Genomic DNA, 144179 nt, shown 5'->3' with positions numbered 1-144179 from the left:
CGAGGAGATGGCCAGCAGTATCAAATATTTCACAAAGGTCAAGGTGGATGAGGATAATACCTTGGATGACAAAGTGAGGATCCAAAAATATCCTACTGGCTAGCACATTGTACTGAGTCTAAAAAGACGTTATCTAATGGGCATAAATGTTTAACTCTTCAACTTTTGAAGTTAATTATTTTGAGCTCAGATACAAGATGGGGAAGATGTAGCTAGATAGCAGTTCAGGTTTGATAGTATTACTAGCAGCCAAGAAAGTTAATTCTATCTTAGGCCACATTACAAAGGGAAAAATGTCCAAGCTTGATGAGATGGAAGCATACTAATATACTCTGCCCTGGACAGACTAAATCTAAAGTACTGTATTCAGTTCTGGACATCACATTGCAGGGAAAACACTGATAATTGGAGGGTGTTGCACAAAGGGCATCTGCTATGGTGAAATATTTTGAGACCATGACATATGAGAGTGTGTTGAAGAAATTGGGAAATATTTGACCTGAAGAAGAGAAGGGATAAGGAGGATGTGATAACTGCCCATTAAGTATTCGAAAGGCTCTCCTGTGGAATTCAATTCAACAAACATTTATTGATTACCTACTTTGTACCAGGCACTATGGCAGGTTTTGGGAAGACAAAGGTAAAAATGAAATGGTCCTTGTCTCCAAGCAGCATACTTTCTACTTGGGAGAAACAATATGTACACAGATGAAGATATACAAAATATATGCAAAACAAACACTAAGTAGTTACAGGAGAACAGAAGCACTAACAACTGAGGGAATCAGTAAAGGCTTTTTGAAGAGAAGAGAACTAGAGGTTCTAAGAGATGGAGGCTAGATAGGAGAAATCCCAGGTATGTGGGACAGCACTCATAAAGGCACAGGCGTGAGAGAGCCAATATCATGTATGGTGAACAGAGGTGGTCTAATTTGGTTGGAATGTAAGAGTATGTAAAGGGTAGTAAATGAGAAAACAAATGTAAAGTGCTTTCCAAACCTTAAAGCAGTATATAAACTCTATCATTATTATTGTTGTCATTATTATTAATGGTGGTAGTATGTATGTATGTATCTGTGAATGTATGTAATTAGCCTTGAGCTAGATTCTTGAGAGCTTTAAGTGCCAAACAGAAGAGTTGGTATCTTATCCTGCTGGCAATAGGGAGCTACTAAAGCTTATTGAGAGGAGGAGTGACATGATAAGATTATGCTCTGGGAATATCAATTTGACAGCTGTATAGAGAATAGGTACTAGAAGGGAGAGAGGCTGGATAGAGTGATAGCAATTAAGAAGCTATTTCAATACTCCATATGAGAAGTGCAGATAACTTGAATTAGAGATTCGATTGCTTCTTCTTGACTCTGGAAAACAACAGGCAGAAGTTGCATAGAGGCCATTTTAGGCTTTAGATAAGGAAAAAAAATTCCTAACATTCAGAGTTATTCAAAAGTGGAATGGGTGGTTTGGTGAGGTGGTAAGTTTTGAGGTCTTCCTTTTTAGGTATGTTGTCAAGGAAAGTCTTGTCCAGATATAGGTTCAACTAGTTGGACTCAGAAGCCTCTTCCACCTTGACATATATGATTCTATTAGAAAAAAAAAAAGAAACCTGACATGAATTAGATAATTTTTAATAAAATATTAATTATGTTTTATTATATTTTAAAAGTTCTCTTTCCTAAAGGTTTAGAGGTAGTATGTTCTAATATATATGTATAAATATATGTGTTTACATACAAAATATACAATAGCGTGTTCTAAATCACATTGTAAACATTCAGATATTATATACATATATACATACAGTAGTATGTTCTAAATCACATCATAAACATTCATATTTGAGGCATCTAAGTTATTATTATTAATAATTGAACAGGCAGTATGACATGGTAGATAGAGAGGACTATCTTCTGAACCAGGAAGAGCTGGGTTCACATTCTGCCTCTGTCATATACTTCTGTGTGACCCTAGTCACTTAATTTCTCAGTGCTCAAGGAAATTTTCTAAGACAATATGTTGCAGAGAAGAGCTGACTCTCATTGATAGAGGAAGTTCCTTACCAATACTTCCCTATACCAATGAAATCCCCTGTCCAGTCCCTCTCTTAATAGTGATGGGAATTACTAGTTTCCAAAAGTAAGAGTGATTACTCAAATGCTGAACCCAGAATTTGGAGGTCTGGTATTATTGTGAGTACCATCTTAGGTGATTTAAACTCTGTCTTCTTATTTCATTGTTCCAAGGTCACTGATCTAAATTACAAGTATAGTCATTTGTGTTATGATTGTTGGGTATTGGCATAATTGGGATAATTATTACTAAAACAATGAAAGTTGGCTGGGAATCAAACTGCAACAAATGTGTGGGGGGTTTTTTATGTGAGAAACAGAATACATGTTTCTTTATCACTCATAGTGTAGGATTTTATGTTAATCATAAGTATTGTACTGGGGGTAGCAGGAAGTTTTCTTTTATTTTCTAGGATCGTCTTCCTTCAACAGGCCAGAAGACAAACCTCCAGAGAAAAAGAAATGACCATGTTTAGAGAAACATCACGTTGGCTGACTAATTGGAAGTAGAGTGAAAAATCTTACAGGAAATAGTCTAGCAACCATGACTTTTTCAGTCAATACCCTTCTTAATCATATCAAACTTTTTTTAATGGCTTCTAAATCCATTACCATTTGCTAAACATTTTCATCCAATCATAGATTCAAGAATAAACACCATTGCCAGATAATGAAAGAATAAAAAATGTTTCATGAAAACAGAACAAACCTGTATGTAGACAAAAAAACTCTCGTTTCAAATTAAGATGCTGCCTTTTGAAGAGCTGCTGCTTTCATCTCCTTGGGCAACCTCTTTCACTCTTGGGAAAATTTAAATATAATGTAGTTGAGCAAAATATCCTTAGCCTTTGAGGATTAGCCATGTATTTTCTTTCTCTTTTGCTGAGAACACTTCAAGATCCAACTTTTTAATCAATTAACGATGATAGAACTTGGTCATTGTCATGATCCCAACTCACTGGGTACCCTAGTATGGCCAGCCAACTGATACTGACCTTCCTGACTGTGGTGAAAGAGTAAGAGGTGTAATGATTCTATAACTGTCCCTTCAGATGCTGTGGGTAATAACAAATCTCTGTAGGGCCAAGATGTGCTGGGAAATTCTAATAACAATGCCCTGTAGGATTAAGACATACTATGATTAGGGTTGGACTGGAGAGTCCCCATAGCACCAACTATATTCTTGTTGTTCAGTCATATCAGTCATGTCCAACTCTTTGTGACCCCCATCTGGAGTTTTCTTGACAAAGATATCAGAGTGATTTGCCATTTCCTTCTCTAGATGAGGAACTGAGGCAAACAAGGTTAAGTGATTTGCCCAAGGTCACACAGCTAGTGTCTGAAGCCATACTAGCTGTGTGACCCTGGGCAAATCACTTAATCCCCATTGCCTCCAAAAAATGTGTCTGAGGCCAAATTTGAACTCAGGTCTTTCTGACTTTAGGCTCAGCACTCTGTCCGCTGTACCACCTAGATGCCCCATGACTATATGCTAGACCTCTCAAATTGGATAACCCACTGACATCTCAAACTTAACATGTACAAAGTGAAACTCGTATTTTCCCCCAAAACCTATATCTCTTCTAAACTCCTCTCACTATTAAAAGTACCATAATCCTTCTAGTCACTTAGGTTTGCAACCTGAGCACCAACTGATTGTTCTCCCTCTCTCATTGTCTAAATCTACATTGCCAAGCTGTATTGAGTCTATCTCTACATCTCTTATTTCTGTCCCCTTTTCTCCACTTCCAGGGATACTATCTCAGTTCAGGTCTTTATTACCTCATACCAGGACTATGGCCTAATCATTCTTCATGTTTTTAGTTTCTACCCTTTCCAAAGCATCTTCCATACAGCTGCCAAATTAACATTTCTAAAAGACAAATCTGATCAAATTATAGCCATACCCCCAAATCATCAGTGGCTCTCTATTTGGAGCCAAAATACAAACTCCTTAGACGAGCAGTAAAAACCCCCCATAATCTTACTCCCACATACATTTCCATACCAATTTCCCCTTCACATACTCTCTGTTCTAGACAACCTGGCTTCCTTGCTGTTGCCCAATTCAATTTGCCATCTCCCACTGTGTGCCTTTATGGAGGCTACCTCTCATACCTGACATGCATTCCATACTGACTTCTGATCTCCGTTTCTTTAAACCGCTAACTTTTCCCAAGACTCACGTCAAGTACAACTTCCAGGCTAAATGGAACTCACAGGTCTCCAACCCCAATTAGTTGCCTATTTTCTCTTCCTCCTGAATTATTTTCTATTTACTTATCTCTGAATAGATTGCTTTTCCTTTCCTTTCCTACCCTACCTTCCTTTCCTATCCTACCCCCAATTCATTCTCAGTAAAATATAAACTCTTTGAGGCTTTTTATCTTTGTATCTCTAGAACTTATCACAGTGCCTTGCACATAATAGATGCATAATAAATATCTGTTCAACTGAATTGAATTAATGAAGCATCTAGGTTCATTGACTCCTACTATATGTTGAAAACAGAGATTCCCCAGTGTATCCCAAGTCAGTGGATACATTCAGGGGTTTTAGTGCATAGCCTTTCCCTAAATTCTGAGGTAAAGGAATGAGGCAGAGGTCTTTTCTTCTATAGCCACCTACCATGGACTCACTCCCGTTCAGAAATGCAGAAATGAGACTGAATTCTTTTCTACAACTACCTACCTTGGATTCAGGGTATAATATATTTCTAGGGTCTTTCCCATACAATGAGAGGCCACAGCAGGGACTTTGATGCAATAATGGCTTGCAAAGGCAATAGTATAAGACTGTAATCCCATGTCTTTATTCCTTGCATTTTGGGGGTCCAACTAAATTTGTTCTGAAAGCAATAAAAAGCTATAGTAGGGAGAAGGGGAGAACAATATTTTTTCAATGAGAAGATATCAATAGCTCCCAGCTTATATGTCTACTTTCTAATCTCTGTGAAATTTCTGAGAATAATTTACACACGTACTGAGAGTAATTGAGGAAAATTTGAGTAGTGAACAAGCAGGCTTTTTTGTAAATGATATTCCATAGCAGATCACATATTTATAGTCTTACAATAGACTCAGGGGGTGCAGAGAATTCATGATTTCACTATACTTATTGTTTGACTATCAGAGAATATTTGATTCAGAAGAATAAAATACAGGCTTAAAGCCATCCTTTCAACAAGGTCTCTCTGAGCATTTCCCATGCATATGTTAAGATCATAAAAGATTCCTTGATGGATAGAATAACAAAGATAACTTTATTTGATCCTCTAATTAGGAATATCAAGGAAGGCATAAAGCAGGGAGACCTGTCCTTACCAAAGGTGTTTGCCCCTGTTCCTGGAGAATTCTGACAGAAGACCAAAGGGAAGAAGTATTGCAAATGGTAAGGTTCTACAGATGTTTATGTTTGTGAATGATGTTGTATTGATTATATCAAATCCTGGAATATAGTAAATTCTCCTAGATGAGATGAATGAATGAGTGAAAAAAAGCATTTATTAATCATTTAGTATGTGCCATGGACTGTGATAGAAATTGGGAATGCAGATAGAAAAAACAAGATAGCCAACTCTTAAGGAGATCACATTCTAACTGGGGGGAGGAAAATATACATGAGAGTCATCTGCAGAGCAAAAGGAAGGGCCAGAAGTCCTAAGGTACAGTATTGAGCTGTGTTACAAGGTCCAGAGGTGCTTAGGGTGCATTGGCAGGTTAGATAGTAGTACTTGAAGGACTTGGAAAAAGTTAGCAATTCAAAGAAATGGAGAGGAAATAGTAAGAGTCAGAGAATCTTTGGATGCACTGTCATGACAGATGGTTAAGGCCTGATAGTACTCAACCTCAGTAAGTCCACAAACATTTATTAAGTGCCTACTATGTGCCAGGCACTGTGCTGTTAGCTGTATAAAGAAGTGAAAAAGCAGTCCCTGACCTAAAGTTGTTCACAACTTACTAGGGGAGATAACATGCAAACAACTATGTACAAAAAACATATATGTAAGATAAATTAGAAATAATCTCAGAGCAAAAGAACTAGTATTAGGAGGGGTCACGAGGCTTCTTGCAGAAGGTGAAATATGAGCTGCAAAGTGAAAGAAGTCAGGGAGGGCAGGAGGTGCAGATGAGGAGGGGGATAATTCCAGGCATGGAGAACAATCAGTGAAAATGTATGGAACTGGGGGTTAGAGTGTGCTGCATGAGGAAGATCAAGGAGGCCACTATCACTGGATCACAGCATGCATGGCAGGATGTAAGATGTAAGAATGGGATGGGGAAGGTTGTGAAGGACTTTGAACACTAAATAGAATTTTATATTTAATTCTGGAGGTGATAGGAAGCACTGGAGTTTCTTGAGTAGGGAGCAGGGTGACATGGTCAGATTTGCCAGTCTGGAAGACCAATTTAATAGCTGAGTGGAGGATCACTGAAGTGGGGAGAGACTTGAAGTAGGGAGACCAACCAGCAGGCTATTACAGTAGTGCAAGTGTGGGATGATGAGGGCCTGCACCAGGGGAATAGCAATGTCAGAAGAGAAAATAGAGATGTCACAAAGGCAGAATCAACAGGAAAAGAAAAGAGGATCTAGCTCAGAATCCTGCAGGACATCTACAATAAGTGGTTATGACCTGGATAAAGATCCAGCAAAGGAAACTGAGGAAAAGTGCTCAGATAGGTAGGAGGAGAACCAAGAAAGAGTAAATGTCACAAATACTTACAAGAGAGTATCAAGGAAAAGTGGGTGACAAGGAGTATCAAAGGTGGCAGAGGATTTAGGAGACTCCTAGTTCATCTAACATGTATTAAAAGCCATGTCACTCTTGCTCAAAAGTGAAAGGGTGTGCCTGAAGAGATGGTGGCTTACTCTTCCTTGGACGTCTTTAAGCAGAGGCTAGCTGACCACTTATCAAATATGTCATAAAAGGAATTCTCTTTTGAGTATGGGTTGGGCTAGGTGGTCGCTGAAGCCCTTCTAACTCTCAGATTCTTTGATCCTATGATTCTTCTTGCCCAGCCACTCAGTAGAATCTGGAAAGCAAGAATCAATACAGAAAGGAAGGGTATCCTTGCTTGATCTTTTCACTTAAATGCCACAGTAGAGTTTGGGTAACCTAGAGGATCACAGGAATGAGAATTGAAGGGACTCCTATCAATTTCCAGTCCAAAAGCATTATAGTACATCTTTTTTCTTCCTTTTTGGCGAGGCAATCAGGGTTAAGTGACTTGCCCAGGGTCACACAGCTAGTAAGTGTCAAGAGTCTGAGGCCGGATTTGAACGCAGGTCCTCCTGACTCCAAGACTGGAGCTCTATCCACTGTTCCACCTAGCTGCCACCATTATGGTACATCTTAAACATATTACTATTAATCTCTCAAATAGTGACAATAATACATTTATATTTAACAATCAATAGCACTAAACTATTCCTTATATGTAAATCTAACAAAATCTGAGAGGCAATAACAGGGCTGGGTCTAGAGTGGTATAAAAAGAAGATAGTGATTTGACTTGTATTTGGGAAATTGTGCAATGCTTCCAATGACATCAAGCCTTTCCTTGAAAGAAAAATCCATATTTTTTCGTATTAGTCTTCTGGTGAGCCTATCCAATTGTAAATCACAGAATACTACAGTCTGTGGAATCAAAATGGTGCATGTACCAAAGTGGAATAGAGAAATAGATGGACTTTTGGCCAAGATGGCTGTTGTTCCCATAACCCTACTCTATCAGAAATCTAAAAATTGCACCTGACTGAATAATGATTGGGAAATCCAAGGTAAAAACCACAGTAAATTACTTCTTCCATCCCAAAACTACACACTAAATCAGCCAGAAGCCCATCCCACAGCCAAGAGGAAATAGGAGGTCACCAGAAAAGTCAGTGTAAGCCCAGGAAAAGAAACTAGCAGTCTCCCAACATAACAAGAGATTGGCCAGAGATAAAGTACCCTGAAAGGCTCTGTGTCTCTCGGAGAAGAGTGCCACTCTGAGAAATACCTAGTGTGGTCAGGAACACACAGTGGGGAAAGTTAACGCACAAAAGAAAGCTGAAAAACTTCGGGGAGGGAGAGGTGTTTGGCATACAGGCATGTTGAAGTCAAAGAAGTCCAAAATGAGTACAAGGGGGTGGGAAATGAATAGATGTCTTTTCCAAGGTCCCCATTGTGGGGACTATTGGCTATTGGCAGTGACAAGGGTGGTTGTAGCAGTGGTCAGATTAGGATCCCCAGGCCCAGAGGATCTGTAGTCCCTAACACTCTTTCATGAGATGCTGTAGTCTAACCTTCTTAACCTTGAAGATCTGATGCTCTGAATTTCAAAGATGGAGGTGGGGAAAGGGAGTGCCAAATCCTAGAAGATGGAGGCTATTGCCGAAATCCATGTGACCCTGTTAAGACCAGAGAGGGCTAACTATCCTACCCAAAAGCATAGCAGGAGATAGAGCCTAGGTCTGCCATAAAGCCCAAGTTGAGGAGTTAAGACAGGAAAAGTGAGTGAACTAAAGGAAGATATTGACCATTATGAAGAATTTTTGTAGCACCATATAGACACGAAAATCTAGCCTAAAAGGAGAGAGTAACTCCATAAAAACTGTAATCAGCTAGGTGGTGAAATGGATACAATGCTATACCTGGAGTTAGAAGTTCTGAGTTCAAGCCCAACCTCAGTGACTTACTGGCTGTGTAGTCTTGGGCAAGTCATTTAATCTCTCTTTGCCTCAGTTTGATCCTCTGCAGTAACACCTACTTCTCAGGGTTGTTTTGAGATATTTGTAAAGTACTTAGCACATTATCTGATATAGAGCAGGCACTATATAAATGTTAGCTGTCATTAAAGGGAAAATTGGATTTTATACAAGGACTATATAAACATCTAGAAGAAATCAAGCAAGAATTAAAAAAGAAATAAAAGTTCTGGAGGAAAGAATTAGAAGAAAATAAATCTTAGAAGAGAAAGTAGTGAACTTTGCTTAAGTAATAGACTCCTTGAAATTAAGAATTTACCAAATGGAAATCAATGACGGCATGAAAGAACAAAAAATATTAGAATAAAATGAAAAGGTTGAAAAAATAGAAGAAAACAATAAGGCATCTAATTGCAAAAACAACTGGCCTCTAAATCAGGTCAAGGAAAGATTATTTAAGAATTACTGGATTCTATGAAAACCATGACCAAAAGAAAGCCAGAACACAGTATTTCAAGAAGTCATAAATGAAAACTGCCCAGATCCTTTAGAACAAAATGGCAAAATGAAAAAGAAAGAATTCAGCAATCGTCTCCTGAAACAAACATTAAAAGAAAAAGATACAAGAAGGTATAAGGCAAAATCCCGAACTCTTGTTTTCAAAGGAAAAAAAAAAAGCCATAATCATCCAGAAAAAAAGGAGTTCAAGTACTAAAGAACCAAAGTCAAGATCACACAATCTAGCGCCTTCTACTTGAAAGTAAAGGAAGTTTAGAATATAATATTCCAAAAGACAAAGGATAAAGGCTTACAACCAAGAATAACTTTTTTTGCAAAGCTGAGCATAGTACTATAGTTGGAGGTGAGGAGACAGCCAGGTAATGGATTTTTAATGGAATAAAGAATTTTTAAGCATTTCTGAAGAAAAATCAAAGCTGAGTAGAAACTTTAAAATGCAAACACAAGAGTCAAGAGAAACCCAGAAAGATAGATTTATCTAAGCAATTAAAAGTCTGTATAATAATGCAGTGCTAACATTCTAATAGAGTAAGAAAAAAATAATATCCCTACAAAATCTTAATGTCTTAAAAAGGTGTTGAAGAAATTAAATAAGAAAAACAAATGGTCAGAAGGTAGATTGGTTCTGTGCTGAGGGTTTGATGTGGAGCAAGAAAAGGGAAGGTAAAAGGAAGACACTAGAAAGGAGGAAGAAGTGGATAGAACTTGCTAGTTCTCATAATATGAATATGGAAAATATGAATAATATGCATATAAAGAGGCTATACAAATATGAAGAAAGGAGTGGGGAAGTGGGCATCAGATGAAACTCATTATTCTATGAATTGATAAAAAGGGTTGAGTACACACACAAAGAATTTGGGGTAGAAATATGTCAAACTTTTATAAGAAAGCAAGAAGGTTTGGAGGGAGTGGAGTTGGTTAAGTGGGAGGCTAGTAACAAACAAAAAAACTTTCTCATCCCAAATAGATTAAAAGGAAAAAAGAAAAGACTTGGAATCAAGGAAGGCCATGATCATTAGTTGAGTAATAGACTCGCCAATTGTGGCAGCCAGGTGATGAAGTAGATAGAGCACAGTTGGAATAAGGAAAACTTGGGTTCAAATTTTGCCGCAGATACATATATTTAATAGCTGTATGACTCTGGGCAAATCACTTACCCTCTCTATGCTTCATTTGTATTTAGAAGCTTCAAATTTTAAAGAAATTGTTCACCAAAAAATTTCCTTTTAGAGCATCAAATTAAGTAAATTCCTTTAGGTACAGTGACATAAAATAGTTACATTAAAATTTGAGTCATTCTTCATTTAAATGGTCCCAACTAATCCTGAATTATGCCCGTGTCCTCAAAAACTGAACTTTCCCCTCTGTTAAATAGAGGTTGGACAGATCTAAGATGTCTTTCTAGATCTAGATATCTATGTCCCTTTTTTATATACCCATTCCTTCCCTTGCATTGCTAGGACTCTTTAAAACAATTTTGTAGGCCAACCAGGACTCCAAAGAGCATATTTTAAAAAATATTATAATATTGTAATACAGTAGAAAAAGTCCTAGAATCAGAGAACCTGGGTTCAAATCTCATTTCTGTTACTTACTAACTGTGTGACTTTCAGCAAGTCATTTAACTTTTCTGGGCATTGGTTTTCCCATCTGAGGGACTTGGACAAGATGACCTCTTCGGTGCCTTCCGACTCTAAATCTGTGATCTAAAAAGACTGATTTACATTTTACTAGATTTTAAGCCTAATATATGTGGCTTTCTTGGTCTGTTAGGTTAGAGCTCTGGAATTTTACCCTAGAAGTTTTCAAGACCTCTACTCCATACTTAATCTTGAATTATGTAAAGGAGAGTGCTTGTAGGATGCAGGACATGTTTAAAGGGAGATGTGGTATCTACTACCTTTTATTTTTCTGTGAAGGCCTAGAGAGAAATGGGAGCTTTCTTTTGTGGTTTATTGATTCATTTCCTGGTTTTGTGGGTTTTGCATGAGTGTGGAGGCTGTTTTGTTACACTTTTTTTCCAGGCCTAAATGAGACATAGAAATCGTTTGGGCGTGTTTATTTCATAACATTTATGAAAGTTGTCGGAAGATGAATCTGATATTTTTTTCTAAAAGGACTTTCCCTAAAATTCTTGGCTTCAAAGGAAGTAATCTCTTCCATTCAAAGACTGAGCTTAGTTTGCGACACAAGTGAATATACTGTGTAGCAACATTAAACTTCTTGGCTGCAGGAGAAAACATTTTATCTTCAGGGATGCTGCAAAATCATAAACTGGAAAAGTCAAAGTCAATTTATGAACTCTCCAAGATGTAGCTAAAGAAATCACTAGCAAATAAATATACAAAGATTATCCAGCCTTGTGTTACATGCAAAACGGTGTTTGGGCTCTTCTCTAGGTGACTATGCTGGATCTGTTATGTAAGATTATGAGTACCTTGGGGTCTCCCTAATAAAACTTTTCCTTGGTTGTGATATAATTGAAAGCTTTGGTGATAACTGCTACCACTGGGTTGAAAAAGTTCCCTTTTCAATTAGAGTTCTTTTAAAGTATTGCAATCTACTTTTAAAATAACCCGAACTATCTAAAATTGAAATGAGTGTGTCCCTCAGCATTGCTGTGAGTACTGCATCTCAATTCACTTCATAATTAAATAAACTGTGTTTCTTTTGTTTCTTGTGATTCACAATTTTCCATTCTATTATTTATCCTCTTCAATATTTCTTTTCACAGCCAAATTCTGCCCTCAGGTTGGAATGTTTCAAAGAGAAAATTAGTGCCTCAAGAGGAGGTGGTGATAGCTAGTTACAGATAGAGGAGGAGGCCTTCAAATGAAATAAATGCAGTATCTAATTTTCTGGAGGTTCAGTAAGTCAGCTTCACTCTTCAAATCTCTTGCTTAAATCTAACTCAGTTAACTAGAAAGTATCTTCTGCTAACAAGTGTACAGACATTCCTTCTTTTAAGTCTGTTTTATTTTTTAATGTCTCAGTGGACCCATGATCATATTGATTTGGGCATTCTAGTGGAGCTGATAGACCATGCATACCTTCTCCTATGTGACTCTTGTCCACATCGTCCCACAGATCTTCCATAGGGGATGAAATCAAACCACCAATTAATTAATAAGCATTGATTTATTTTTATAAGCATTTATTAAACACTTATTATGTTTCAGGTGCTTTGCTAAGTAAATGTGATACAAAGAAAGGCAAAAACAGTGTCTACCATCAAGGAATTTATATTCTAATGTGAGACACAGCATGCATATAAATAGGTACTTAAAAGAAACATGTTGGTAGATGGAAGGTATTGTTGTTGTTCTTGAAGAAGACCAATGACATCAGAAGGGTGATGTCTTGACTTGCAAGTGAATTGGATTTAAGTGAGGCAGAGCTATGCAGAGTCATCAGCTTCACTGTCTCCAGAGGAAGGCATTAGCAGCTGGAGGGATCAGGAATGGTTTCCTACAGAGAGTGGTGTTTGAGCTGATTCTTGAAGGAAGCCAGTGTTCCTAAGAAGTGGAGATGAAGAGAAACGGAATATATTAAGGGCCTTCAATTAAACATTTATTAAGTAGCTACTATGTGCAAGGCCTTCCTCTATGTCAGGGGTTTTTAATCTGGGTCTGTGAACTTTTATATATGTGTATGTGTGTGTATGCATACATGCATGCATGTATGTATATATATATATGTAAATGTGTATATGTGTATATGTATATGTGTGTGTATATATACACACATATATAGACAACTATTTCAATATAATTGGTTTTCTTTGTAATCATATACATTTTAATTTATACATTTAAAGACATAGTTCTGAGAAGTCTGTAGATGATACCTACAGACTGCCAAAGGGAGCCATCATATACACACACACACACACACATACACACACACACGAACATACAAATTAACCTCTGCTCTAGATCTTTTGACAGTTTATAAATACCAAGCCAAGTAGATTTTCAACTTGTTGCAAAGTTTAATATCACTAATTATTGCTTACCATTTCCACAGACTTTAACTAGCCTATGTATGAATAGGCATTGGAGGGATTAATAAATTGGCTTGTACAATATTTCCAGAGTGTGGTTATCTATGAAAGATATCATCAAACTAGCAAGCACTTTTTTGAGGGGTGGTTAGAGAGGAATAGCAGTTGGTGTAAAGTTATCACAACTCTAAAAAATTTAGAAATTGCTGCTGTAGAAATAAGATAATGTATTTCTCTTCTCGAGAAGTCTTTGAAGACTATAAAGTACTACTCAGATGTGGGGTAGTCTGGCTGTTGTCATTATTGATGCTACTGAAAATTATACTCAAAAAGTGAAGCTACATCATGGTTTCTGAGATTTTTAAAACAAATTCGAAACATTTACCAACCATACTGAAATCTAGGTGGCACAGTGGCTAGAGTATGGGACTTGGAGTTAAGATGACCTAAGTTTGAATATGGCCTCATACGTGACCCTGGGCAAGTAATCTAACCTCTCTCAGTCTCAGTTTCCTCACCTATAAAATGAGGGTAGTAGGAGCACCTATCTTATTCTGAGGATCAAATAAGATAATGTATGTAAAATGCTTTGTGAACTTTAAAGCACCATATAAATGCTAGCTGCTATTGTTATTGAAGTTGGGCTGACAGTCAATCTGTTGGAGAATTTGCAAGTCAGTTGCTAAGTGAGTCGTTATATAGGGATCCCAGTGATGGCCTCATATTTTTGAAGGGTTTACCCCTCAAAATTTAATGCCACTTGGTCATTATTGTACCATATGGCAAGAAAATTAAAAATCAAAGGTTCTTGAAATTCTTCAATTATGTCTACACATTGAAGTACTTAAACCCAATAGTCCTTTAGCTGGAGGGAACCTTAGAGATTGTCTAATGCAGCCCTCTCTTATTGGTGAAGAAATTGACACACAGAAAGGTGAAAGTTATTTGCTCAAGGTCACATGACCAGTTAATTGCAGAGTTGACTCTAGAACTCTTCTGACTGCAAGTTCAGTAGTTTTCCTCCTGTACCATGTTTCCATCTTAGCAAAGCTTTCTAGAGGAGAAATAAATTTGAGAATATATGTTTGAGCGAAACAGGAACAAATTAATGGGAAAAGGAACAGTAAGCAGATAATGGGTTAGATTCTGTCCTAGTGACTTTAGCCCATAATGTCTTCTTATGGGCTTCCTTGGTTTACCATGAGTTGCAAATGCCATAAGCAATTGATATAGCATTTGGGTATGGTAGACATCTATGTAAACCCAACTTCTGGAGAGGCTGAGGCTGGTGGTTCATTTGACCTTGGGAGTTCTGAGAAGTATTAGGCTCAGATGATTGGCTGTCTGCACTGTCTGGCATCAATATGGTGAGCCCCAGGAGTGGGATGGCTCCAGAGGGGTAAACTGGCCCATGTAGGAAACAATAGGTCCCAGCTCCCATGCCAATTAGTAGCACTTCCTGCTTAGTCAGGGCAGTTAGGGGGAACAGTAGACAGAGCACTGGGCTTGGAATCAGGAAGACTCATCTTCATGAGTTCAGGTCCAGCCACAGACACGTAGCTAGTAGCTGTGTCATCCTGGGCAAGTCATTTAACCCTGTTTGCCACAGTTCCTCATCTGTAAAAATGAGCTGGAGAAGGAAATGGCGAGTCGCTCCAGTATCTTTGCCAAAGGGTCACGAAGAGTAGGACGTGACTGAAACAACTGAGCAACAGTAACTTCTCAGTCAAAATAAGGAGACCCAGTCTCAAAACAACAGCGGCAACAATAAAACCCCACACCTAACACAGGCCTATTGTGACTTGTGAGATGTTCCGTGATCTCAGAGAAGATAAAGAAGAGTGGATCATAGAACTGTGGATCTGGAACTGAAAGGGAGCTCAAAGGTTGTCTAGTCCAAACTTCTCACTTTAGAAATGAGGACAATAGAACTGAAGTGACTTATTCAAGGCCACCAGTTTGTAAGTGGCAGAGCTAGAATTTGAACTTTGAACTTAGGTCCGATGACTCCCAACTTCAGTGCTCCGAATTCAGCGCACTTTTCGTTGTACCATGTACCCAGTTCTTGGCACTGTGCTTCATCCACAGTAAGTGCTTAATAAATGCTTGTTAGTTGGTGAATCAGCGCTGCCTCTGTGTTTTGCCATTGTCTCCTGGTTTCCCTCTCAGTCGATTCTACATTATCGCAGGTTCAACTGTCCATTTTTGTACTACCCATACCCATTGCTTTTCTTCCTTCTGTCTTGGTTGCCTGGCTTCCAGTCGTTTCACTGTTCATTAGCCACCTCTACTAGTGAGAAGAAAAGGAAATGAAACTCCAAACAGTCCATCTTTCTTCTTTGTTAGTATCGCTAGTGAAAGATTTGGTGAGAGGTGACAAAACTGAGCTACTAAATGAAATAAAGCTTTTGAGTTGCCTGTAAATTTCAATTAACTAAGGATTTACTTTGCATCTCTGCCTAGTTCCCCAATATGGGTAACTTAGTTGCCTATATACAATGGGCCTATTTGAACACATCTCTGTGTCTATACTGCATTAAATGAGGATACTGCTCAACAGTATATCCCCTTCCTCCTGTTCTTATCTAACTGGGAAATTAGGAAGATTTTTTTTTTTGTGAAACCCACTTAAGATTTTTTGAGAAGAGAGCCTATATATGAAGTAGATCATAGTTAATCTCCCAGTCATGCCCTTTAGGCACTTTTTTGTGGGTTTAGAGCTCTGTCAGTGTAGAGGCTATATGGTTTCCTAAATTCCATTACTGCTAAATAAAGGCATCTATGTCATTATAATATTCCTCAGCTGAGCCTGAAGGTAAACATTCTTGACTTTTGACATTGAGTGCCCTTAGTCCCTGCAGACCTTCCAGCCTTAATAGGGTTTATATCCCAAGAGCTTCAGAGTAGAGAGATCTGATTATCTAAAGTTGTGGAAGTCATTAAGTCATCTCTAAGAATTGAGGGTATCCGAAAGATATGGTGACCTAAGACATTATCTACTCCAAAAGATGAAGGTGGCAATCACGAGAAATCACATGAAAAGCATGCCCAAATAGATAACAGTATTGGTTGGGATGATGTGAAGTTGGAAAGCAACATGGTGTAATGGACCTGGGTTGAAGTCCTGCCTCTGGCACATACTATGTGACCCTGGTCAAGACACTTAACTTTTCTAGGCAACTTTTCCGGGCTATACATTTCACAGAAGGTACCAACTTGCACTGCCAGAGGCAGTTCCTCCCTGGGAGTTCTTTATAGAGCTAATGCTAGCATAACTATAATAATATAGTATAGTATATTAGTTCTATGCTGATGAAATCCCAAGTCCAGTCCCTATAATGTAGTTTCCTGGGAGAAAAGGGTGGTATAGGGGGAGCACTCTTAGGATGCTTCCCCTTTTCATCACTCCCCTTGTCAGTCCCCACTGTTGCCAGCAACACTCAGAGATAATGGTAATTAGTCTATGGTTGTAACTAGCTGGGGTAGGATGAGTCTCTTTGAAAATCACAAGATTAGGGGCAGCTAGGTGGCACACTGGATAGATCACAGGCTCTGGAGTCAGTCGGACCTGAGTTCAAATCAGACACACAACACTCACTAACTATGTAATTCTGGGCAAGTCACTTAACCCCAATTGCCTCACCAAAAAAAAAAAAAAAGAAGAATGAAAATCACAAAATTAGATCATGAATACAATGGAATTCCACTATACTTTGGTTCCCTAGTGTACAGATTTTGATAACCACAAGGATCCATGGGGTCTTAATTATTGGAAGGGTCTATCAGACCTATGATGTGATCCTGTGTTATGGATCCTGATGAGAGCATTATAATATCACTAATACGTTTACATATATGTATGTGCACATGTCAATATGCATTTCATCACCATAGGAACTTCCATAACCAATTAGATCACAAGCTGCCTATGATTCCTACAATTTACAGTTTTAAGAGTTGTCTAGGACTCACAGAGATTAACTTTCCCATGATCACAAAACAGTATCTGTGTGTATATACATATATAATCTATATATCTATATATACATATGTGTGTGTATGTTTGCATATGTACAGATTGTGTGAATATATTTTTGTATCTTTCTCTACAAAGTGTTGTAGCACTAAGACTTTTGGTACCCCATGTATATGTTTATTTGTCTTTGTATATGATTTGTATATACTATAATAAATCCATGATCTCATCTGTGTGGGTATTACCTCCAATGACAGGGATTAAAACTTAATCCATGCCTGCCTATCCATTGTGACTCTTGTCCATTTCCTCCTTTAAAGTTACCATGAAGAGTACACCTAATCTGCTGGGGACCTTCCTCACTTTTCTTTGACTTAATGAGAACACTGATCTAGTACTTGGGCTATCTATCTGTTGGTTTTCCCTCATTCCTGGCACATGACTACTCCATTTTCTTTTTTGACCATATGTTTCTTTAGTGATATTTTTTATATACCTTCTTACATAAGTCCTTGTTTTGCTTTTGTAAAGTTCTTTTAAAGACCCCTTTTATACTTCTTCCCCTTTTAAACTCCATTATTCTCCTAGTGATGTTATATGCTGTAAACACTACAATCCTCAAATAATTAAAATTGAGGATTAACCAAAGGGCAGTGGAGAAGGTACTCGGTAGGTATCCTCCTATACGTGTGTGTGTGTGTGTGTGTATGTGTGTGTGTGTGTATATATATATATGTATGTATGTATATGTATATACACACACACACACACATATATATAGGAGGATACTTACCAAGTATCCTCCTATATGTGTGTGTATATGTATGTATGTATATGTGTGTATATATATACACACACATACACATATACATATATGTACACATACATGCATACATATATATGCACACATAATATAATATGTAGGTGATAAATATAATCCTATTCAATGTCACATTGGTAAAAATATCCATCCACAAATGTTTTCATGACTTCAATAATTTGGTGTTAGGTAAAGCTTATGTGATTTGGTTTTGCCTAATATTTCATTATTTTGATCAGATCATTCTTTCTGGGATGCTTCCAAAACCACAAACACAAATACCACATTTTTATAGATATTTCCCTTTCAGCAGGAAGGACATATACTAGGAGTGATGTGGTATGAAATGTACTGAGACTAAAGAAACCTCAAGAAGTCTGCATTTTATAGATTTACAAAGTGAATTCAGCCATATCACTTCCACTTCCATTACACCTTGATCTTCAAAGGCATCATTTAAATTCCCTGGAGGAGAAACAGGAGTAAATGGAACCACCAACCACACTGTACACTTCATGAAGACAGGAAGTGGTATTCTATTTTCTTTTTTACCCATCTCATTATCTTGCATAATTCTGGTATCAACTATTTGATTGATTGAAGGGAAGGAACCTAATAGCTATCTCTAATGACAACAGAAATACATTTTAGGAAGGTTAATTTAAGAAACAAGGCTGAGAAACATAAGTTTAGAATCTTTCATCTTATTGTATAAGTTTTAAAAAGGCAGAAACTTCAGTTTCGTTATCTGTGAAATGGTGTCAGAAAACTTGTCAGAAATAGCATGTGCAAATAGCAATACCTTATAGCCTTTTAGTACTCATTGTAGATGTAATCTACATAAATACTTTATAAAAAAAATAAATGTTGTCTCCCGTTTTCAGGACATCAAAAGATTGTGAAGTTAAAAGAATTGTGAACAATGGTGATTGGATAAAATATTGAATGGAATCTCTAGAAACCATTTCCTTCTCTTTTTTTCTCCCTCCATCTTAATATCAACATTTTTACATATATTGGTAAATTAAAGTGCTTGATTTTGAATTCTGTGCAATTTTATTTAAATTGTTCATTTTTGTTGCATAGTCTGATACTTAAATCTCAATAAAAATAAACATTAAAAAAGAATATTGTGTATAGAGGGCAGCTAGATGATAGAGTAGATAGAGCACTGGGCCTAGAGCGAGGAAAACCTGCGTTCAAATCTGGCCTCAGACACTTACTAGTTGTGTGACTCTGGACAAATCACTTATTAACCCCATTTGCCTCAATTTCCTCATCTGTGAAAAATGACAAACCACTCTAGTATCTTTGCCAAGAAAACCCCCAAAGGGGTCACAAAGAGTCTGACATGACTGAAAAACAACTGAACAAACAATAACAATATTGTGTGCAGATGCAGAGAATTACAATAGCACCTTTTCTTTCAAAGATTAAAATAGAAATAACAGTTTAAAATTATGTTCTTGGCTCTGCGGTAGTAGGACTCTTAGTTTCCCTTGTCCTCTGGGGAAAGAACTAGGAGGAATGAGTGGAAGTTCCAAAGAGGCAAGCTGAGGCTCAACAAAAGGGAAAAAAATAAGCTAACAATTAGCACTATCTAGAAGTGGAATAGGCTGCATCAGGAGCTAGTAGATTGCTGCCTTATGGGAGGTCTTCAAGCAAAGGCTGCACGACCATACGTTGGATATATCATGGATGGAATTTTCCTTCAGTTATAGATTGGACTAGTCAGCCACTGAGGTCCTTTCCAGCTCTGACATTTTCCATATTTCAGGAATTGGCATCAACTCAATTGAACAAACCAATCAATCTGAATTTACAATTTTTTTTTGTGTGTGAGGCAATTGGGGTTAAGTGACTTGCCCAGAGTCACACAGCTAGTGAGTGTTATGTGTCTGAGGCTGGAACTGAACTCAGGTCCTCCTGACTTCAGGGACGGTGCTCTATCCACTGCGCCACCTAGCTGCCCCTCCGAATTTATAATTTAACTCACTAGTGGTGCTACTGATTGTTGCTTAAGTGTTTGGAAATCTTCTGTCATGACTGGCTAGGGAAGTAGAAAACAAGAATTATTCCTAGATGAGATAGTGTATCTGAGGTCTTGGAACGTCATGAAACAAAGACTTCTGTAGCTATTCAGATCATATCTATAGGTGATGAAATTTAGCGAGACTGAAAAAAAAATGAGCATCATTATTGTTTTGAAATGTAGCAGGAGACCTTTCACTTCCATAATGTTGAAATGAGGGAAACGGATATTCTTTCCCTTTGCTTTTATACCTCCATGCATGAAGAAGCATAAATGAGTGGAATTGTTGTCCCAGATGTGACAAATGTGAGATGGGGTTATGTTTTTGGTGGCAGGCGTCATTTATATCTGCAGAGTGGTAGGTGTGTTACCGTGTGTCTGTCAGGGATGTTGTATGGCACTTAGCATATTTTGCGGTTCTGTGACCCAGCCAAGGTGACTTACCACAGCTCAAAAGAATGTGTTTCCAGCCTTCTCAGTGACATGCATGACACATTATAAAATAATGCAACCTCTGCTGCATAATGGCGCAGAGCATATCAATCAGATACATTTTACTACTATGTTACACACATTTTTGTTGGAAAATACCTAAATGCTTGATCTGGAGAGAGGGACAGGAGACTTATTAAGACACAGTCTTAATCTTCTTGAAATGGTGAGCTGACAGCTTTTCCCTTGTTTTCTTCTTAACTTGCTCTGTCATAGGTTAGATAATAATAATAATAATGATGATGATGATCACAACAATACTAATAACTAGCATTTATTTAGCACTTTAAGGTTTACAAAGAGCTACTATACAGTATGTGCTATTGGTTCACCTGTGTGATGTGTAGTCTTTTTTTACTTCATTTTTAGTTACCTAGTCACCTGGTAATTTGCGTATTTTGTCCCATATTCTGAGTAGGGTTATATTTCTAACCCAACGTGAGGCTAGCCTCCTTCCAACAGACCACTGTATATGTCAGTACTTTGAAGTAGTTGTGAAATGAGCACTAGAATCAATGGATCTGGGTTCAAACCCCCCATCTCATATTTGTCACACCTTTAACAATTTCCATTCAGTTATGCTTGTTATAGAGATATAAAAGTAAAAGGAAAGAATATCTATGTCCCTCAGTTTTTTACCAATTACCTGTATGACCTTGGATAAATCACTTAATCTCTGTGTGCCTCAGTTTCTTATAAAATACGTAAAAATAAAAGGCAGGGGTGGAGGTGGGGGTGAAGTTTGAATTAGATCATGGTTTTTAACCTGTGGACCATGAACTTTACAAAAAGATGTGTTTTGCTAACTGTGTTTATATAATTGGTTTTCTTTATTATTCTATGTATTTTATTTCATGTCTTTAAAAACATTATTCTGATAAGGGGCCTATAAGATTCGCCAGACTGCCAAAGTAATCCACTCGAGGGTGTGCTGAAGCTAGGAAAATACAGGTTAAAGAGAGACAATTGTTAAATTCTCAGTGTAAGGATTTACCCCTCAGAAACTGGCAAATGCTACAAATCAGGTTTTGATTTATTGTTTTGTTGATTGTCTAGACTTAAAAAAACCAATGGAGAATATATAAATAATGCAGACTAAACTTTAAAAGTATGCCTTGAATACTTTTTGTTTTTGAAAACCGATCATCAACCTTTAATAGCACACCCCTGATCCATAACACAAAAAAGGATGAGATGATATAAAAGGTCACTCACTTTCAGTTCTAAATCTTATTATCTGTGTAGATACTCCTTGTATTAATATAGATTGTGTCTCCATAGTGTATAGTTTAGTGAAATGTTATGTTCCCTGCCCCCACCCCCTCAAAAAAAATTCTCTCTTAGTAGGCAGCCCTCTAGAAATGATGAGCTTCTCCTGAGTTAGACTGGTCCTCAAACTAGACATATCAGTTGCCAGGTGCATACTTGAAAACTTTCCAGCTAGGAAGGACTTACTGGCACTTGTGGTCTTCAGGCACTTGTAGACTCACCTTCATGCCATGGTGAGACAATAGAAGAGGACTGTAGCAGAGGACGGCAACAGATAAGAGAACTTGAGTCTTTTAACTACAGTATTAAGTAAGGACTAAAAGAAGATACTCATTATCATATGATTAGTCAGTCAATAAACATTTATTAAGCTCTTACTATGTACCAGGCATAGTGCTAAGCACCAAGGATATAAAAAGAGGCAAAAGACAGTCCTTATCCTCAAGGAGCTCACCACTGATTGAAGGGGACAACAAGCAAACAAATACGTCCAAACAAGCTATATAAAGGGGAAATAGGAAATGTGTGTGTGTGTGTGTGTGTGTATGTATGTATGTATATATGTGTGTATATATGTGCGTATATATATATATATATATATATATATATATATATATATATATATATATATATAAACATATACAGGAAAAATAGGAAATGACTAAAAGAGGGAAGGAACTACAATTAAGAGGGGTAGGGAAAGGTTTCCTATAGAAGATGAGATGTTAGTTGGGACTTGAAGGAAGCCAGGAAAGTAAGGAGGCTAGAATGAGGGAGAGAGAATTCTGGGTATTAGGAGCAGCCTGAGAAGAGGCCTGGAGCTGAGAGAGAGCGTGTCTTGTATTGGCAAAAAGAGTACAGGGATGGATAGGGAGTTAAGGGGTTAAGAAGACTGGAAAGATGGAGAGTGGGGGTTAGTTATAAAGGACTTTGAATGCCAAAGACAGCATTTTGTATTTGTCAACTGGAGTTAAATAGCTGACTAATATGACTTGAGCCAGGCAGACCCACCAGCAAGCAATTTCAGTAGGCCAGGTTTGAATTGCTGAAGGTCTGAACCAGGGTGGTAGCAGTATCAGAGGAGAGAGAGGGATGTATTCGAGAGATGCTTCAAAGGTGAAATCAACAGGCCTTGGCAACAGATTAGATGTGGGGGGGGGCATGTTGTGACAGATTGTGAGAAGGAGGAGATGACATCTATGCTGAGAGCCTGAGGGCCTGGGAGGATGGTGTTGCTCTTGACAATAATAGGAAGGTTAGAAGGGGGAAGGGTTTAGGACAGGAGTAGGGAACCTGTTGCCTCAAGGCCACATGTGGCCCTCTAGGTCCTCAAGTGCAGCCCTTTGACTGAATCCAAACTTCACAGAACAAATTCCTTTAATGAAAGGATTTGTTCTGATAAAACTTGGACTCAGTCAAAAGGCTGCACCCGAGGACCTAGAAGGCCACAAGTAGTCTCAAGGCTGCAGGTTCCCCCACCCCTGGTTTAGGAGGAAAGATAATGAGTTCTGTATCATAGATTTAGGATAATAGATCTAGAAATTAAATGGACCTTAGAAGTCATCTAGTCCAGAAGTATAAATATGAAGCCTTGGCTTAAAACACTTAAAACACCAGAGGTGCCTGAACCAGATTAATATAATTGGGAATTATTTAACAAAATAAATAAAAATACAGTAGAACATAGATAATGTTAATATGTGATTTTCTAAGTCAATACACCCCTGCAGAGACTCTTATTGAGGGGTTAGTCAGTGGCCTCCATTTCTTTGTGAGTTTGATACAATTGATCTAGTGGTTTGATACCATTTATCTCTTTTTATAAATATTATGCAACTAAGACCCAGAGAGGGTAAATGACTTGACCACAGTCTGGTCATATAGCTATTATGTGGCATCGTTAGGATTTGAACCCAGGTCTTTTGACTTCAAATCCACAACTCTTTCTACTTTACCAGGTTCACCAAAGAATTTTAGCTAATGGTTTCCCAACAAATTGAGAGTCACTTTATCCAAGTTCACAAGTAAAATGTAACTAGGTGAGAGCTTTATTTTCCTTCTGTTATTTAGAAGTTTAAGCAGGGGGCCTCTTAGTAATCCTACAGCATGATCCTGAGGCTTGAGGGAGGTTTCCATATACTTATTATTATTAGACAAATATTAAATGAGCTACTTTATCAGGCAAAGCAGAATAAAAGTAAAATTTTACCTAAATCTCAAAAAAAATATCCTACTGAATTCTTATGACTAATCATTATTTCTAAATACGTTGAATACTGCCTGGAGAATTGCTGTACCCATCCCCAGCATATTGGAAAGGAAACATCTGTGAATTTGGGCTTTTTGAGTACTGTAAAATGAAAAGTTTTGATCAGATATAAAGGTTTCAACAATCAGGATCATAATATTGGAAGGTGTTAACAAGAGTAGTTATGGAATCCTCTGGAAATTTCTAAAAATAAAGTCAAGCTAACTTAAATACAGTTGGAGCCCCACAAGCTTTAAAAAGGCTGTGAAAACACAGGCAAGCTCAGCGTGGCTGGTTGGTAGATTGACTCAAAGACAGTCAGATTACCGTTGGAGTCTTTCCTACATTTCTTCATCTTTCCTTCCTTATCCCTCCTTCCCAAACTTTGTAATCTGCTTTATGAAAAGAAAATTAAGCTTTTCACTGTATTTATGGGTTAACCCTGCAACAGTTTTCAAATTATGGAATTATAGCATATTAAATTTGGAATAGACCTTAGAGCTCTCTTTTTCCTCTTTTGCTTATTCTTAAACCAACCTATGAAGTTAGAATTTATCATTAGGTACTTATCCTTTTACATTTTCTCTACATCAATTCATTCTTTTTTTTTTCTCCTCCTTTATTTCTGTTCCTTAATTGGAGGATGATAGGAGATGGTGAGGTCACTGTAGGCATCCCCAGGGACACCAAAGAAAGAAACTAGTGGAATAAATTAACAATTGTTTGGGATGCCTCAGATGGGTACAAGGCTAGAATAAATATAATGAACTAGGGTTTTCAACCTTATTTCAGTCATAATTATTATATTTATCTAAGAAGGGTGGTGGCATGGAGTTGCTTGGCTCAAGAGGGAAACTAGTCATTCCTTCTCTCTGATTCCTACCCTTGTGTGGGCTGAGCTACTCTTTTCCAACTAGAAAGTTGCCTTAGGCCAGTGCCTCAGAGAGGGGCTTTCTCCTGCTTTCAAACTTACCAAGCCTCTTCCTCCCACTAGAAAGCTGGTAGCTTAGATTTGTCTAGGTTCTTTTTTGGCCTGGATTAATTTAATCTTTTCACTATTTGAGGGGAGTTAAATAATAGATATCAATTAAAAGACAAAAAAAGAAAAACCCTTTGTTTCATATCAAGCCCCTAGCTGCTTAAAAAAAAAAATCCTGACAATCTGAAACATTATTTCCAGAAACATAAATAAAAATTGGGAATTTATGGGTGAAAATAGGTGATTATCTCCTTTGGTTGTTATAGAGGAGCAGTGTAGGATGACAAGTCCCTAGATCAGAGCAAAAATATTTTGTGAAAGCTGTTAAAAAGTGACATTTGGTATATAAACTTAAGTGAATATGTTTTGGTTAAAGTGATTAAAACCAAAGCAGAGTGGTAAAATTTTAGGGTTCAAGATTAGCATAGAAATTAATTTCTGAACATATAAGATGCCTTGTTACATTTAATTATTCCCTGTGTCATTCTGTAAAGCAGAAATTAATTTTGCAACTCAATTTATATTTTGAAAACTGTAAGTGCTCCTTAACTTTATTGTAGTTGTATACAGAATTCCATTTGGCGTTAATGTGGCAGCAAAAGTGATGTTTCTTGATTTCTGCTCTTACCCCCCCCTTCCCCTTTAGCACCCTGTCTCCATAATCCCTACTTATTTACTAGCTGCTGTTGACCACTGATTGCCTCATTAAGTAGTTTCAGGTTTCCTTTTGGAATATGTTTTACTTTGCACATGCCAGATAAATTCCTCCCCACCCTACCAAACCTGAGTCAGATTCACTGGGTGATAAATTATAAGGGGACTCTGAATCTTCAAGTACCCAAGGGTGTGTGTGTGTGTGTGTGTGTGTGTGTGTGTGTGTGTGTGTGTGATTCTTGCTTTAATTTTTAAAAAGAACTCACTCTGGCTAGAAGAAAGAGTCAGAGTGAATTAATTTACATCAAGAGGAGCATGAGAATTTTGAGTGGGATGCCCTCCATATGGCAGAGTTTTCTACGTTGTGGGGCATGTCTCCTAGGGGAGGGTGAGACTCTCTCAGGAGGGATGTGAAGCTACAGTCAAAATGAGTGAATATTTTCAAGTACAACTCCCACAGAAATGTGGGAGAATATTTCTTTTTCAACGAACATAAAGTTCAAATCATAGTCAACAAAATCGAGACTAATAGGGTTAGATTGCTCCAATTGCCAGGGAATGCAGGGAAGCTGTTACTTAATACAGTATGTACAAACAAGGTCAAATGTGAGTCATCAGCAAGTGTCAGGTAGGTGTGATCTTCTACTGTCGCCTTCAGTCCTTGTAGGCTCATGACACAGTTGAGTTGTACCATTGTGGTCCTTAAAGAATTTGAAAGTTATGGGTAAATGTGAAGTTAAACAATCTTCCTGAAAAAGTTAAAGGCTAGCAGAATGCATTTCTCAATGCCATTCATTTTGACTAGTACGATATAATCTTGTTTCCAAAAATACTTCAACTTAAAAAAAATTCATGTAGTGAAGGTAATGAGAGGAGCCATTCCCAGTCTGTTCTGTCTAGGAGCAGAACATGCTTGCTTGCTTCTTGTGATGGCCCTCTAGTTGGACTACGTCTGATACCGCTTCCAGGCTGATTGCTGAAGAGCGTGTGTGAGCAGAGACTGTTTGTTCATCCTTGATCTTTGTGACAGTAGGAAGGGGAAAGAGGTTAAAACAAAGATTGGTTACTGAGCAGGAAGAGATGCCCACTAAGGAGATTTAAAAGGAGAAACAACTTTCACTGTTGCTCTTTCTTCCCATCTGTCAAGAGTATCAGGACTGTTGAAGCTTTCCCTCAGACTTCTGGTAAAGGGAGAGGAGAATAGTGTTATCTACCCCTCCACCCCAGAAGTTATGACAACTACGTGCACCTATATGGAAGGGAAAGTATATGTTTGTCTAGGTGAGGCTGAGACTGGTCCTCAAATTCTTGCTGCTTCTTCTGCTTTATGTGTCTTTCCCTGAGCACAGGTGATAATATGGCATTCCTGACGTGAATGGTACTGGGCACTCATCAGGTTGCTCACCATCAGAGAAGGAGACAACTACTTGGGGGAGGATGAGCCCAAGATAAGCATTTGCTTTCTAGAAGAGATGAACCAAGAATGAGTTGCTCTGACAGTACAGAGAGAAGATGATGGTGAAATGCCTATTCTGAGCAGATATTGGATGATTTAATGTTTTGGGCATTAACATCTTGGAGAAGTCTAATTGGAATGGTGCATTCCCACTTTAAGTATTTGTGAATATATGCGTATGAGTCTTCTATTTTAAGCATTTCTTTTGTGTTGTAAGAAATAGTTATCCTATAATTCAGCTACTTTGTACCTTTTTAAGAAAAGATCCTGTTTATCCCTTTTTGAGACACCCTCTATGTTAGCCAAACCTATATTTTAAAAGATTTCCCCTGGTGCTGTGAGGTGAGGATAAAATGGGCCAAAGAATTGGGGTCAGAGTCCCCCAGGACTAAAACTGGGTCCATGAATTGGCTATGTCATAGAGGAAGAGGTTGTCATTTCCTAGGCCACAGACCTCTACATTGAAATAACTTGAATATGGTCTTAAATGTTCATTGTGTCTAATTTATAATAGATAAATTTATAACCAATTTGAAGAGAAAGGTCACTGAAGCAGCTGAAACCAGTACAAACAAACAAGAAAAAAATAAAAGCAAGTGGCAAGTGGCAAGAATATAAAACCACAAGGCAAAAAGCCCAAATCCAGAAAATGCAATTCATTATATTTATCATTGGGATTCACAAGTACTGTTTCTGATGGAAAGCGAAGATTGTTGTTTGCTTTGTACAGATGCTTTAACTACAGATAGCAAGGCACTAAATAAATTGGAATACATTTTGACGTGTAGATTTGTTGACAAGAGAATTTTCCGAAAGAAATAGATGTTTTTAACAAGCAAAAAAAGAAAACCCTCTTCAAAATGATGTCAGTGGTATAAAAAAGGATTGTGTTATATTATGTCATCATATCATATGTTACATCATATAATGTTCCTTATGGAATTTCTAAGTGTAAAAAGCTTAATTGGGCAGGAGAGATGTTGGTGCTACCTGAAGCTACTGATGTAGCAATACATTTCTTCTCAAATACATACAAATCTGCTTTGCATGTATCCAATTGAAAATAATATGGTGGAAAATGAAATTGCTCATGTCAGAAGACCTTTGTGATCAATTAATTGAGAAACTGAAATCTTTGTATTTTCTACTGTAAGTGGATGAAGCAGCAGATGTCAAGATGCTTATTTGATTACATATGTACAATGTTATAGAAATTAATGTTATGAGGAATTTGCTACTTTGCAAATTTATTGATGGCAAAACCACAAAAAATTTCAATATAATTGATGAATTTTTAAATGAAGTTATATAATGTGGTACAGATGTATTGGGCTCTGCACTTGTGGAGCTTAATTGATGTCGAGATGAAAGACAGGTCCACAAGCACCAATTAAAAATGTGCCCACCTGTGCAATTTGGAAACATAGTATGACTCAGACAGTCACTTGTAGAGAGAAATATAAATGAGGAGTTATGTATAATTTTCAAGTTGTTACAAGAATAACCAACTTCATAAAAAATAGTCTACTAAAAGGAAAGTTTCTTGCAAAATTATGGGACAATATGGGACAGAACATAGGTTCTATATTATTGCAGAACATGTCATTTTTCTAATGCCAAACTACTTTGAAGAGGAATTGAGCTAAAAGATGAAATTGTAATTTCTATTAATAATAATAATTGAGATGAAGATGAAATTTTCTAGCAAAATTTCCTCCTAAACTTGTATATTTGACTTATATTTTTTAAAAAAAAGCACTCTAAAATCAATCCAGTGTCCCCAGATTGATCGTTTGACCCATATGCATTTATAAAATAAGTTAGAGCTCTTTTGAGATCCTAAATCTTTGTTCCTTCAAAGCAATTTTGTATTGCTTTTGCCTAGTCTTTTAAAGTATCCCTTTGGCAGCTTGATTAGCACAACACTAAATCTGTGAATTAATTTAAGTAGCATCATCAGTTTTTATGTTATATTGGCATCACCCAACTATGAGCACACAGTATTGCTCTAAATATTTAAGCAAATTTTTATTTCTTTAAGGAGTTATTTGTAATTGTATCTCCATAGGTCTTGAATATGCCTTGGAAGATAAACTCTCATATATTTTATGCTATTTTGAGTTATTTTGAATGGTTCTTCCCTTTGTATTACTTCTGGGATTTTATTATTACATGGCATTGTTATTTTCATATTATTTCTAAATATGAAAGGATCAAGTACATATTTGCCATACCATAGACAAATATGACACATTAGGTCTTCATTTGAAGAAGAATGGTTAATATCTTTATCTTGAACATTAAAACAAATGTTTCAGCTTGACAATATTAAATTTTGGCCTTGGGTGAATAAAGTATTAGCTGGTTTAATTAAATGAAAAAATGTACATTTTTACTATTGTTTTTAACCTCTAAATTATGTGAAATGGGCTTTTCTACTGTAGCTTTTATAAATGTAAAATGTTGATCTTGATGAGAGAATGAAAAAGATTTTCAGGTAACAACATCAGCACTGATACCACATTTTGAAAATGTTTGTGTGAAAAAGCCCACCTACTTTATTAATAGTGTTATCATTTTATTTGTTGAAATTAGAAATATGAAATTAAATGATTCTAGTAATATATGTTACATTGTTTTGTTGCATTTTAGGATTTGTTACCAATTATAATAATTTTAAATGTTTATTTTAATAAAATACAAGCTAAGAAAACTATTTCTATAGATTGTTTCATAAGCTAGAAATATGAAATTAAATGATTCTAGTAATATATGTTACATTGTTTTGTTGCATTTTAGGATTTGTTACCAATTATAATAATTTTAAATGTTTATTTTAATAAAATACAAGCTAAGAAAACTATTTCTATAGATTGTTTCATGATAAGCATGTGAGGATATGGAAATTTTTTGCTTAAAAATAGTAGGGGTATCACCATGTGATGTTTAGAAATCATTGCCTTATGGGTTCCTGTTGCATGGTCTAAGCTTCATTACTTCTTTTGAAACATTAATTTGGAGCTGTTATTTGGGATAACTGAATGCAAGATAAAAGAAGGAAGAACTGAGGAAGAGTGACTCTTGAAGGGTCAGGGAATTTGAAACCAGTTCTCAAACTCCTGCCCAATATTCCCCTGGCTCAATCAAAGTTCTCCCTTTGGGCTTAACTGAAAGGAAAGCATCTGGATATATTCCAGTCCTGGTTCATTCTTTATCTTAACATTGCCTTTTTTTTTTTTTTGGTTCTCAGTCAAGCATTGCTTTTGGATAATTGGGAGAAATGTGAATAGAACCAACATCTCATTAAATTAATGCTGGCTTTTCCAAAATACAGTCCTGTAGCATGGCAGCAACTGCTATTCCCCAATAAACTAGTGGTCCTATTGTCCTTAAAATATAAGATAACCCAAATTTGTCAAATTCAGGGTCTTTTTTTCAAGGCCTTCTTGTTTTTAATTAACAGGATTTTTCCATAATTAGGCTTCAAAATGATGGGCTACTTATAACAACTAATAGTGCAGTTGTAATTTGGAGACAATCCTCTGACCTTATGAAACATTTACTCAGTGTTCATGGTAGTCAAGCCAAAAGAAAGGAGCGAGATATTTCATGATTAGAGAGTTCAAATAAGTCATAATAATTTTGCACAAAACTTTCCTTTAAGAAAACAATGGGCAGAGGAGTAAAATTGTGGCACTAGGAAGAGGATCTTGGAATTTCAGTAAAGTAGAAAAATAAATAAATCATTGAAATAAATGAAATAGGGTTATAGAGATTAAATTGTGAAGTAAGACATATAAAATAAAAAACCCCAGAATAATAGTTTGTTGGAACTGGTGCTTTTTAGAATCTTCATGATTCCTACATTATCAAAACAAGAGAACCTGAAAATGTTTTAAAAAGGATAGACTTAGTTATGCTGGAGTGTTACTATCCTTTAACAAATGACAATCAAACAGCACAAGCTAGAACACTATCGACTTAACATTCATCAGTAATTACAAAAGTTGTAATTTTGAAGAAGGAAATAACCCTCAGTGATTATTATCATTGATTTACTCATTATAGTGAAAAGAACATTAACAAACTTTTCATCCCCAGATTCTTTACCAGAAAATGGAATAGTAGTTAGAATGAGACTTAGTTTCCAACTCTGCCCTTGATTTACTGTGATTTTCATCAAATTACTAAACCTTTCAGGGCTTCTGTATTTCTATCTGTAATGTGGAGAAGAAAATAGATATAATTAATCTTTGTAAGGGGATAAAAGAGGCTATAGAAATGTCAAGCATTATTTGAGAATGGACATTCAGATTATTTACAATTGGGGAAGGGGGAAAAGGGGGAATAAGCATTTATATAATGCCTACTATATGCTAAGCACTTTACAAATATTACCTTATTTGACTCTCACAACAAACTGGGGAGGTAGGTGCTATTATTATCTCCATTTTATACTGAGGAAACTTAGGCAGACAAGTTAAGTGACTTACCCAGGGTCATATAGCTAGTAAGTGTCTGAAGTTAGATTTGAATTCAGGTTTTCCTAACTCCAGGCCCAGCGCTCTATCCACTGTACCATCTAGCTGCCTAAACATGAACTTACTAAGCATGAATTTTTTACCACCTGATAAACATTTGATGATATAAAAAGTCACTACTGTTTTAGGAACAGGTAAGTCAGAATTTCTGATGTGTTATGCAGGAAATAAAAGATTAAAAAAATAAATTGATAAAACTTTGGATGAGGCAGAATAGATAAAAAGGAATCGATCCCTCTTTTCTAATGTTTTGTATTCTCATACCTAAGCAGAGTTATTTTTATATTACAGGGATCATTGTTTAAAAATCAGATTAAATACTCATTTGTGACAAGTTTTGTTCTTCTTGTTTTCTCATTGAGCAGGGAAAGGGGCAGTAGGAGGGAGAAAATTTGGAATGAAATAATAATTCAGTTAAAAAATTAAAATCAGGTTAAGATGCAGAGGTAATTTAATTTTGTTGGTATTTTTAACTTGATGTTTGCAGTATCTTGGGGATCTTCTCATCTTGTCCATTCTTTTAACTTTAAGCAAAAACACCAATGATGAGATTCTATTCTTTTATTATTATTATTATTATTTTGGCTAGGCAATGGGGTTAAGTGACTTGCCACCGAGGTTCACACAGATAATAAGAGTCAAGTATCTCGTCTGAGACCAGATTTGAACTCGGGTCCTCCTGACTCCAGAGAGCCAGTGCTCTATGCACTGCACCACCTAGCTGCACCGAGAGTTCTATTTTCAAAGAACTTTGGACCAATCTCTCTTAGTAAATCATTCCAATTTTTTTTAAACCTTCATGGTCAAGAAATTTTTTCTGACATCTAACTTTACTGCTATTTAAACCTAATTTCCCTTAGTCATCCTTCAGAAGATTTTTACCAAGGTACTATTCAATCTTTCCTTCTCTAGTCTAAGTGACCTAATTTTTCTTTGTTGTAGTTTTTATGGTATTATAGCTGGCATTTACATAGTTTAAGATTTGCAAAATGTTTTGCATATGTTATTTCTTTTGACCTTCACAAGCCCTATGAGATAAGTACTAGCAGTAACATGTCTCTATTTTATAGATGAGGAAACTGAGGCTCAGTCACATTAAATGACTTTCTTATGGTCATGTTCTGGGTGGGATGAGAACCCAGGACTCTACTGACTAGGAGTCCAGTGTTCTTTCCACTGTATCCTACTGTACTTCCTATTTTCATAAATTAAAATCATTTGTATTAAATTACATGTATAGGCAACTTTCTGAGACCACAAGTTGGCCATGAATTTCTGATCTGAATTGATAAAGGAAGTTTCCACACTGGCCACCCTATGCCAATACTGAGAAAGTGGACACTGAGAAAATGGAAACATTCTGCTTGAAATCTTCAAAGAGGCAGTTTGTGAAAATGTTATGTAACTTACAATCCATTGGGGCAGAAAATAACCCTATTTATAAATCTTTTTAAACTAATGATCTTTCATAGTCTGAATTTCTTTAGTGTCCTAGCTTCTAATGTATTGGGGAGGAGGCTGTTCCCTCCTTGGACAGTCTCCCATTAACTCATTCCCATTAATTTTAATGAGTTATGCATATGCAAGGTAGGGGTTCCCCCCTCCCCAGCTGATGCTGCAATAGAAAGCCCAGAATAGAATCACAGGGTGTTAATTAGGTGTTTACCTTCTGATTTCTTTATGAGGTATGAACATCTCTGATTTCATCAAGAAGGGAAAAATAGGATTGGCTGAGTAAACAGATTAGCCACACCCCTGGGGGCTGTAAATAGCTAAACTCTGGATGAATTTCAGCACTTGGAGAGTTGGAGACATTGCAAGTCAGGAGTTACCTTGGAGGGGAGGAAGGAGGAAATTTCCCTCCCCTGTCCTTTCCACAAACCCCCTCCCATTACCACGTAATTTTGAAGGAAATCAGCTGGTCGGTAAGAAACACTGCATCCAGCACAAAGAAGAATCACTCATTCCAGACAGATAACAGATACAGATACAGGAAGCTGGCTACGGAGGGAAGCAGACTTGAAGAGAAACCCAGCTTCTGATGAGATAAGAAGATCTGTGGCACTGAAGAAAAGCTATCCAAAGCCACGTGGCATGGGACAAAAGCAGGCAACTCCTACAAAGAAGTGGGCAGGGATTTTGAGGGAGCCTACTTAAGTCATGCTAGGACTATAAACCCTACCACACGAATCCTGTATCTTCTTTCTATCCTAAGGCTCTCTCATAGTGTATGAAACCTTTCCTCCTTTTCATAGGGAAAATCTGCTTACCCTTTCTTATTTTATACCTTTATTTTGTCTTCATAAATATAATTAGCCACAGGCCTTTGCTAGTCTGGCTTTATTTATTAGAAACAGTTAGGAAGAGGAAACTGAGGGAGAAATATCCCAGAGGAAAGATAGTCAGCAGATACTTAATAAAAGCTTAGTAGAAGCCTATGCTTCTAAGAGTATACAAAGAGAGGCAAAAAAAATTATTCTAACCCTCAAGGAGCTTATATTCTAATGGAGGAGACAACATGGAAAAACAAAATATATAGATCTATCTATCTCTTGGGTAAATGAGGAGTAATTTTAGAGGAGAATCACTAGCAGTGCAAGTGGGGAAGATGAACCAGGAAAGAGCTCTTATAGAAGGTAGATTGGATCTCTTTCTTGACAGAAGCAAGTGAATCCAGGAAGTAATGGGGAAAAGAGAGAATATTCCAGGCATGAGGACAGCCAGTGAAAAGTCAGTTGGAGGGATAGAGTGTTGTATTCAAGGAGAAAGATCTAACAATGAGGTGTTTTTCCTAGAAGCACTGTCTCTGGCTGGGAGCTTGGAGCTAACAAAAGGATAAAGATACAAATCCTTTGATATTTCTCGAAGAGGAGAGGAGACAATTTATACAGGGAAAACCATCCTATCAAAGAGTCAGGACTAGGTTGAGGGGCAAATAGGAGAGGTTAAACAACCCTGAACACCACCCCACACCACCATTGTTACACATATACATCAAGAGAAACTGATTCCTTATGTGTAGATCTGCCATTTACTGAATTGCTCAGAAATCAAAAGGCAGGGAGAGGTAATCCTACCTTAGCTAGCTATATGCAGTCTTTTCCTTACATCCACCTCCCAGAACAGCAATTTCCTCACATTCCTTTTGATTTTTGCAGGAGATTGCTTTCCAAAATTAAAAAAAAAAAGAATTTTTGCATTTATAAGAAACATTATGATATGCAGAATAAAACAATGATCCTGAAAACCTTGGTTTTGTTTGGACACCATAAAAAACAATCCACTTCGCTAAAGTACTTAAAACATAATTGGATATTGGGTACATGCTTTATGCTAATGATTGGTCCTAAATGTTGATACTTCCAGTTCTGATCTTTTCTTGCACTTAAGTGAGTGCAAGTGAGTGAGATAGATTTTCTTTTCTTATCTACCAAAAAGAATTGATGAATGAGTTCCTTTGTTTCTTTTTCCTGATCCCCTAACACCTCTCTTTACCACTCTTTCTTGGAATGACCAGCTAAACATTTAGATACAATGGAGAGCAAAGGAGCACTTGATAGAGAGATGGCTTTTGTAAAATGGAATTTGAGGAATGCCCTTCTTTTGGATGAGTTGCAGATTTCCGAGCTCCACAGAAACCCCAATAAAAGTTATATGTTAGTTAAAGCCAGGCTTCACTTTGCCTCAGCCTTGCCTCATGTGGAGGCATGGATCCAATTTAATTGGACAAAAGCTGCAAAATTACATCTGTGGAACTTAAAAAAAAATAGCACGGAAAGTTAGGCTGGTTGGGGACCTGGGTTTACATCCCAGCTCTGCTACTTGTTTCCTTCATTTCCTCATCAAAAAATAAGGTGGGTTGGACTAGATAACCCCTAAGGCCCCTTCCAGCCTTAAATTAATAATCTATTAAAGAAATGATTTGTTTCTGAATGCCTTTAGCTTTCTGATTTTGAATTATGTGCAGGGGGAAAATAACCTGATCACAAAAGCAGTTTGACTACAAGTTAGTTGATTAGTTTGATTAAGCAGAATTTATTGCCCACTCAAACTGTCATTCTCCAAAAGAATTTTTTCATACCCTATCATGCCTGTCACATTTAAAATAGAAGTTGTAAATGATGAAACTATTACAGTGTAACAGAAATGGTCAGACTTGTTTGCTATTCACTAAACTGTGTCATCTTTGGGCATAATGGGTTAGAAGAGATACTCAGTCATTGTTTGATTAGGATTCAATCATGAGACATGGAGAGAATGGAAGATGGTATGGCTAAGTGGGCACTCAGGAGGAGACACATCTGCCCATGAGTAAAACCTTCTGTTGAATTTCTTCTGCCAGTCAGTCCAAGCACAAAATGTATATTTTGAAGGATGAAGCAGTGATTAGCATGTGGAGTGAATTTTTTTTTAATAAAGGTATTGAAACCCTCCAACAGGTCTTCTCATGCCCTTGTTCACTTTTTTAAAAAAAAATTTATTTTATTAATTTATTTTGATTTATCAACAATCACTTCCATATGCTTTTGAGTTAAAAATTTTTCTCCCCCTTCCTCCCCACCACCCTCCCCAAAATGGCACACAATGATATAGGCTATACATTTACATTCCTATTAAACATATTTTCACATTAGTGATGTTGTAACTAAAAATTAAAACTAATAGGAGGAACCATCAGAAAGAGGAAACAAAACTCAACAGAAGAGAAAAAAAAAAGATAGCAATTCAACTTCCATAGCTCTTTCTTTGGATGCGGAATGCATCACAAGACCCCTGGAGATGTCTTAGATCCTTGTATTGCTGGGAAGGGTTAAGTTTATCAATATTATCATAGCACAATGTGGCTGTTATTGTGTACAATGTTCTCTTGTTCTGCTCATTTCACTCAGCATCAGACCATACAAGTCTTTCCAGGTTTTTCTGAAGTCAGCCTGTTCATCATGTCTTATAGCACAATAGTATTCCATTACATTCATATACCACAGCTTGCTCAGCCATTCCCCAGTTGATGGGCATCCTCTCAATTTCTGATTCTTTGCCACCACAAAAAGAGCTGCTCTGAATATTTTTGTACATATGGGTCCTTTTCCCATTTGTATGATCTCTTTGGGATATAGCCCTATAAGTGCTATTGCTGGGTCAAAGGGCTTTGTTCACTTTTCCTCAGCTCTGCAACTGTCCAAGTAAGAGAATACTGGTGTATTCTCTGAGTCATCTCCTCCTACCCCCAGCCCATTATAAGTTATATATAGACATTCAATGGCCCAGTATAGATTATAACTAAATATCTTTGTACATACTTTTTGTCTGTAAATTATCTTTAAAGCGTATTTGGGAAGTAAGTAATCTTTGTCAGTCTGTAAGGAGTTTGTTCTGTCTGCAATTTGCTTTCAGTTAATATATCTGAACAAAATTAAATTCAAGAAAACTAATATAGAAAATACAAACAGCATGGCATAGTAGAAAGAGGATAAAATTCATGGTCAGAGGGTCTATTTTGAACCCGAGATAGGCTACTCTTTGTGCAACTTTATACAAGCACTTTGCTTCTCTCTGCTTCTGTTTCCTTATCCATAAAAGGAGGGATTTGGACTAGATGACACTTTAGATCACTTCTAACTCTAAAACCAGGATCCTTTGATTGTATGAACAATATTTGGCTTACCAATTCTGGATTACCATAATTGCAAACAACTCCCAGAATTCTATATTTTGAACATAGGAGTTTCCTTCCCTATTCAAATGAGGAAGTGTCCCCTTGTCAGCCAATAGATTACTCTCTGAACCATAGGAGAACTTTGTGGACAATGGTCTCCCTAAGCCTTACTTGTGCCTAACCTCATACAACCAAAAATATCTCTGCACACTTCTCCAATTTGTCATGAATAGCTAATGCTGTGGACCTGATTTATGTAGAAAAACTCAAAGTGTATTTGGCAACTAGACAGTGGAAAGCATACTAGCAGGGTCTAATGGATGAAGAGATGATGCTGGAGAGTAAAGATTTTCACTTGTCTAAATTGCCCATTGTCACTTGGAAGTAAAAGTAATCGTGCATCAAAATATATTTATTTCCAAAATAATGCCAGCGCTGTCATAGTGTTAGCATTAGAATGGCACTTCAGATCTATACCCCAGGAACACAAACCTAAAAGCAGAATTGTAGATGCATACATAGTAAATAAAAAGTGAGTGCCAAGTTGAGTCTCTTGGCAGCTGAAATCTATGTTCAGATCTTGCCTGTCATACTTTACTAGCTGTGTGATTCTAGACAAGTTGCTTAGCTTCTCTGGCCATTAGTTTCCTCATGTATAAAAATGGACCTGTTGTACCTGCTTTGCAAGGTTGTTGTGAAGCTCAAATAAGGTAATGTATGTAAAAGGCTCCATAGATATCACATGTACTTTTTTTTTTAATGCCTAAAATATAGTGCACTCTTTTTCTTCTCCCCATCCCTAAATTGCTTTCTGGCACATTAACACTTCTAGGCCACCAGATTGGGTAAAATAAAACTGCATTGTAATATTTTGAAGAACTAATTGAATCACTTTGAAGCATCATTCAGTGTTACTCCCTTAGCTTGAAAGAGTTAAATCACCTCCCCAAATATTTACTAAGCAACGATTTAGGGACAGGGAAAAGAACACTAGTTGTAGGTACTCACCTTTGATTTATAGGCTTCAAAAATTCTGCCTCAAGGTTCATACTATTCAGAGAGATCCCAGTTGTCTGAGATCAGGGGGAATAAAGCTCACTATTTATCAGTCCTTCTCCCAGATTTTCTGATAAAATGTATGTATTGCACCTACTCCAAAATTCATTTTGAAAAGTCAGACTCCAGAATCCTTGACTTGAACAGGAAGGAGTGTGTGTGTGTGTGTGTGTGTGTGTGTGTGTGGTGGGGAGGGGGAGGGACGGACACAATTGTATATTGCCTGTGAAATAAGCTGACAAGAATTTCAAAGATATAATTATCAAGTATTTTTTTTTAAATTTTCTCTGAAGAAGGAGAAAGAGATGAGTCCATAAGAAAATCATCCCTGGAAGATATAAATGAAAGAAAACTACAATAGAAACTATCTATGCATTAAGAAATATTAAAATGATTACTTCCATATTTTTAAGAATTTCAAATCTATGTCTACTATTTTAATTCATATGAGAGCACTGTACTGATGAGACCAGTGCACTGGTTTCATTTTAGAGTAACCAGCTTGCTCTATTCCATGGCAATAGCCTGTGGCAAGCACTTTTGCAAAACTTTGTATGTGGACTGAAAGTGACCCCAGCTTGACTGGGATTAGATAATACAAACATATTTGATCTTAGATAGACTAATCTTAATGTTAATATTGGGACTGAGAAAAGAGCAGAGGCCAGAAGATAAATGCCTGGGTAGAGATGAATCCAGGAGACTGTAGTTGGAGATACATTCCAGAGGTTCCTGGGCTCAGGATGGAGATTAAGAGGTTTGGAAACCCTGGATGATAATTCTATACAGGCAAAACTGTGAAGATACTTGGACTTTTAGAGAAACTATGAATTTGGCATGAGGCAACTATACAGAGCTGAGGGAAGCTGACAAAGGAATTGGATGCCTAGAAAAAAGAGAAGTTTATTTTGTGGGCAGAAACCAGTCAATCTGTTTGTTTGAGTTGTGTGGCTCCAGGGAGAGCAATATTAACCACGGAATGCATCTAGGACTCAGAAAGCTTCTTTAGTCATCAAGGAACCCAAAAGGAATAGGCACTTGATCATAAACAGTGAGCTGGGACAGCAGCAATATAGACAAAATTATCAGTAGAGTGGAACAATGAAATAAAGATGGAGAACCATTAGCTCCTCACAAAAATAATATTCTACATTGTTCATGTGCTGTAAATTACTTTTTAAAACTCCATAAAGAGGTTTTTTCATATTCAGTAAATATATATTTATATAAAGCATTTCACCCCATTCCCTTCAGTGCTACTAGGCAATGATCATGAGTGCCACTGGTAAGCTGAAGGAGTAGTTTAGGAAGAAGTAGAAAAGAAAGAAATAGAAGAGTTGTGTGTACATCAGAAAACAAACCAGTCTTAAATGCACTAGCATAGCTGGCTATTTAACCTATCAAGTCAATTCAACTAGTATTTATAAAGCAACTATGTGCCAGGCACTCTGTTGGGCCCTGGGAAGAGCCAAACCAGAGGAAGGCTCTGAAGGAGCTTCTATTCTACCTGGGCGAAGGAGAGACAACAACATTTAGACAGATAAATCAATATGAAATACACTTGAAGTAAGTACAAAACCATTTCCAGTGGCTGAGGGATCACTAACCTTAGAGAGAAAAAAGAATTATTTCACGATGGGAATAGCTACTCAACAATTTGTCTGTATTGTTAGGGTCAATTTTTTAGAGAGAGAGAGACACCAAAAAACATGTTTTAGAGGCAGCTGGGTGACACAATGGATAGAATGCTGAAATTGAAATCAGGAAGACCAGAGTTCAAATTGGTCTCAGGCACTTAATGAACTAAATCTCTGTCTGCCTCAGTTTCCTCAATTGTAAAATGAAGTTAATATTATCACCTACTTACCATGGTTGATCCCATGAGGATCAAATGAGATAATAATTGCAAAGTACTTTTCAAACCTTAAAGCACTATATAAATGCTAGCTATTATTCTATATGTAGGATGTAGTTGGAAGCATTTGCTATGATACTTCACTGCTAAAGGAATAAAGAAAGGAACTAGGTGGTGTTTGTCAGGAAGATGTGAAGCATGGTTTGAGTAGCCTTTCGAAAAAGAGAGAGATGCTTAGACAGGTAAAATAAAAATTTACTCTCTACTGTAGCTGTGAACTGAATAAAAGATTGCACTAGTTTAGAACAGCATGGAAAGATTAATAAACCTTAATTAAGCCATGGATGTCCACCTCTGTATTTGTATTCAGATGCACTTGTGCCCTATGGTTTCTCATTCCCTGAAGTCTCTGTCCCTTAGGCTTTTATTGCAAGCAACTCCCATTTACTTTGTAGAAGGATATCTGGAGAGATGTGTAGATATGGACTGGAGGGTCTAACCCAATACTCATTGGATAATTTGACAGTTTCTTAAAATGATTTGTATTTTCTAAAGTGATTATCACAGCTGGCACTTCAAAATACAGTCTAAAACCTTCTGTTAACAATCCATCAATTGAAATCCATAAAACATAAAGGCTTTTATAATGTTGTTATTGTTATTACTATACATTTATTGAACACTGTAGCAATGATGTGCTAGATGTCATATAGAACCCAAAACATTGTTGCCTGGAGGAGTTCACAATATGTAAAAAGGGTAAAAACAAGGGAAATATGCAGGAAATTAATTTATCTAGATACAGGTTCATGGAAGACAAAATTAAAGTTTCCCCTTGCAAGAATCTACAAAGGACAGTACCAGTATTGCCTTTTATGGACCCCAAATCCCTCCCATTGGCAACCCTTGCAATTATTTTCTATCTTTATGGGGTTAACCTTATTGGGGCTGATTAAATCCATACAGAGATCTTTCATAAAAACTCAATGGAGGGTCCAGATGGCAAGATAATGCCTCCTTTTGTGGGAAGAAATAACTTGAAGATTTTTGTCTAATTAAAGTATTTGTGCTGGTGAGACTTGAATGAATTATTATTCTTGAAAAAAAAAAGCAGTCTGCATTACAAATAATCCTTAGAAAATACTAATCATTCAGAAATTGAATGTTGCTTTCATTCTTCATAAAGTGCCTTGACTAGAGCTACAATAGTATGATATTCTAAAACCAGATACTGACATAGTTATTGGGATTTCAACTCTGAAAGTCCAGCTAGGGATAATCAGCATCACAAATGTCTATGGTACAAAATGCCAGAAAGGTCAATTATATTCTTTTCCTGATGTTTTCCAGTGGCATCTCACATTCATCTTAAGTCTTGTCAAAATATTTTCTTACTCAAGAGCCAAATCATAATTAGCACCTTTTCTTTATAATGAAAATATCATCTGCAGTCTTTAAACAAACGGGGGACATACCTACCAGTTCCTTACCTCTGTTCATGGGAGAAGCTGTGAGACTAACACAAAACCATTTACCCAATAGTTCAAATATGACATTGTTGCTAACTCTTCTTCTCTCAAAACAAATCAGTGTTTCAGAATTGTCAGGGATGTGAGAGAGAAAGAAATCAGTGATTATAGGCAGAAAGGAAAAAAGAAATTGTGAACTCAATAGGAAATTACAGAATAAACAGTGGCAAAGTGTACACTTCCTAGAGTTGGATACCTCACAATCCTATTTTCTGCTACAAACCTAAGTGAATATTACTTCATGTTCCATCTCTTCTGTGAATTTCTTCTGGAATCAAGCTGATGTCCCAAAAGTCATGTGTTTTTAGGAATCCTGACTTGTATCAGAATGACAAAACACAAAAAACAAAAACAAAACCAAAACAATACTGGGCTATTTTGTTCATGACTAACAGACTGGTCAGAATACGTACTATGCTTTCAAGATGCCCCTTTGTTAAAGATGGTTAGAGAAGATGTTTTGATGCAAAATTTCCAGCAGGGGGCATAGTTATCACTACAGGGCAGGTTCTTTAGCTGCCAAAATCCCCATAGAGATGTAGAAATGTGAATTCTGCAGAGTACCAGTAAAGTACTAGTTATGATGGCAAAACCTACACTAAAGCTACTCCAAAAAGAAAAAAAAGAAGTGATAGCTATCCATTTAGGTCTCAAAAGCTCAAACACATTGATACTTCAACAAGATGCATAGAAGTGCTAAGACTGCCTAGAAGAATGCGTAAATTGAAAACACTCCTGGCCAAAGACTCATTCTGTGAATTTTGCCAAATAAGATGAAGAATGAATGCCAAGAGGAGAAAGCCTTTGGTGATTTTAAGTGTCTGGTGCAGTAGAATAAGCACTTAAGAAGTTCTTTGTTAAAGGCTAGAACAGGTGAGCTGAGTTCTGCTTTATCTTTTAAAAAAAGTGCTGCACATTTTTTTAAATTGCTCTTTTATATTTTTTAAAGTTGAACATTCAGTGATTTTTTTTTAGTCAATGGTCTAGTTCAACTTTTAAATTGTGTTTTCTTGCCGTTCTTTTTTTGTTGTTTTCTTTTCTTCCCTTTATTTATCAGTGTTTTTTTTAACCACAAAAGAGATTTCTATTTTTATAATAAAGGGTACATTTATCTTTGAGATGTTACATTTGTTTTTGTTTTTGTTTTTGTTTTTCCTGGAGAACAACAGACATCCTTAAGAAGTTAATAAAAAAGTATTCTTTTTTTTTCCTAAAGCCAATTCTGTCTTAGACTATGACAATGGAAGAATAATATCTAAAAATTCCCTGGACCTAAAATGATAACAATAACAGCACCTTGCAAAGCACCCTACATATATTATCTTATTAGATCCTCAGGACAATTCTGTGAGATAGGTGTTATCATCATCACCGTTTATCAAATGAGGAGACAGACTTAGAGACTTTAAGTGAATTTCCCAAGGGTCATACAGTTTGTAAGTGTCTGAGATGGGATTTGAACCCAGTTCTTCTTTACTAAAGGTCTCGTGGACCACACCACAGTGCCTTTGAAACAAACAGGGGAGAAGGCACCAGACAAGAAAGCTAACCTATACATTAAAGGGGAACAGGGATCAAATAATAGTTGTAGAAATGAATAATAGCATTTATAATAATAGCATTTATATGGTGCTTTAATGTTTGCAAAAAACTCTACAAGTATTATCTCATTTCATCCTTGCAAAAAAAAAAACCTGGGAGGTAGGTGCTTTTATTACCCCCATTTTACAGAAGAAACCAAGACAGACAGAGATTGAGTGACTTGCCTGGGATCAGAGCTAATAAGTCTGAGGCAGGATTCAAATTCGTCTTCCTGGATTCACATCCAGCATTCTATCCATTCTATCCACAAAGTTTACTGTCATTTATTGATTACAGTAGTCAAATTTTATAGGATAAGATTATGAGGTTATAGTTACTACATTGTATTTTAATTCTCACTTCTGCATAATGTCAGAGATTTAGAAATTTAGAGATCGATTTAGTGAAGGGAACTCAGAGGTTTTCCAGTCTAGTATTTCTCAAACTTTTTGAACTCAGGACTCCTTCTTATAGCCATCAAAACTGTTAAACATCCTCTTAAGAACTTTTATCTAGGTGAGTTATATCTATTTATTATATTAGAAAGTATTATTATTAGTGTTATTAAGGATAGTTTTCACCTTGCAAACCCCATGTAAGTGTCTCAGAGACCCCTCTGGTTCTCCAGACCACATTTTGAGAATTGTTGTTCTAGTACAACCCCTTTGTTTGGCAGATGAGGAAACTAAGGCCTAGAGAAGTTAAGGTTACTTACTCAAGGTTACAGGGGTCCTAAGTAGCAGAACTGGGATTCAAACCCAGGTCTAGGACACTTTCCATTGCCCCAAAAAGTCTCTGCTAAAACTTGAAGAGCCACTTGGGAAAAGGGAATTGAAAACCTCATAATGCTGTCCCACATATTTATACATCTAAATGAGTCCTAATTACTTGACTCTGGCAACTCTAGTTTATGGCAACATATGTGCCAACAGTTACAAAGTTCCTTATTTATTAGGAAAAAACAGTTGACGAACTTCTTGAAGGCAAGGACTGTGTATTATAAATATTTGTTGAATTAATGTGAATTTTTCATGCTTCTAGAAGTAATTTATTTTTAGAAACACTAAACACTAAAGCCACTACTTCTATTAATATTATTCTTATCTCTTTAATTTTTAGCCCCCAAATCAAGAAGTGCTTTACAGTACTTATGCGTTATTTTCCCCAAGTTCTCTAAACTTAGGGCAGGCATGTAACTCTAACCCTAAGTGGCTCTCTGCCACTCTACACTATGTATGGCTCTTTGTTTTTCCCTTTTGTATCTTACTTTTAAACTACATTTTAAAAAAAAATTCTCTCTGCTGTCTTCCTTGCTTTCACCTCAAACGTCCCAGCAACATAGCTAGTTCATAACTCAATAGGTAGAACTGGCTGCTAAGTACTTGGCCTTAGGTAACTAAAGGGTATGATATTAATTTCAATAATTTGCCTTCTGCTAATTAGAGAAGCAAAGGTAAAGTGGGATTAGAACTTCAGACTTCTCCTTTCCTGCCTTATTTCAGAAATCCATTAAGTTTATTGTTGAGAAATATGGGGGCGGGGGAGGGGAGGAACAGGAGAAAGAACCTTCTCTCCAGGAATATCCTGACATTTTTACTGACACAAATATTTTTTAACAGATTTTTACTGACAGGCAATTTTCGTTGTTTCTTTACTGACAGTCCATAAACGTACTTATGGCTGGCAGCAGCTGCATCATTATAGCACTAAAAAACCACCTGACATACCACCAGTACCTTATGTAACCTAAGAAATAAGAAACAACTTGAATTTGCAAGCCTTTTTAATATTTTGCTTTACTGATGATAGCCAGTTTTTAGAAAAGGAATAAATCTATCCCCAAAGAGGAATCAGCCAATTCTCCTGCACCAATAACTTAGTTTTCCAAGTTTTAACAACAATCTGGAACAGATTTATGGTTCACAAATACTTTGATTTCATAGAATCTGTTGAAAACTACTACTACATGACCTATTAGTGTGACCTTGGACAAGCCAGTTAACTTCCCTCGCTATCAGTTTCTTCATCTGTTAAAAAAAAATCCGTGAATTGTTCTCGATGATATCCAAGATCCCTTTGAACACCAAGATTTTAGTTCTGTGTTTAAACTGAGATTTGCCTTAGGAGTTGAGTGCCCTCAAAGAGTGGATACTATAAACTTTATTTACTTGTGAAATTCCTAGAGGTAAAGCCACATGTGAAAGGATGGCTGGAAACGGCATAAAATTAGTATACGCTAAAAGCAATAATTCAAGCCATTAAAAAAAAAAAGAGAGGCATCTAATGGAGAGATGTTAGTCAAAAGGGATGGAATATCACTACCTCAACAATACTCTTTCCCGTGTCTATCTTACCCTCTCTTCTCTTTCAAAGCGTGTGTGTGTGTGTGTGTGTGTGTGTGTGTGTGTGTGTGTGTGTGTGTGTGTGTGTGTATGTATGGGCCTGAACCCATATGCCTTACGTTCGTTAAGAGATAGACTCCTCCTCCTCTAGGCTTCAGTAGGAGTTTTGCCTTCCCTGGAAGTATGGCATTGACTCCAATATATATACTGCCTCTACTGTGAGCGAATAAATGCTTCTTACTAGTGATCGCCAAGCCGGCTGCACACGCACACGCTCACACGCACATGAACACTCTGTAAAAAACACTTGCATGTCTGTGCAGGCGTGCTTGTGGGTCTCCTTTTCTCCCCTCTCAAAGAATCTGTTTCTGCTCCGGGATCGAAAAGGGATCTATTTTGTCCCTGCACATGTCATATTTTGCAACAGATTAACCCGATTTCTGGTTCTTTCCTTTGCAGTAGAGTGACTTGCCCTGAGCTACGGAGAGAAAATGAGGAATGAGGAAAGGGAAAACGGGGGTGGCGCTTAGGCTGTGTGGCATGTTGCTTTCAAAGTGTGGAGGGTGGGATCGAGGAGTAGGATAAGGAGGAAGGGAAAAGGAGAGGGGAAAAAAAAAGACACACACACAATCCCCAATGGGTGAAAGGGAGAAGGTGGGAAGGAATGGAGTAGGCGAGAGAGCCAATGAACAGGGTAAAGTGAGGAAGAAAGGGAGGGGGGGGATTCAGAAACCAATGGGGGAGCTCGAAGTGGGGGGGCAAGATCTAGGCTCCCCCATCCGCTCCCCTCCCCCCTGGCTAGCTCGCGCCTTCCCTGGCTCCCGGGAGACGAGGACCAGGGCGGGGCTAAACTGGGAGAGAAGCAGGAGGAGGGAAGGGAGGTGTTGGGAGGTGAAGGACTGCTGCGGGCGGGGGGAGTGGGGGGAGCGGGACGCGAGGGCGCGCGCGCGCGCGAGCTTGGAGCCGCGGCGGCGCCTCCGCTCCGGGTGTGGGGCTGTGCGCGCGCGCGTTCCGGCGGCGGTGCGCGCTGGGAGAGATGCTGAGGTAAAGTTCGGGAGAGAGGGAGCGAGAACCGTCAGCGAGAGGGAGCCAGAGCGGCCGCCATTACTGAGCCCAGCGCGGCGGCCGGCCGGTGGGCAGGCTGCGACGGGCGGAGGGGATTGTGGGGGGGGAGGGAGAGAGAGAGAGAGAGAGAGAGGACGACGACCCAGCCGCGGCCGGGCGTGGAGATTTGGGGCGTGGAAGGGGGGAGGGTGGGTGCCTGGAGGGACGCGGCGGCCGGCGCTGCTGGGAGGCGAGCGGAGAGTGGTGGAGGAGGAGGAGGAGGAGGAGGCGGCGGCGGCGGCGTGAGCTCTCCCCAGGAATGTCGCCGCTGCTGCCGCCGCCACCCCTGCCGCCGCCGCCGCCGCCGGGGCTGCTACCTTTGAGGAGGAGGCGGAGGAGACCGACCGTGTTAGGTAGGACCTTCTCTTATCCCCGGGGCCTGGTCAGGGTCGCCCCCTCTCCGCACTCAAGCCCGGCGGCCACCGCCGCTGTGGCCGCCGGTTGCAGCCAGTTCCAGGGGTTGCCCCCCCTTCCCCTCCGAGCCCTCCCCTTCCAGGCCGGGGGGCAAGGGGAGTGGGGGGAAAGTGCGATCGGGGGTCGGGGGCGGGAGACGGCGAGTGTGAAGGGCAGCGAGAGCCGCTGCTGCCCCCCAGGTGACGGCGGCGCACACGGGCAGGCCGGCCGGCCGGCCTGGGAGTTGGGGGAGGCTGGAGCCGGCTTCCTCCCTCCAGCTTCCAGTTTTCGCTCCCCGCAGCTCCCGGGCCCTGGTGGCGGGCGGCGCTCGGGGGAGGGAGGAGGAAGGTGGCGGTGTCTCTCCCCTCTTCCCTCCCTGGCTTCTTGGGGCCGCCGCTGCTAACGAGTTCCACCTGGAAGGAGGGTTAGAAAAAAGGGGGGTGGGGTGGGGGCTTGTCAGCTGAAACGGAATCTCGGCTCGGAACTTAATCCCTTCTTGGAGTGAGCAGCCCTTTCACTTTTACTCCCGTGCATTTCCCCCTCCCCCCACACCTCTTCCCATTTTCCTTCTCTTCGAATTCCCTGGCTTTTGGGGTTCGGAGGGAGAGAGCGAGAGAAGTTTGGGCTACGCTACCCCAAACACTAGGTGCTATCATTGAACACAACTCCCAACCCGGCGCAGCATTTCAGTTTCTACGAGAATAACCTCTGGACTCCCAGTCCTTGGTTTTCACTAAAGAATAAGTATTGGGGGGGAGGGTTGGGAGACCGCGCGGGAGCGCGCGCACACTTATACACACATTAAATACATACACACTTACCCATCCCCCTCCCCCTTTCCCTTAGCATTATTAGAAATGCTTGTGAGGTGGAGTCTGGAGAATGTTGTAGACGAGGTAGAAAGGTAGTGATGGAGAAGGTAGCTCTTAGGACGCTTAGAAAAATTATGAGAAAGTTGAAAGGGAGAAGCTTACACTCTTTTTTCCTATAAAACCTGGGTGTTGGATATATTTAAATGGGAGCGAAGTGTTTTAAACCTAGACCACAATAGGCCTGTAGGTGGGTGTGTGCACGAACTTTGAAGTTTACATTCTCTCAGATAATTTGGTTTTACTTTGTGATGTTTAGCAAGGCAACAGTGGCAACATTTTTTAAAAGATGTTCTTCTTAGCCTGTCAAAGGCTTCCCTGTACTAAACCTTGTTAATATCTTCAACAGGTGTCTCTTCTTCCTTCCTTTATAATAAGAATCCAAAAAACAAAAACCTGAATTTACAGAAAGAGAAAATTAGGGGGTGGTGACTTGAGTTCCTTCTTGAATTAAGGGATTCTGGGAGTCTTTCTGCTATACCAAGCAGAGGGTCACAAATGTATGGGCGCTTAGTATATACATCTGGCCTGTTAGGCAGTCTTTAAATTACAGTGTTTTACCCTTTATGAGTTTGTATCACCTGTCCAATGTCTACCCAAATTACTTATATCCAGAAGCATTACAAAGGAGAGGGACAGATAAGGTAAAGTGGAGAACAAAAAAAGTAAGAGACATCTGCAAGGTCACGTTAAAAAATCTGAGAGTGCAAAAACAAGACAAAACAAAATGCCCCAAACTTTTCTGGTTATCAAGTAATAGCGTTGTTCTGATTTTATCCTCTGGTTGAAGGCAACAAGAAAAAAATGAGTTGATTGAAAGACAATATAGTTGTCATTTAATTCAGCCTATTATATTGCATTACTCTGATAACATAATTACTGAGTTTCAAGAGGAAAGCATTTTATATTTTTATAGGTAGGAAATTCTTTTCATCTGAAATGTGGCCATATTTAAAATGCCTTCTTAAAGGCATTTTAATATAAGGCATTTTTAAAATAGTATCCTAATTCTTTCATACTGTTTATCCTAAATGTTTTGAAGTCATATCTTTAAAAAAAAGTTTCACAGACAGTATTGGTACATCGTGTTTCACTTGAGATTTAATTCTTTGCTTTTTACCTTGTAAGTGAAAGTGGGAGGATTGAAATTGGTTAAAATGAGATCACTTTATTTACATTCATTGTTTGGAATTGAAACTGATTTTCAATTTACAAAAATCCGATGACTAAGTTTTTTGTTAAGTTTGAGAAATCTTAATACTTAGTCTAGGCTCCTTAAACACTGTAAGCCCTTTTGAACGGTAATTCTCAGGGTAGATCTGGCTTGTAAAATGTCTTTAAATAAATTACTTATAAGACCTGGGCTTCAGTTTTCTCATCTAAAAAATGGTGTTGAAATAGATGTTTTCTAAGCTTATGAAATTCTCACTGACTAGTAAAATAGTCAAAAGTTGACATATATAATCTTAAATTTTTCATTGAACAGTATCCATTTTAACATTTACTAAGTATATCTACTGTGTGTAGGGCATTGTGCTAAGCACTCCCTGGGTGTAAGTAAAGATGAAAAAAAAAAAGCAATCAAATCATGCTTCTCAAGGTGTTTACAAATATCTAATAGGTGAGATAGGATATATACAGAAACAAGTGCCCAGGAGAGGTTGAGTCTGTGTGAGAAGATATCAGCAGTGTTTGTAGAAATTTCACTTAAAATATATGTTAATTTTCAATTTATGATTATGACCACATTCATATGATGACTGCTGAAATTATTTTTTTAATATTAAAGGGGTTCAAGCTCTCTGATGGGTTGGAAGAGACTTGCCTTGTGTGAAATCTTACCAGGTACTTAAAATTTCTGCGAAAATACCAAGTTGATATCTATTTCGATATTCCAATTTGGAAGTCCAGTTTGAGTTAATGACTCATTTTTTAGAAATATTGTTTTAAGAACTCTTTCTTGCAAAATCTAATTTTATCACTTTTTTTTAACCTCCATTAAGGTACATGGTAGTAAAATAAACATTCTTCATTCTTAAAGGATTTTAGGTAGCCAAATTTGTTTAATTGGCAGTTTAAAAAAATTATAATATTGACATATAGTTTTCATGATATGACAGTTTCATACCTAAAAAGTTTTTTTTATGAATCATATTTAAAAGGATCTTAGTGAAAGTCATAAAGGAACACTGTGCTGAGTTCTTCGGTAAAATGAAGAAGCATTTTGTAACTTTACTTTGATACTTTGGATCTGTGCTGGGTACTCCCTCCACCAATGCAGTTTGAAATTGAACCCTTATTTATCCTCTAATAATCCTACTTATGGATACAGAACTGGAAGGGACCATAAAAGTTATTTAGTTCAGCACCTTCATTTTACGTAACAGGAAAGGTCAAGGCTCCCTCCCCCCCAAGGTTACAGAGTAGGAGAGGGGAAAGGGAATAAACATTTATATAGCATCTACAATGTGATAGGCACTGTGCTAAACATGTTTTTAAACATATATCTCATTTGATCCTCACAACAACCTTGTGAAGTAGGTACTATTTATTTTCCCCATTTTACAGTTGAGGAAACTGAGGCAAATAAATATTAAGGGACTTGCCCAGGCTCACACAGTCCAGATTCGAATTCAGTTCTTCCTGTTTCCAGGCCCAGCACTCTTATCCTTTGCAATACTAGCTGCTGCTATGTGTCAGAGTTGGTACTTGACCTTAGATTAGCATTCTTTCCACTGTGCAGTGTTGCCTGTGTAATTCTCATCCCATTTCTTCCCTAGAGGATTTGCTTTACTGGTTGGAGACTTTCCATCCAGTACAAGTATTTAGCACCTGCTGTGTTCAGGGTACTGTGCTAGGTGTTGGGGATACAAAAGCAAAACCAAAAATAGCCCTACCCAAGCAATTTACCTTATACTGGAAGAAGTATGTAAAGAAACTCCATATATATAGATACAGATATAAATAGATATGGGATATTACATTTAAGCAAATGAGTATATGCATGTGTATATATGTATATGTATCCGTGTGCATTTATGTATTGTGAATATATAGATGCACACTCTGAAGTTTGAGTATACTTTCTCCAGTTAATTGTTTATAAACATCTACAATACAGATATAAAATTTGATGAGGGACAGCACTAATAACTGGGAGATCAGGTAAGGCTTCCTTTAGGAGGTGACAAGTAAATTGAACTTTGAAAGAACCTAGGGTTCGAAAAGGCAGAAGCGCGTACGAGCATACATTCTGTCTATGAGGTGATAATCTCTGCATTGACAGATAAGGGGAAAGGAATAAGCATTTTTATAGTGCCTTCAAGGCACTGTTCTAAGGGTTTTACAAATATTATCTTGTTTGATCCTTACCACAACTCTTCCTGGTAGGTAGGTGGTCTTACAATCCCCATGTTACAATTAATGAAACTGAGGCAGTAGGCTAAGTGACTTGCTCAGAGTCCCTTTGATGAGAGATAGAATGCTGAGTGTAGGTAATAGCAGAGAGGCCACTTTGACTGAAATGTAAATGAATCTTGGGGGAGGGGCCTAGTGTGAATTAAGCCTAGAAAAATAGTCTGGATCCATATTGTGAAGGACTTTAAATGTCAAGTACAGAAGTATTTTTGAAATTTTAGTGGCATCAGGGAGCCATTGAAAGCTTTTGAGCCCAGCAGTTTCACTGTTGCTAATTTAGGAGTATAATTTTGGCAGCTTTGTGCAGGATGAATTGGAGAAGTAAAGACTAGAAATGAGAGTGTAACTTGGAGGCTTTTGCAGTGATAGTAGTTCCTATGAGAGCTGATGGGGGATTGAACTAGAATGGTGACTATCATTGAAGAGAATGGGTTATAGATAAGAGATATTGTTGCCTGTCTTGACATCTGAGTAGATTTAGGAGATGAGGGAGGATTATTGAGAATGACTCAAAAGTTTCAAACACAGAGAACTAGAAGGATGGTGGTGCCTCAAATGAAATAGGGAAATTTGGAGTAGAGATGGATTGGGAGTAGGAGTGGTTAATTTGGAAGATAATGAGTGCCATTTTTGTAATATTTTGAGTTTGAGGTACCTAAAGGACAACCCAGTCTTGAGATGTCCAGCAGGCATTAAGGAAAGTAGGAATAGGGATGTAGAATCATGTATGTTCAGATAATTGAACTCATGTTCCTTTCTCTTGAGTTTGTATTTCAATTTCATTTAAAAGGAGAATCTCAGTATAAGCTGTGGTTCACTTCATCCATTAGTGTGTCAGCATGGTTATTGACCAAAAGATGGCACCTTGCTTACAGAAGTTTAAATCAAAGTTTGTAGGTGGTTGAAGAAATGTGATTCTTGGCATCTTCTGCCCCCTTTTCTGCCTTACTGCCTTTGTAATTTTGGTAAGGGTGGGAACAGTGTTGGACTTAGGGCTATTTTGTATTTTTTGTCGGTTTCATGGGTTCCTTGGCTCAAAAAAATCAGCATTGGGTGCCCAATTTATTGATAATTTTTAATTCAGGAATTCCTTAATAATACCGGATATATTAATAGCACACACATATGTTATGCATACATACACATACACCTCCCCCATCCATACCCTCCCTTAAAAACAAGTAAATAAGAAATGTATCACTTTACTGTTAAGTCTGAAATATTGAGTAATTTGGATGTTTTAGGTAATTTGTAATTTTTAGATTGGCTTTTACCATTTCATTCACATTTGCAACATATTAAATTAGTTACCTAAATCAGTTAAAATTTGCTGCATATCATATCTTACAGGTTTGAACTATAATTAGTACAAGGGGAAATTGAAATGGTATGCTAGAAAGTCCTATGAAGTTGGAGACAAAGAGCCTGAGTTTGAATCCTGCTCTGCAGCTGAGTGCTGTGGGCAAGTTATATAACCTCTGGGACTCAATTTCCTCACGTGTAAAATAAGAGCTTTGTACTAGGCAGTGGCCAATGTTCCTCCTAGTTTAAAATGTATGATTTGATGATCAGTGAGCTTTAGATTTAAAAACTCTTGAGTATGCCTTTTGTAGTTAATCACTCAGCTTTATATCTTTAATTTAAAAATAACCCATGCAATAAATAAAAATTCCTTATGAACTTAATTATCAGCAAACAAAAATATTTTTAGTTTTAAATTTCTTTCTTCTAGCTCAAAATTAGTTTTAATTCATTCTTGAATTAAAGGAACAAACACTTGTTCACCTGTCATGTCCGTGTCCTCAGTAGTGCCATGAATAGTAAGTACTATTTTAGGTGCTGTGGTGTGTGGGTACTTTCCTCTAGGACCTTGTAATCTGGTTGGAGATCAAGTATAAACACAAGAAAAGCTAAATTACAATACAAGCTTTTAATAACCCTCCAGGATAACAATAGAAGAGGTGTGAGCAGGCAATTTAACTGGTACTATTAAGAATAATTTAAATTTGAATTTGCTCTTCTTCTACTTGACCTTTTGACAATGTTGACCATCCTCCTCCTCTTCTTTTTTTTTTTCCTTTTTTTGGTGAGGCAGTTGGGGTTAAGTGGCTTGCCTAGTGTCACACAGCTAATGAGAGTCAAGTGTCTGAGGCTGAATTTGAACTCAGGTCCTCCTGACTCCAGGACTGGAGCTCTATCTGCTACGCCATCTGTCTGTCCCTGACCATCCTCTTCTGCTGGACACTGTCTTCCTTTGGCTTCTGTGACTCTTCTCTCTGACCTATTCCTGTCGGTTAGTCCCACCAACAATCTGGCCTGGGACATATTTCTCTCTATATATACACTTTCTGCCTTGCTGTGATCTTATCAACATCTACACCTTCAGTTATCTCTATATGGATGACAGAAATCCAGTCCTAACCTCCCTCCAGAACCCTTGTCTCACATTACCAATGGTTTCAGTACGTTTCACCCTTTACCTTCAAACTTCCAATTGCTGTTTAAGACTGGTTTGCCCTGTCACCTAGTTTTGAAACTTTGGAAATCATCCCTGACTCTTACTCTCTTCATTCTTCATATCCTGTCAGTTGTCTCAGATCCATCTGTTTCTTTTCACTTATACTTGGCCTTCCCTAGTTCAGGCTTCTATCACCTCCACCTCTTAAAATGTCAAGTTTGCTGCAAAACACAGGTCAAGGGCCAATACACCTACACTAGGCCAGCCTTTCTTAATTTGGATTCAAAGGATTTTGGTATGCAGCCCTATTCTGCCAGTTAGCTGTGTACAACCTTAAGCCTCCCCGAGTTTCTGTTTCCTCATCTTTAAAATGTGGTTAATTCTTGTGTTAAGTCACAGACTTGTTGTGAAGATCAGATGAGTAAGTATATAAAGCAGTTTGTAAATAGTCATGTGTTAGACAAATGTCAGTCATTATTATAATTTTTATTACTTCTTAAATTTGCTCTTTCCTGTCAGTGGTGTTCGAGTTCACACTCTCCCTTCCTCTGTCTAGTCCCTCCCTTTCCAATCCATCCATCATACTCCCTGTAAGAACCTTTTTATCTTCTACATTCCAAGTTCTTCTCTGTGGCTTTCATAGTTCTATAATCTTGGCTTACCCTTCATGTTGAATCTTTTTCTTACTACTCCCCAACTATTCAGCTGATTCTCTTTATTTTGTCCCATACAACTCATCCTTGTTCCCTGGATTTTTCCCTGTGCAATTTCCTACCTTTCTCTTCACCTTTTTTTAGTTTCTATTCCTCTGCTACTCAGAGATGCGTTTCGTATTATTTTTCCATGAAATCTCTACCAGACCTCTGTATTCTCTGAATACCTACTACGTGAATTTGACTTATTTAGAATCATGTTCATAGATTTAGAGCTAAAATGAACCTTAAAAGATCATTGAATCCAGCCTTTATCTTATGGATGAAGAAATTGAGGCACAGAGGTTAAGTGAATTGCCCCGGGTCACGTTGCTAGTGAGCATCTAATGTACTTGAACCACTACCTTCCTGACTCCAAGTTTAGTGCCTTATCCACTGTGCCACATGCCTCTCAACTAGTTTATTGCTTGCCAAGAATGATAGCTTAAGTGAAATGATGTTATTTTTCTTTTTTTCACCATCAATAATATAAAATGTGTTTATGAAAATATGAAAGGTTTGCAACAGCCTTTTTTTTTTTTAAAGGTCTTTCAGAGTAAGGTCTCAGAAACATTACATCACCAAGATAGATTGCAGTTTGAATCTAGAGTAAGAGCATTTGTTTTAGGTCAGCTATACTCATGAGGTCTAATGCTTGTCAAGGTACTCCTCATTTCTATTATAATCCACTAAATTCGAATGGATATATAATGGTCACATGTTGAAAGTTGATAATAAATCTGGTTCTAAAGTCACAGAGCAAGATGACCTAATCTAGAGAGTCTTAACTGATACTTTTAAAGTTTTTTGAATATGTAGACTTTGACTTGCCTAAAATTAAGAACTAAAAGTTTTAAACATGTGAAATAGACTTTCATGGTTTTTTTGTTTCCTGATCTCATTTCTAGGCTAGGGTTTAGTGTGAGATGCTTAAGGTGGAGATGGGGGGAGATGGCACTTTAGTTCAGCAGGCATTTATTATCTATTGTGTGCAGAGCACTGTGTTTGTTAGGCAAAATTTGGTTAGGCAATTGCCCATTTTCTTAGGGTGCATAAAGATTGGTAGGGGAATATGGCACATTACTAGATATTAAATTTGTAAATAAATACTTAAAGAAAAGTACAGAGTTCTTTAGGGGGTTTGTGGTGGAAGAGAAAGTCATTACCAGTTGAGGTGATTATCAGGGAAGGCTTCTTGGAAGAGGTACTATTTGAGCTAGTCTTCCAACCTTATAACTCTGGTTGTGGTACAAGCCTTACATTTTATTATCTCATTAGGAAAGTATATGTAACAGAACAGTCTTATGCTGAATTATTTAATTATTTTCAGGCTATGGATAGGTTTTAAAAAATAAACCTTAAAATGTTTACTATACTGTATTTCATTGAAATTAGCAACCTAAGGATATATTGTATCAAAACTGTAGGCTTCATTTGTGCTAGATAATCTCATTTGGTTAATTGTTCAATATGTAGCCAAGTTTGGATTTGAACTTGGTTCTGAGTTCCTTTGATATTTGCAATAAAAGTATTTTATTTGTCAGAGATGGGAGCATTTAACTTCTCAGTTGCATCTCTTCTTTATAGTCTGTTAATTAGGCCTTGGAAATAGAAAATATTCTATGTATTTGTGCCTTAAAAATTACCTGTCTTCACATTTTAAATTGCAAAAATGACTTGTTTTTAAAGTAATAAGATAATATTTTAAAAAACAGCACAGTGCCTGGCACATAGCAGGTGTTATATGACGCTAGTTATTATTATTGAAATATCCCAAAATATTTTTAATTGAGGCTGTATTTCAGGTTATATTCACTGACCTTTTTGAAAATTAATTGTTTCCTTAAACATTGTAAATGAGCATAAGAAAAAAAAATCCACCAACTCCTGGGTACCACATTAAGATAAACTGTCATATGATTACTTAAAGATAGTATTCAGTTGACATCTTTAAACATTTACATTGTATGTCGTTTCTTGTATTTCTTGGTATAGCATTTCCTGAAATACTTTGGCCATGGAACATTTCTGGTCTTGAAAAGTTGATGCAACCCATAAATATTGGTCGGAGCATAAGGAGAGTAGGGAAATTTTAGGTAATTAAGTCTTATTCATGCTTCCCAAATTTCTGCACATAAGTTCCTTTGATACCTATATAATTTTATATATAGTATTTTAGAGAAAAATAAATGGCCAACAGAGTTATTCTCTCAGGATCCCCATTTATATTATTACATAGTACATCAGTGATCCTTGGAACATAATTTGGACAATACTGTTTTAGTGCAATATTTTAGAAGCACAGGATAAAATGTTGCCTTAAATAACACCTGCTGTTTTAAATAACAGTTGTTATTAGGAGGTAAGAGGGAAAGAGAACTTGTTACTGTCAGTTGAATCTTCAAATTCTTAATAAATCTTAAAAAAAATTTTTTCTAGGTCCTCTAAAAGACTATTGTAAAGAAATGGATAGTAGATAGAACCACATTAAGGTGAATTTAAAAATAGTTTCCTCTCTTTTTCTGATATTATTTTACATTGGAGTAGTTATAAGTTTCCTCAAAATCCAAGCTACGTATTGACTTCATTTGAGCAGGCATCCTTTATAGAATTGTACCTTACTACAATGTCTTCAGGAAGTTATGTGGCACAGTGGATAGAGTGCCAGGGTTCCCGGAGTTAAGATGATTATCTTCCTAAATTCAATCCTGGCCTCAGACACTAGCTATGTGACCCTGGGCAAGACTCTTAACCTTGTTTACCTCAGTTTCCTCATCTATAAAATGAGCTAGAGAAGGAAATGGCAAACCACTACAGTACCTTTGCCAAGAAAACCCCATGAAGAGTTAAACAGGACTGAAAACGACTAAACAATAAATAATATTCTCAGGAAGTATTCACCTGTGTATATTGGAGGCCCTGTTTCCTTTTCTGTACAGAATTAGTCCAGACTGTTTTAAATGTCTAATTCTCTGATTTTTATAGCTTTTATATATCACCTTGCTATCTAGCTGTTATTTCTCATTGTTGTCAGTGTATGTTCCTCTTGCAACCTATCCATACTTAATCGTTTCTAATATACTGTTATAACTTAGGATGGCCAAGTTTATTGAATCAGAACCCTCATCTTGTACAGTTGTAAGGCAGGATGTAGTTGTTCTTCATACCTCTTTCAAAGGAGTAAAGAACATGGACTTTGTGACAGCTAATTTTGGGCTTGAAGATTTTGGGTTGTTTTCTAGATAGTTGAGATTTCAAGAAATTTGACAGCCAGACAAGTGGGGTATTATAAATAAAACCTCTTCTGTATAATGTAACTTTTTTTTTTTACCATTTAAAGTTATGTTTAAGGAATTTTAGAAAATGAAAATTTTCAGTGTTGACTTGATAAAGTGAGGTGCTTTCTTTAAAAAGAAAAGGAAAACTTAAGAATACTACTTACCTTACATTAACTGACTTGGAGCTGAGTGGCTTCTACTTCTTTTCTTTGCTCCCTTAGCATGGCTGCATATGATTTTCTCATCAGAGTTACCATTCAGTCACTGCCTAATGTGTACGTACTGTTGTGAAGAACTTTGATCTAGGTTTTAGAGGAAATACTGGCCCTTTTGTTAGAGTGCCGGTTTTATGAAGCTCTGTAACTCGTGAATTGGATAGAATAGGTCATAGGATTGTAGATTGAACTGGAAGGGACCTCTGAAGTTATCTAGTCTTAAATTTTACACATGAGAAAATGGAGGCCCAGAGGGGTTAAATGGCTTACTCAGGGTCGCATAGCTAATAAGTGGCAGAAAAAGCCAAGATTCAAACCTAGATATTCAGACTTCTAACCCAATACTTTTCTCCCAGATCTGGCTTGGAAGGTGTTATCAGGAATATTTTAATTATTAGTAATAGCTCAAAACCTTGGAAAGTTAAAAAGTAGAGAAGGGGCTGTTAAACTGTAAATCTCAAGGGTCAAGAACATTAGCAAACAAAATTTTATTTTTCCTTAAGCAAATAACAGCAAGAAAATTTGTTGTTTTACATGAGACTAATTTTAAAATTAATTTAAGATAATCTTTTATTTGAGCCAGTGAAGTCTAGTAACAGATAGTAATAACACTCTGCTAAAAGATTCAGTGATTGCAAAACCAGTTTCTCATTTAATTTTTAATATAGACCTCTGAGGTAGATAGTCTGTATGTAGCAGTATACCTATTTTGCAAATGAGAAAGTTGAAACTAAGAGAGGTGTGATAAACCCAATATCACATAGCTAACAAGTAGATGAAGCAGGATTTGAATTCTCATCTTCCGAGTCCAGAGCCCCTTCCCCTTTACTAAGCTCACTGTTATGTATAAAACACAAAAAGAATTAGTCAGACAATATTGTTAAACTGGAATTGATGATTTGCTTTGTATTGAGCAGCTACATTTTATGTAGTAAATTACTTTAAGAATTGACTTTTTTTTCTCTTCTCTAGGAAGATGATCCATATAATCTTGAAGACCTGCTTTCTGTACAGAAATGAGGAAAATACAGTATAGTTCTGAAATTGAAGATCTGTATTTTTGTGGAATGTTTTCAGAATGAGCAATACATCTGGTTACCTTGGTGAATGTAGAAGGATGAGAAGAGCGTTATGATGGCAAAAAACAAAGAACCTCGTCCTCCCTCCTATGCTATCAGTGTAGTAGGATTATCTGGGACTGAAAAGGACAAAGGTAACTGTGGCGTTGGAAAGTCATGTTTGTGCAATAGATTTGTGCGTTCCAAAGCAGATGAATATTATCCTGAGCATACCTCTGTGCTTAGTACAATTGACTTTGGAGGACGAGTAGTCAACAATGATCACTTTTTGTACTGGGGTGACATAACACAAAGTGGTGAAGATGGAATAGAATGTAAAATCCATGTCATTGAACAAACTGAGTTCATTGATGATCAGACTTTCTTGCCTCATCGGAGTACGAATTTGCAACCATATATAAAACGTGCAGCTGCATCCAAGTTGCAGTCAGCAGAAAAACTGATGTACATTTGCACTGATCAGTTAGGCTTGGAGCAAGACTTTGATCAGAAACAAATGCCTGAAGGGAAACTCAGTGTAGATGGGTTTTTATTATGCATTGATGTAAGTCAGGGATGCAATAGGAAGTTTGATGATCAACTTAAGTTTGTGAATAACCTATATATACAGCTCTCAAAATCAAAAAAACCTATAATAATAGCAGCAACTAAATGTGATGAATGTGTAGATCATTATCTTCGAGAGGTTCAGGCATTTGCTTCAAACAAAAAGAACCTCATTGTGGTAGAAACTTCAGCACGATTTAATGTCAACGTTGAGACATGTTTCACTGCACTGGTACAAATGTTAGATAAAACCCGTGGCAAACCTAAAATTATTCCCTATCTGGATGCTTATAAAACACAGAGACAACTTGTTGTCACAGCAACAGATAAATTTGAAAAACTTGTGCAAACTGTGAGAGATTATCATGCAACTTGGAAAACTGTTAGTAATAAATTAAAAAATCATCCTGATTATGAAGAGTATATAAACTTAGAGGGAACACGAAAGGCCAGAAATACATTTTCAAAACACATAGAGCAACTCAAACAAGAACATATAAGAAAAAGACGAGAAGAATATATCAATACACTGCCTAGAGCTTTTAACACTCTTCTTCCAAATCTTGAAGAGATTGAACATTTGACCTGGTCAGAAGCCCTAAAATTAATGGAAACACGAACGGAATTCCCATTGTGTTTTGTGGTGTTAGAAAAAACACCTTGGGATGAAACTGACCACATAGACAAAGTGAATGATAGGCGGATTCCATTTGACCTCCTTAGCACTTTGGAAGCTGAAAAAGTCTACCAGAATCATGTCCAGCATCTAATATCTGAGAAGAGGAGGGTGGAAATGAAGGAAAAATTCAAGAAAACTCTGGAAAAAATTCAGTTCATTTCACCTGGACAACCCTGGGAAGAGGTTATGTGTTTTGTAATGGAGGATGAAGCCTTTAAATACATCACTGAGGCTGATAGCAAAGAGGTATATAGTAGGCATCAGCGAGAAATAGTTGAGAAAGCCAAAGAGGAGTTTCAGGAAATGCTTTTTGAACATTCTGAACTTTTTTATGACCTGGATCTTAATGCAACACCCAGTTCAGATAAGATGAGTGAAATTCACACAGTTTTAAGTGAAGAACCCAGATATAAAGCTTTACAGAAACTTGCACCTGATCGAGAGTCCCTTCTACTTAAACATATAGGGTTTGTTTATCATCCCACTAAAGAAACCTGTCTTAGTGGTCAGAATTGCATGGACCTGAAAGTAGAGCAACTACTTGCTAATAGTCTTTTACAGTTGGATCATGGTCGCTTACGTTTGTACCATGATAGTGCTAATATAGATAAAGTTAATCTTTTTATTTTGGGAAAGGATGGCCTTGCACAAGAATTAGCAAATGAGATAAGGACACAGTCTACTGATGATGAATATGCCTTAGATGGAAAAATATATGAACTAGATCTTCGACCAGTGGATTCCAAGTCGCCTTACCTTTTGAGTCAATTATGGAATGCTGCCTTTAAGCCACATGGATGTTTCTGTGTGTTTAACTCTATTGAATCACTTAGTTTTATTGGGGACTTCATTGGAAAAATAAGAACTGAAGCTTCACAGATTAGGAGAGATAAATATATGGCTAACCTTCCATTTACGTTAATATTGGCTAATCAGAGGGACAGTGTTAGCAAAAATTTACCTATTCTCAGGCATCAAGGGCAGCAGTTGGCAAACAAGCTACAGTGTCCTTTTGTAGATGTACCTGCTGGTACATACCCTCGTAAATTTAATGAGGCTCAAATAAAACAAGCTCTTAGGGGAGTATTGGAATCAGTTAAACGCAATTTGGATGTGGTAAGCCCTGTTCCCACCAACAAAGATATATCTGAAGCTGACCTGAGAATTGTCATGTGTGCCATGTGTGGTGATCCATTTAGTGTGGATCTTATTCTTTCACCATTTCTTGACTCTCATGCTTGTAGTGCTGCTCAAGCTGGACAGAATAACTCTTTGATGCTTGACAAAATCATTGGTGAAAAAAGAAGACGAATACAGATTACGATATTGTCTTATCATTCTTCAATTGGAGTAAGGAAGGATGAACTGGTCCATGGATACATATTAGTTTACTCTGCCAAAAGGAAAGCATCCATGGGAATGCTCCGAGCATTTCTTTCAGAAGTTCAAGATACTATTCCAGTACAGTTGGTGGCAGTTACTGACAGCCAGGCAGATTTTTTTGAGAATGAGGCTATTAAGGAGTTAATGACTGAAGGAGAGCACATAGCAACTGAGATTACTGCTAAATTTACGGCATTGTATTCTTTATCTCAGTATCACCGGCAAACTGAGGTTTTTACATTGTTCTTCAGTGATGTTTTAGAGAAAAAAAATATGATAGAAAATTCCTATTTGTCTGACAGTACCAGAGAGTCAACACATCACAATGAGGATGTTTTCCTTCCATCTCCCAGAGAGTGTTCTTTTTCCTATACTGGCTATATTGATTCAGAAGATGATACTGAAGCACCACCACCTTATAGTCCAATTGGGGATGATGTTCAGTTGCTTCCAACACCTAGTGACCGTTCCAAGTATCGTTTAGATTTAGAAGGAAATGAATACCCAATTCATAGTACCCCAAATTGCCATGATCATGAAAGAAATCATAAAGTGCCTCCACCAATAAAACCCAAACCAATTGTACCTAAGACAAATGTAAAAAAATTGGATCCAAATCTTTTAAAGACAATTGAAGCTGGAATTGGTAAAAACCCAAGAAAACAAACCTCTCGAGTTCCTTTGGCGCATCCTGAAGATATGGATTCCTCAGATAACTACGCAGAACCTATTGACAGCATTTTTAAACAGAAGTGCTATTCTGATGAGATCTATGTTGTCCCCGATGACAGTCAGAATCGAATTATTAAAGTTAGAAACTCGTTTGTAAATAATGCCCAGGGAGATGAAGAAAATGGATTTTCTGATAGAACATCAAAGAGTCACGGGGAGCGGAGGCCTTCAAAATACAAATACAAGTCAAAGACATTATTCAGCAAAGCCAAATCATACTATAGGAGAACACATTCAGATGCAAGTGATGATGAGGCCTTTACCACTTCTAAAACAAAAAGAAAAGGAAGGCATCGAGGAAGTGAGGAAGATCCACTCCTTTCTCCTGTGGAAACCTGGAAGGGTGGCATTGATAACCCTGCTATTACTTCAGATCAGGAATTGGATGATAAAAAAATGAAGAAGAAAACACACAAAGTAAAGGAAGATAAAAAGGTAATTATTTAAAAATTTAAAAAAAGTTTTAAGATTTCAGTGTTGTCCGAGTTTTTATTTTAGATAGATGTATATAATTTTAAAAGGCACTGGATTTGATAAATTACCCCAACTTATTGCTAGTGTAGCATTTGTATTTATGAGAAATTTTACTATTATTTGTCAGGTGTTTAGCGAGTAGCCTTTTTGAATCTTTCAGTTCACACTTAAACAGTTTACAATCTTTTGAATGTGTTATTTTAATTGGGTGAGTTATTATTTTATTCCATTTATTGGCATTGGTTAGTACAAGGGTGGGGAACCTGTGGCCTTGAGGCCATATGTGGCCCTCAAGTGTAGCCTTTTTACAGAATCTAAACTTCACAGAACAAGGGGCCACACTTGAGGACCTAGAGGGCCACTTGTAGCTTTGAGGCCGCAGATTCCTCACTGCTTGCTGTTAGTAATTGTGGTTTCTTTCTTTTATTTGAATGATAATTTGATTTTATCTTCTGTTTCTGTCTCTCGTACACACCCCTGTTCCAGGTGGGTAGAATTGTTTGTACTCTGTACATTATAGAAGTAGCCTTTAGGGCCCCAAATAAGAGGCAGTGTAGGTAATTTTCCTATTTGCTTTAAGATAAATGGGAGCATACCACCTCCTCCCTCCATCTTCCTTCTGTCTTTCCATCCTTCCTCTCTCTCTCTCTTTTTTTAAGAATGTAATATAATGCCTTGCACACAGAGGTTTGCAGTAAGTGTTTATTGAATTGAATGTTGTATTTTCCACTTAGTACAATTTTATGCCATATGTTTGTGTTAATGAAAAGAACCTTTAAATATATTTTAAAGCCAAAGTTTGTGGACGTAACCTTTAAACTTTCTGTGGTGACTGTGACCTTTTAATGTCACGTGCTGATTGCTGTCCCAGTTAATTTATTCTTTCCTGTTGCCATTTATTCTAGAACACAAATGCTACTTCAGAGATGTTTTTATTTTTCTCAGGTTTGATTGTTTTCCCCTTTTTTCAGGCAGTGTATTGAATGTAGAATGTATGATAACACTATGGGTAGGCTGAAAGGTTTAAAAAGTTTAGTCACATAAAATTTTTATGTGTTTTACATTTACTTAGTACAAAGGGATGATTTATACATTGGTGGTAAACAGGGGCCTGACAGTATATGGTATGAACACTTTAGGTCATAATTTTAATTTTTATTAAAATTTATTTTTCAGAATTTGGTGTTTATTTTTGTCCTGGCCTAATTACTTTTGGCTTGGGAGTGTATATATACAGGTGATGATGGGTAACAAAAAATAATTCTTAAAGAATTTGTTAGGTTGGTGAACTCTGTAAAGAGATTCTGATGATGATGATAATGTCTTGAGCAGTTGTATTAGAATCTGAATAAAAATGTTTGCCCAGATTGTCTTCTGCTTATCAAACCTAATTAAATTAATTGAAATGCAGATATTTGGAATGTGCATGCAGGCATTCCTATAAAATAAATATAATTTTCTCTGATTTACAGTTTTCAGTAACTTTTTGCTAATGCCTGGTACATACCCTTTTATTTGTGGCAATTATTGATCATCTTAAGATTAGGAGTATTAAAAAATTTTATTTTTTGAAAAATTGTTTTGACCTTGACCTTTTTTTTTTCCCCCCAATAAAATGCCTACTTATGCTTAGGTCATTTTTATTCATTCTCAACTACCATCACTTCCCTCTCTCTGTCTGGTCACTTTGCCCCTAATTCTAGCTATAATTTGACCCATCTAACCTATTAGTTCCTATCATTTCCCAAACAGCCATAATCTCTTTCTCTAGTAATTAACTCATTGTTCTCATCTCTTTACCAAAACATTCTAAACTAATTCTTTACCCTTTTTTAAAAAAAATCCCATCTTACAAGGCCTTGAGGGCAGTGGATAAAGACTTTTTTTTTTCCTCCAAAGTAATGATGCTCTTGGACATTTTTCTGTGGTGATAAATGCATGTGTATTCACATTTTAATTGCTTGTAACTTTCTTTTAGTTCTAATTCTTTTCTCACTTATATTTGGATTGAACTTGTAGTCAGGCTTTCCAGGAGTAATTTTAAAGTTACTCTCGAGAGTTTTCTATTTCTATCACCAGCCTACCCAACTTATTTTTCTACACTGGTATTGCCATCTACATATATTTGTCCTTTTCCCCCCTGATATTAGTATTTAAGCTGTGAAAGAGAATTGACAGGATTGACTTTTCTTGGGTAAATATTTTTGTCTAATAGGTCAAGCTACTTTAGTGGCCCTCAAACTTATGGTCACAGCACCAGTTCAGCAAGAGCAAAAAAGACTTTGTAGACCACTTATTTTATATTTACACTTATAAAAATGTCAGTTTTGCTGCATCTTAATGTGTGTTCAAGTCTGCAGTCAGTACTCACTGTGTAGCTCAAGATGGTATAATTATAATGGAGGCAATGTCAGGATAGTATAGAAAACCTTCATGATTCTTGTGCCATATTATATAGATGGTTCAACATGCATTTAAAATGTTGAAATGTGACATAGTATATATGTTGACACAGTGGAACCTATTTACTCTTCTTTCTATAAAATTTACCTGTAGAAGGCTTTTTGCTTATGCAGGTGGTGTTTCATGTGTAAATACGTGGTATTTTATCTGTAAATTGGAGAGGTTAGAGGGAGAAAACTTTGGAGGCTAAACTTGTGTAGGAAAATGATTAGAGATAGTTTGGGTAAAATAATTGGCATTTCATTAAACACGTGTTGAGTGTGTTTAATGCCATGTGCCTGTCATCATAGCAGAGGGATTTTGAGAGGTGAAACTTTGGTTTCTTCTCTTGCAACGTATAAAGTTGCTTTGCTGAGATGAAGCATCCCATGTGAGGAATGACTGAAGAGGTATACAGGCACACCTCTCCTAAGCATGTTAATTGGTTTCCACAGCATTATAAGAAGTAGTTCCATAGCAACAATATTATAAATGGAAGGTAATTATTGGGCGGACATTTGGTCTATAAAAGTGTAAAAGCAAGCTTGACAGAAACACCAGAAGGTAGTAGAATGGGTCTGTCTGAAGATGTATTGAAAAGGATGGAAAAAGTATTAAGTGCTTACTGCTTGCCAGGCATTTTGCTAAGTGTTAATAGCATCACATTTGATCCTTGCAGTATCTCTGACATGTAGATACTATTATTATCCCTATTTTCCAGTTGAGGATACTGAAGCAGATAGAAATGTAGTGACTTGTATAGGGTCATACAGCTAGTCTAAGGCTGGATTTGAACTTGGGTCTTCCTGTCTCCAGGCTTAGCACTCTAAATCCTCTCTGCCATATAACTGCTTATAACAAACTGAGATATGGAAACCTCAGAGGCATAGGACACACTCCAAACGCTTGTAGCCGGCAGTGGAATTGGCTAGCTTAAGGACAAAAACTAAAGACAACCATGTATAGGAAGGAGAGTGGAAAAGAACTTTCTCTTCCCTAGGAATTCCTTAACTTAGTTTAAGATGTAGCTAAACATGACTATTCTTAGTTGATTTTGAACATTGTTCACTTTCCTCCACTCCCTTCTGCCTAATTTATCATCTCTAACCATCTGTAACTGTGTGGGGAAGATCTCAGAGCAATAGATCTTTTAGCAATGCTGAGGCCTAATATAATATATGAATTTGGGGAAGTAACTGAGCTGGAACCTGTGAATTTAGGATCCAGATTCCCCTAACTCAGTTATTTCAGTTGATAGCGTAGTCGGTGGGTGGTAACTTTGAACTTATGTAAACTGGGCTAAAAATTCTTTTTAAAATGTTTGTTTTATTTTCTTCCTTTTGTGTTTTGAATAGCCATATGGAAGAATTAATTCCATACCTCTGTGAATAGAGTGCTATTGATTAGGGTTCCACTACCCTTGTGAATGAGTTGTTTGTATAAATACTTAATACATCTCTGATATTTAACAAACAGAATGGAGCACAGACTTAAGTTAAGACACTAGCACTGAAGGTTGTTAAAGTTCCATGATATTAAGAAATGAAGCTGGTTATTAGCTAGTTTATTTGTAATGTGCCTGTAAAAGCAAATTTATGCTAGTAAAGTAGCAGCTTCTGTATACAGAGTAAGGAAATTCAAAATAAAGTAAAGGACATTATAGAATATTTAAGGGAATAAATGCTTTGTAGGAGACTTGATTTAGCCTTAATGTATAGAGTTTAAATTGTTAGTAAAGGTAATAAAGGGCCATGGAAAGATAAACTAAAAATTAGTTGGAAACTAAATAATCCTAAAGCTTGAAAGGGTCAAACAACAAATTATAGAAACAATAACTTCATTCAACAGAATGGCAATAATGAGACATCATACCAAAACTTTTGGAATGTAGCCAGAGCAGTTTTTAGGGAACTTTTATATCTCTAAATGCTTACATAAATAAAATGGAGAAAGAGATTGATGAATTGGGCATGCATCTAAAAAAAGCTAGAAAAAGAACAAATTAAAAATCCCCAATTAAATACCAAATTAGAAATTCTGAAAATCAAAGGAGAGATTAATAAAATAGAAATTAAGAAAACTATTGACCTAATAAATAAAAGTAAGCTGGTTTTATGAAGAAACCAATAAAATAGATAAACCTTTGGTTAATTAAATTTTTAAAAAAGGAACCAAATTACCACTATCAAATCTGAAAAGAGTGAATTTACCACCAATGAAGAGAAAATTAAAGCAATAATTAGGAGCTGTTTCGCTCAACTGTATGCAAATAAATCTGACACTCTAAGGGAAATGAATGAATATTTACAAAAATATAAACTGCCCAGGTTAACAGAAGAGGAAATAAAATACTTAAGTAACCCCATTTCAGAAAAAGAAATTGAACAAGCCATTAATGAAGTCCCTAAGAAAAAAATCTCCAGGGCCAGATGGATTTACTAGTGAATTCTACCAAACATTTAAAGAACAATTAATTCTAATACTATATAAACTATTTGGAAAAATAGGTGAAGGAGTCCTACCAAGTTCTTTTTATGATACAAATATGGTGCTGATACCAAACCAGGAAGAACTGAAACAGAAAGAAAATTATAGACCAATGTCCTTAATGAATATAGATGCAAAATTTTAAATAAAATATTAACAAAGAATTTATAACAACTTAACACGAGGGTAATCCACTGTTACCAAGTGGAGTTTATACCAAGAATGCAGGGCTGGTTCAGTATTAGGAAAACTGTCATCATAATCAACCATATCAATAACAAAATTAAATCATATGATTATCTCAATAGATGCCAAAAAAAAGCCTTTGACAAAATACAGCACCTATTCCTATTAAAAACACTGGAGAACATAGGAATAAATGTAGTTTTCCTTAAATGATAAGTAGCATCTATCTAAAACCATCAGCAAGCATTATATGTAATGGGGATAAGCTAGAAACATTTCCGGTCAGATCAGGGGTGAAGCAAGGATGTCCATTATCACCACCATTATTCAGTGTTGTACTATAAATGTTAGCTTTAGCAATAAGAGACGAAACAGAAATGGAAGGAATTAGAATAGGCAAAGAAGAAACAAAGCTATCACTCTTTGCAGATGATATGATGGTATACTTGGAGAATCCTAGAGAATCAACTGAAAAACTACTTGAAATAATTAACAGCTTTAGCAAAGTTAGCAAATAGGGTTAAGTGACATGCTCAGGGTCACACAGCTAGTAAGTGTTTGAGGCCCGGTTTGAGCTGGGGAAAATGAGTCTTCCTCCCTCCAGGCATGGCACTCTATCCACTGTACCAGTGCAATAGACCACTTTCAGCTTTACTGTAGACATGCTCTTCTCCATGCCTTCAGTCACCTAATATGTAACAGATTTTCCACGTTGAAAACTGGTTATGTGGATGAAATAACAGACCTGGAGCTCCCACAGCCTGCCTGCCCCGTGCCCCTTTCCCAAACGGAAGGAAGAAAAATACAGATATTGATATTAAATGGTTCAAAATAAAAGAGGTTAAAAATAGCGTGAGGAATCAGAACATTGATGGTAAGGTTAGTCCTTTAAGGTGCTGATAGTCTGGAGGGTCCTCTAAGTTGGCATTTATCTTATTTTGTGGCACAGTAGGCATCTGTGAAGCAGCATAAGGGGTTCCACAAGGAAAAAAAGTTTAAATGGCGGAAAAGCAAACAGCAGGCTCATCTTTTAGGCCTGTTGCACCCAGTGTGTGTGCAGAAATACATCAGATTGATCAAAGTAGAGAACATGATAAAAAATGGCTTGTTAGTCTAGGATCAGTCATGGGGTTCATATACTAATATGTAGACTTAATCAGAACCATTGCTATTTTTAATCTGTAGACTAATTCACAAGCTAAGAACGTACAGTCTCACTTGAATTCATAGCACCTTGTGCAATGGAATTATATAACAATTATATATATACATACATATATATATTTTATACACATACACAGTCATCCTAGTGACATTCAGTAGTTCTCATCATGTCTTATCATTCTTAGCCATTATGCTACATTTCAGAAGAATCACTGTCCTTGAAGCTCTCCTTTGTATATGACAATACTGTACTTGTAGTCCAAACTGTACCTCCTTCAGGACCCTTATTTCCTAACTACTTACCTTGGATATCCTGTGAATTGGTTGGAGGAGTGACATGATAAATGTGGCTTTTCGAGTCAGGGAGGAAGCCTGAAAACAGACAGATGCTTTTGTAGTCAGGATACTCTTGTAGAAATTTACATATTAAGTGATGACAGTTTTTTTGGAAATAGAGGAAGTGTTGGATCAGAGTGATACTATGGAATGGCTTAATAACAGCAGTATAGGAGAGGAAAGTCTATAGATAGAAGTGAATATCATTGACATAAATTAGGGGTGCTGCTTCAGGAAGCAAGATGCATTTTGTTTATTTTATATGTGAATGTTGAAATGGTAGAAGCTCCTGAGGATTTGTGCTGATTACCAGTATATACCAGAAATTGCAATTTAAATAAGAATTCTTATTCTAGGGCCTAAAATCTAGGCCATCCTCCCATGTTTAACCATTTCTGTTTCTAATTCATCTAAATAGTAGGGAAGGATAATCCAAGGTTTCTTTGGGAATGTACTTTAGTGAACACTATTATCTTTCCTTTCTAAGCCAAACTTACGGCAAAAAGCTACCTGTACTCATTACTTCCACCTTTTGTCTCCACTTCTTCTGTCGCTCATTGCTCAACCCTGTGCAGTCTGCTACCTTATCAGTCTACTGGTGCTACTTTAAGTGGTTTGTTGATTGCTAAATCTGATATTTTATTTTGCCCCTCAGGCTTCATTCTTCTTGATCTCTCTACTTCATTTGTCATTGTTGACTACATGTTCTTCTAAGATACTCTCACCTGGGTTTTCTTGACACTAGCCTTTCCTGGTTCTCTTCTCTTTTCTTCTCTCTGTATTTAATTCTTCATGACCTTATTGTCTTCAGGATTTAATTATCTCTCTAACACATATACAGGGTTTCTCAAAAGTCTTGATACAATTTAAAGCTGTTTAAGGTATTGAAACTTAAAACTACATTAAGACTCTTGAGATTACTTGTATCGAACTGTATAGAATTGGCTCTTGTCTTTGTCCTAAGCTTTTGTCCCAAAGCAACAGCTGCCAATTAGATATTTCAAAATGGATGTTCTGCTGCAGGCATCTCAAACGCAATGTGACCAAACAGAATATCCCAAACCCACTTTAAAAACTTTCCTATTTCTAGCAAGGGCACCATCTTTCTTCCAGTCTTGCAGCTGTGCAACCTCACATCCTCCTCAGTTTCCTCATCCCATACATTCAGGCAGTTGTTAATTCTTTCCATGTCTACCTTTACAATCTCATATCCAACCCCTTCTCATACAATTTCTACCTTAGTTGAGGCGCTTATCACTTTTTGCCTTAATTTGTTTTTTTTGCTCCAGTGTATCTTATATGAAGCTACCAACGTGATTCTCCTTAAGTGCCCATCTAACTTTGTCACTCCTCTATTCAACAAATGCCCCAGGGCTCCCTGTTGCCTCTGGGAGAAAATATAAACTCCTCTGTTTGGCTGTTAAAAGCCCTTTACAACCTGGACCTATCCTATCTATAGATTACTACCCTTCTTGAAATCTTATGGTTTAGTTAAACTGACCTCTTTTGTTTTTCTCACATGAGGCAGGTACTCCCATCCCTCATCTTTGCATCAGTGGCTGTCCCTCATAGCTAGGATGCAATCCCCCTTCACTTCCTCCTCATAGAATGAATCCCTTTCTTCTCTTTTGATGTAGCTCAAGCACCAACTTCTACAAAAATCCTTTCCTAATCCTCCCCACCTGTTAAGTGTCCTTCCTTCTTATCTTGTATTTATTTTTAATTTATTCTGTAACTATTTTGTTTATAATCACACAATGTATAAAATAATGTGTAGTTATTATATCTAATATATAATTATAACATACACACAATAATATGTATACATGTTGTTTCTCCTGATAGAACATAAGTTTCTTTATAGTAATGATTGTCTCAGTTTTTATATTCATATCCTCATTGCCTAGCACATGTCTGCCCCATAGTAGATGCTTGATTGATGATATGTCTCAGTAGCTAATAAATTGTGTTTATTTAGATCCTTTTAGATCCTTTTTGTTGTCAGTGAAATTCATAACTTTTGGTTATGTTTTGAGAAATTTTTGACACCTATTGCTTATTGTTGTATCATAACCCATCTTATTATTGATGTCATTTGTTGCATATATGATGCATATGAGTTGCATGTGATTTCTTTGCAAGCTAAATTTATACTTATGGGGTTGTTCATTTGTTTCAGTTGTGTGTGACTTTTCATGGGCCCATTTGGGTTTTTCTTGGCAAAGATTCTACAGTGATTTGCCATTTTTATCCAGTTCCTTTGCCTCTACTTACAGGTTTTATTCTCCAGTTTTTGTTTGCTACATATTTTCTACATTATTCTTACCTTTTGAAACTTTAAACTTTATTTTGTTATCATAACTACATACATGCATAAATATGTGCATTACCATGTTCCAGCTTGGAAGTCATTTTAGAAGAGTTAACTTCAAAATTTCATGGAACTGGATTTTTAACTAATAGCCCTCATGCTTAATGTAATTAATTGTCTTATGACCAATGCTCGTTAATTCTTTTATACAACAAAGATTGTTTTCCCCAGCCATAGGAAGAAAAAGGGAAAGTGTTTTTTGTGTTACGTTTCTTAGGAGGAACTGTTCTTATGATATAATAGTTCTTATCCAATCTGGTAAGCATAGTGTTGCTTTTATGCATATTAATAATAAAATATAGTATATGGCATTTACATGTCCATTTTAGGTTTATGAAGCACATTCTCTCCATTATTTCGTTTGGTTCTCACAGTAACTTTGTGAATTAGGTATTATTTCCATTTTATAGATTAAAAAACTCAGACTTAGATTGTCTTTGGCTAAGTCACATTGGCTAAGTCAGTAAGTGGTTGTGGTAAGAATGAAATCTACTCTCTTACTCCAAGTCCAAAGCTTTATATGCTGGGCCACTCTGCTTTCCATAGTAGGGTTCGTTTAATAGTTTGAATTGAATTCACTTTTTATTAACTCTGCCTTGGTAGACAATCTTTTTTTCCTGATAATTTCTCCTTTCCTGCTTAGGTTAAATTTTAAGGCTGCCTTTTGATAGATCTAAACCCAATTTGATGTGATGCACTGATTAAAATTTGTTTTTAACTTAGATTTATAAGTACCTACTCTGTACAAAGCACTTCTGCTTTCCTAGGCTTATCAGGGGATGCAGTAAAATTTAAGATTAGTTTTCTGTTCTTTAGGATCTTGCAACATAGGGGTGTGTGTGTGTGTCTGTGTGTATACACATAGATATGTATATATACATATATGTGGAAAGTTAATGAATAATAAAAATACTAATATGATTATCAGCTGATGCTGCAGATGATGAGAGAAATAAAAGCAATAATTTAAATTGTTGACTTGATTTATGTTTCTAGATGCTAAGCCAACGTGGAAAGAACTATAGGTAATTTTTCATTCTTTTTTATCTACTATATACAAACTAGGTATATACAGGATAACTTGATGGTATAAACTTAGAGGGAAGGCACTAGCATTAAGAAGGGACTGGGACATTTTCTTGCAGAAGATGGAATTTTATTAGACTTGAAGGAAGTTAGGGAAGCTGGGAGGGAATTCCAGGCATAGAGGACAGCAAGTAAAAAATTCATGGAGTTGGGGGACAAAGTGTGTTGTATGAGGAACAGCAAGGAAGCCAGCGTTGCTGGATTGTAGAGGATGTGGAGGGAAGTGAAGTATAAGAAGACTGAAATGTCTGAAAGGAGCAAGGTTATAAAAGGCTTTAGTAGCTAAAGAATTTCATCTTGGAAGTAATAGGAAGCCACTGGAGTTGATTAAATGAGGGGGAGATATGGTCAGACTTGAGCTTTAGGAAAATTACTTTGATAGCTTTGACAATATATTGGAATGGGGAGAGACTTGAGGCAGAACCAGAAGGCTTTTATAGTAGTCTAGAGGTGAAGTGATGAGGGCCTGGACCAGGGAGGTGTTAGGAGAAGTATCAGAGGAGAGATGTTGTGAAGGTAGAATCAACAGGATTTGACAACAGATTGGATATGGAGGAGGGTGCCAGATAGTGAAGAGTCAAGGATGACACCTAGGTTATGAATCTAGGTGACTGAGAGGAGGATAATATCTTCTATAGTAATAGGCAAGTTGGCAATGGAGGAGCCTGGGGCGGTGGGGGGAAGGCACGGAGAAAATAACATTTGGTTTTGGACATATAGCATTCAAAATGTCTATAGGACATTGGATGAGAACTGTCCAAGAGACAGTTAAAGAGACTGATAGTTAAGTTGGATAACTATATCTGAGAGTCACCTGCATATTTGATGTAAAAAGTGATATGTCCTATAAACTGTTGATGGAGTGGGCCAGAGTAACTGATTTTAATCTTGAGCCTCAGGAACTCAAAAGGAATATTTCCCGTCATTGTATGTAGCATTATGGGTATATCTTAAACATTCTCAACAGTATACTAATCACAATTGAAAAGAACAGCTGGCCTGGCTCTGCAACCAATCATGAGACTTTCAATAATCGTCTGCTCTTTTGGGTCCTCAAGTTCCTAACCTGAATAATGAAAGGATTGCAATTTATAATCATAAAATCTTTATGCTGTAAGAGACTTCAGGAGATCTGATTTTTTTTTTTATATGAAGAAAAGCTCAGTTTTTAAGTTAAAACTTAGAAGCACATGCCCATGTATAACCATGTAATTAATTTTCATTGGCAAATTTCCTAATAACCATGTTACTGACTGATGAGTCTTTGGCAGCCCCTTCACCTCTTTTCTGTCAAGAGACTGTCAGTGACTTGTCATAATTGCAGGAAAGACATAGTGGAGCCATACACCAAAGCACTAAGGTTCCAGATTCTAACTTGAATTTAATATTTTAAATCTTCTATATAGATTAAGTTTTGCCAGTGGATTTTTACCATATCAATCTATTCTGCTTTCCAAGAATCCATTAAGTTCCAAAGTCCCAAATCTGGTTTTCCCTTGAACAAAGTCCTAAAATAAATGTTAGTTAAATTAAGGATACCATATTTCTACAATGCTATTGCTTGGTGACCATTCTTTCCACTTGCTCCAGCTCCGAGGAACAGGAGAAGAGTCAAGTATACTCTTTTTCCCATTACCACTTCCAGACCATTTTTCTACGGCTATTATTTAATGATTTTCCTCTTTTCAGGTCTGTGTAATTGTCTCTGTATCTTTGTTATTTTCATCCACCAATGTTCAGGTCTTTATCAACTTTTTGTCGAGTTTTAAAATAATTTTTGTTATCTTTTGCTTTTGCATTGCCAAAGTTTTTCTCTTTATCTCTGCCTCCTTCCCCTTCCTGAGAACAATTTCGTTTAACAAAGACTATTTTTAAAGGGAAAAAAAGAAAAGAAAAAGAAAGAAGAGCAGGAAAAGGTGTAAAATCAGTTAATTTATTGAAAAACATCTGAATCCATACTTCCTACCTCTGCAAAGGAATGGGGTAGGGATGTCTTCTCATATTTCTTCTTTGGCTGGTTGCGCTTGTTTGTTATTTTGTAGTATTCACTTTTAATGGTTTTGTAGTTCTTTCCATTTACATTGTTGTAGTGATTGTTATATTGTTTTCTTGTCTCTGCTTATTTCCCTATGCTGATGTCAGATTGTGTAAGTCTTTTCATGATCTCTATATTTGTCATATTCATATCTTATAGCATGATACTATTAGTTATGTTCCTATATCACTGTGATTATAAGTTTTTTATTGTTTGATGTTATTGTTTTATATTATACTGTTTGATGTTGTATTATAATTATACTATTCCAGTTTGGAGTCATTGAGGCTACGATCTTAATGTCCATAGAAACATAGGCAAAATAGATACTTTGTACTTTTCCATTGTTAATTCTGTGTCAGGTGGATAAGGATTATAGCTTTTTGATTGGATGAATTCTTGGCAGGCTGCAGGGGCCTTTAGTTATTCTCCTGTTGCTGCCTCAGTTAACGGATCCTCCCTAGGACTGGGAACTGGTCCTGATAAAAACTTCCCCTACTCCTGATAAAGAAACTACCCTTACTTGAACTTCACTTAGACCTGGTCTGATTAGGAATGCCTTATTCTACACCTGTTCCTCATCTGTTCTCAGCCAAGCCCATTCTTAGGGCACATAATCTTGCCACTTGAATCCCAGCTTTGAGGATGTTCTCTCCCCAAAATGTCTTCCTCACTTTCAGGCTAGGATGAGTTTCTTGCATATGGGGACAAACTTCTGTCTCTTCATATTGCCATAGTGTGTGTATTTGCATTGTTTGCCTGTTTTCTGTGTCATATAATGATAAAGCTCATGGTTGTATCATTTTCCCAAGTTCCCATTTTCTAGAAATCTCAATCTTAGGTATTTGCTTTAACCTGAGCCGTGAGACCAAATAAAACAACTACAATTTGTTTAGCCATTCTCCAGTTAGTGGACATCTGCTTTGTTTCTAGTTCTTTGCTGTAACAGAAAGTGCTGCAATAAATATTTTCGTGTATGTTTTGGTCTTTCTTTTTATCAGTGACCTACTTGGGTTACGTTTCTATATTGGAATCTCTAGGTCAAAGGGTATGGATATTTTCGTCACTTTTTTACATAATTCTGAGTTGCTTTCCAGAATGGTTGTACAACTTTATCAATAGTATGTGAATGTGCCTATATCTTCTACCACCCCTCCAACACTGATTATTCCTCTTTTGTCATCTCTGCTAATTTTCTGAGTGTGAGGCAAAAACTTAGGGATGTTGCTCTCAACTTGTAAAAAGTGACTTTAATAATTGGTTTCTGGAATTTCTATTTATCTCATCTTTTGTCATCATCTTTGGGGATTTTAGTGTTCATGTTGAAGACCTACCCTTCAGATAACCTGATTATTTGTTTCTTCAGCTTCAACTCTAGTCATTTTTACTCTGTATACCAACATGGTTTCAACTTGGACCTCAGCATCTCTCTAGCTTGTACCACCTGCAGGATCTAGAATTTTGGAATTCCACAACCATAGCTAACTCTCCTTTTAGTTCTCACTAATACTAAGCTCACTTGCCCTTATCACAACAAATACTCCAGTCCTTTGAGGGAATGTTTTCTCAGTTCATCTCCCACACTCTGGTTTTATTCACTTTTATAACTAGCCTTGACCACAATTTAAATACTGCATTAGCTACTATGCGAGGGCACTATACCTCGTCCTCACTTCCCCGTCCCAGTTTTTATCATTCCCAGCCTTATTCAGTTGGGCTCCTGTCTGTGTTTGTAACTTTGGGTCCATCTCTGACTTAACATTTTCTTATCACATACATCCAATTAGTTACCACTTCTTGTTGAATATATTTCCCTAATATCTCATCCTAATATCCTTTCTTCCCATTGTGGTCATTTTTTGGTTTGGGTTATCTTTACCCCTGCCTGAAGTATTATAATAGTCTTGCCTCTTTTTCCTGTACTCCTCCCCTTCCTAATCTATTTACTTGAATAAACATTAAATGTCTGCTGTGTGAAAAATGCTGCCCTAGGCATAAATCTGGCCTTAGTACTCTTGTTTAGAAAACCTCAGTGCCTCTTTTTTGCTTTTTAAACAACTTCTACTCCAAGAAGCTCAGACCCAGTATGTAATGAATAGGACCTAGGCCCTAGATTCTCTTATCTCCAGGACCATTTTCACTAGTTTTTCCTGTGGTCATTCCAATCTTGACCACCCCTGCCTGGATACTTAAGGCAAAATATTGAAAATATTTCTGTAAAATGCTGCGATAATGGTTAAGGTTGAAGTACAGTCATTATGTATTTAATGTTACAAGGCTGCTAAAGGACCTTTATTATGTGAATAGGAGGTCCCTGTCTATTCACTTGGCAGTAGAGATCTATTCTTGGAAAATGGGGGATGGGCATAATAAACTTAGTGTTTTAGGGAAGTCAATTTAGTAGTATTGTGGAGGTCTAATTGGAAGGGGAAAAGATTTGAGTTAGGGAGTTCAGGATATAAGAATTGCCAAGTTAATGGATATATTCTGTCCAACCTGTTGTTCTGTCTTGGTAATATTGGATGAATTATGGTTAAGTGCATAGTGCTTTTCCTAATGTGTTAGGTTTTAAAATTTATCTATGTATCCGTCATACCCTAATCTTAATGATTCTGTTATTTATGATGTTTTGGGAGTGATTTTTAAGTTGAGGTAAAAGTTTGTTTCATAAATCTATAGTCTAATGTGTGTATAAAAGCTAGGTAGCTTAATGGCTAGAGTGCCGGCTTGGAGACAGGAAGACATGAGTTCAAATTCTGACTCAGACGCTTACTGACTGATCCTGGATAAGTCATTTCATCTTTTTCTGCCTTAGTTCCTCATCTGTAAAATGAAGCTTTTAATAGCACCTACTTCCCAGGGTTGTGAGGATTAAATGAGATAATAATTGTAAAGTACTTTGCAAACCTTAAGGTGCTACAGAAATGCTAGCTATTGTTATTAAGTAGTCAAAAGAGAGTATTCTCTCATACTTCATTAAAATCCCCTAATTTTTATAGACTAGGTAGGATGTGGTGACTAAGTTAAAATTTATCCTGTCTTTGATATTATAGATTTGAGTCAGATGTGCTCTAAGCTAGATTACTTTTAGATTGAAAAATTATCTTTTTGGGAAGGATCAGGCCTTATTCAGAAAGAACAGATTAGATAAAAAGGTATAGTGGAATACCAGTCTGTATTTTTTTTTAAATTTTCTGCTCCAGATTCCCTCCCACTGTGGCAAGAAATATAATACCCATTAGTATACAACTTATTAAAAAACTTTTTTGGTGGTTTTCATATAATTTTCATTTTGTTTTTAAAAATGAACAAAACTCTTTTTTCTCTTTCTCTTGTGTCCTTCCTGTCTTCCCTGACACACACAGAAAAAAGAGAAAAACAGTATTCTCGTAGCAAATATTCACAGTCATGTAAAACACATTCCCACATCTACCGTGTCCAGAAAACATGTCTCAGTTTTCACCCTGAGTCCATTATCTTTTGGGGGGGGGGAATAGGTAATATTCGTAGGTCTTCCAGAGTCTTTCAAAGTTGTCTCTCTTCACAGTGTTGTTGTTATATAAATTATTCTCCTGATTCTGTTCTGTATCATTTCATGCATGTAGTTCCCAGTTTCCATGAAAACCATCCCTTTTATCATTTCTGATGATGCAGTAGTGTCCTATTACATTCATATGTAACCATTCCCCATTTTATGAATTTCCCTTTTTAAGTTCTTTGTCACCATAAAAAGAACTGATATGAATATTTTTGTGTACTTGTATCCTTTTTCTCTTTGATATCTTTGGGGTATAGGCCTAGTAGAGGTATCATTGGGTATGTACAGTTTGGTGACTTTTTGAACATAGTTCCAAATAGCTCTCTAGGATGGCTGGACTAATTCATAACTCCAGGAACAGTGCATTAATAGGATTGTTTTCCTGCATGCAGCTCTTGTAACATTTGTATTTGTCTTTTTTTTTTTTAACATTGCCCGTCAGATGAGTGTGAAGTGTAACCTCAGAGTTGCTGTGATAGGCTTTTCTCTAATTATTGTTGATTTGAGTAATTTCATTTTAGAGTATCGTCCTTTCCTGTCTCCTACCTAATACGCTATCCATTATAACAGAGAATTAAAAAAACATCTAGAAAAACTAACACATCAGTTATGTTTGATGGTAAATGGAAGATTCCACACCTGTAGTTTCCCACTTCTACACAGAAGAGGAAAATGTATTTTTTTTTCAACTTTTCTGGTCTTGGGAATTATAATTGCAAAATGTTAAGCTTCAGATTTTTTGTCCTTTCCATTTGCTTTGTCATTCATTGTGTGTGTTTTTTTCCCCTGACTGCTTGCTTTAGCTTTATATCAGTTTTTTTTGTCTTTGTGCTTTTCTGAATTCTTTTTGTTCACAGCTATCTTACAACTCAGTAACGTTCCATTACATTTATATGCCACAGTTTAACTATTTCCTCAAACTATGGGTGTCTACTTTGTTTCTATTTCTTTGCTGCCACAAAAAGTGCTACTGTGAATATTTTGGTATGTATATGAAACTTTTTTTTCTCTCTTTTTATTCTATCTCTTTTGATTATATACCTAGCATTGGGCTCTCTGGGTCATTTTCATCACTTTGCTTTTCAGAATAGATGGGCTCCACCAACTGTTTATTAGTGTGCCTACCTTTCTACAATCCATTCTACCTTGATTTTTTTCACCTGTTGTCACCTTTGCCAACTTTCCTGGTTGATAAGTGGAACTTCATAGTTGTTTTGATTTGAGTTTCTCATATTGGTGAAGCAGTGTTTATTTTGGTACTTTGAATTTTTTTTCATATCCTTTGACCTCATAATTAATTTGGATGGCTCTTGGTCCTTGGCTTTACATATTAAATCCCTGTAAATCTTTGATGTTACATACCCCAGAAATCTAATTTTTTTTTCACTATACTGTGTGCGCCCATGAATATGGAATTGTAAGACCTGGATTCAAATTTCACCATGGTCACTTAGTACTTGTGTGACTTTGGACAAGCCACTTAACTTCTTTGGGACTAAAGTTATTTCACCTTTAAAATGAGTGTCTTGGCCTAAACAGTCATTTAAGGTTCCTCTAAACTTCTAATTGAAAATACTGCAATTTCATATTTATCATGGAAGTGAGTATGAAAATGATTCAGTTTTGCAAGCGTTTTCCTGAATGTGCACGTCTTCTTAAATGGGTAATGTATTTATTGACCATTTTATTCAGGATAAACTGAGGAAGAAATTTCTGGGAAATTGAAATTTCTGTTCTTCCCAGATTAGAAAGACAGATTATGTAGTACAATCAACATTTATCTTCTTCTTTTTGAAATGGTGGTGTTGTTCAGTTATTTCAGTCATGTCCAACTCTTCATGGCCCCATTGATGTTTTCTTGGCAAAGAACTGGAGTGGTTTGCTATTTCTTTCTCCGGCTCATTTTGCAGATGAGGAACTTTGGCAAAGTTAAGTGACTTGCCCCAGGATCACACAACTCATAAGTGAGTCCAGATTTGAACTCAGGAAGATGAGTCATCCCGATTTCAGTCCTGGCACTCTTTCCACTGAGAGACTTGAAATGGTAATAGTAGTCATTTATATGGTTGTGTTATAATTGGGGCGTTTAGTATTTATTTTTGTTTTGGTTCAGGAACAAGGACAGTTAATGTCAGTTTAACAAAAATACAGATGTTAAAGAGGTGGAAAAATGTTATGTAAGTGAAGGAGAACGATGTTATTAGTTGTTATGTTTGTAATTATTACAGATTTGGGAACAGAAGTAAATTTGATTGTAAAAATCTCTTAAGGGGTATGTGTGTGTGTGTGTGTGTGTGTGTGTGTGTGTGTATGTGCATGTATGTGTGAGAGAGAATTTCTTATTTGTTTCTAGCATACCTGTTAAAACATTCCAAGGCAGCAATTCAGCAAGCATTTGTTAAGTTCTTAATATGTTCCAGACACTGTGTGAAGTTCCAGGGATACAACAGAGGCAAAAAACAGCCCCTGTTTAAGTTCTAGGCACTGTGTGTACAGAGATGGAACTAAACACAATCGCTGTCCTCAAGGAAGTTATAGTCTAATATTGGAATAAGACAAATGGCTTATATTATGTGCAGGTATATAGGAGAACTCCAGTTAGAATAATATGAGAAATTTTGAAAAGGAGCTCTTTTAGATCTTAAGATATCAAAGTAGAAAGTACTTTTAATTCTTTCAGATTGCTAATATTTGTGAATAACAAACATCCCATTTACCAAAAGGAATTATAATCTATTAATAAATCTACAAATGGCACATTTACTCAACTTATTCTGCCTATGAAGGAATGAAAAGTTTGTATTGCTTACATAATATATTTAAAATCATACCAGTTTCTTATTGGTATACGTTTTATACCAACACAAGCCTCATCTACAATATTTATCTACTATTTAGAATTATTTTAGTGTACATATATTTGTCTCTGTGGCCACACTTGACTACCTATTACTTCATTACACTGACATACAATTTCAGCTTTAACTTTAATCTTAATTTTTCAGAATTTAACTAGGATCTCAGTAAATGAAGTTCTGAATTTTAATGTATTGCTGTTAATTTTTTAAAGATGTTTTTATTGATATTTTTTGTTTCTTACATCACCATAGTTATCCTAAGTATCATTCCCCCTCTCTTCCCAGACAGTCATCTCATATGACAAATGGTAGTTTTTAGAAAATAAAAAAAATTAGCACAACTGATGGATATATTGAAAAAGTCCAAAAATTTGTGCAATGTATAACATCTGTGGATCTCTAACCTCCGCAAAGGGATAAGTTGGGAGTGTATATATATCTTCATTCAAGTGCTACCTGATCTTTACAATTTTGTTACATTTACTTTTAACTTTTTTTCATGCGTAGTTATTTCCATTTCCATTATTCTATTTACTGTATATGGTGTTTTCTTGACTCTCTTTACTTCATCTGCATGAGTTCATATCAATTTTTCCATGCTTCTCTGCATTTATCACATATCATTTCTTATGGCACAATGATATTCCATTATATTGACACACCCCTATTTATTGAGCCATTTCTCAATTGATGGACATCTACTAAGTGTCCAGCAGAACTATTAATTTAAATATCTTAGTGATATACTTGCTTTCATTTTTCTGAAAGTAATTTAGAATGTTACTGTTATTATGCATGAAGCAATTTAAAAAACCTTTTGTTTTATTCATTTTTCTGTTCATCATCATCATCATCATTATCATTATTATTATTATTATTATTATTATTATTTTAGGCAATTGGGGTTAAGTGACTTGCCCAGGGTCACACAGCTAGTAAGTGTCAAGTGTTTGGTCTGAGGCCAGATTTGAACTCAGGTCCTCCTGACTTCAGGGCCAGTGCTGTATTCACTGTGCCACTTAGCTGCCCCCTTTTATTCATTTTTCTAAAGGAGGGGCAGTGGATAATCTGGAATTTTCTTCCTTTTGCAAATACTAAATTGCTTATAGGTATTACTCTGAATTTGCTGGGCTTAAATTTTATGGTAGGTAGTTAAAAAAATACACAAATATAATACAAATTAGATTATAATAAATGTCCATGAGTGATAAAGTGCTGTGACATTATATGAGGAATTCCTTGTTTCTTTTGAACTACAGGAAAGAGATAAATCATCTTTTAATTTCGTTAACATTTGCCAGATTCTTTACTCAGATTCTTTTATTAGATTTATAGGTGCTGCTATGTAATAGACGTCATGTTATGGAATTGGTCATAAAGCAAATTTTGTATATGAAATTGTATTTTCTCATTTGACTTTAATAATTTTTATCACACAGTCTGAGATGTATTCACACTGGAGAAAGCACTGCTATCACATTGTAGCAGATTTTGAGGAATTATGTACACTATATAATTTTCTAGTGCACCAAATGGCACAGCAGAAATACTTTTAGATGTTAGGAAAGAGGCATGTACTGTGTGAATTCTAAACTTCTGAAATAAGAGTTGAAATTACTGATCTGTTTTTGTCTAGAGGGTAAGTATGACCAGCTTTTGATAGTCCATTTTTGTTACCTCCTACACAACCACTTAATCGTTGAGTCAAAATAGCTGTTTTTATGAAGTAGCTGTGACATATGGGTGAAGCAGAAGAAAAGGCTAATATTAATTTTTCTATATGTCTGTGCCCTTAGGGATTGTATAGAAATACAGGTAGATTGAAATTTCTGTTGATATGCCCTTAAGAGTTTTAAAGTTTTTTTTTTATTTTGTTTTTGAGTAATATCCTATTTGTTTAATTTTAAAAGGATATTCTGTTAGTCTGGTCCTATTCCCATTCCCCAAATAACTTTTTTTTTAATGACACACCCGGGGGTATTGTTCAGTTAATGAGTCTTATACTGCTGGCAGAAGGGTAGAGGGGAGAGAATAAGCATTTTTGAGTGTCTATGTTGTGCTAAGCACTTAATAATTTTTTTAAAAGTTTCTTTGACTAGACAAAAAGGAACACTTATTATAGTTTTAGTTTGTAAAATAGGTTTAGTTCTGTTACTAAGTGAACATTAAGATAGCAGAGGCTTTTTTAACCTTTTGGATTTCCTCCCCCACCCCCTTTATAATTCATTATGCTTTGATTGTTTCAACCACAGTTGAAAAGCACATATAATTTTAAGTTATCTTGCTTATCTCAGTCCTGCATCACATTCAGTCTGTTTATTGTAGGTTGCAGATATTTGCAGAGAATATCTAGTCTATCTACCTAAAAGCAAAACAAAAATAGATATTCTCTTTTGTCTCTGCATGGCATAGAGATGGTAATTGTTAGTTTTTGAAATATGTAGAAAAACATTTATCTGATTGTCAATTTTCTGCGATTCTTGAAATAGAAAGTATAATTTTTCTTGTTCCACTAAGGAGTGTAGTGTAATGGAAAGAATATTACCTGGTCAAGAAAAATTTAGGTTTGAATTCCACTGTAACACTAAGGAGTGTGAAGATGGGCAAATCACTTAAACTTGGCCTCATTTTTTGATTTGAGAGAGGGAGGAACATATATCTTACAGGAACTACCTTACAGACCTTTGGTCTTTGTATAAATGACAACTGATAAGGGAGAAAGTCCAGTATTTGACAGGCTGAAGTACTATATAGAACCATAGAGTAAGAGCTTAAAGGGGACTTTAAAAGGCATCTAGGCCAACCCCTTCATTTTACAAATGAGAAAAATGATGCTCTGGAAAGTTATAACTTTCTCAGAGTCACACAGGTATTAAGAAGTCAGGGTGGGATTTGAATTCAGGCTCTTGACTGCAAATTCAGTATTCTATTCACTCTACCTGTTGGCCTATGAACCATCTTGGAATGAACCCCCACCTTTGGCAAAGAGGTAGGGATACCCTTTAACCAAGAGGAATAATCAGGGAGAAATAAAAAATTGCACTCTCAGGATGATGGGCTTTCAGCCATTACAGTTACAAATAAGAAAAATGAATTAGACATCCTTATAGACTGTTTCCTAAGGATATGTGCTGTTACCAGACAGGCTAACAAACATTAGTCAATGCACAGTCAGCCATTTTAATTTAAAGTCATGACCAAATCTTTAAGAGCTATAGAAAAGGCCAGTATTTGTTTCCCACTGATGCTCTGCTTTAGTACAGACACATGACATTTAAAGCCCTTTATAACCTAGTTCCAGGCTTATTACCTTACTCTGGGATGTGTTAGACATGCTCGCCAAAACCGCCTTCTTGCTGTTCACCCCACATCACATTGCACGTCCTGTTCAGATGCCTTTGCTCAGATCATCTCCCATGCTTGGATTGTACTTCCGTTTCTCCTTTGTCTCTTAGAATCCCTAGTTTCTTTCAAAGTTCTGCTCAGACCCCACCTACTACTCTAAATTTTGTTGATTCCCTCTGGTGCTAGTCTCCTCTCTTCTCCCACCCTGCCTTCAATTTGTTTTGTTTGTGTAACTGCTAAACTCTGGTGTGGTATTGTAAACTCCTTAAGGACCAGGAATCTAGTGCTGTGCCTGGTACCTAGTAGGTGTTTAATAAATGTTTATTGGTTGATTTGTTTAATTTTGCTAGTTTGTCAGAAGGTTATCTGTGGAACCATAGGAGATCAGATAGATCTGAAAGAGACTGCCTTAGAGATGTAGTCCAAATGTTTTCATTTTAAAGATTAGAAGTTGGTGAAAATTCATAAATGTTACTTGAGATTGAATGAAAACTGAAACTTAGGGCTTCTCACTCTAACTCTGGTTCTTTTAAAAATTAACACCGTGTTGTCCCAATCACAGGAAGTTATTGGTATGAATAACCTTGGTGGTATTAAAGTACAAAGCTTGTGGAGTCAAAGTAACTTTCTGCCAGTCAGACCCTAATTATACTATAAGGCCTAAGTCAAATGATACCTCCTCATAAGCTTCTCTTTTCTCTTCTTTTTTCCCCTTCTCCCAAAAAGCTGTCCTTCCTTGAGGCCACATAGCAGTATGGGCTTTTTTGTCATTTGTATATTTGTCTTATCCTCCTTTTATTATATTTAAGTTCCTTGACAAGGGTGGGCAATATTTATGTCATAAGAATCAAAATAGTAAGTGGAAGATATACTTGAGACTTGCCCTGAGTTTGTTTCAATTCCATCAGGAATTAGCTGTTTGTCTTTGAGAAAATGTGAAAGATAGAAGGATTTAGAGCTTAATCTAAAAGTTCTGCTTATAATTCAAAGCTACATCTGTTAAAGCTTCATCTAGTTCATTTTATGAATAAGAGAGATGAAGTGACTTGTTCAAAATAAGTAGTTGGAAGAGCAGGATTCAAACCTAGAACTCCAGACCCTAACTTTTCAATTTTTCATCTGTAAAATGGAGAGAGTAATACTCCAGTTACCTCATAAAAAGTTAAATTAGGTAATATGTGTAACTTATTTTGTATCTTTATTAGTACTGTAGAAATGAGAGATACCACTGTTAACTCTGAATCAGTGTATCTATCCTCTCACCTACATGGTACCTTATTCAGCTGTGCTCAATAAATACTCAGTTGAGAAAAGATGTGGTAGTCATACTGTGTCTCTGTCCTCACTTTTTTTCTTTCTGTAATACATTTGGGGGTATGGCAACTATGGAAGATAGAGAACTATGAACCCTCACTTAGTAAGTAGGAAGTATTGCCAGGATACTTTTTGCTGATTTTGGGTTTGTGTTGTTTAAATAGGAGCTTGATAATTACTAGCAAAATCAGTTTGTCAGGTGTTTTTCATATTAGGGAATAAACATTTTTGAAAAGCAGATTTTTATACAATCATACTTTTATGAGTTTTCAATTCAATAAACATTTGCCAAGTGCTTACTACATACGGGGCTCTGTGCTAAGTGCTAAGGAGATAAGAAGGCAAAGGACAGTCCCTGCCGTTACAGAGCTTACAATCTAATGGGAAAGGCAGAGAACAGTGTAGAAAGCAATCTTATATACAAGATAAATAGGAAATAGGAAGCTAGGGGAAGGCACTGGAATTAGGAGGAGTTAGGGAAGGCTCATGGTAGGAGGTGAGGTTTTAATTGGGACTTAAAGGAAAGGGGAGGGCAAGAGTGGGGGGCGGCATGTAGTTGGCATGGAGGAAGGAGAGCATTTCATGCTTTCATGCTTGGAGGATAGCCAGAGAAAATGCAAGTTTCTGAGAGAAGTTAGGAGGCCAATGTCACTGGATTGAAGAGGATGTGTTGGGGGGAGTAAGGTATAAGAAGGGTGGAAAGGTAGGAAGGGGTTAGGTTATGAAGGCCTTTGTGTGCCAGACATTTTGTATTTGTTCTTGAAGGCAATGGGAATTTACTGAAGTTTATTGAGTAGTGGCATGACATGATTAGACTTGCATTTTAGGAAAGACATTTTAGTGGTTGAATAGAGGGTGGATTGAAGAAGGAACAGTCTTGACAGTAGGATTCACAGCAGGCTGCTGCAGTAATCAAGATGTGGGCTGATGAGGCCCTGCACTAGAGTGGCAGCAGTATTAAAAGAGAGAAGGGGGAAAGTAATCTTATAAACCTAAGTAAAAATTACACTAAATATCAAAGAATGAAATTACATATTTAAAGGTGCTCACATTTGACAGTAGGAATTGTTTCATTTGTATTTGTATCCTTGGTGCCTAGCACGTAAGTGTTTAATGATGCTCGTAGATTACTTGAACCTTTATGTTGACATAAATAATTTCATTTTGTTATATTCGTGGAAAAATTTCTTTGTCTATTTACTCTTTGTTGCATGGTAGTAACTCATCTTATTTTTGAAGGCTGCAAGTGTTGTATCACTTGCTTTTTCTTCAGCATATTTTTTTTGAAAGCCTCTACTCAAATATTTTATTCCTTAGGTTTTTATTGATTAGGAGGTTTATGTTTGGTGGTTTTTTGTTGTTGTTTTTTTTAATCTGTCCATAAAGGCTAGATTGGTACTAATTATCAAGGGAAAACTATGTCTTTATTACTACTTTAAAAATTATTGTTGTGGACCACATACTGGCTGTGTAATTCTCAGCAAGTAACTTAACCTCTCAGCACCCAGTCAACTTTCTAAGACTCTTAAAGTTGCAAAACTATTAATCTACGTTGACATAAGCAGTTTATTCACTAGAAGGAAATCACAGGTCTGTTTTTGAAAGTATCTCTCAGAAAACAGCCATAATACAAATATTGTGCTTACATTTAAACATACTGTACCTCAAAATTGTATTTTCCTGCTTATTATAACTGGAGATGTTATTCTTTTAAATTGTGGTAGGTATTCCCTTTTTTGCATGAGCATTTTATACTTCCTTTAACCCCCTACAGTTATGACAGACGGTTTAACTTTATGTTTTATTTGGTCTTATAGATAAAGAGTTCTTAAATGTAACTCCTGAGAACATAGAGCTATTCTTTTTACTTCTTGTCGGATTAAGAGTAATCTAACATAACAGCTCATTTATCCTGACTAAATTACTGCATATAAATTAATTTACCACATGGCAAAAGCATGTCTTTTAAAGTATCAAAACTTATTTTTAGCCTAAAAGTACACTGAGCATAATGTAGCCTCTTCTTTAACTCATATACTTGTCATAAGTCTGTAATTATTACATTTATGAATAAGGGAGTATGTGTATGGAAGGGGGAAGTAGAAAGAAGTCCTAGCCCTGCCTTTGGTTCTAATTAGCATTGTGAGCTCAGAAGAATCCCTTAAGCGTTGCAGGCCCCAGTTTTCTAATATATTAAATGAAGGAATTGAACATGGCCTTTATGGTGCTGTCCTTCAGGATGATAACAGATTGCTATATTTGGAGTCAGGAAATTTTATTTTTGAATTTTACCTCTGACATTTAATTAGCTATGTGACCACCAGCAAATCACTTGAACCTTGGTTTTCTCATCTGTACAATGGAAAGTAATGATACTTAGAATATTTACTTTATAGGGTTGTTGTGAGAAAAATACTTTGAAAATGTTAAAATGCTATATATCAAGATAAGGTTGATTTCTAACCAGCATTCTGTGACTTAAAATGTTCTCACCATCTTTTTCTCTTGCCTGACCTCTCAGTTGCTTAATGGACTCAGAAAAAGACTCATTCTCAGCAGTCAGAAAGCCATACCACCTAAGTCTTGGTTCTTTGTATCTCTTTTTCCTTTTTTTCCCCACATCTCCTCCCCTAACCCCCAATTTCTTTGGCTTGTCTGAGTATGAGATGTTCTAACAGGTTAGTGTCACTCCTTCTGAAGGTGTTTGTTAACTACAACTGACCTTTCATAAATGCCTTTTTCTCTCTGGAATTATTCTTTTGTTGAACTAAACCTTCATGCATTTCCAGTTCTTATTAGGAATCTCTTCCTGACACCAGAATTATACCAGTCCAGTCCTGTGCAAGTCATTTGCTTTCACATTTGTCTCATTGATTTCCTTACACAGTTATGATTAGAAATATAATTGGCAACTAAGCACCAAGGTGTTGTTTAAATGTTTTAAAAGTTTATAAATTATTTTAAAACTATTTAAATCTTGCATAGTTTTCATATAAATGTCATCAGGTTTGTTTTTTTTTTAATGTAGAATTATCTGTGAAACTTAGTCTCATTCCTTGTTTTGGCTGGCTTAAATAATGGTTATGCTGCAATAAAATGCTGCCTGCAAGGAAATTCCTGTGAGGCCACAGAGGATGCGCTGGGCATGTTTCTGCCTGTTCAGTAGGAAAGGCAGGTTTTTCCTCATGTGCAGTGGTCCCAGCTACCCTGCCCCCACCACAGCAATATAAGAATGTCTATTCAGGAATGAGTTAATTGTGAGCTAGAACTGCTGGCTGTTGCTGCTCCCTAAATCTTAACCATTCTTATTCTTATTCCAGTCACGTTTTGTGGTTTGGAGATAGTGAGTGAAAATTAGAATTGAGATTCTGAGCAAAGATATAAAATGGAAGAAAAGCATTGGACAAAATCACACCTAGATGGAAGATACCATGTTGGAATTATCAGGTATCTTTGAACTCTAGAGTTTTAAAAGTTAGTCACACTTGGAACTTTTAGAGAGAGAAGAAAATTAAGCAACACTAGCAAAACTTATGCTAGGGTAGCAAAAGAAAGAAAAAGCTAAAGGGATTTTTCTTTATGTTGGGAAGAGGGAGAAAATAGTGAGAGTTAGAAAAATTGGAAAACTATAGATTACCTTTGTATTTTACCACAACGTTGTAAGATTGTGATTAGACGTTCAATTATTGTGGAGTTCCTGAAGGAAAAAATGGTTGATGGATGCTTAGAGAAGTTTGTTGTAACCTGTCTTCATCCGTGTGTCTCCTTCAACCCAAGCAGATCCTAGCCCACTTGATACTGTAGTAGCTTATGCTTTCATAGGCTACTGTGGTTGAGCAAAACCTATTACCTTGTGCTGATTTTTTTCTAGATGATGGAGTAGTCTGACTGTTAGCTGTATGCATCCATTGGAACCCATGTGTACATAGACTGTACTCATGAGTGCTCTTATTGTGGATACGCTGGCAATAGATGAAGTAGACTATTTCTTGGGCAAAGGATACATATGGGAATAAGGGGTCATTTCTCCTTGCCTGCTTACTAGTGAGTCCTATAACCCAAGTTTCTGGGGTTGTTCACAGCAGTACAACTGTTAGTTAATGGAACATGAACAGACCAAGAAAATGCTCAGGCACAGCTCAAGGCCTACTGCCTTGGCTTGTGCAACCTGATGAGTATGGGTGCCAGTTTATTATAGAATAAAAAGCATGACTGAATACATGCACATCGACATTAATAAGAACAAGGAATAGCGGCAGTGGCGGGGGGTGGCGCAGATACAGTTTCATAGCATAAGTAAGCTTCAGAGATTGATCAGTTGTCAAAACCAGGGAAGTCAGATAATGTCTTTGTTAGCAATCTCAAGTATATAAATTAGGGTCATGATTATTTTTTCAAGACTAAAAACAGTATCAGTCTATTAAATGGTTGGATAGATCTCTGCTAATCAAGACTGTCAGAGCTGATCCTTAAACAACAGATTTAGTCTCTGTAATTTCACCAGTACTTAAAGCATTTCCAGCTTGGTATAGGATTCCCTTCTTGAATTTATGTGTTAATGAGTTGGCTTCTTCCTACCACAAAGAAGCTTTAGAGTAGAACTTTTGTTCTCCTCGTCGGTGCTCCCCACCTTTTTTTTGTATAATCCACATTTCTGTAGGCTGATTTGTTTAAGGTGAGGTTTGCCTGCGCATTGATTGCATGGAATTGCAGCTATTATAAACCAGCATACATAATAAAGGGTTCTTCTCAGCAAACTCATTTCCTTGTCCTGGTTGATGTCTGCAGTACAAAACATTGTTGCTATTCGTTAACCGGTTTTTTCCAACAGAAAGAAATCTTGTGTTAACAAATGCTTTTTATAGTCTTTTTGTCCTTCTCTCTAACAAAAATACCTGATTTTTTAATGGATATAATAATGTTCTTTCTAATAGTAACCATTTCCTTTAAGCCCATGTAATTTCTCATCTTCCACAGAATATCAGCTACCTCTCTCCAAGCCCTACAAATTGGCTACTGAAACAAAGCATGGAAAAGTGAAAAAGTTTGCAGTAAAGGTTTATATGGTACTACATTTTCCCTCTTGTGCTCATTTTCTAATTTTGATGCTGAGGTTAGATATTTTACATTTCACTATCTATTGGTTGAAAGTTTTTTTTAAGTATTTTATCTCATTTTAACAAAATTATACTTTGATATTTTGATATTTCTCTGAGCTTTGCAGATCATAACCCAACCATGCCTTTTCATACTGTGCCATTCTTTTATAATACACTAATGAAGATACTCCATAGAACATCTGTTCATCAAGAGGCCTTCCTCTAGACAATGGCTTCTTAACCTTTTTTGAGTCATGAACCTCTTTAGTAGGGGACCCCTTATCATACAATGTTTTTTAAAAGTAACAAAATAAGTAGCATTACAAGGGAAACCAATTATATCAAAATCGTTATCAAAAGACCTTTTTTAAAGTTCCAAGATCCTCGGTTAAGAACTGCTACTCTAGGTCTTTTGATAGTTTTGGGTAGCAGCAAAGCACTTTGGCACTCCTGTTATCAGTCACCCTCCTATATGACTGGCTCCATGGAGAGTATTTAGTTGGAGTCAGGAAGTTTGGATCCTTCTCTAACACACTACTTGTATGACCCTGGGCAAGTCAGTCACCCTTTCTTAGCTTCAGTTTCCTTATCTGCAAAGTGGGGGTAATAGTAGCACCCACTTCATTAGAGTTATGTGGGATAGAATGAGATAACACTTTGCAAACCTTGATGCACTATATAAATGCTGTCACTACTTTACATTAGTTTAATATCTTTTATACTGCCACTCATACACATCATCATTAGAATATACTGCAGTGGGGATATGACCTAGAAGAACAGCAAGAATCTTCTACAAGAATAAGTATATGACATGCATTTTTAGAATTTGTTTTCCTGAATGGCCTGATAAGTTTGGGATTATAATTACGAAGTTTGTAATACTGCTTCTGAAGTTAAGAAATCCTAAGTAAATAGATTTCTAGAAAAGTGCTGGATCTAATTAGAGACACAAGACCTAGAGTCAAATTCCAGCCACCATCCACTTCTCTGTGACTTTAGGCAAGTCACTTAGTCCTTAGTCTTTTGTTTTCTCATTTTCAAAATGAGGGCTTCAGATCTAAAGCTTTTGAGTCCCTTCCATCTCTAAATATATGTTCTTATACTTATCTCTGCCCACATTCATTACTGCCACCCTTCACCATTTAGCCGTTTCACTTCTTTATGCTTTTGCCTTCTAATTCATTGAAGATAGAAGAAGTGCTATCAGTCAAGTATTTGAATGTCTTGCAGAAACACATAGCATGTTGTTTTTGTCCTCAGTGACCTTGCAAACTGATTAGAAAAATGACTAGCTCACATAAAATAGAGTAATGCAAAAAAAATTAGTTTTAGTTATTCAAGATAATTTGAATGAGTTTCTCTTCTGGCCGAAACAGTTTCGGTTCCAGGGTACCAAATGACTTTCTTATGTTCTTACTAAACCATTGTTAGTTGAGAGATCCTGGTGAAGGGGAAAGGTAACACAGGGCTTGACCTATCTAAGTAAGCCTAAATTTGCCTCCTTGCAGCTTCCACCCATTCCTGGTTTTGTCTTCTGAACCTAATAGGACATATTTCATCCTTCTTACACAGAACAACCCATGGAACACTTGAAGATGTCTTTTGCCATTCCCCCAAATCTCTGCTTCAGGCAAAACATCCCTAGTTTGTTTAACTGATCCTTCTATGGTGTTATATCAAGGCTCTTCACCATCATGGTTGTGTTCTCTGGATGCCTTCCTTTGATAGCTTATCAATATCCTTCCTAAAATACAGAGCTCAGAATTGAACACAATACTCTAGATGTTACCTGTCCAGCAGCAAAAGGAGGAGGAAAAGGAGTTGTCCATAAAGCACTCAGTGCCTTTAAGATTTTTAAACCACTTTATGTGTTACCTTATTTAATTCTTATAATACCTCTTTGAGGTATATGCAGTTATTATCCCCATTTTATAGATGTGGAAAAATAGGGGCTGAAAGAGATTAAAAAAAACAGCTTGTTCAGAGTCACCCAGCCCAGTGATTGCCTAAACTACATTTGAATTGAGGTCCTGATTCCCACATCCAGTGCTCTACATACTACTATTTCACCTAGCTGTTTCCAAATACAACAGAATTGTCACTTTTTTTCAGTCCTAGATGATGTGCCTTTCTTAATGCACTAGCCTTCACATTAGCCTTTTGGATTGGCCATAATTGACTCATTGAACTTTTGAAACTTTATGGTTCGCTTTGTGCTATGAACTGTGCTTGGATCTGTTAATAAAGATAAAAGCAAAATGGTCTTTCCTCATTTCTTTTCTTCTCTACTAACTAATCTGTATCATTTGATGCTATTAGCACTATCTCCTCCTAGATACTTTAGCCTCTTTGTACTTTTGTGATACTGCCCTCTTTTCCCCTACATGTGTGGTCACTCCTCATTCTCCTTTGCCAGATTATCAGCTTTGTCATATCTATCCCTAATTGTGGGCATACCCCAGGGCTTCAGAACTCACTATTTTTCTTCTCAAGTTTCACTACCTCTCCTCTAAATTTTCCTATTTCTCTTGGAATTTCCACCATCTTTCCAATCTCTCACATTTGAATCCTTGATGTTACACTCTACTACTCACTTTCCTTTATCCCACGTATTCAATCAGTTGCCAAACCTCATCTGTTTTACCTTCTTGAGCACCCAGCATCTGTTGTCTAAAGACACCTGGTGGCTCAGTGGATAGAGAGTTGGACTTGGAGTCAGGAAAACATGAGTTCAAATCCAACCTCAGGACACTTACCATCTGTGTGACCCTGGGCAAGTCATTTCACCTCTGTTTACCTGTTCCATTAATTGTAAAATAGAGTTAATAATAGCACCTACCTCATAGGGTTGTTGTGAGGATAAAAAGATATTTGTAAAAAGCACTTAGCACAATACCTGGCTTATAGTAGGTACTATAAATGATTTTTCTCTTCTCCTCCTCCCCTTTCCCTGTACTCATATAGTCACTGTCCTACTATGTAGATTTCATCACCTCTCATCTAGACTGTTGCAGTAATCTCCTAATTGATCTCTCTCCATTTTCTTCCTCACTCTAATCCATATTTCACATAGGAGCTGAAATGATTTTCCTAAAATGCAAGTCTAGTTATCTAATCCTTCAGTAATTAAAGCCCTTCACAATTTGACTGTAACTTAAGTTTCTGTCCTAATTATACATTCGTTTGCTCTCTGTACCCTTTGGTCTAGACACACTAGACCAAATTCCTCACACGTGACACTTCATTTCCTGTGTCTATCCTTTTTATACTAGCTGTCTCCTATACCTTCCTACCTCCACTTTTTAGAATCCCCAGTTTCCTCAAGAGTTACCTTCTGAGAGACCTTTCTGGTCCTATCACCTACTAGTGTCTCCTTCCCCAGGTTCTGTTTCTGTTTTATATGTGTTTTGCATATGCCTATCTTTGGTACAAGTTTTCTCTCCCATTAGAATGTAAACTCCTTGAGGACACAGCCTATTTTGCTTTTGTGTTTGTGTCCTTAAGGACCTCACCCAGTACTTGGTAATTAGTAAATAAATGCCTGTTGATTGATTTGATAATCTAGAACCGAGTTGAGGAAGTTCATTAGTGGAGTGCTCCAGGGCATTTTGTTCCTGTTTTGTTGAGTGGTGGAAAGCATGCTGAACTTTGAATTAGAAAGACCTAATTTTGAACTGTGTGGTAGAAACTCAATACTGTGGGTAACTTAACCTGATTCTCTGCCATTAATAGCACCTCTCACCTGATGATTGTAAGGATCAAATGATATAATGTATGTAAAGTGCTTTGAAAACATTAAAATGGTATATACATAATAGCTGTCATTGTTACTGTTGTTAATTTTATAAGTGACTTGGTTAAAGCTGTAGAAAACATGCTTTTCAAATTTTCGTATCTCTAAAATCTTGGAGGCTAAGCTTATTTATAAATTTGGATTTAAATATTTTACTAGGCCAGAATAGTGAGCTTAAGCTAATAAGATGAAATCTAAAAGTGAGAAAGCCCGTACCTGGTTTAAAAAAAAATCAATTGTATAGGTGAATATATTGCTAGAAAACAGTTCTTTAAAGAAAGGCCTAGGGGTATGAGTGGACTACAAGTTTATTGTGAATCCCCAGTGTGGTATGGTATCCAAAAAGTTAATGTAATATTAGATTGTATTGATGAAAGAATAGTGTCTGGCATAAAGTACATACATTGTGAAGTAAAGATGATATCAAAACATAAGATAGCTTAAAAAAATTAAGTTGTCTTTTCCTTGAAGGTATAGATTAAATGTATTTATTGTTGGAAAACATCTTATGTGAGCAATACTGCTGATAGCCATTTGTCATTTAGGAAAGGTCAGCAAACATGGGGTGTACACTTTTTGTAAAGAAAAGTTCATAATCTCTTGAGTTCAGTTACTTTGCCAAGAGATAATGACTGTAAACCTTTGTGTGGGAAAAAATGTTCATATACATAATCTTTTGGAATTTGTTTTGTGGATGGTTTTTGTTTTGATATAACTTGTAAATTGAAGTTTTCCAGGGCTTGAATCTAGACCTTTATAAATGTTTTTGCATTATATTTAATATCTTTTATATATATATATATATATATATATATATATGATATTTTCAAATATGCATCTTAATCTTCCAATGGCTTATCTCATTTATGTTTATAGATGTTGAAACCAAACAACTTAATCCCTCTTTTGTTACCTTGGAAATTCCTTTCAATAATCAACCAAAAAGCATTTTCGGAGAACTGGAAGAAGGTCAGTTTAGCAGGACCATAGAATGGAGGGAAGGAGTGTGATGTAAAAGGCTGGAAAGGTGTGGGGTAGGACCAGGTTGGGGAAGAACTTCAGATGCTAAGTGGAGGATTTTATATTTGATATCAGAAAAAATAGGAAGGCAGTAATGTATGAGTAGAAGAGTTACATCATAACTACACTTTAAGAAAATCACTTTTTCAACTATGTGGAGGATGGATTGGAGTGAGAAAAGTCTTGTTGCAGAGGAACTAATCAGGCGGCTATTGCAGTAGTGTGAATACAGAGAAGTGAACAAATGAAAACAGATGTAATAGTAGTAGAGTGACAAAATTTGCCAACTGATTATTTATTTATTGTAATCCAATGTAGAAGTGAGTGATAGACATTGAGGATAACTTTTAAAAAAGTTGTGAACCTGGGTGACTGGGAGGATGTTGATATCTTCTATAGCAATAGGAAAATTTGGAAAATAGGAAAATTTCTAGTAGTTTTGGATGAATTTTGGATTAATGAGCTGAGTTTGTCCAAGAAGGCTTCATGGAGAAGATAGGAATTGAAGTGAGCCTTAAAATCTGGGTAGAATTTAAATGAATAAAAAAAAATTGGATGATATTCTTAGGAGATAGGGTGGGGCTGGGAGATTGTCAGTTTGGACATCTCTCTGACTTGGATATAGGATGTTGTTAAATTCAATAAAATTGTTTCTGGCGCACTTAAACTTAAATTTTAGAATACAATATTATTATTAATATTTTTTCTTCAACATTATAATGACCAGGATTGACCCCCAAAGAAGAGAATGCACTTACTTTCCTTATTGGTAGAGGTAAGGGATTATAGAACATTACATATTGTATGTTAGCCTCTTGTTAATGGGAGTGGGGGGGTGGAGAAGATGTTTTCGAAAGTGAGGGTAATATAAAATTTGAATGGTACTGGTTGATCTGTACTCTGTCTTGGTCACACCACATCTATAGTGTTCTGTGTGCCACACCTGGCAAAGACATTGAAAAACTGGGATGTATCCATAGAAGCTCATGGGGCAGGGGACATACTGAGGGACTGTGGAAAGGCATGGAGAAGAGAGATTGAATGCCGTATATGAAAACAAAGTAAGGTCAATTTGACTGGAACAAAGAATGTATGGGGCAAAGGTTGCCATTTGGAAAGACAGGTTAGAGCTATATTGTGAAGAGTTTTAAATGTCAAACAGAGGAGTATGTATGTTCAAGAGGCAATAGAAAGCCACTGAACTTTTTGAACAGTGAAGTCACATTACTAGACCTTTGAATATCATTTTGGCAGCATTAGAGGAGGGATTGGGAAGGAGGGCCTGGAAGCAGAGTGCTGTTCTGGGCCTGTTGCTATAGTCCAGGCAAAAGGTGATAAAAGCCTGGACTTGAGCACTAGCCATAAGAGTAGAGATAAAGGGGATGGATGTGAGAGATGGTGTGAAGGTAGAAGTGGCTAAAATTGGCAACTGATAGATACAGGGGTTAAGGAAGAGGGAAATATTTAGTATAACTCTTGAATCTGAGTGATTTGAAAGGTGAATGTCCTCATCTGAATTAAAGAATTGAGGAAAGTGGTGTGGGTTTGGTAGGGAAAAAATAAGTTCCATTTTGGGCATGTATTTAGTAGAATGTTGGTGGGATACTGGGAGTACAGGAGAGAAGTGAGGGTTGGTTTTGTAGATTTGAGAATCTTCAGCGTAGAAATGAAAGTGAGAGAAAAGAGGGAGGGGAGAGAGTTGGTACAGGCACAGTAGAACTCATGGTGTCTGTCTACTATGTGAGTACTGGGCCCGATGTCAGAAAGAGCTAAATTCAAAGCTAGCTGATGTGCCACTTAACTAGCAGTGTGACATTGGGCATACACACACATACACACATACCCCCTTATCGTTTCCTCAATTCTAAAATGGGGGTAATAGTAGAACCTATTTCATAGTTATGGAGATCAGTTAGTTATTCCCTCCCTTTTAGAGGTCTTTATGACCTGTATTGTTTGAAGAAATGCTCACTGATATAGTTGTGAATCATTAAAGTTTTGAAAAAAGCAATTAAACTTTGAGAATAAGCTGGATTTTTTTTTTGGCTTTTCGGTGAGGAAATCAGGGTTAAGTGTCTTGCTCAGGGTCACACAGCTAGTAAGTGTCAAGTGTCTGAGGCTGAATTTGAACTAACATCCTCCTGACTCAAGGCTGGAGCTCTATCCACTGTGCCACCTAGCTGCCCTTGGATTTTTTTTTAGTTACATGAATCTGTTTCATTTATTCCTCTCATCTTTTCTGGCAGTAAGAGTAGCTCTTAAGATATTTGGGAGGGGAGGGAATGAGGTTTAAGTATGTTTATTGTGTACATTCAATTTATAGAACATAGCTTTCTATATTAAAGTGAAAGTTATGCTTTAGTTACTAGCATTGACTGCTATTTGCTTAGGCAGTGCCACTCTTGCTACTTAATTTTTGGTCCTAAACTTATTGGAAAGTTTTTAGATTTAAGAATGATTATTAAGCAGTTTTACTAGGTCTGCTGTAAGTAGAAAAACTAGTGTAAGGTTTCATATTCTATTTAATATATTGCTGTTTAAAATAGTAAAATTAGGAAATTTGATTAGATTCAGTTAAAATTCTGTAACTATTACTATTTAAAGAACAATTCTGTGAACTAAAACTAATTCCTGAAATTCATTTTGCCTTGATTTTTTGATATGATTTTCAAGATGTTCTATTCCATATTCTGCCTCAAATTTTGAGTACACTAAGTTTGTGAATTTACAAATTTTCATTTGGGAAGAACTAGCAGGTTAGTAGCTTTTTCAGTAGACTTGTTTAATTTATTTGATCCTGAACTTTTGCACTTAATAGTATCAGAGTTCTTTTCCGTGTGTTTAATATTCATATTTAGGAACAGACTATCACTCTGATCAACGTAGTGATGATCCTTCAGAAATTAAGTTGGGCTGGCCTTTGGATGATGGACAAGCAGTGTACCACTGGACTTTTTCCATGTGGTAGGAGGACTTGGGACATCTTTATTCTGCTGACATGACATTTTGAAAGCCCACCATCAGTCACTTCCGTATCACAGAGAAGCATTGTAGGATAAATGTAAAAGTTATACAGCATAACTCTAAGTATCTTGAAAGTGTTCTGTAATCTTCTTTAGAATTTCCAGAGAAATTATCCTCTTACTCTTAATTAAACCCTTTTCTTTAGCATCAGCATTCAAGATAAAAATTTTCAACCTATTTTTAAATTTAAATTTACCTTTTTTTTCACGTCTTTAATGCTTTGTTGTAAAAATTATATAGTCAACTAACTTTTAAGGCCCATTATATGCTAAGCACTGGATGTGTCATGATATTGATGTTTTATAAATTCCTAATGTATAGTGTTTTAACTGCATTGTAGTCTAGTAGGTCACATGGGTTACCCTTGAAGCCCCAGAACCATTTATGTTTCTAAGAGGAAATGGATTCTGAATTGCAAACAACCAAGTGTGGGATCACAAGCTTGTTCATGAGTTGAGCACTGTTTGGATTTTCAGCCTCAGCACAAATGAAGGAAGCATTGATTTAAACGTCATCATTAAGGACAATTAATTCATGGGTGTGCTGGGCCTACTTCTGCTCAGTTGTTAAATTTTTTGTGTGAACAATTGTTCACACTTTGGAAATCTGCTACAAATGAGGGTTTGATTTATTTTGTTGATTGTCTAGACTTAAGAAAGTGATAGAGAAAATCTTAATAATGCAGATTTTACTTGCAATGGCTTGTGTACGTTTTTTCCCTTGGAATGTTGGTTATTAAATAGCAACACTCAGCTGGACATTATGATTGTTTGGTTGCCATTTCAAAATGAAGTTACGACATTTGGGGCAATGTTCTGCCAGGTATACCTATATAAATATGGTGACTTCCTCATTTAATTCTCTGCTTCCATTCTCTCCATCTTGGAAAGGATCTAAAAAATGCATAACCTTTAAATAAGTTATATTTCCTTGGTTCCCTTTTTCTTATCATTAGACTAGGGAACTTATTCCCTGCTGAATACTGCATATGTTTAAAGGAAAAAAAATTTTGACAAAGAAAAAATGTTTTTGTCTACTTTTTCATTCCGTTCAGGTGAGGGACGATGGGAAATAGAGATGGAAAGAGTGGGGGAGAGTTGGAGAGAATGAAGAGATGAACTAGGATTTGAATCTAGGTCATTTGCTTAGAAAACCTGGCTTTGGGTCTTTCCTTGGGGCAAAAGTTCCCTAGGTTGTTGAATAAAAGATGAATAGGCAGACCTCCCTTCAGTTCTTCAGTTCCAAAAAGAGCTTCATCTCGTCTGACTATCCTGCCAGGGCACAGGCCTAGCTGGCACAGGTTTCTTGCCATATACCCGTCCACTGTCAGTACATCCTCCCTCCTGTGTGTTTCTATTTTTTTTCTCAGGAGATTGTAATCGAATCAACTTTGTCATTGCTACCAAAAAAGATACACAGTTTAGTGCTCTGTGAGTCTATAGGCTGCCTAGACCAGACTCTAACTGGTTCATCACCCCCTGCTTCTTCATACTAATCATGTTAGACCTTTCTTTCCTGAGCTTCTGTTCAGTTCTGGGATACTTATTCTCTCTTTAGCAAACTGCCTTGCATACTCAACCTCCTCATGCTCTTTCTGTCTCTTTGTAATCACAGAAACCTGGCTCTCCCTTAAAGCTATAATGTTTCTGTCTTTCCAGTACTGGATATACCTTTTCTTATGTACACATGGGATGGATTGGGAGCAAGAAGTAGGTATGCTTTATTGCTGCTTCCAGGCCCTTCCCCTATCATTTCATTCTACAACCTCTCCTTTGTAGTTCACTCTGTCCAACTGAATAATCATATCCAGACCTTTGTGGCTGTTATTTATATGCCCCCAGGTCATTATACCTCCTTCTCAAGGAGTTTAGTACCTAATTGAGTCAATAAATGTTTATTAAGTGTCTGTGTGTGAGCTACTACAAGTTTGAGATATAAAAAGAGGCAAAAGACAATCCCTACCCTCAAGAAATGCGTAATCTAATGGGGAAGACAACTGGCAAAAGTATATGTACATATAAGCTATATACAAAATAAATAGGAAATAATTAAAAGAGGGAAGGCAGTAGAAGCTCCTGTAAATCTAGCTCACATTGCTCACACCAATCACTGTCCTCATTTGAGCATTTAAACTTATGTATTAGGATCTACTCAAATTTTCTTCCTAGTTAATGAACCTCCTCAATTCTAGTTTTTCCAGATTCCCAGCATACATTACTCTTGGGCATCTAAGAACAATAAATTGTAATTCCTAGGAATCCTCAGTAATTCCTGAGTCATCAGTTATGTTATATTTTTCGTAACATTTTATTTATATTTTTAAATATTAATGAATGGCCTAGTAAACAGTGAAGCATTTTTCTGTGATAGATTTATACTAAAAGCTTTAGAGGTTTTCTTTTTTCAAAGTGTCTGTGTGTATGTGTGTTTATAAGTGCGTGGTTTATGTTACAAATCAATATTTTGTGATGATTTGAAACTTATCTTGCAACAAACTGATTCATTTTCCTTCATCTTTCTTTAAAATATTTCTTAATCATCTTTACTCATTTACGAACATCTAAAAATTCATTTAATAAAATAAGAAATATTAAGTTTAGTAAAATATACAACAAACAGTAGCCTATAGTGAATATTCAAACACTGGAAAATGCCAACAGACTTTAGGTTTGTATTGAATAGTATTTGATAGCTATAATCCATATAACGTTCAGATTTCCTGGTAAGGTTAACAGCACTACACAGAGTCATACATTGAAATTGCCAATATAAGGACTGATTTTGCTTACCAAACCTTATTTTTTGAAGCACCATTCATATTTGCAAGAGCGACATTATCAGCAAACAGGGCCAAATGCACATGCACACAAAATTATGTCTGTGATATATTTGTGTATATACACACACATGACATTTATTAGCAAGACTGACTCATTAGATTGTGAGTGTTGCTCCTGCATGCTCCTGTCCCAGTTTACAGAAATGTTGACTTTAACCAGCAGCTCTGGGTGTCAGTGTTTCCTGCACTTGGTTTCTAATTGGCCTTAGTGGATTTGAATAAGTAACATCCCCAGTGTTGATTTAATTTTCATAGGAGAATCATTACACATTTCCCTGATTTCTTAATTGTTTTTTTGGGGGGGGTAAGAAAAAAATTAATTTCCCGAGAAATGTTTGGAAGAAGTTGCCTCATGGAAAGACTACTCAGTACTTTGAGGTATGTTCCTTCACTCTTCCGTAGGCTCTCATAGGAATGGTAATACCCTTGATTTTGTCATTACCCACAATATTTCACCTCCTCAAACCATAACTCCTGTTCTTTGACAGCTTCCTGTGACTCACTCCTACTCTTCCTCTCATTGCAACCTTTCATTACTTTACCATTTCTTGCTTAGTTTCCTCCCTTCAAAACTTCACTCTTTTAGTTAACCAGTTCAATTGTACACTGTCTATAACCTTTGAATCCCTTGTCCACAGTGTTTTGTTTCTGCCATTTTAAATTTCAGTCTTTGGTTACCCCTGTCATCTCTCTTCTCATGATGTGCTCAGTGCCATTTGGAGGAAGTTGTACAGTTATATTGAGTTTTCTACAAGTTAGTGTTATTTAATCTCACCTGGATCTGTACTGCTGCATTCTGGTCCTTAACGACTTCTCTAATCAATTTTCTTCTTGCAAAGCGGTTTTTAAAGTGTGGTTCCAGGTTTAGCCTGAGGGTGTATGAGGTCAAACTATTTCTCATATGATGAATATTGATAGCCATAATCTGCATAAACAAAAGCTCTTTGAGGCATTCTGATGGTTCTAGCATGTTCCCTAAAGCAGCTTTTCCAAATCTTCTTTTCTAGCACAGGTTCTCATCTAATACTTCACTTCAAGAAAATATTAAGGCTGTCCATCATGAGCTCCGTCTCCTCACTTCACCTCAGCATCCTCCTCCGTTCTTCCCTCTTTTACTCCAGTCTTGGAGGATGAGATGGCTTTTGTCAATGCCAACCCTTCTATCTACTTTTATCTTAGATACTCCTAAAAGATTGTCCTTTCGATCATCCATTCTCCTAATTTTAAACATCTTATTCCTTAGCTCTCCTTCCCTTTTGCTTTCAAACATGTTCAGGTTTTTCCTACCATACCTAAATTTTTTTTTTGTCTCATGACTTGCAGGCTGTTGTTGTGTATCTGTTTCTTCCCATAATTTTCACCATTTCTTCTTACCTCCTTGCAGTCTGTCTTTGTTCCTACCATTTGGCTGAAACGGCTTTCTTATTCCTAAGTCTAGTTACCTTTTCTAAGTTTTTGTCTTTGACCACTTTTGTACTGAAACTGTTGACCATCCCTTCCTGCACCATACCTCACAGGATTTTCATGGTTCTCTTGCTTGTCAAACCTTCTAAAATCTCCTTTGTAGAATCATCAATTTCCTACCACCTGTGAATAATATCCCAGGGATCTGCCCTGGGCCCTCTCCACTTAGCTCTTTTTCTCTCCTTTTTCTCATATTGGCAAAAATAATTAAAATAAATGAAAGTTGTGGGCTGGTGACATTGTGGAGAAAAAGCTCTCAATCAAGCTTTTTTTTTTTAAATTAAATGCCTCATATGTGTGGGAATAGAGACAAAAATGAAACTTGCTCAGAAAGAACTTTTATTCTGTTGAATGAGGTAGCATGTACCTGTAAGTATATGCAGAATAATTAAAAAGTAGCTAAATTGTTAGAGAGGCAGGTCACTTACAGTTGTGATCAGGAAAGATTTCCTTTAGAATGTGGTTCTTGACCTCATCTTGTAAAGATGTAAGGAATTCTTCAAAATGAAAATGTAGAGGTACTACATTGTAGGCATTGGGTTCTGTTAATGAGAAAACATGCAGTGACCAACCATGACTTGAGAGGACCTTTGATGGAAGGAAAGGGAATAAACATTTATTTATATAGCATCTGCTATGTGCCAGAGACTTTAAGCATTTTTTTATCAATTTATTTTAACTTATCAACAATCACTTCCATAAGCTTTTGAGCTTTATGTTTTTCTCCCCCACCCTCCCTGAGATGACGCGCAATCTGATGTAGGCTATACATATACATTCCTATTAAACATATTTTCATATTACTGATGTTGTAAGGATGAATTAGAACCAATAGAAGGAACCACAAGAAAGAGAAAACAAAACGAAACAGAAAAAAAATTGCAAATAGTATGCTTCAATCCGTATTCAAACTCCGTAGTTCTTTCTTTGAATGTGGATAGAACATTTTTAGAAATATTAATCTCATTTGATCCTTGCAACAACCCTGGGAGGTAGGGGCTATTTTTATTTCTGTTTTACAGTTGAGGAAACTGAGGTACACAGGGGTTAAGTGACTTGCCCAAGGCCACACAGCTAGTGTCTTAGACCATATTCGAACTCAAATCTTCATGACTTCAGGCTCAGCACTATCCATTTTGCCACCAGATGCTGATGAAGCATATTAACCACCTCCTGACAGAAGTGATGAACACACTTGCAGAGATGTATATTTTTGGACCTCACCACTGTGTGGATTCATTTTACTTGATGGATTCTTTGTTAAAAGAAATCCCCCCCCTGCCCAAGAGTTAGCAATTATGATGCCCTGCCAAAAAGAGGGTCATTGAAACATTAAATATTTTTAAAAATGCACAGGAGAGAATAGAAGTTCAGAAGGAAGCAAGACAGTTTTGAAAGTAATGTGTGGAATTAGTTTACTTTTTTTTTTTTTAGAAATATGCAGTGTTGTTAAATGGAGATTCATGGTTTCATGTAAAATCATCTTATATCCAGTATCTCTTTTTTTTATATATATAAGTTTAAAATTTAAAAAAAAACCCTTAAATGTAAATATTAATGAAGTCTGTTATTGTATACAAGGCAACTAAGTGGTACAGTGGATGGAGTACTAGAAGACTCGTCTTCCTGAGTTCAAATCAGACCTGAGACATTTACTAGCTTTGTGACCCTGGGCAAGTCACTTAATTCTGTTTGCCTCAGTTTCCTCATCTGTAAAGTGAGTTGGAGAAGGAAATGGCAAGCCACTTCAGAAACTTGTGCCATGGAGTCATGGAGAGTCGGATAGAACTGAAACAACTGAATGACACAAAAGTGCTTACAGAATTTTATCTGATGAACTAAGCTCCCATTAAATTCTTTTTAAGCACTGGAGAAAAACATATGCTTATTCCATAATCTTTCCTCAAAGGTAATCATATTTAAGAGCACTCAAATTTAGTGACCATGCAGTAATTTTGTTGTTGTTGCTCAGTTGTGCCAGTTGTGTCTGACTCTCCATAACCCCATTTGGGGTTTTCTTGGCAAAGCTATTGGGGTGGTTTGTCATTCCCTTCTCCAGCTCATTTTACAGATGAGGAAACTGAGGCAAATGAGTTATGTGACTTGCCCAGGTCATATAACTTGTGTCTCGAGCTGGATTTGATCTCTCTTCTTCCTAACTCCAGGCCTGGTGTACTCTCCACTGCACAAAGCAGTTTTGTATCATGCTGTAATTACTCTAAACACTTCATGTCCATAACTAGATGTTTGTGCCTTTGCTTTCTTCAATTATAAAATATCTGGTACCATGGAGTAACATAGAACAAAATTGCATTTTATTGTGACTGCCAACACCATGCCCACATCTACCATTGCACTTTTATTATCTAATGTAGGGGAATAGTGTATTAGAACTTCATGTGCTAGCTCGGCTTCTGTAACAGTTTTCGATTTAGATTATTCACAACTCTGTATGTAATATTTGACTAATGGAGAGATTTAAGCTGTATTCCCATGAATCTCTAAGGGAAAAATATGTAACTTCTTAATATTTATCAATAGAAATGGTCTTTTGTTCCTCTTTACCTTGAGAGGATGTTGATTTTAATAGAAATGCCCCAGTTTCTCAAAACAAATTATTTTAAGTCATACTGTATTACATAGTTTTAGTCCTAATCATGAATCTTAGAAGTGACTCTTCCCCTGAGTATGTTGAAGTATCAATGTAGATGCATGTTGAAGCTCAGCTTTTAGGTGCCCTGACTTTATGTGGTGTTTTCCTTTTTGATGAATATTTACCCTAACTTTAAAAGCATCTTGTGCATGTAGTCGTGTGACTTAATATCAATAGGGATTGCTGTTCTCAGCAATGTATTTTAAGCTCCTTTGACTCTATTTTTATGTAAAAATAGAATAGGAATGTATATCACCAATTCTTTCTGGGTATGAGGTGCAACTTTCATTTCAAAGCACCTTACAAATATAAGGGTGCCATGAACATTAAAAAAAAATCCATTTATTGATGTCATATAGTCATGTAGCTAGATTGTTTTATTTCTTGTTTGATCAAAAAAAATTATTGCTTAACACTAATAGCATTATTTTTGAATGGCCTGATTTTAATAGAATTGTAACTTTAATATGTTTTATTGTAGCAGAAAAAGAAAACTAAGACTTTCAATCCGCCAACCCGTAGGAATTGGGAAAGTAATTACTTTGGGATGCCCCTACAGGATCTGGTTTCACCTGAGAAGCCTATACCACTGTTCGTTGAAAAATGTGTGAACTTTATTGAAGATACAGGTAGGTTAGAAATGTCACTGTGAAAATAATTTGATTTTTTTTTTTACTACTGTTTCTTTGCTGAAATTAAACGAGTGCCTTCATAATCCAACTTTCTTTGTGTGTAAAAGCTTACATTTTGAAAGTAGTATATACTTTTCACTATTAGAATTTAATCCCTAAAATATTTGTAAAAATTAACTAAAAATAGTTTCCAGAGTCTTAGATTATGCTGCTGTTTGCTTAATCAAGAGTATTTTATCTTTTGAATGGAATGCTAGAAGTGTTCACAGAAGCAAGTAATGAATTTTTATATCACTTTCTGATGACTTTTACACTTCTTGATATAAGTACATTTTCCTTAAATTCATTTTCTTTTTATAGTTCTTTTTAAGAGAAGTATGAGAAGCTTCTAACCTGTTTGTAGCATTTTATATATTTACATTTCCAGGATTGCTGTGATTTTAATTTGGATTGCTGTGATTTTAGTTGTACTGTTAGGGAAGTATATAAAGCTCTTAACCATTTATCCAATAGACTTTTTAAAGCTAATATTTTGGTGAGGATGGAGAAGGCATTATTATTGTGACGTCAGGACCTGTAATTTCTTTGATGTAGGGTACTGTCTTTGAAAAATTCCTTCTACTAATTTAGATCAGGAACTGCTCTGCAACTTATAGCCCTAGAGGATTCCGTGGGGTAGGTTAAGTTAGTCACATCTAGTATGTGTCAGAGGCAGTACTTAAAATCAAGTCTTTGTGATTTGAGGCAGGCTCTCAATTCACAATGCCATGTTTCTTCCCCAAAAGTGTATATAAAGCTTGTAATAATAGTCAGCTATGAATGTTAGAGTGTTTTATTTGTTTATTTTATTGGTTTTTGTGTGTCTTGGACTAAGTAGTTTTGAAAATTAACTTGTTTCAAAATTAGTCAAAATTGCTTCTAACAGATTAGTATGCCAGTAATCAGCTCTGGCCCCTGAACAGAATTATGGAAATAAATAATTTATTCAGGATAAAAAGAAAGAAAAGATAGTCTTTCATATTTGCTCAGAAAAATGGTCTGCAGTATTTTTCCTTGCCCCACCTCTATCAGGAGTACTAACATTCTCCCAGTATCATTAACTTGTGACCATCTCTGACTCTTCCATAATCCCTCATATCTTTTTAATTACCAGATCTTGTTCATTTTACCTCTACAGTCTCTCATTTGTCCCCTTCTACCCGCACAGCCTCTACCAAAATTGAGTTTGTCACCATCTCTCTGAATTCTTCTGATTTGTTTCCCTCTTCCCTTTCTTTCTCCTCCCCATTCCATCTCTGCTGGTTGAGCAAAATAGCTCAAATAAGTGACTGCTCCGAACTTTGATCATGTGTGAGATGTAATTACAAGAAACATACACCTGTATTAGAAGTCCACAAAAAAGAACAGATATTTGTACATTGTTAATTATACTATATTGTAATATTTTTGCTTGCTTGTTATATTCTTGAACTTTGTAAAAGGTTTCACTGTGCAAGGAGTGTAAACTATAGATGTGACTGTAAGGTGCCTCACAGTTCCTATGCAGATATAGACCCTAGATTAAATACTGTTTGTCGTAATCTATGAGGGTATGAACTGGATCAAGGCCAGTCTTCTTTTCATGACCTCAACTAACTATGGTTCCCTAAGCCCCCAAAATGTAGATGTTTAAGATTTAGAAAACATCCCAGAAGCAGAACCTCAGGTTTAAAGGACTGAACCGTTGTGACCAGGAATGGATGATGTCTATTGACATCAAGCTACTGAGGCCTAAGGAGATGAACCCTGATACACTCAAATGGCCAAAGGCAGCCACATTTCACCCTTGTTTGGAGGAGCCAGCTGTGAAATGTGTGTTTTTGCAAGTATCACTTTATAAATATGAAATCAAGGGTACAAAAAGTGTGTGCATTTTGTCATTTTGATGCTGAGGGGAGCAGTGTTGCACTGTAGTCCAAGAGGTGGGGAATGAAAGGTCCTTATCAGTAACTCAGCCTTCATTGGTGAAAGCTGAGCATTTGCCCCGTGGTAGTATGATAGCCTCTCCTCACCATACAACAGTGTTCTTCATGCAGCTGCTCAAATAAATGTTCCTTATGTATAGGTCTAATCCGGGTATAGGAAACTTGTGGCCTTCTACGTCCTTGGGTGTGGCCTTTTGAGTCCAAGTTTTACAGAACAAATCCTTTTATTAAGGGAATTTGTTCTGTGAAGTTTAGATTCAGTCAAAGGGCCACAGTTGAGGACCTAGAGGGCTACTTGTTGGCCGTGAGGCTGAAGGTTCACCACCTCAGCCATATCATTCTCCTGTTCAAAAAAACCCTTTAGGGTCTTCCTGTTGCATCTGGAATAAAATTGAAATTCCTAAGCCTGACATTTAAGTCCCTACACAATCTGATTTAATCTGTGTTTCTCTTGTTCTTTCATGTGATTCTAATTTGCACACTCCATATTCCAGCCACATTGGTCTTTATTGGACTACATTCCAGCCACTGCCAGCTGGGCCCCACACTTGGCATATGTCCTTCTTCTGTATATTCACATGGGCCATCTCCCATTCTTTGAATATACTCTTTTCTTAACTACCTAGTCTTAGAGTATTTCCCGCAATGCTCAGCTTAGGTTTCACCCTCCTTAAGGAAGCTTTCTGTTTCCCTGGTTTTCTTTCCCCTACCCCTTGTTGTTTTTGCTCTCCTTCCACCCATGATACTTTGTTTAGTAGCCTAGGACTTAATAAGTATTTTTAATTAAATTAAATCTGTTTAATATTTTTCATACTCATGAAAGAAAATTGTGATAAGAGACTTGATGGAGTTTGGTATCATTTTTATGTTGTATCAGTTTTTATTTCAGTGGTATGGTACTCTGTCTCTCTCTTTTTTTGGCTAGGCAGTGGAGTTAAGTGACTTGCCCAGGGTCTCACAGCTAGTACGTGTTATGTGTCTGAGGCCGGATTTGAACTCAGGTCCTCCTGAATCCAATTCTATCCACTGCACCACCTAGCTGCCCCTTTGTATGATAACTCTCTTCACTGGTACAGGTTGAAATACTCTTTACTTTATTATCCTATTCATGTCTCATCTATGTCTTTTCATAAAGAGTCCCTTCAACCTACTGGAAGCCTTTCTCTTTCTTATTTTAATATCTGAATTACCAGTAGTAACTGGCTGTCAATCCATTTTTTCTCACTGGATGATCAACTCTTAACACTTACTGGTATTTACTAGAGCAAGGTGTCCCAACTGGCTTTCAAGTTATTCTAGCCTCTAATGTCTCTTTCTCTTTTCCAAACAGTCAGCCTCAGGACACCTTTCCACTTTTTATTTCTAGGTCTTGCCCTTTTTTGTTTCTTTGAGCCTCTTCTTTTTCACTCTCATTTTAAATTGAGAAAAGCATGTAACTTTTCTGTCTGACCTCAACTCAACTGTTCATAATTTTCCCTGAGGCTTGCTCTCTCTAGATGAATGACATTATGATTCAACATTTAACAGTGTGACTTCTTTAAAGAACCTGGATTATTTTGCAGCAAAAGTAAAATAGGTTAAGGTTAAAATGATACTCTTAAGTGCAGTGCCGTCAGATTTAAAATAAATTTTTTTCTCTCTACTGGTCTGAAACCTCCTCCCTTCTAGCCCTTTACCATTTCTCTCTTTAATGTTGTTGCTGAGATCCCCATTGGATGCTTTTCAGATGTGTGGTTTCTTCTCTTAAAAACTGTGAGTAACATCCCTAGTTTCTTCAGAGGAAGTCATAGGAAGATACAAAAATAACATTGTCCCTTATCAATATACGAGAAGCTAATAAAAATTTTGTTTTATCATAAGAATTATTAGACAACCAGAGTAAAAAGTTTGGTGAGGACTACCCTTTTTTTGTTGTTTTCATTTTAGCCAGCAGCAGTTTGTCTCAACATAGTTTTGTATCCATATTTAAAGCCAGGAAAGTTGGTGGGAAATTAGTTTTAGAAATTCTTGGTTAACCTTTTATCTAGCCAACCTAAAATAGTGATGTGTAGTAGGGAAAACACCCAACTGAAAATTGGAAGGCAGTGATTCTTAACTTGGCTCTGCCACTAATTGTGTTTAGCCAAGTCATTTCCCTGTTATGAGTCTCTGTCCCCATCTATATACATAAAGAGTTTTGACTAGATGATTTTTAAATTTTATTTCTAACAGTGATTTTAGATCTATTTTAGTTCTATTACTGGTTTTAAATTAGAAAAAGGAAATTTTATAGTTAATACTACTTTTTAAAAATTGGATTAAGAGAATTTTAGCCACCTACTTTTGTATTTAAATAATTTAATCTTAGCAAAAGTTATCTTCATACAGATCTAGTGGAATGTAAATCTCAACCTGCTCACGGTGATAAGAATGTTTATAAAATAAATCTATATTGCAGAAATACCCCTTACTTTTTGGAACCTATACATTACAACAAAATTGAACACAAAGTAAATTTTTATGCTAGCACTTACTTGCCTTATTTCCCCTTTTATGTAATTGGAAGCAGATTCCTGTTTTATTTACTTTTCTTTTAAAGATAAGATGAGAGTCAGCTTAGTGTACTGAGTTTTTAGTGGCTACAGTGCTCTTTTTAGAGTCAGGAAGAATTCCACTAAAATACTGCCTTCTAGCACTTTGTGGCCCTGGACGAGTCACTTAATTTCTTCTAGATATGTTTCCTGTTATATTAAAGTGTGGCTTGGCTGGTTATACTACATGGCCTCCATTTTAGCTCTAAGTCTGTGATCCTATGTAGTAACCTGCCTGCTTATACTGTTAGTCCGCCTCTAGAAGTTTGCTACTTTTGGTAGATTTTTTTTCTCATTCAGAAATCTCACATCTAGTTTAGCATGCTCTCTCCTGGGGTAAGAATAACATTCTATAATTGAAATGGTGGTTTATATAAATTTCCTTATCCTCAAAACAGTATCATGAATCAGACAGTATACACTATTACTAATATACTTTTCAGATGAAGAAACTGAGACAAAATTTCCTGAATCTAATTGTGTAACTATTGAAATTTTGTTGTCTTTGTTTCATTTTTGTCCATATATTTACTGATTTTAATAAAATTGAGCTGCAATATATTTTACCAGTAGGTGTCATGTACAGTAAACCTAGCACATTGAGGTAATTTGCTCTAGCCTCAGAATTTCTTAATTTTTAGACTTCATTTGTAAGAAATTTGCTTTCTTCTGAATCATTTCTTTAAGTCCAAAATGATTGAACTATTTTTACATATGATGGAGACTTGTTTATAAAAGCAGAAAGTGGAAAAGACATTTAATTATGCAGTTGTATTCATGGATAGACATATATAGTAAACTTAACTAGCAGGAAACTGACATCCTTTCTGAAATATCAATACCTCATTCACTTATTAAATGACCATTAGTGCTAAGTGTTAGCATACTCTTTGAAAATTGCTAATTCCTATATGGTATATAAATACATTTTCTTTCAGAATATTTGATTAATTAGAACATCTCTAGTCATGAGAAAGAAGAAAATTTACTGTGTTAGTTTATTGAGACTGGGAGTGAAAGTAATAACTCAAGAGCATAGCTGAAACTTAAAGGAGTACATATCAATTCTAGAAATACTAATTTTTCCCCCCTTAAATAAGAATGAATCTTGTGTCTTACTAGCAAGAAGAGAACTTATGTATAGCTAGCTTCAGGATTAGATTTCAATAAAGGAAATTTTTTTGAAAGGGAATTAGTGATTAGAATTACTAGCTTCTGTTCAGAGAAGGAAAATGACTAAAAAATTGAAAGGTGTAGGAATGGAATTGCAAGTCAATGCTAATTGTTTTCACTTCTCCATGGGAGATGAGTAGAGGAATTAAATTGGAAGACAGTTACATGTCTCCCCTAAATTCTGCTAACTCATTCAACAAACAATAATTATCCCTACAAGCATTTTGTAGTCTTTTGGTAAAAGGACCAAGATGCTATTGCTTTCTTTTTCTTTTTTCTAAAATCTTTTGTAAGAGAGGTAAGTAATAGTTGTCCCTCAGTCTGTTTAGGGAATGGTTACATGAAAATGGAAATAAAGTTAAGTGCGTTACTGATAAATAAGTAGGGTTAGGGGACCTGTATTTGGAGGCATGTTCAGACTCTGAGTTACTGTGCTTTTGTTTTAATAATTTTAACAGCTTTATTCTTCTGTTGAGGAAGTATGGCTTTGCAAGTTTTAACTGGCCTGCAAAACTCTGCGGTGTGCCTGAACCAGATTAAAATGAAACTGGGAAATGTTTAATAAAATAAATAAAAATACAGTATAACATGGATAGTGTTAATTTGGTTTTTTTTTAAATTTAATATATAGCCTACAAGGATCTAGTTCTATTTGAGTTTGATATCATTTTCGTAGAGAATAGAGAAATGGGGGCAGCTAGGTGGCACAGTGGATAGAGCACTGGCCCTGGAGTCAGGAGGACCTGAGTTCAAATCCAGCCTCAGACACATAACAATAGCTTTGTGACCCTGCGCAAGTCACTTAACCGCATTGCCTAGCCTTTCCCCTGCCCCCCCCAAAAAAAAGAGAACAGAGAAATGGCCTGACCCATGTCACGAAGACCTGAGTTTAAATCCTACCTGTTACATGTACTATGTGAACTTGGGTAAGTCCCATCTTAATGTCCCACTCTCCTCTCTTAAGCCTGCACTTCGTAAGACATTTGCAGGTCTGTATTGGTGGAGGGATTTTCCTCCTTCTGAGGTAGGGTTCCTTCCCTTACACTGATGAAATCGTCAGTCTAGAACCCAAACATTTTTTCTTTGTTTTTTCCTCTGTGTCCTGTATAAGTGATCTTGCTTCCTTCTCCTTCCCCCCTTTTTTGTCTTGATTTCCTTCCTTGGACTTGGGGAAAAATATATGCATCATAAACAATCAGATATCATGGTCTAAAAAGAGCCTGCAGTTTTAGAGAATAAAAATTAATAGAAGAAAATTGGAAATTTCAGCATGGAGATAAATGTGTTATATCACAAGAATTTGTGAGTACAATGTGTTAAGACATTTAATTATCCACATTAAGGAAACAAGTTCTCTGTAGTTAGGACTTTCATTTCAGCTGTTAACTATTCAGTAAATGAGATGTTTTGAATGTCAGTAACCAGAGAAGTAAGGTGACTTAAAACTTGTCAGGAGTTTTGAGATTTGAGGATCTTAAGTTATTTGCTAAAGGAGCCATCCAAGTATTTTATTTTTATTCAGTTATGTGTAATAAATTCATATAATTATAAAACAGCAATTATTATATGTAAAATGCTGGCACAACTAAGATTTAAAATTCCTTTTAAATTTCTAATTTAAGGGAAAAAAAGCATTTAACAGCATTGCCTTATTTCTCCTGAAGTTTTTTTCTGTTTCTCAGAATTAAGTGTTCTGATTTCCTCAATGGTCTAGGATTAAATTTTTAACCTTATTGGTGTTTCTGAGATTGAAATTGACTAAAAACTGCAATTCAGCAGAGTAGTAGTATTATCAGTAGTACTGGTAGTGCTATACTTAGTTTTGTATTTCAAAAAGCCAAACATCTGTTGCTTCCCGCATATAAAACTAGTTATTACAGCAGTAGTATCAAAAGAAAAAATTAATTCTTTTGTCTTGGTTTGGCAATTTGAAAGTGTGGTACAAACAGACAAATGTATTTTTAGAATACTTATTATGTAAAAGCTATATAACTGACTGTTGTATGGATGATTGACACTCAGCGATAAAATGAAAGGCAGTGTTTTAGCAACTGTATTTCTGCAGGACATTCTTCATGGTAAGTTAAGTGGAGTTGAATTTTAAATAGCGATTTAGTAGCGGCATAAATCTAAGACAATGACAGGTATTATATGTGATGTCTTGTCTAACTTCTCAAATAGCTAAAACTGTTGTGTTTATCATTTGAGTATAAATCATAATTTACCAGGTAAAGTAAATGATATGTTAAGTTTTTAAAAAATTCTTTAGTGATCCTGAAACTTTAGGAAAAGAATCTTAGAAGTGTGATATTAGGAAAAATGATCCACAATTAATGTAATAGTTTGAATCTATTATACATAATATGCACATATGCATGCTTGCACATATTTTTCATTATAAAACCTTAACAAGTGATTTCTTAGCATGTTTTTATTGGCTTGCAATGTGACCCATTATTGATTGAAATAAATTTGTTTTTTTTACTATTTTCATATACAGTCATAGTTTCTTTTACATAAGCCGTTAAGATGAGAGTGGTATTTGCCAGACATTTGCTAACTATAAGGTGTTTGTGTAATGAAGAACTATAAATTTTCTACAGTTTATTTTTAAAATTTACCTTGTTATAGCTAAAAGATATCCTAGAATGAAAGAGTCTGACATTCAAATATACTTTGAGATAGTGTAGTTCAACTTTTTTTTTAAGAAAAGCTACATTCTTAAGTGTTGTTTTCTTTTTCTGTAGAAATTCTTAAAACTCCTTTTGTTTTTCAAAATTTCTCTGTTTACTTGGCCAAATGGAAAAAGTAAGAGTTTTAGGGTCTTAAATTAGAAAATTGTCTCCAGGTAGTTATCTTAACAACATTTTGAATACTGGGATCAGTCTTTAATTTCTAAAGAAATTTTGGCAATAATATGTTCATTTAGTAACTGCCTTTCCGTAATACCGACTGTCTTACATTTGAAAATAGGAGTAAACAAAATTAGGATTTTGTCCCCATGTCTTGAATGCTCTCCCTCTTTATCTCTGCTTCTTAACTTCCTGCCTTTCTCTAAGTCTTAGCTAATATTCTACCTTGTGCAGGAAGTCTTGCCCATCCCTTCTTAATCTTAGTGCCTTCTCTCTAAGAATACCTTCAACTTATTCAGTTTATTGCACATAGTTATTTGCCTCATTAGACTGCGAGCTCTTTGAGAATAAGGACTCTGTTGCCTTTCTCTGTATCCCAGTGCTTTGCACAGTGCCTCATATATAGTAAGCACTTGTTAAATGCTAGTTGACTGACTGACCAACTTTCCCTGGATTAAATTTTATAGACTAGGGGACAGAGGCCCAGAAAGGTGAAGTGTTTTATGTCATGCTGGTTGTAAATGGCAGAGATAGGATTTAAATCAAGGTACTCTGACTTAAAATTCATGTTTTTTTCCACTGTTGGTGAATGATATAGGGCAAATTGCTAATAGAAGAATAGGATTTCAAAGGACACAGTGGACAGAGTTAATATGGAAGGATAGTGTCTTTGGGGTGGTTTATGGCTGATAATTGAGGGGAAAAAGTAGCAGTGGGGAGATACTGGTACTTAGGGTGAGTAATAGGGATAAAGGAGACAAGATGTTAAGAAGTAATTGTTTTAATAGACTTTGTCCATAATGACATGAGAGCCAGAGGATGGAGTGCAGAAGAGTATTAGATAAACTGAGGAATTAGTTCTAAAGAGTTTATAAAATAAATTAGCCCCCAGATTCCAAGTACAATGATGTTATCATGGTGTTAGCCTTGGCAAATTTTTCTCCTAGGTTTTTGAGCTAGTACAGCAGCATCTGAGTTAAAGAAGTTAAAGCCAAATGATAGAATTGGCCAGTGGAACAAGTTTTAGTGACTTGCTTTCTTAGTTTCAAGGCTACCAAACATTTATCTAGAGATTTAGGCTCATTGTTAGGGGAGATAGAATTTATACAATTTAATTGACGAATCAGGTTCAATTTTATGTTTTTCTAATGAAAAAGTTTTTTTGGTGTTTCATTTAATACCTGAATACCCTTTAAAGGTCTATACTATGGGTTTTAAAATAACATTTTTTACTTTTTTAATTGGTTTTGCCACAGTGTCAAATTTCTTTACATAAAAATACATTTTATCTCATTTATTTCTCAACAAAAATTTAATTTTAACAAAGCATGGTGTGTAGAAAGCCGACTTTGGAGTCAGGTTGACCTAGGTTCAAGCCCAACTTGTAACACCTTTTGGCTATGTGGCCCTGGGAAAACTACATTTAACATCTCAGTGCTCCAAGCAGTGCTTTAAGACTGTAGTTTCAGAGCGCTTTGCATTGGTAAAGTTTGCTCTAATTAAAGGAATCCTGTATGAATGAAGTCTCTTCATAATATCCTAAAGTTCTCTATAAATGAGTAGTTATTATAATAATATAATATTAACATTTAATATATGTGCATATATATTTATATAATAGGTGCGTGTGTATAAATCAGGGAAAGCAGAGCTGCCAGTATTAACCATAGAAGATTTCTGAATCTGCTCATAGCTTCTGTTTGCTACCAGTCAGTTGAAAAGTTGAAGGTAAACCAAACTGACTCTAGGCAAAATTGTGAAGCATTTAAAATATGTTTACTTCATCTTTAGCCTCTCTTTTCACACTCAATGTCAAATCCCTTCAGCTCCAGATTCGTCAGTAGCCTGTACTCTTCCCTCCTTTCTTTCATTGAATTAGGAAAGGATTTAATATCAGTTGTTAATGTTTGTTGTGGAGAAGGAAATGCCATACCATTCCAGTATCTCTCCTGTTTTGATCTGAGCCAAATGTCTCCTATCCTACTTCATTTATTTAGTATTTTCTTAGTTAGCCCCATTTATCTGACACCTTGGGAATTATTCCCTCTGCTATTGGTAATTAAGTGTCTGACAAAATATTTTATGTAATGAAATCCTCTTTCCTAATGGTTATTGTATTTCTTGAATGGCGGATTGTTCTTACTACTGAAATTTAATGTATTTGATTCTGTGTAAGGATATCAGTTTGCATCAGTATCTCTGCTTTAGAATATTTACAAGGAAATAAGCCTCATATGGCTTGTAGTCTGTGATCTGTAGTACTATTTTACATATATAGAGGTTAAACCTTATTCTCCATACATTGCACTAAAGCTTCACATTGTTCAACCCCTCTGAGCCTTGGTTTTAACTTCCTCTTTAAAATAAAAGAATTGTATGTTTATGACAAAAAGGCAGAGTGAGTGGTCACTTGTCAGCATAACATCTTGCTCTGCTATCTCAAAACAGCAAGAAATTTACTAAATAATTAAAAGTACAGGGAAAGAAGGACTCCTATCAAGGTTAAGTCTTCTGGGGAAAAAAAAATTCGTGATGAGTACACTCTCCCATTTATAACTGTCTGTCCTACAATTAAATATGAAACATGAATTTCAAGATTTGACTTTTCAAGCATCTTTGCTGTTCTCTTTTGATAGTGGACCTAATCTGATTGCCACCCGTTTGTTGGGGGAAAATCAGGCTACTCTAGCAGTTGCAAGAACTAGGGGGAGGAATCCAGTAGTGTAAAACCAGGTATAGTAGAAGGAACTTATCCAAGGATAAATTCAGTTACAGTATTTTATGGAATGAAACCTTTTTCCTGAGAGTTATTCTGTTTCTTGAGTGGTGGATTGCTCTTACTGTAGACACCTTTGTATTACACATGCCTTTTTTTTGATTGTAGGAATGGTTCAACATAAAGAAGACTATTCATATTAAAAAAAAATCACAATAAGATAAGAAAAATCACACACCCAAAAAGCTTTTGACGAAATCCAATATCTAGTTCTAGTAACTAAAAAGCACATAATTAACTTTCCTTAATATAATAAGTAATGCAATAACGGTAATATATTTATATATTGTTTTGAGGTGAAGTAGGTGCTATTTTTCCCATTTTACAGAGGAGGAGACTGAGACTGATAGAGCACAAATGACTTAATCATAGTCACATAGCTAGTGTCTGAAGCAAACTGGATTTTCTAACTCTAATTATAACTCTCTACTATACTGTCTAGTTGCCTAAAACGCTTATAGGGTGTTCAGGGAGGACTAGCACCTCTGGCTTGAGGGCTTGCCCAGACCTTTTCAGGGCTACTCGTTCACCTTTGGTGTCTACCTGCTACTCAGTTCTCATGTGTAGCTCCAAGAAGCTGTAGCATGTGCTTTACCCTGGTAAAACCATCTTGGCAGATGGGCTAAACCAAGTTGAGGGTAACCCAGCAGGCCTCAAACCCATTAGTGAGGTAGGGGGAGGTCTACCCTAGGCATGTGAAGATTTCCCCCAGTGGGTAAGACAAGAATAATTTGTTCCAATAGCTGTGAAGGTGGTGGAAGCAGGTGCTGTGGAGCACTCAGAGCTTGGTCAAACATTGAAGACACCAAGGTCATCCATTGCAACCTGGGCCATTACCAGTCATCTTGACTTTTGTCTTGCCATGGAACTTCAGTGACTCTGGAAGACAGAGTGAGGCTGATGACTTTGTGCAACTCTGCCTCACTTAAATCCATTTCACATGCAGATCAAGACATCGCCCCCATGACGCCGTTAGTCTTCTTTGAAAGGGAAAACAAAAGACAGACAACTCTCTTCCTGTGATGTGATTAAAGGTGCTCATCCCTAATGGTCCAGAAATGAGAAAATGGGTGACAGTACATGATAGGAGACAGACAGTATAGAGGACCAAGAGAAAATTTGGGTGTTCTTAACACTGTCATACAAATCAATGTTATTCCACCAGGAAATAAGAAGAAAAAGCAGTCTATAAAATTAGTAGGGTCTGATAACGTATTGCAAAGTATTATATTTATAAGAGATGCCCATCAATTGGGGAATGGCTAAATAAGCTATGGTATATGATTGTGTTAGAATATTATTATGCTGTAAGAAATGACCAGATTTACATGAACTGATGCAAAGTGAAGTGAGCGGAACCAGGAGAATGTTGTACACAGTAACAACAACATTGTATGATGAAGAACTGTGAATGACTTAGCTATTCTCAGCAATACAATGATCCAAGACAATCCCAAAGGACTAATGATGAAGTATACTGACTCCAGAACTGATGTTGTTTAAATACAGAATGAAGCATGCTATTTTTCACTTTGTTTTTTTTTTATTCAAGTTGTCTTGTATGGGATGACTAATGTGGAAATATTTTACATGATTACATATGTATAACCTACATGTGATAGCTTACCATCTCAGGGAGGGAGGGAAATATAGAATTTGGAACTCAAAATGTTAAAAAAAAAAAAGTTCAAAAAATAGTTTTAACATGTTATTTGGGGAAAAAAATTTTTTAAAAAAACACCCGTATTTATGCAAAGAAATAAAAAGCAGGTGTATTTTAATGTTGTTCTTTCCATTTAAATTGTTTTAGTCATTGTATATATTGTTTTCCTGCTTAATTATTCCCATTCTTCTCTCTGTTAAGAAACAGTAATTATAAAGAACTATAATTTCTTAACAGCACAGTAATATTCCATTACTTCTATGTATCATAACATTTGTTTAGCCATTCTTTTATTGGTGGATATCTTTGTTTCCAGTTCTTTGCTACAGCAACATATCATAGAATATAGAAGGTAGAAGCAAGAACAGATAATGGAAGATGAATGTAAAAGCATGGTGTTTATTTGTAAGAATATTGTGTAATGTACTGAAGTTTAAGATAAGAGTATATATATTGAAAATTATGTTATAGATCTTATGACATCCTGAAGAATTATTAAATTATGTGCACATGTGCAGAGAAATATCTGGACTATTTTATTTCTTTAAAAAGGGGCTTTCTGTTCCTGCAGTTTTAAGAATAAAATACCAATCTCTAATATTGTTATCAGACTAGTGTAGTGGAAGTAGCCAAGTATTGAAATTACAGGAACTTCAATTCAGATCCTGGGCCTGCCATTTTTGACACATTTGACCGTAAATGAACCACTTAATATTCCTTAATTTCCTCATGTATAAAATTAACAACTATATGGCCTCTGAAGTCCTTTTTTTCCACATCTAGATCTATGATCCTAAGTAGCAATATCATAAATGTCATGAACCAGATAAATTTTGTGATTAGAAACCTCTCCACTCATCACATCAGTAACACTAATAATAATAACAATATACCTATTGTTATTACTTTATAAATTGCAAATGTGAAAGCTCCAAATCATTCCCATAAATCTTTTTTTTATTATGATTGTAACTAAGGATTTGTATTTTAAAATTTTACAAATTCCTAATTTTCTTTGAATAATGTGAGCTAAGAAAGTTGTTGGCATAGATTGTTTTATAAAAAGTTATTGGACATGCCTTTTTTCTATTTAAAAAATAAAGAGGGAATGTTGCTGCACAAATTGGAAAATCACTGATTTAAACTTTCTAGAGTTCAGTTTTTGTATCTACAAAATTCCGCAACTGGACAGCATAATCTTTAAAAGCATTTCCAGCTTAATGCTTATGATTCTCTGAAATTTTCACATAGAAACCCTTCAGATATTTGAAAATAGCTGTCATATGTGTCAAGCTTACTTTTCTCCAAGCTAAGAGCCTATAGTCCCTTCACGTTTTCTTCATATATTTTTTAGTCCCCTCACCATCCTGTTTACTCACTTTTGGATACACTTTAGTTTGATAATGTCTCTTCTTGAAATACTAGGGTACTTCAAGTATGGCCCTTCCCAGGGTAGAGTACTACTTTATACTTCTTTTAAGCCAGCCTGAGACTAGCTTTGATGTTTTTCAGCCATATCTCTTTGTAAGCATCAGCACTGTGGTGTGGTTGAAGAACAAACACCAAAGCCATTCTTAGGCTAGGTTAATAGTATTTTAAGAAATATAAGAGTCAATGTTGGCACTCCTTGCAATCAAGAAAAAGTAACCTTTTTTTTAAAAAATCAACATTTTCATGTCCCAACCTTGGGTTTTGTGTCTCTTCCTAAGAGGATTTGCAGACTAAAATGTTACTCTCTATTTGTGTTCCTCTTCTAAGATATGTGAATGAAATAACTACCTTCTTTCCTACATGAAGATTGGGGTGGAGAGTGGAGAAGTCTTTAAATTGAAAAAAATTTTAAAAATCAAAATCAAATTTGATTTTTTTTGATGCAATGCAGTATCCTTCAGAAAATATATTAATTTATCTTGAATTTTGTCATAAAATTACCTTTTTCCTTTTAAATGATCTGACGGATTTATTTCATTCTTTATGGAAATGTAATTAAATCTTAAGGGCTTCATTTTCTCCTTGGGAATTATGAGGAAGTGATCCATTTTACAAATGTTTACTTCATAGTCAACTTTTGAAAAGCACATTTATTCCTTGAAGTAGAATATTACCTGCAATCAGGTTTCCGTGAGTTAATGAGAAAACATAAAAAAATGGTATAAGGGAGATTTTTCAGTACTCATACTCTGGGAGAGATGCCAGTCAAGAGTTTTTTGTTTTTTCTACCATACATATTTAAAATAAAATTGCATATGAAAACTAGCTCCAGCTTGATTAAACTTAGTTCTGTAACACTAATGTTAGATAATTAATAAAGTTGTCTGAAATAAAGCCTTTTAAAAGATTTTAGAATTATGAATTCATTTTAACCATTCGCTTTCACCACTTTAACATTTATTAAGTGCATTCTATATAAAAATAAGTAAACTAAATATAGCAAGAATAAAGTTTAAGACGGTTCCCTGCTTTCATGGAACTTGCAGTCTGGTAAAGTTTGCCTCTTGATCAAATACTGTTAAGTTTTTATAAGTGACTTTCAATTTGTATTTCAGATTTTATTATTTCAGTTGGTCAGCTTTTAAACTTCATTTTACTCTTTGACAAATTAAATACTAAAATTTATATACATCCTAATTAAAATTCAAGTTATTGATTTAGAAACTCATGTGGAAAAATGTTATCATATTTTCAAAGTGTACCATAGCTTGCTTCAGAATTTTTAATGCAGTTTTTAATTAGATAAATCATTATATACAAGGCACTATTTAAATGTGATTATTCTGAACATGTTTCTTTTCTCTTTAAGGACTTTGTACTGAAGGCCTCTATCGTGTTAGTGGGAACAAAACTGATCAAGACAACATTCAAAAGCAATTTGATCAAGGTAATGATAAACTGCTACATATAATAAAATCTAATTCTGTTCTTTTTGTTGTAAGAATTTAATGATTTTAGTTAGTTAATTGTTAAGTACAGTAAGCCAAGAAAATAAATGGAGTGAGGCCTAAAAATACCATGGAATTTGGTTACAAATCAGTCACCTTCAAATCCATTTCTTTGGAATTTATGAGTGGCTATGAGAGGAAATGTTAAAGGCCAATTGTTCAACAGTTTGATTTGAAAGGATGGAGGAGATAAGGTAGTTAGAAAAGGCAGGGGCAGTGTCACAGATACCATGTCTAGCTACCTCTGTGGGCAGGGCTACCCAATTGCTACTGGACAGGCCCCAGGAGCCCCACCAGGCAGTTATTACCCAGGACATCCCCAGTATGGAAGGGGGGTTACCCCGTGGCGGGGTCATGGAGGCCCAGCTCCTGGAGGGCCCTACAGACCTCCATCTGGTGGCGAGGCCTATGGACATCCCAGCCCTGGAGGGCTCCCCTCATCAGCTCCTGGAGGACACTATGAAGGCTCTGCCTCAGGAGGTCCCTATGGCCAGCCTGCTACAAATCCCTGTAATACCCCTCAGCCAGGATCTTATGGGCAAGGCCCAGCAGCAAGCACGATTCCTCCTGGTGTAGACACCAAAGCCTACTCCTGATTCCAGACAGTGGATTCAGATCACAGTGACTACGTTTCTATGAAAGAGCTCAAGCAGGCCTTGGTCAGCTCCAGTTGGTCCACATTCAATGATGAAACCTGCCTCATGATGATAAACATGTTTGACAAGACTAAAACAGGTTGGATCGACCTCTTTGGCTTCTCTGCCTTATGGACCTTCATCCAGCAGTGGATGAACCTCTTCCAGCAATATGACCGGGACCACTTAGGTTCCATTCGCTACAATGAGCTGCAACAAGCTGTGTCCCAGATGGGCTACAACCTGAGCCCTCAGTTCACCCAGCTCCTGCTCTCCCGGTACTGCCCTCGTTCTGCCAACCCTGCCATGCAACTAGACGGCTTCATCCAGGTGTGCACCCAGTTGCAGGTGCTGACCAAAGCCTTCTGGGAGAAGGATGCAAGCATGCAGGGCAATGTCCGGCTCAGCTTTGAGGAATTCCTCATCATGACAGCCTCACGGATGTTGTGACTTCAGCCCAGTGCGTGAGTCCTCCATACGAGCAGAGCCGGAGGGGATGCCTAGCCTTGGAGATGCAGAGATCTTGAAGAACTTTCCTCTGCCCCCCTGTAAACTGGGAATGGTAAAGGTATTTCTTCCCTGTCCTCTCCCTTCACCAGTGCCCCCGAAAGAAAGTAGAGCTAGCCTTTCTTTGAGTGGTAACATTCCCAGAAAAGAGTCATAGAACCTGATTGTGACTGCCAATGCTATGGCCATGGGAGGAGTGACCAGCCCTGTCAGCCCTAGGACCGTCCCTAGAGCAAGCAGGATGGAGACCGCACAACTGTGGCTATCCTCACCAGTGGGCAGCCTCAGTTCACTTTCAAGCCTGGGAGATATGAGACTCAGCTCTTTTGGCTCAAGATTCCAAGCAACTTGGTCAGCTTAGGGCTTTGTATCCAGGCAAGTCTTACAGCCTTTCCTGATGGGATGTTAGCACTAGCTCATCTCTAACCACAGTTGTGTGGTAAGAGATTTTATATTAGACAGACTTGAGTTTTCTGAAGATGGAACAGACCAGGGCATGGCATTTCCCATTGAACCCCCTGCTGCCTGACCCCATGCTATGCCCATTGCTGCTCAGGTGTCCAGGGGCAGGTGCTCTCCAGCCCACTCCATGTTGCTTGCTGTTGCCAATGCATCTCTATGTTGTTTTCAGTTTGTAGGGGCCAAAAGTCCAGCACGTCATAAGCTTCAATAAAGGGGTGCTACCTCAAAAAAAAAAGTCAGCCAGGTCAAGTAAAAATTTCTTCAAGGGAGAGAACATAGGTGCTTTGTGTTCATATAAAGACAGCTGGTCCTATACAAGAAAATGACATAAAAAGGAAAAACAAAGGGTTCCTTAAAATAATGGAAGGGCATACTCTTGGCCAGGAATAGAATACACCTAAGAAGGACCTTTAAGAATACATTTTTCTACAGTGTTAAAAATCTAATAAATAACTGAATCTGATATATAAACTGAAAAGGAAAGGAGAAGGAAAAAACTGCTTATATCCACTAGGCTGACTGCCATACAGAGTATCTATAGTGTAGGAAAAACTCCAGTAGTAGAGATGCTCAGAAATTAGCAGGGGACAAAACCCAGCAAAAGATACAACCCAGCAAAAGACACAGCAATAAAATCCCCAGCTCCCAATGCCTTTACACAAATGCACAAAGAATGGATTTAAATTAAAAACTAGATTCTAATGCTAAGAGACATATTTGTCTTAGAGTTACCACTAGGAAGGATAGTTTGGATAGAAGTCTTCATACTGTGCTTATGAAATTTTCAAATGATACAAAACTAAGACAGATAGTGAACACATTGGATGATAGAATCAGGATCCAAAAACAGCTTCATAGACTAGTGGTCATTGAATAGGAGACTTAACAGGAATGAAGTTTAGTCATCTTCATGAGCGCAAAATGGAGGAGGGCCTGGCTGGATGGCAGTTTGTCTGCAGAAGTACTGCTAGCTCAGTATGGTGGTGTGGTATAGTGCAGGAGTGCTGAATCAGGAATCAAATGACTTGTGTTTGAAATTCAGCTCTTGGAAAAGTCAAGAGCCTTTTGGAAAAGGCTTTGAACCTCAGTTTCCTCAAGTTCTTTCCCAGCTCTACATCTAGTATTATGTTTTATTTGTGGATAGTGTGCAATATGGCTGTCAGAACTGTCATTTTAGTTTTCATTAGGAAATGCTGTAGCATCCTGCACTAGAGAGAGGATAATTCTTTTTTACTTTTCCATAGTCAGTCCATTCTTAAGCATTATGTTTAGTTCTGGGCACCAGAATTTAAAAAATGAGTTCATTGATAAGCTGGAGTACATTTAGTGGAGGGCAGCCTGGATGCTGAAGGATCTCAAGATCATACTAGATGAGAACTAGTTTAAGGAATTGAGGGTGAATATCTTGGAAAAGAGAACATTTGGGGGAACACGATAGCTTTTTCAAGAGTTTAAAGGTGCCCTGTGCGTGGAAACTGTAATAAACTTGTATTATATGATCATATAGGACAGAAGTAGGAGCAGTGAATGGTTATAAGATACAGAAAGGCAAATTTAGGTTTCATGTTAGGGAAAACTTCTTAATAATTAGAGCTATCAGAAAGCTAAGTTGGAGGAGGCAGCTAGGTGGCTGAGTGGATAGAGCACTGGCCCTGAATTCAGGAGGACGACCTGAGTTCAAATCCAGCCTCAGATATATAACACTGGGTAAGTCACTTAACACCATTGCCTAGCCAAAAAAAAAAAAAGCTAAGTTGGAGGTTTGGTGGGAGGGTGTTTCTCTCACTGTAGGCCTTCAGTAAAAGGGTTGAATATAATAATATCACTCAACTCAAAGGGTTGTTGTCAGGTTCAGATGAGGTCATCTATGTAAAATGCTGTGTAAATGTTAATGAAAGTAAAGTTTACAAATTTGTTCCTTTTGTATGTGATCCTGTTCAGCAGTGTCAGAAATGTGTAGCCAGTAAGAAAATATGAATGAATCAATGCAGAACAAAACAAACTCCAGCAACATAGGAATGTATTAGTTAGTAGTGATATGTTATATATGCAAAGTACAATGATATAAGATGTCGATCTTTTAAAAAAGCCCAGGAAAAATTAGTATCAGACCTTTCACGTTTGTTTCATTAATTCTCCTGGAAGGTTCAGTTAATGAAACAAACATGAAAGGTCTGAAAGCGAAGGGAAAGGAGCAACAATCCTATGGTCTCATTGGTATGGAGAGCTCTCAGTGAAGAACTTTCTTTACCAATACCAATTTACCAATGCAGATCGTTTCCTTGTCTGCAATTTAGAGAGGTGCCTGGAGCACCAAGAAGTTGTGACTTTCTAGGATTTACACTGGCCAATATATGTCTGAAGTGGGACTTGAAATCAGTTCTTTTGACTTCAAGGCCACTACACCATACTGCCTATCATTTCATTAATTCATAATAAATTAGAAAGTCTTTCTTGAAGTGAAAACTGGATCAGATTTATTTTTTCTTCTTCCTTAGCAAAGCTTATTCTTATTTTTTAATGACTTCAAGATAAAGTTAGTGTCCATTTATTACTATCTATCTGTACTTACCAAGAGGACAGATTTTGTAACCAGCTAATGCTTGATAGATACCTAAGCATCCTTTAAAACTTATTTGTTAAATACCTAAGTATCATTCTGTTAATGGTTTCTCCCCTGTACTGAAATACTTTTTCACTTATTCTGTTGAGAAACATTTCATTTTATATATAGTGTTTTTAACCAAAATGACCCCATTTTAAACATTGTCATTTACTAATAATAGTTAAAAGATTCATTGAACAACCTAGTGTATTTCAATAGCCTTGAGTTTTTAATTACTTGAATTTAAATGTATGTAATATATTACAGTATAAATTCTAAATGCTCTTGTGGAAATATTTTACTTTTTTTGTAGTTTGCATCTTTTGTTAAATTCTTTCACTATGTAAATATGATGTATTAACCGTTAAATGATAGGATATAGAGATAAATGCTTAAATTTTCTCATAATTATTGATAGAGTAACTGGCCATCATTTCATTAATGCAGAAGAAAAGTACTGACATTTATCATAGTAATTTTAATTGTAATTCATTCAGATACATCTTTTTTAATCCTAATCAGTATAAGAATTCTAGGATAAATAACACAAATGCTTTCAAATTTAAGAAAAGTCCTTAAAGATGTAAGTGGCAAGCAAGAACTAGCCTTTTTGACATATTTGAATATTTAGTGGTATTCCACTTTATGCAAAGTATGTTTGAATCGTTTGTTTAAACAGATTTCCAAAAGCATCTTGTTTTCATAATACTTCAGCTGTTAAATTGTCATTTCATTTTTGTTTTGTAGATCATAATATTAATCTAGTATCAATGGAAGTGACAGTAAATGCTGTTGCTGGAGCACTTAAAGCTTTCTTTGCTGATTTGCCAGATCCTTTAATTCCATATTCTCTTCATCCAGAGCTATTAGAAGCCTCAAGTAAGTAATGCACCTCTTGCCTTTTGTGGATTATTCTAGATTACAAAATAGTAGACATTAACTTTCTGATTTATCTAAAAGATTTAGTTGATTTAGCAATTTAACCTCTTAGAGATGTATTTTACTAGAACTTGAGGATATTCAAAAGTAATTAAATAAATCTGTCCAATACTGAGTCATGTAGATATTCAAGTATTTGAAACCCTAAAACTACATTTTGGTCTCCATCATATGAGTCTGTAACACATAAAAGCAGTTCTCAGTTATCAAATTTTTAAGTTTTGGGGTTTTTTTAGTGACATTTTGGTGTTATTTGGCTAGCTAATAGAAGTCATTACATGAAGAAGCCATGATAAATTTTTAAAATTTCCATTTCTTAGATTATTTGTAGTAATCTAGCTAGTGTACTTGTGTCCTTATAGAAATATTCCAGATAATTGAGGCATGAAACACTTTGGGAATTACAGACAGTTCATGCTTTATATAAAGTACTTAGAACAATTTTTACATAATGTAAGTGTGCCTGTGGACATGGGGAAGGGAGGGAGGCAGAAAAGGGAATACACACCTATGGAGGTAGGGGGCTGGCACATGGTTCGAGGACATGTGGCAGCTGGGGACAGAGAAGTAAGAGCAGGAAGAGGAACATGTCTGGATGGGGTCCAACCACATTGGGGCCTGGCCAGAACCTAAACCTAGTGGGAGTGTGGAAGATAACATGTAGAGGATAGGCACAGATTCAGATAGGAGAGAGCAGGTGATATTCAGAGGCCAGGGATAGATTTGCAATACTGGAATGTGGACAGATGGAATTGAGACCCAGGGTAGGTGGGTGGAATGGGACAAAGGTCTCTCTTGGAGGTTTTTGAGCCAAGACAGAACTGGTTTCAGGGACAGTCTCTGCATCCATTCTACTTTCTCTTGAAGGGTTTTTTTGTTTGGTTTTTGTTTTTTGGTGGGGAAGGTGAGGGTAGAAGGCTATGGAGTATTGAGCTGAAGGGTGGAAGTGGAGAGAGAGTATAGTACTGTACTGTAAAGTTAACAGGTAGTTTTGGAATATGGATCTCTTTCAGAATTCTTTACAGTGAAGTCATATTTGCATGATGCCAATTTATGCAACAAGAACTGTCTGTGAAATTTTTAATGTGATAGTAATATTTTGATTTGATTTAACTGTGTAATGGAAGCATTATACATGTTTTTGTCTCCATTTCCCAGATAATTTGTATGGAGAGTTACTCCCAGTATAATTCAGAGAATTTTCTTTGTGTAAAGCATATGATGGTGATGAAACCATTTGGGGATCATTAAGCATATATATGTTAGAAAACATTTTAACTCTACTTGATTTCTTCTGTGGAAACCTGTTCAGTTTGAGAGATGAATTGATAGCTAGCTAGACCATTGTTGAATATAATCTAATGCTATAGAATTTGAGTTTAGCAGTAATGTTATATCTATGACATGAAAATATACTTGTTTTAGGCATAGTGTTTATACATAATTAACCTTTTTTCTAAATATATTTTTATTAATTCCTTTTACTCTTAATTATTAATGAAGTCTTTATTGTCAGTGTTTTAACTGAAAATATTTCAGCTGTTTGCTATGAGGTATTGATATTCGTTTTTTCTCTCTGTGTCAGGAAGACATTGGTGACTTCTGTTATTGTACGATAGTATATAGCTAATGAAATTTGGTGAGATGTATATGCAATGTACATATAAATGTATACTTATATATTATGTGTGGCAAGAGATCTATATAATTTCAGTGGCTTGTGTGATCAAAGTAAAAGACAAAACAGTCTCCTTAAAGGTGAAAGGCCTTACTCCATCTTCAGAAATATTTTATTCTGAAACATTTTCAAAACTAATTAAGGTCTTTTTAAAAAGTATGTAATCTGTACTTAACAAAGACACGGTATCCTGATTTAAATACTTTTGTCAGTGAACAAATATCTGATGAGGATTATTGGCATCTTATACTTTTTCTTGGCTGATTTCTGGAGAAAGAATAATTTTTCAGCAGACCAGCTAAGATGGCAGAGTAGGATGACACAATAGAGCCCAGTTCCCCCTATAGCTGTTCCAAGAAGATCCAACAACAGTGCCAGTCTGAATAATGATTAGGAAGTCTGAGGGAAAACCGCAATGAGTCTTCTTTCCAGCCTAAGAGCACAAATGCAACATACAGGCAAGTGAGTTCTATCCTGAAACTGTGAGTTAGATAAAGATATCTGACTCAGACTTCGGACTAAGAGTAAGACCACATGCTATTGAGCTGACCTCAGAGAGAAGGACCACAGTACTGTCCAGTTGACTTATAAAAAAAGATCATAGACTCAGTCCTTGGCTCAAAAGAGGGCTCTAGCGTTATGGTTCTGACCCCGACCCCATACCTGTATCAAAAACTGAGACCAGGCTCATAACCAGGGTTAGACTGGCCAGCTGGCAATGGCTACAAGGTTTCTAATCCCATAGCAAAACAGTGAATTCAGTTCACAGATTCAGAGAACAGGTAAGTGGGCAGCAAAGTCACTCTGAACCTGCACAACCTTCTAGCTAGCTTGTATGGCTGGGACTAGAAAAATCTGGAGCTCTATCTATAGTCAAGTTGGCCTTTGTTGCTTAGACCTAAATCTGATTCTGGAAGGAGAATAGTCTGAAGTACCTAAGAAGTACAATGATCAAACCATATTTGATTTGATCTTATAAGGCTTGCTTAAAATTCAGAGCTCTTCCTTTCAAAAAAACCCCAATGATTCTTAAACATAGCATGTAGTACCTGGAGAATGTAGCAAAAAGACTACAACTAAGAATCTGAGCTTATACAAGGCTTTAAAAGTCCTGCCACAAGTCTGCAGAGTTTGACGATAGCACAGATTCCCAGTCAGACAAGTAAGGCTTGGAAGAATGAATAAACAAAAAAAGATCAAGATCTGTTATGGTGACAAATGCCCCAAAAACACAAACCCAGAAGAGGAGAATAATTCCAAAGTGCCCACAGTCAAAAGCCTCAGAGAAGAACACAGCTTGACCAGATAATCAGTTATAATTCCTTGAAGAAATAAAGGAAAAATCTTAATTATTTTTTGAAGAAAGCTTTAAAGTAATATTACAAATGAAATGGGAACATTAAAGGAAAGACATGGAAAAAAAGGAGAACTAGATAAGAAAGACTTAGAAAAAGATCTAACAACTTAACACAAGAGGTACAAAATTTTATCCAAGTAAGAAAATGAAAATAAACTAAGCTGAAGTTATATACTATGTAACCATAAGAAATATTAAAGCAAAGTAAAAAGAAAAACTAGGGGGAAAAAAAGAAAATTTAAGGTATTTAATAATAAAAACTGATCTGACAAACAGATCATGAAGATATAAGAATCTATGGGGTGTCAGCAAGCCACAAGCAAAGAAGAATCTGGATGTAATATTTTAAGAAATCATTAAAGAAAGCTCCCAAGATCTGTTAAAACCAAAGAGCAAAGTGAAAATCTACTATATATCTCTAGAAACACTTCAAAATAAAAACTGTTAGAAATATCATAACCAGAATACAGGGCATCCAGGTCAAAGAAAAGTACTGAAAGTGGCTAGGGGGAAAAAAAGTCCTGAGTATTAAGAAAGAGTCAAGATCACACAAGATTTAGCAGCCAATTTTTTAAAGAAACAAAGAGTCTTTGAATGTATTATGGAAAGCAAAGAATAGGTATACACTTATAACTAAGAATAAATTACCCAGCCAAACTAGGTATAGGGGCAGCTAGGTGGTGCAGTGGATAGAGCTCCAGCCTTGGATTCAGGAGAACCTGGGTTCACATCTGGCCTCAGACACTTGACACTTACTGGCTATGTGACCCTGGGCAAGTCACTTAGCCCCAATTGTCTCACCAAAAAGCAAAATAAACAAAAAAACTGCGTATAATCCTATAGTGGGGAAAATGGGCCTTATATAAAAATAAAAGGATATCAAGCATTCCTGATGAAAAGTACAAAACTGCATAGAGACTTTGATGTTCAAATACAGAAACAAAAAGAAAAAAAGTAAACACAAATGCACAGTTCATAGATCAAGGAGGAAAAATTTAAATGCCGTCACACTGCCTGAACACCATGCCCCACCCACCAAAAAAACAAAAAGCCCAGACATATTTTGAGAAGTTTTAAAAAAGAAAATTGCCTGGATCTCTTAGAACCAAGAGTAGAATGAAAATAGAAGGACTCTATCAATCACCTCTGCAAGAAACTTCAAAATCAATACTCCTCAAAATATAGCCACTATCCAGAGCTTCCAGGTCAAAGTTAAAAATACTGGAAGCAGCCAGAATGAAAAAATTCAAGTACCAAGGAGGCACAATTAGGATCATATACTGTTTAGCAGCTACCACTACAAAGGAATGGAAAACATAGAATGTGGTGTTCCAAAAGGTGTAGGTTTTTAGGAAAGAACAATTTACCCAGCAAAGCTGAGTACATATGAAGTATAAACTACAAGGGGAAAATGTACCTTTAAACAGAAGAATTAAAAGCCCTTCTGATGAAAAGACCAGAGCTGAGTAAAAACTTTGAAATATAAGCATGAGAATAGTGGGAAATATTAAAAATGTAAATACAAGTCAATAATCAGGAGGAACTCTATGTATATAAACCCTTTTGTCCTCAGTCACAGAGGACCCAAGAGTGATTTTGTTACATTTGATCATCTAAGAAGAAAGGAAAAACTTTGGAAAAAGGAATAGACTAGGGAAGAAAGGGAAAGAAAGTGGGGCAACTTATCTCACATAATCAGGGTATACTAGTAGAGGTCTATGCAAACAAGGAAAGGGTGAAGGGAGCAGGTATGACTTGAACCTCACTTTCATCTAAACTGGTCATTGTAAGGTAGAATACATACACAGATTCTGAGGTAGAAATGCATTCTACTTATCTAGGGGATCAGGGAGAGGGAGAAGGAAATAAAATGCAAAGGAGTAAGAATCTGTTAGTGGGGATATGGGTGAAGAGAAGAGAAAAGGGAGAGAGGAATTGCACTGCGTCAAGCATAGGGCATCATTGCTGAGCACAATCATGTCCCACGTTCCTTTTCTTTGTAAAGAGGGGATGGGAAACAAAGAGGAAAAAGTATAGGAGTGTGCTGGAGCCAGCTCATACTAGCTGATAAGTGATGATTGTTACATTTACAATGGGAGCATTTTGGAAGTCAGCAAGTGCTACAAATCAGGACTTGATTCATTGCAATGTTCTAGACTTAAGAAAGTGATGGAGAAAATGTTAATAATGCAAATTAAAATTAATTGTCCTATGTACATTTTTTTTGGGAGGGCACGGTTGTTTAACATAGGCCAGCACATTCCTGCGTGTAAATGTAAATGTAAATGAAATGAACTTATTAAAATAAGAGAAGAAAACAAAATGGATCAGAATGCTGAATCCAATAGTATGTTGTTAATAAGAATCATGTGATAGAAAGACTAGCATAGTTAAAAGAAGGGGTGGAGCAAAATCTAGTTTGCTTCAACTGAACTGAACTCAAAACAATCAAGAATAGTAGTGATCATGATCAGAGGCAAGGCAACAAAAAGAATAGACTTGTTTAAAAAAGTTAATGGGGAAACCACATGTTCCTGAAAGGTATCACGGGTAATTTCAGTACTTAACGTATGTACACCAAATGGCTTGCCTTCTTATTACTTAAAGAAAAAGCTAAAAGAATTTCAATGAGAAATGGGCATTTAAAGTATAATTAGAGGGAGACCGCAGAGTGTCACTTTCTCGGAGCAAGACAACTCTATCCAAAAAATTAAAAAGAATTTAAAGATTCAAATAGAGTTTTAGAAGAGGTAAATATGATAGCTTCTCTAGTGATTATTGAATTGCAAAGGAAAGGAATGTACATTTTTCTCAGCTACAGTTATCATTACAAAAATTGACCTTGTATTTGGGCATAAAAACCTCAGAAACAAGATAATGTCAATATTGAGACCATATACTACTAATGTTTTCACTATGCAGCCAAAGCAGTCCTTAGGGGAAATTTTTTTATCTGTAAATGCTTAACAAAAGAGAATATGTCACTTAATTGGGCATGTAACCAAAAGAAAAAAAACCTGAAACCATAAAAATCAATAATAAAAAAACACAATAAAAAAGAAATGCCAAAAATCAAAGAAGAGATTAACAAAATTGAAAATAAAAAACCATTGAATTACTAAAACTAAGTTATTTGAAAAAATAAGAGAACCATTAATTTCATTTTTAAGAGAAAAACCAAATCACAAATGTTAAAAAGGAAAATTCACAATTAATAATGAAATAAAAGATATTATTAGAAACTATTTTGTCTCGCCTCATACCAGTAAAACTGGAATATTGTATGCAATGTAAAATACCCCTGTTAATAAAACACAAAATAGAAAAATTTTAAAAACTTAATCTCAGAAAAAGAAATTCAACAAGTTATAAATGGATTCCTAAGGAAAAAGTGCCCGAGGATTTGATGGATATATAAATGAATTCTGTCAGACATGCAAAGGACAGCTATAATATTATATGTATTATTTCAAAAATAGAAAAAAAAAGGAATCCCACCAAATTCCTTCTATGATATAAATAACGTCTTGATACCTAAACCAAGGAGAGTCAAAACAGAAAGAAGACTGTAGACTAGCATTCCTAAAGTGCAGTGATATAAATATTTTTAAATAAAATATTTGCAAAGAGAATTCACTATCATCTCACAAAGATTATACCTGTGAGCAAGTTGTATTTATGTCAGGTTGGCTCGATATTATGAATAATACAATTAAAATTGACCATATTAATAACAGAAAGAACAAATTTCACATAATTGTCAATAAATGCAGAAAAAAGCTTTTGGTAGAATATACACCCATTTCTGGTTTTTAAAACTAGAAAACAGGAGTAAACAGATTTTTCCTTAATAATGTTTTACACACACACACACACACACACACACACACACACACACACACACAAACAATCAAGAGCCAGAAAATTATACATGTTCATTTAAAGACTAGGCTTTGTAAACATTCTTAGGGCTTTTACTTAGAACTGACATTCACATTTAAAGTATTTCCTTGTTCTTTAAAATAACTCCCACAAATGTATCTTTATACAATGCTTGGTTAGTCCCTTTGATACTCTGTGTAATTAATTGTTACAGAAGTGTTCTTTAATTGATTCTGGCTTTCAAATGTCTAAATTTGAGTTAGTAAAGTTTTTCCTATAGTTGAAAAAAAAAAGCCTCAACTAGTTCTATAAGGGAATGTGAGGTAAGTTTAGTTTTCCAGTTATAAGATTAAGTTGAGAGTTTTAAAAGTATAAAGGAAGGAAATCTTAATCTGCCATGCATCATTAGTACCTCATCATTTTTCATAGCTATCTACAGGCACTATGTCTACCTGTCTACAACTGTAGGCATTGATCCAATTTCTTTATAAAGTTTTCTTTATAAAGTTTAGCTTTATCCCTTTCTTCCCAGGAACTCTTGTCAATGATATTGAACTGGCAATAGACTTATATTCTCTTTTTGGACTGTATTTACCTGAAGGATCCAAAATATACTCCATATATTCCTACTATGATGTCCTATCATGGCATTCAGGTGAACCCTGGGTTCATAAAAACTATGCTAACAATGTAAGCTCTGGTTGGTTCAGGCCTGAACAAGAGAGTATGGACCTGACAATACCCAAAACTGTCTGTGTAAGGACCAAACTAGTTCAGAAAGGCTCATTAGCAGGAGGTAGGTCACTGAATTGTTTGGCCATACTAAAATCCTAACAGGAAATTCATGCAGGAAGCTTAAAGGATTTATAAAAAAAATTCAAGATCATGGATAACATCATTCCTAAAAAGTGGTGACAATGAAGCCATCAGAAACTAGAAACCTATAATGCCTTATATGTAGAAAATCGTTGTTAGGGTAACACCGGGTACTTTCTTTGCATGTAATTGGAGAAAATAAAATACTGTTAAATGGGGAAAAAACAACAAAAAAATTAAAGAACCAGAATAACACTAGGGTTGGAGTCAAGGAAGATTTATCTTCCTGAGTTCAGATCTGGCCTCAAGACACTAACATGTGACCCTGGGCAAGTCATTTAACCTCTTTGCCTCAGTTTCCTCATTTGTAAAATGAGCAAAAGGAAATAGCAAATCTACTCCAGTAGCTTTGCAAAGAAAACCCCAAACCGGATCACAAAGAGTCAGACATAGCTGAAAAGACTGAACAACAAGGGCGGTGAAGAGGTATAGGAGTGTAAATAGGCTGTAACATACACCAACAATGGCTTACAAAAAAGAAGTGGAATTAGCATGATTAATGACTGAGGCAGGCTAGCCATTTACTGAGGACTAGAATATAAAAACAAATGGACAGGCCAGTGCGCTCTTGGTTTCCATGAAATCTTAAAAAACCTAGAAGGCGTCCTAGTGCATTTCATTGGGAACATTCTTTGGTTCATTTAAACAAGCATTTATTAAGTGTGTATTTATTCTATGCAGTACCCTGGGGACATAGACAAAAATGAAGAAATGGTCCCTCCTCTTAAGGGGAGTACATTCTCCTTGGAATTAAGGGAGAAATAGTAAATATAAGATGATTTGAGGAGGGAGACATCACAGGAGAGTACTAACAACTAAAATAAAAGGAATGCTTCCATGATTTTATCACTTGTTGAGATAACATGAACAAGAATCACGTAGGATGAGAAAGTATAAGTATGTTGCAGCCTCCATCAATGGAAGGAATAGTTCTACTTATGAGATTATGAGTTCATTGAAATAATAAAAAATATGCCCTTAAAAGATCATAATAATTTGAACAAAAATTATATAAATTATTATATCTAATATAGAAAATTCCACATACACTATCTGTTCATAGCTTCACACTCTTGACAGTATTACGTAGGTGTATGAGCCAATAATGGCAGTGTCCAGTTCATCCACTGGGGAGGAATGTTTTGAACCTTAATGGTAACTTTGCCTTATAAAATAGGGATATTGAAACAGTTACTGGCACCCAATAAGCTCTGTTGTAATTATTTTTTAGGACCTTGTGTTAGACTTAATTTCTAAGTTTTAAAATAATTTTATTATCTTGTATGTGTGTGTAGAATAGACACTACATTATGTAGCAAGTACTTAATATAATAGATGTATTAGCTGCATTTTGTAGTAGTTATAATAGCATTATCAAGTGCTTTAAGAGACTTTGTACATTTTTTCTCCCAAAACACAATTACTTTATTTTTACAGAAATCCTGGATAAGACAGAACGACTTAATGCTTTGAAAGAGATTGTGAAGAAATTCCATCCTGTTAACTATGATGTATTCAAATATGTAATAACACATCTAAACAGGTAACTGTGTACCTCAGTCATTTTTTATAATACATGTAATGTACATTTGCTACAATACTGTTGAAATATTAGTAGCCAAAGTGATAAATAGGTTAAAAAGCTAGTTTGAAGTGGCAAGTTATACAAAATAGGTGAAGTTTTACCTTGTTTTTAATTATTATTTCAGTTTATGTTTCTCATTGTTTCATCAGATAATGGGATTTTAGAACTAGAAAGGAACTTAGAGAACAACCTCCATTTACAAATGAGACTAAGACCAAAAGGACTTTGTAATTCATTGTTAGAACCCTACAATCCTGGGCCCCCTATGCTCTTTCTTTTTCATTATACTACTTCTACTTTTGTCGTTTTTTTTTTTAACATGGACACGAGAGTTATATATGCTTGATTTTTTTTCCATGTTGAGTTAATCATATTGGATTATCCATTAGTGAGTTTTTCTTAGCAAGTTGTTTTTTGTCTCACTTTGTTCTTATTTCTTTTTGTTATCCAAGACATTTCTGAACCATTTCTCACATTTTCCATTGAAATACATTATCCTAATGTCAACCCAGGAAAGGCATTATTTGTAAAGTAGTTTTATGAGGAGAAGAGGTATTGGTGTCTTTTGATTTAGGAATTATTTGTGCCATAGATCACCTTGGTAAATGTGAATGATTAAGAATCAAGTGTATTTCAGTCCTAGCTCTGAAACTAATTAGTTTTATGACTTTGGATGAAGTCACTTAAATTTTGAGCCTCGTAACCTTCATCTGTAAAGTTAGGACGTTGAATTAACAGTCTTTAAGATAATTTTAAAAGGCTATGATTGTGTGTGTGTATGTGTAGAGAGAGAGAAAAAATATGCAATGAGCTTGGCTTTGGGTGTAGGGAGTGGGGAGGGCACAAAAGTGCCAAAAATATGTATTATATTCTTAAGAATGCAAGTTGATAGAGTATTAGGGTGTCATTAGGAGGGAAATGTTCACTAGTTTTGAAGATTAACAATTAAAACAAGATTTTGAGTGAAATTCTATATGATTTATTGGTAAATAATAACTCGAAATACTCAAGATTTTGATCTACAATTTTAGTGTTCTTCAGTATCAGTGGAAAAATTAACCTAAGTTGTAATTTGTCCTCATCTTTTGAGAAGTCTATTCTTCCAATGGAATAAAAGAAACCACTTCCATTTATAAATTACTTATTTCAGGGAACACCAAACAAAGAAAACCTATCCTAGGAGCTTTAAAAAAAAATACTATTATTTGGCAGTCACTGTGCTAAGCACTTGGGCTGCAAAAAACATCAAAAACGTAAGAATTGGTTGTTTGCTGGCAGTTTTTACTAGAAGGATAGGACAGAGAGAAGCTGCTTTAAATTTGAAATTTGAGTTCTAGTGGGATTATATTATTTCTAAGGTAATTTCTTGATTTAAAATTCCATGTTTTTCTATTCACATGTAAATGTGTATTCTTTTTTTTCTTCTTTTACAGGGTTAGTCAGCAAAATAAAATCAACCTTATGACAGCAGACAACTTATCCATCTGTTTCTGGCCAACTCTGATGAGACCTGATTTTGAAAATCGAGAGTTTCTGTCCACCACTAAAATCCATCAGTCTGTTGTAGAAACTTTTATTCAGCAGTGTCAGTTTTTCTTTTACAATGGAGAAATTGTAGAAACTGCTAATTCTGTGGCATCTCAGCCACCTCCTTCAAATACCGGACAATTGGTGGAACCAATGGTACCACTTCAGTTACCCCCACCATTGCAACCTCAGCTAATACAACCACAATTACAAGCAGATCCTCTTGGTATTATATAAGTAGGAGATGATTGCAGGCAGCCTGGCATTGAAAAGAAAACAAGCAAAGCTAGACATGCATGTTTCAGGGTACAATAGTGTATTTCATATTTCTGACAAATAATTCATGTTCATACTGAGGGAACATCTTTCTCTTAGAACTGTATCATATTCCTTCTTCATTTCCACTGCAGATCAAGACCATGTGATAAGCATGATTGGAGAGGTTTAATTTTTTTAAACAAAAATAACTATAAAGTACAAAGCTACTGCTGCTGCATGTAATCTTATTGCAATCACTATATCATTCCTTTGGCAATTTCTGCCTCAATATATTGTGAATAAAATTTTTCTATAGAAATTAAATGATTTAAAAACTCACATTTATGAAACATTCATTGCTTTTCAGCCTGCTTTAGGGCTTCTTTTTCTTTTAATTTTATGTGATATTTGGGCAACTTAATTTCCATTCAAACATAAAAGCCCAGCTATAGTTATTTTATAACATCAAGTTACTTAAATCAAGTTTGGGGTGGTGTTGGAAAGAATGAAAAAGTGCACTGTTGAAATAAATTACATTCCTGCACCTTCCATCTTCTGAGTAAACCTGTGGACAATTCGATGAGGGGTAGGTTAAACATAGTTTTTATTTCTTGTAGCACAATACCAAGGACATGCTTGTGGCAAACGTGAATTTAGAATATTGTGCAAAAAGACCAGATGTCATCTACTTATTTCCTTATGTTCCATTAATGAGATAAACATTTTGTATCCTGTTAATTCTGTAAACAAATGCATGTTTAAAAGATCATTGATGGTCTTATAAACTTAATCTAATATATTTTAGATATTTTAATTTTTTCCCTCTTGGGGAATACATTTAGTGTGTAGAAAATAGCTCATGACATTTTCATATAAGGTTATATAACTTTTCATACATAAGCATAAAATTTGTTGTAGTAAAATTCTTTAAACCAAACAATGTTTTAATCTAGGACATGTATTTAATCTGTTCTTTAAAATCTATTTTTATGTGGCCCTTTAAATATATACAAAAATCCATTGCTAATATAGCAATAAATACTTTGGGTACTGACTGCCTCTTTGGAGTGTATATATAAAATTACAAACTTGTATTCATATTCTTTTCTGTGGTATGTTGTACTAAAATTTCAAAATTACTTTTGCACCATTTTGATACATTTTTTTCTTTGACGTTGGTACCAGTTTTGCTGTAAAACAATGCTGCTTTTTTCATTTTAAATATTTTATTAGTGATAATGCAACTTACAAAGTGATAAATTATGGATAAATTTTCAGAATTAGGCAGCTGTAAACTTTTTTGTTAGGCTTTTCTCAAGAGTTCTATGGACACTATGCCATTTTTGTCTGGAAAGGAAAGAATTCGGTTTGTTTTCAGCTGCTAGGGTACGTCTTTTGTGGTAAAAGAAAAGCTATTTGGTTGTTGTAATCTTCATTCATAATGAAATTTTAAGATCGTCCTATGTATTATATAGTAAATAGTTGATTTTGAGATTTAAAGTTCTTAAGAGTTTGATTTGCTCCCTTTTCCTAAAATAAAAATTGCCTTTCCCAACTGTTATGTCCTAGGTATTGTACTTCTAATTTTAACTTGGATTAATCATTCTGAATCAAGATGCTGACATGAACCAGGCTGCTGTTGAAGTACATGTATATTATAAATTATCTTATGTGTTATATTCTTGCAAGTTATTATCTTTTCTAAGAAAACAAAAGCCCTATTATTCCTATTGCAAAGCACACAGGAATTGAGAAAGTACAATAATTTAAAAACTGTCCAGTAAATGTAGTATTCTTAACTTGTTCTATATTACTTATACCTGTTGTCTATATAGCTTTAATTTATAGCTGTCAGTTTAACATTGGCATGTCTAGCAAAAAAAAAAAATTAAACTTTAAGAGTTTTATAAACTGTTTCTAGGTTGCTAAAGAATTTATTTTTCTACTATATATGGTATAGACAAAGCATCAAACTATGTACAGGAAAAAAGCCTGACTATTTCTTTTGGAAGTAGGCTAAAAGGAAATTTTTCAACTGTCCATATCTTCATATTCAGTCTAGTATAACTTCCTACTGTGATGTGAATCTCACTTTACACTATTTCTGTTTTTTGCTATACTAGTATATATAGTCAGCTATGATAATTTAAATTTCATCTGCATACAGTACCATTTTTGTTATGTTACGACTAGCATTTACCATTTTCCATGTTAACCACATAATACAGCTCTGAAAAATTGACATTAATTTTTTTTTTATTATATCATAGACATGACACTCACAATGAGTCCATCTATATAACCCATAGTTGGCCCAATTAGCAAGTTTCACTAACATTGAAAATTAAGTAGCTACTTAAAACAATATATAACTCTCAATTACTTATATTGTTTTTGTCCAGAGCTTAGTTTTATGTTTTAAGTATTGAAAAGGTATTTTAAGTATTTGCTTTCCTATGGAACAGCTGGAAGGCAAGGGGGCATATTATTATATGAAACTTTAGAAGATTAAAAGAAGGGACTAAATAATTTCTTATATATTTCATCAGTATCCAAATTGGTGGGGAAAAGGAGCGTCACAATGGACTTCTAATAATTAAATTTTAAGGAAAGCTAACGAATAAATTCACAAGACATATGAATTACCATTTTCATTAATGCTTCCTATGTCTAATTGTTACACTATTGGGCTTAAAGAGCCATATCTAGATTAAGATACATAAAAGGCTTATTGCTATTCTGATTTATGCATTCAGTAGACATATCCATTTGGGAATCAAATTATACACCTTCAAGGTGATTTATAATTAATTTCTTTTTTAGAAATAAAATTCATTTAAAAATAATAGTCCAGGTACAGTGGATTTTGGTTTTAAATGGTATTTGTTAGTAGTTTTGAACATTTGTAATGTAAATACTGTAGGTTACAGCAGTCTGATTTAGGTGAGAAGCAGCTTTTATTTTCCATCCTGTATGTAAATAATGTGGACTTGCTTTTCCTTTTGAGGTACTGGAATATAATTTCTAATATCTCTAAACTATAAACAGAAGGAAACAATTGGAATAAGAACCTAGGCCTTAGCTTCCATGGTGATTTTAGTTTTTTTATACAGTAATAATTGTGATGCTATTTGTCAACTGGATATAAATATATATATAATTTTAAAAAGTCAAAAGCGCTTTCTTTGTTTTTAATTAATGTAATCATGTGCTTCACCACCAACAGGATGCTGCAGTGAATTAAATATCAGTGAAGCTTATTCTGTATAAAGAATGCTATGAATAAAACATTATGATGCTTACTGTGTATAATTTTTAGTTCTAGTGGGTCTTCACCATTTTTTTTACGTGAGCTTATATTTTTCAACTAAAGTTTCTACTCAGGCTGTTTTTTAACTGAATCGCGTGTGTGTGTGTATGTGTGTGTAAAAATGAGAACTTTACTAGGTACTATAAGTTAATGGTATTGGTAGCGTGTTATCAGTGGAGGTCAGCTGTTTCTTGCATTGTCTAGTGAATTAAAAGTTGGGGTGATGAGCATTCAGTAGAAATAAGATATTTAAAACATTGACCTCTGAAGCCTAGGTAATCACTGGATAGAGGATTTCTTTGGTTTGATATGAATTCTAATGGCTTACAAGAATGTCTTGGTACAGCTAAAATCTGTTATGATACTAGAATATCTAACCTAAAGGAGTGTCCTTTTGGTTCTCTCTGTATGCATTGTGGATCTCAAGTCTAATTTTTGTATAAATTGGGTTTGGGAGGGAGTTGGGTGGAAACCATTAAGTCATATACAGTATTCTCTACTTTTCCTGGAATCTTTTTTTAGTCTACTCTAGAATTTTTTTTTACTGAACTATGATAAATGTATCACTTATTTAGCTTGATCCTTACTTTCTCTAATACAGAAACTTTTATAAAACAATTATGATGATAATATAATTTGTAATATTTAATATAATTTGTTTATATTAGATTTATAATATAATTTATAAATAATTTTATAATGTAATTTATATTAGATTTATAATATAATTTATAATATTTTTATAAGCTGCTTAAGTTTACAGCATCTCTTATTCAAGTTGTCACTTAAGGAAGGAGGCCAGTCTTTATACTTATTCTCTTAGTATTTTTGTATTATATGTTAGAATGGAAAGCTGTGCTCCATATATTAGCTTCATAACTATTCTTAATCATAGCATTCTTACTCTAAAGTTTTCTTTTGTTGGTTAAATGTGTCTGTATCATCTCTACCTTCATCTCGATAACAACGACTATCAATAGATATCAATCCATATAATTTCCCAGCCTTCTTTATCTCTAGAGTGATTTCCCTGGGAACCTGGGGATGGATGGAGGTGGACAAAATCATTACAGAATTTCCGAATAAAAAATTTGTTATTATTAATGACAAAACTATATGGGGGTTTTGTTAAAAATCCTACAAATATTGTCACAGCTTAAAAAGTGAATTAGCCAAACTCAGAGAAAATACTATTTACCTTTGGTTGCCATTCACCTAACAGCAATATATATATATAAATTTTTTTTGGTGAGGCATTTGGGGTTAAGTGACTTGCCCAGAGTCACACAGCTAGGAAGTATCATGTGTCTGAGGCTGAATTTGAATTCAGGTCCTCCTGACTCCAGGGCCAGTGCTCTATCCACTGTGCCACCTAGCTGCCCTCTACCTAACACCAATATTGCCAAGTTATTCAGTGTTCTAAAGCATATATGTAGCTCTGAAAGATATTTAGAAGATATATAAATAAGCACATCACTCCACTGATGATTTTACACTTACTTGGAAGAAATGAGAATTAATGGAAAATTCTGGACCATATCAAGATTTGGGTTTTTGTTTTTTTTTTCTCCTGATAAGAGAATCTGAGATTTGGAAGGGACCTTAGAGGCCATGCAGCCTAGACCATAGTGAAGCAAGAATCTTTTTCTACCACATTCCCAAAAAGGGATCTTCTGCCCTTCTGCAGAAAGACCTTCAGTCAAGGGGCATCCAAAACCACTAATGTTTCTTCTTTCTCAGGCTGCTTTCCTGTGCTAGCCCTTTTATATTGATTTCATCATTTCTTGGAGCACAAGAAGTTGATTGATTCAGCTGTCTTATGTACAAAAGCCTCATGAGT

At 36.1% G+C, this 144179-nt stretch overlaps 1 protein-coding gene and 1 pseudogene across 3 annotated transcripts; both read left to right on the top strand.

Annotated features, from left to right (window-relative positions):
• Positions 1-46737: 46737 nt before the first annotated feature.
• ARHGAP5 (Rho GTPase activating protein 5) lies at positions 46738-142331 on the top strand. 3 transcript variants are annotated; one of them, XM_078151396.1, is made up of 7 exons: positions 46738-46817; positions 59172-63053; positions 106631-106778; positions 122580-122657; positions 127675-127806; positions 137097-137202; positions 138678-142331. In XM_078151396.1, exons 2-7 carry the CDS (start codon positions 59331-59333, stop codon positions 139006-139008), a joined length of 4518 nt encoding a protein of 1505 aa, XP_078007522.1. In that variant the 5' UTR covers positions 46738-46817; positions 59172-59330; the 3' UTR covers positions 139009-142331. The 3 variants fall into 3 exon arrangements, with proteins under 3 accessions (XP_078007522.1, XP_078007523.1, XP_020859932.1); XM_078151397.1 differs by lacking the exon at positions 46738-46817 and adding an exon at positions 47064-47230 and having other exon boundaries at positions 106634-106778; XM_021004273.2 differs by lacking the exon at positions 46738-46817 and adding an exon at positions 47065-47230.
• Positions 122764-123803, top strand: LOC110220275 (peflin pseudogene; annotated as a pseudogene).
• Positions 142332-144179: the final 1848 nt, after the last annotated feature.

The sequence above is a fragment of the Phascolarctos cinereus genome, unplaced genomic scaffold (assembly GCF_003287225.1).
Source record: "Phascolarctos cinereus isolate Bilbo 61053 unplaced genomic scaffold, phaCin_HiC Scaffold_3;HRSCAF=262, whole genome shotgun sequence".
NCBI lineage: Eukaryota > Metazoa > Chordata > Mammalia > Diprotodontia > Phascolarctidae > Phascolarctos > Phascolarctos cinereus.
Note: the sequence above shows the minus strand (reverse complement) of the source record. Positions and strands in the feature narration are given on the sequence as shown.

Excerpts from the sequence above, each read along its gene's own strand:
- ARHGAP5 (XM_078151396.1), top strand. The coding sequence starts at position 59,331 with ATGATGGCAAAAAACAAAGAACCTCGTCCTCCCTCCTATGCTATCAGT. Across the intron at positions 63,054-106,630 it reads AAGTAAAGGAAGATAAAAAG|CAGAAAAAGAAAACTAAGAC; the intron begins GTAATTATTTAA and ends GTTTTATTGTAG. Across the intron at positions 137,203-138,677 it reads GTAATAACACATCTAAACAG|GGTTAGTCAGCAAAATAAAA; the intron begins GTAACTGTGTAC and ends CTTCTTTTACAG.